At 42.0% G+C, this 144,179-nt stretch overlaps 1 protein-coding gene, 1 long non-coding RNA gene and 1 other non-coding gene across 15 annotated transcripts; 2 read left to right on the forward strand and 1 right to left on the reverse strand.

Moving 5' to 3' along the window:
- Positions 1–27,438: 27,438 nt before the first annotated feature.
- LOC117717425 (small nucleolar RNA SNORA17) lies at positions 27,439–27,573 on the reverse strand. Its single transcript, XR_004607914.1, has one exon. It is a non-coding gene; the product is annotated as a small nucleolar RNA SNORA17 (small nucleolar RNA).
- Positions 27,574–46,543: 18,970 nt separating this feature from the next.
- On the forward strand, positions 46,544–51,681 carry Nkx2-1 (NK2 homeobox 1). Of its 3 annotated transcripts, none has more exons than XM_076941858.1 (3): positions 46,544–47,190; positions 48,444–48,829; positions 49,734–51,681. In XM_076941858.1, the coding sequence occupies exons 2-3, from the start codon at positions 48,457–48,459 to the stop codon at positions 50,477–50,479; spliced, it is 1,119 nt and encodes a 372-aa protein (XP_076797973.1). In that variant the 5' UTR covers positions 46,544–47,190; positions 48,444–48,456; the 3' UTR covers positions 50,480–51,681. The 3 variants fall into 3 exon arrangements, with proteins under 3 accessions (XP_076797973.1, XP_034370346.1, XP_076797972.1); XM_034514455.2 differs by lacking the exon at positions 46,544–47,190 and adding an exon at positions 47,389–47,694; XM_076941857.1 differs by lacking the exon at positions 46,544–47,190 and adding an exon at positions 47,700–48,343.
- Positions 51,682–54,062: 2,381 nt separating this feature from the next.
- LOC143443843 (uncharacterized) lies at positions 54,063–91,861 on the forward strand. 11 transcript variants are annotated; one of them, XR_013113150.1, is made up of 9 exons: positions 54,063–54,838; positions 70,905–71,041; positions 75,412–75,485; positions 77,257–81,744; positions 86,805–87,085; positions 88,765–88,960; positions 89,682–89,777; positions 90,106–90,207; positions 91,134–91,861. It is a non-coding gene; the product is annotated as an uncharacterized LOC143443843 (long non-coding RNA). The 11 variants fall into 11 exon arrangements; XR_013113146.1 differs by lacking the exon at positions 90,106–90,207 and adding an exon at positions 69,037–69,066 and having other exon boundaries at positions 91,134–91,859; XR_013113143.1 differs by lacking the exon at positions 90,106–90,207 and having other exon boundaries at positions 54,067–54,838; positions 77,257–78,248; positions 80,924–81,744; positions 91,134–91,844.
- Positions 91,862–144,179: the final 52,318 nt, after the last annotated feature.

Below are 144,179 nucleotides of genomic sequence, written 5' to 3' on the forward strand. Positions count from 1 at the left end.
TTCAATCTGGCCCACTTACCGAAGACTGAATCCTACCTGCACGGGAAATTCTAGGCTCAAAAATATCTAGACTTTGAGAGAAGCAGACATGAAAAACTTAACCTTTTTCTTCAATAATAATAATTCAAAAGTCCAAGTCTTTAAATGTTTCATACCTAGAACAGAGACTGGGGTTCATGTGGATGTCTCTATAAAAAGAGTGACATCCGTCTCCTACCCCCAAGCCACTGCTGAAGGTATGTTTGTGTCTGTGTACCTGCAACAGCAATGAACTGTGTCTGTGTCCGTGTCTGTGGCCCATGTTACCACCAAAGGCTATACAGTCATCCCTGGTTTGGACTGAGGCCTGAGGCCATGTTGATGTCAGAGGCCTTCACAGAGCTGGACCCACCTCTCACTGGCTGCAGCTTTTAGGCAAGCTGGTCCCATCCCTCAACTGGACAAATGAGAGAGCTGGCCCAGTGGTATAGCATGATTGCAGGAGGGCTGATACGTCAATCAATTCAGCTACCACCCAGGCCAAGATGCAGGCTGTGAGTTGGCCACCCCAGCATCCACCCAATTTATGAACTGCTGGAACACATGAAGGCCTGGCCCTGCAGAACCAACGCTGCAGGACCTCCATGACACAGGACAACAACAGGGTGTCCGAGAGGAGTCCTGGTGGGGATCCAGTACTGATAGTGTAGCAGAAGCCTCAAACCAGACTAATAAGTCATAGCAATGAGTGTGTTTGCAAGAAAATACATTTGAGCAAATGTATACTCACACAGGTATACTGTGTGACACAGTGTGACACACGGCAGCTTCCATGGCAATTTTTTTTTTTAATTTATTAAAAGGTTGCAAAGGGTAGAGGGCAGATTTGGAGGTACTGGGAGATGAATGGGATTGGGGTTCGTAATGTGAAATTCACAAAAAAAATCAATAAAAAGTTTTTTAGAAAGTGACATCCCTTTTGAGGAATAGTATCTCACAAGGGGAAGCGATTATCTGTATTTCAATAACCATAAAACTTGAAATGCAGTCACGGTGTTATTTTGAAATATTCTGATGTAATGCGATTAAGCAATAATTAAGAACAAGATCAGAATCATCCTTAAAGGGACCAATTAAATAAAATAGAAAACTATATTTACATTAAAACTAGCCATTGTCTTCTAACACGGCCTTCTAAACAATTGGCCAGTTTGGTGTATCACAAACCTTCCTGAAAGTCCTGGTTTCCTGTGACTTTGAGTCCATCTTGACATTAGGTGGACACTACCAGCGTGATCCAAATGCATGGCAACCTCTTACCTGGGCCAGAGATGATAAGGAGCAGGCACTGTGGCTCTGGCTTTGTCCTTGGGAGTTGGGTCCCAGTGTCTTAGGGCTTAGAGAACACTTGGAGCTGCACTCATTTTATTAGAAGCAAGTTCAGGCCCAGGGAAGTTTAGCAACCTTCTATGCTTACCATCTTGCCCGGGGCACAGATGAGCGCCGCCATATCAAGGCTTTCTGATGCTTTTTTTTTTTTTTTTTGACTACATTCCTTTTTTACAATTTCCCTCCCTTGATTTCGTCTTAGATGTATAGCACTTGGCTCAGCACACTCGCTTTCTGGAGTGATAGAAGCAGAGGGAATCGGTTCCATCCGGTACGGGAGCCAGTAACCCCGTGAGGCCATTGAGCACTTAAAATCTGGTAAGGCAACTGAGGGACTGGATTTTTATTTCATTTGATCTCAATAAAGTTTAGATAGCCACACGCAGCTAGTGGCTACCGTAGAGTTTTAGCATATTCTGTGGATGTGATTCCGTTATCAGTGAGCTAGAGACCTCTGGTGGAAGGTAGCGTCACCTACAAGACACATTAGACGACTTTTTTTTTTTAAGGTGACTGTTGTTAAAAAGAAGCAGACATTTCTAAATTACTTACAAATTTTAATGCTAACACCACCACAGAATGTGATGTAAAAATTCTCTGTACACTAAGAGATAAAATATTGAGGAGTGTCAAAGCTGACTGTGTTGATTAATGGTCACTGGGTGGTACCAAATTCTTATTGGGCTTATTAACAGTGGGAAGAATCACAGCTGACTGAAAATTGTTACATTTTAGACCTTCACACGAGCAATACAATACAGGAGTTCTCAGGACAGACAATGACTCACTCTTCCGGACTGGAAACAGTCTCAGCGTGTATTCTACCAAACCGAGAAATGATACTGTAGACTGACTGAAGTCTGCTAAGTTCAAAACAACAGCTGCTTGGTTATCCAACTAGAAAAAAACGTGCCAAAGCTGTCTGCACTTCCAATTGCCTCCATGACGTTAAAGTACCCTTGAATTATTGTATTAGGTTAAAGGGATGTGGTCCCTTGCTGCTCTTGCAATGTGTTCCCTAAAGTGAGGCTTGCTGATTTTGCAGAATTTGCATTTCTGACACTATCGTCTTCCACATTGCTTGCTACCTTCTTTTGCCTTCAAAACCACAGTCCTTACACACTGGGAATGTGAGGGCTCCTGTAGTCTTTACACACTCATTCTCCAGGGAATGTGAGGGCTCCTGTTTTTCCCCTAGCTGGGTATCTCATGAGCCACACCCCAGTCCTTTGAGGATTTTATTTTGAGGCAGAGGTTTGGTATGCAGTTCTGGCTGATTGGGAGCTTGTAATTCTACTTCTCAGTCTCCTGAAAAGCTGAGATTGCAGGTGTGGGATAAGGCTTTTATTTAGTGCCAGGGATTGTGCATGCTAGGTAATCACTATACCAACTGAGCTATATCCCCAGTCCCATATTTAAATAAGATAGTTTCATTTTCACCTTGATATATAATAATATAACTATTTATTTTCCATCTACGTCTTTGGGAAAGAGACGGAGTTTCCACTAGTAACTTTATGTCCTATTGAAGTGACTAAGGTAACAACACTACCTGGTCCTGACTCTATTTTTAATCTATGTAGGCATTTCTGTGGTCCATGGCCCAAAACAGTCATGACTTGGAAACACAACTGAGATTTCCATGACCCTGCCCCTTGTCTAGATGCATTATGAAAACTTAAAGTAAAACAACCGAAGAAGGTATAGGTCAAAATTAACTGTCATGTGTCTGAAATAACTACTACTACTTTGTTATGACAAAACAAATGTACCAAGGTTACTCTGACCACCATCTAAAATTGATGTAATTATGGGGTTTGCCTTTACTTATTATTATTGTCATTGCTTTTTTTTTAAAGACAGGATTTCTCTACACAGCCCTCCCTGTCCTGGAACTCACTCTATAGACCAAGCTGGCCTGGAACTCTGCCTGTCTCTGCCTCTCCAGTGCTGGGATTTAAAGGTGTATACTTCCATACCCTGTGTCTTTGCCTCTAAAAAAAATGCTGTGCCCCTGAGCTTCAGCGTCACGAGATGTTGAGTGGTGAGCCCACTCCTGGTTACTGACTAATGAAGGATTCATAGACTTTTAATTGCCTAATCAACATATTTGTTTGTATCTTTACCACATGTATTTGTTACACTATCCAAATAGAGGATTCCATAGCTATAGCTTCTTTCAAATTACACAATCTATTCATTGAAAGAATAACATTGAAATTGGGAGTTTTCCATGATTTACTGAGAATTAATAAAAATTAACCTAGATAAACTTCAAATACTTTGCAATACATGACAAAGAGATCTACGTTCATTATACTTTATATACAAGCTAATATCTAGGACTACTGAGAACTATACACGACTAGTCTTATATACCCAGAACTATTTATTTAAACTATCTTTTCTCTTAAAATTAATTTTAATTATGTGGATTGTGATGTCTGTGTGTGGGTGGTACAACCAAGTGCTAATGTTCAGACACCTGAGACATCAGGTCCCTTAGAACTGGAGATACAGGCTGTTGAAAACGTCCTGATGCAAGTGCTGGGAACTGGGCTTGGTACCTCTGCAAGAACAGTATGCACTCAGAATCTCTGAGCCATCTCTCCAACCCCTATGGTTTTTTTTGTTTTTTGTTTTTTTTTTTAACTAAATTGAAGCAGCAAGTTTATTGTATAAAGCTGGGTCTCTTGTTGGACATGTTAATGAGTTATTTGTCTCTCTTAGCCAGGTGCTCTCATCCTGTTTTCAGGGGTCACCATAGGTTTTGTATCTGAAACACATCTTGTACTTTTCAAAACTCTTCTGAAAAAAAAATATTTCAGTTTTGAATTTTGAGAGGAACTGAATTAGATGTCTATTTCAATTAGGAAAAATGTGACATTTGAAACATCTCCACGTCTATGATGCCGTATGTCTTTACATTTATTTATGTCCTTTCATAAGATACTGTAATTACTATCGCTTTTGTTTACTTTTGTATAATCACGTATTAGTTCATTTTCTTCTCACTTTCACTGTCTGAAGCCGACTCTTCCATGGAATATGGGGAATCTGTCCTGTTCACATGTGGCTATCTAAGTTTTATTTCAATTAAAATTGGAGCCTGGCATGATAGCACACACCCGTAATCCCTGCAATTGAAGGCAAAGGAGGAGAATTACCCTAACTCTGAGACCCATCTCACCTGGATAGTGATGTCAAGGCTAGCCAGAGCTACGTAGCAAAACTCTTTCTCAAATAACAATAATAGTGATAATAACAAATAACAATTAAATGAAAATCAATTAATTAATTAAGACTGAATATGGTAATTTACTCCCAGTTTTAATTGACTATTACTATATTTTCCTTGAACTTTATAATTATCTACTTTACAAAGTACATTTCCTACATCTAATCAATCTAATAGGCTCTCACTGATTTTTCTGGGTATGTAATCAAAACATATCAGGTTTTTAAAAGTAGGTTTGGATAGCTTAACTTAGCAAGGGAGAACTTTATATCAGTTAAAAACCCAAAAATCATAAATGATGTATCTGGCAATCAATATAAACATTTTAAATTTCTACATAACAGTAGCAGCTAGTACACACAGAGTAGGATCTTATGGAGTGTATATTAGGAAGTGCTCTAGATATAACTAGATAGATGCTACTTTTAGCATCCATTAGAGTCATCTGGCAGTTTGGAACACTGATATTTTGAAGATGGAGACAAGAGGACCGGAAGTTCAAAGTCATTCTTGACTACACAATGGGTCCAAACCTAGCCTGGCTATAAGATCCTGCCTTGAATAAGTAAATAGGGTAAATTGTGACAAGAATGATATCAGAGTCCTAGGCTTCTAACAACCAAATTCCAGAATCCAATTATTTAATACCTTGTTAGTGGGCCAGTGTGATGCCTGATGGGTAAAGGCCTTTGCCACCAAGCTTGAGCACCTGATCCTACATGTGCAAAGAGAGAACCAGTTCCAGTGAGTTTCCACCTGACCTCCACATATGCACTGTGGCATGTGAACACACACGGACACACACACGGACACACACACACACACACCAAATCTTAAAGTACCTTATTATTTAATTTTTTTCCTGCTGTTCTTGTTTTAGCATTGAAAACCCTGCATGCCTCAGAAGCTCTCGAACCTAGAGAGAAGTCATTTGCCATCATCACTGAGAGAGCTTTTGACAAGTACAGACATTAAACAAATAAATGCCAATTATCAGTAAACAGCCAAGCTTGGGGAGCCTGCTCATCAGTTTTCTCATCCCTGCACATTCGCTGATGTCTGGCTAGAAGCTAGCAAGCTAGAGGAGTGGCAGATCATCTATGCCAGAGCACACTCAAGTTCAAAGCCCCAAACCCTTGCTTTACACTCTTACAGAAGTGTAAGAAACCACTGATGGACAATAAGAGGCTTTATCTCTGATTTGCCTCTACAGTTTAAGGTGGAAAATTACTTTATGCGATGAGAAGACCCTTCAGCTTAAAATGTGATACGAAGTCGAATCCTCTTGTGCCCAGCTTTACTCTTCCCTCTTGTCTGGGAACAGGAGGATGAGAAGCACACTTATTCAGTAGAAGAACAACAGTAAATGCACAAAACTGTCGCACAGTGCCCTTTCACATGATTTTTCTTCCGAAACTGAACATATCTTACTCTCTTTTTAAATAGACTAAATAAGAGTACATCCAGAGAGTATAAAGGAGTGAGGGTTGTCTTTTTCTTTTTTTTTTTTTTAACCTTGCAAGACACATGCTGTCTGTGTCTCCCCCTTTCACCCTGCTGTTATAATGTGAAAGCAAACATGAGGAAGCCACACATGTTATATATATATGAAAAACAGACAACAGAAATTGGTCTTTGGGACACAGCTTAATACCCATTGCTTAGAGAAGTGGTTCTCAACCTTCCTGATGCTGTGACCTCTGAATACAGTTCCTCGTGTTATGGTGACCTGCAACCATAAAATTATTTCATTGCTACTTCATAACTGTAATTTTGCTACTGTTATGAATCATAATGTAAACACCAGAAATGCAGGGACACCTGATATGCAGCCTCTGTGAAAGGGTCATCCGACTTCTAAAGGGGTTGCGACCATCTTGCGATAACTTGAGAACTGCTGGCTAGAGTCTTGTTGATTGACCACTGGACCTCAAGGAAATGAACATCATAAACTAAGACTGTGAAGCAAAAGAAATGAGAAAGGAGTTGAAAACCATACTGTTCTCTTTTTTTTTCGATCCATTACAGCTGGAATATATAGTGGTATCAACATATATTTGTATATCCTTGGGTTCTTCTGCAAACTGAATGACTATAAGTTAATATCATGTACTTGTAACACTTTAGCTGACAGGAGAGACGACAATCACATATAAAATGTAATCTCGAACACGGCTTTTCCTGATGCCATCTATACTGTACAGTAAGATAGAACTAAAATGTTCAGCAGGGAAAAGGATCATGGGGAAAATCAGGGATAATATCTTCACTTCAGTGTTCTAGGAGTCAATGTAAATTTCAATCAAGAAGAGAACAAACACTGAGGCACAACGGGTGGTAGGAAGCTGTAATGGCTATTCCTGGTTATAACTTGACTATATCTGGAATGCACTACAAGCCAGCATTGGAGGGCTCACCTGTGATCCAGATCTTGAGGCTGGAAGACACAAGTTTCTTGTTGCACGAAATATTAAAAAGGCACCACCCCATGCTAATGCTGGCTACTCTCTGGCCCCAGCTGTCTTGCCACCTCCATGGCTAGCCCCATGAAGTGACTGCCCATCTCGTGGCTCTCTTGCCGAGGATTGTAACCCAGGAAAATCAAAATTCTGGAGGCTTGTGGCACACATCTTTAATCCCAGGAGACTAAGCCAAGGAGATCTCCAAGTTCAAGGTCAGCCTGGAGCAAAGCAAGTCCCAGATTCAGGCATGGTGGTACACACCTTTAATCTGAGCCACACCTTCTGCTAGAGACCTACATAAGGACATTGAAAGAAAGAAGATTCGCTCTTCTTCACCTGCTTGCATTTACTTGCCAGCACAGCTGTTGGAATCTATTTTTACAAAAGACCAGCTGAAACAACTAGCCTTGTGGGACTGGGCAACTACTGGATCCTTGGACTTCCCAGTCATTGGGAAGCTGACCATTGTTGGGGAGTTGGACTACAGACTAAGTCATAACAATGAATTCCCTTAATATAGAGAGACATTCCACTAGTTCTGTGACTCTAGAGAACCCTGACTAATATAAAAGACATAGCATTCTAGGTTGAAAATTCTCCCATAACTTATTGGGGTGACTTGGAGTTGTGTCTGGAAGCTACTGCAGAAGGGGGCAAAGTACTCTGTCACTGAGTATCTATAATCTGAAAGCACTAGAATACCACAAGTTGAACCTGAGATCTGATTTGGCTTTGGTTTTGGTTTTTTTGCTTGTTTTGTTGTTTGGGGGTTTTTCAGTGGTTGGTCTTGTTTTTTTGGTGCTCGAGCTTGTGTGCGCGTGCGCGTGCACATGCCTCAAACTCATCTGCTTCTGCTTCCAGAGTACTAGGATTAAGGGTGTGAGCCACCATGCCTGATTGACTTCAGGCTGCATTGTTAAGATGTTTTAAAGTTAGTGTTTTTAAAAGAAATACATGACTTTTCATTTAGACATAATGTTTAAAGTATTACCTAATGCGTGTTATACTGTAGGGGGGTATGTAAGTTGCATCTCAATAGAACAAGTTATTTCTATACTAAAATATACTGAGTTCACTTCTTATCCTGCTCTTCCATGATGCTGGCTGAAAAGAGAGCAGATGCAACTAGCAGAAATCTAGATGAGGTTGGGAGAACACACACACACACTCACACATTCTGGATTACTTGAAAAACATATCTTAAGGTTTTTCTTAAAATGTTTTTCTAGACCTTTTAACTGCAAGAAAGTAAAATTTTAAAAGTTCCCTCAAAGTAAAGAAAGAACCTTCCCTACTCAAGGAATGTTAGTTTCCCCAACATCATCTGACCTCCTCTGCAATCATGAGCCCCGATGGAGGCGCTGCAAGCAGAACCTGGGTCCTCTGCAAGAGCAGAAAGTGTTCTTAATCACTGAGTCATCGCTCTATCCTTTAGGCCTGCAGCTAAGAACACTGGATACACTAGCAGAGGACCAGAGTTCTATTCCTAACACTCCCATGGTGGCTCAACAACCACAACTCCAGTTCTGGAGAGTCTAATACCCAGTTATGGACTCCATTGTCACCAGGCATGCACACGGTGCCCAGACACACATGGAAGCAAAGACACTCATGCACATTAAAAGAGTGAATAAACAAACAAATAAAAAAATAAATGTTAAAAATGTGAGGTTAAGACATGGCTTCATAATATTAAATTCTAAAAATGGGGCCCTTTGAATAGTGGTCGTGAATCCGTGCTGGTGAAAAACTCTTGATGTCTGTGTGGGTGAGTTCTTAAAAGAAGCAGAATCTGTGCTGGTCTCACAGCAGCAGCAGTTCTGATGAATACTAAGTGCTTCTCACTTGCTGCCTTCACTCTACCGTGTGCCGCCTGCTTTCTTTGGAGTAAGAAAAACCCATATATATCTTAGAAATAATTAACATTCACCAGGGTTTGGATTTATAATGTGGCAGAATAATCCTGGAGTGGGTAAGGAATCAGGCTATGATTTGTCTTCAGGATACATAAAAGCACAAGCAAACACACCAGCATCAGTGTTGTCTTAAATTCAGAAACACCCAGAATACCAATTAAGTAAATGCCAGCAAAGTAAATTGTATTTTTTTCCACACTAAACTACATTTCCTATATCTTATACTGTGTACCTAGTACACATATAATTTTTTTCTATTTGAATAAAGTCATCCATGTGATGACATTAAAATCTGCATATTGTATAATTCAATTTATATGGAATGACTAAAATTTATAAAGAGAAAATTAACAGTTGATTAGGCCTGAGCGTTAGAAATGGAGGTTAAACTCTAATGGACATTAGGTTTGCTTTTTGTTTGTCTGTTTATTTTTTGAGCTGATAGAGATGTTCTGATAACTGGACTGATAATATGGTTGTCTCACAGCTCTGAAAATATACCAGGCCATTAAAGTATGCATTTGTAATGAGAAAAGTACATAAGTTAAAGCTCAATACAGTGGTGGAAATGTTGTCACACACATTCAATCCCAGCATCTTTCTTCATGTCTCATTCTTTCTACACTTTGGTCCCTTTAAAAAATCCTTCTAAGGAGGATTTAAAAGGCCATCTCATCACTTTGGAATTGAAAATATTTTAAAAATTATTTTGAAAGTACATTAAATTCTGAAAAAATAAAGCGAAGAAAGTAAGAGACAATAGTAACTATAAAATTATGGCTTGTTTTATGAACTCTTTCTTAGTTACTTTAAATTAATAATGTGCCTAATACACTTTAAGTCTCTGTATATGAAAACTTTTAAAGAATTATTAATTTATTTTATGTCTATGAGTACACTGTCGCTGTTTTCAGACACACCAGAAGAGGGCATCAGATCTCATGGGAATTGAACTCAGGACCTCTGCAAGAGCAGTCAGTGCTCTTCTTCTGAACTATCTCTCCAGCCCATAAAAAAAAAAAAAAAAAATGGTTAAAAATATTCAATCAGAATGTCTTAGTTCATTTCACACCATTTTTCACAGAGTGCCTGAGGCTGGATAATTTCTAAGAAAACGAGACTTATTTATTACCAAGGTAAGAAGGCTCATATCAAGCTAGGGTCTTCATGTCATGTCATCCCGATGTGTAAGGTGGAAAAGAGATCAAGAGGAGCAAGACAGGAGAGAGAGAGAGAGAGAGAGAGAGAGAGAGAGAGAGAGAGAGAGAGAGAGAGAGAGAGAGAGAACAAACACAAGGGGCCAAATTCACTCTTATTAGATACTAATCTGTGCTAGCTAACCAACCTCCTGCCCATTCTGAGAGGTAATGGAAGTATTCCATCCATGAGGGTCATCCCCTGAGGTCCCACCCTCTCCTCACTGTTGCATCAGGAGTAAACTTTTACTACACTAACTTTGGCAGGTACACTGAAAATACCACACGACTAGAGAAAGGATGTAGCCAAGCAGGGCTGCCAGGGTCAGCAGAACTGGAGCCCCTCCCCTGTTTTCCCCAGGAATGCTGTGTAGCCAGTACCAAAAGCTTTAACACGTAATATTTGTCTTGCGGAAGGACCTGGAGTTTACAAATCAGCAGTAGGAGAAAGTTACATGTAAGTGAGCATTATCCATTGTAGTCCTTGGCTATGACTGTCAGTGAGCTTTGTCAACCATGGGCTGTCACTGTGCACCAGGCACTTGACCAAGTGTTACACACACACGTTCTATTAATACTATGAGCATTACCTTCTAGTGATCTATAGAATGCAGGTGAAGCTGAGACTCACAGAAGTGAAATTTAAATAAGTTGCCCAAGCCCTCACAAACAGTACAATTATTTATATTATGTGTGCGTGCATATGTGCGTGCATGTGTGCATGTGTATCAAACCCATACTTCGGCAAAGGTGGAATCTTGGAAAGTTACTTCTGTAGACTGAATCTGAGAAAACAATGATGAATTGCTATTCTACGTCAGCACCTTCTAGTTGCATGGAATAGAACTAAAATCAGTCCTATCAATGATGAAGCAGTTGCTTTTTTTATCTTTGTTCACACACATGAACACATGGTATAAATAATTTTGTTCCCAGACTATAGAATTTCTCCAGTGTATACAATGCACCTTAGAGATTTAACTCATGACAAAGGGAAACATGTCTTATTACTATTCAATTTCAGTCGACCCCTATGTTGAGATTTGTCTGTCTTTGATCAAAGGTCTTTCCCAAGAGAGTTAATTTTATGAAATTTCCTGAACTGTGTTAAATATCAACACATTAGCTTTGGTGTGAATGAGGAGCAAGAGCTGGGCTAGGCATAAAAGCATGGTGTCTTAGGAGTTGCTGTTTTGATATTTTGTCAGTACTGGTCCAACAGCAGTGAGAGAAGGCTCATAGGAGATTATGTGGGAAAGGCTGTCTGGGTAGACAACTGAGTGCCTGTTACATCTGTAATTATATGTGGCATTTTGGCTCTGTAATTAAATTCAAAACAAGTCACATGAAGAAATGCATTAAATTTAAATGCTGCTACAAAAATGAATAAAATGAGCTTTCAAATTTATGAATATGATTTGAATAACGATCGTTGTTCACTCAAGCCAGCAGGGTTTATGGCCACAAACATGAACCGAATCTAGCTGTGATGAGGGCACTGAACTCTGTGTCACCAAACACTATCATGTAGAAGATAATTTGCAATGAGCCCTCGTAAGGAGAAAAAATCCAGATTTTAAGTTAAAGGTGGTCATAGTTTTCATGTACTTTCAAAGTTGATTTAAATTATGTTGCAGAGAATAACATATAGGAGGACCTAACTGAGGCCTGCCTGAGAGACCAAGGATTGCTGACGCAGACAAAGCCAGCCAATGGGGAGCTGCTGTTTGGAAGAGATGCTTTCTTGGGACCAATGGGATGTGAGTGGAGGATATTAAAGATGCTTGCTTGCAGCAAGCAGGAGCTTGCTGCTGTGTTCTAACTTACTCCTCTTGCACCACCTTACCCCCAACGCTCAAGGACCAGTAGGGTCAGGCAGCAGGCGGTCCAGGGCACAGTCAGCACCCCAGGAATAAAGAAGAAATTCATTCAAATTGGCATCAAAATCCCAATTGTGTGATAACAATTGCTTGAGGCTCACTGAGCAATTTTTGGTTAAAAAGGGTTCTCATACTAGGCATGGTGACACGTGCCTTTAATCTCAGCACTAGGGAGGCAGAGGCAGGTGGATATCTTTGTATTAGAGGCCAGTCTGGTCTACATGGTGAGTTCCAGGACAGCCAAGGTTACACAAAGAAACTCTGTCAGGAAAAACAAAAACAGACGTGCTGTGACGCGCTGTGTTAGATACTTTTATCCCGGATATGACAGAAATCCTGACAAAGCAACGGAAAGAAGGAAGGAAGGAAGGGAGGGAGGGAGGGAGGGAGGGAGGGAGGGAGGGAGGGAGGGAGGGAGGGAGTTATTTTGGCTCACAGTCAGGGACCCAGTACATCAAGGTGGGAAAAGCACAGCAGCAGGACCCGAGTCAGCTGCTCACATCAGGTTTGTAATCAGGAAGCAGAGAGAGGTGAACGCTGGCGCTCAGATAAAAAATAAGAAAGTTTAATTATCTTTTACACTGAAAACATTTTGAAATAGCAGTGACACGCAAAATTTGCCAAAGTGTGAAGAAATGCCTTGATAGGAGAAATACAAAGTGATGCAGGATTTTGCAAAGTGGCTCGTTCAGATCCATGAAAATCTGAATTATTTCAATCTGGTAATCCTAATTCTAATCTATCGAAAGGGGATAATAATAAAAAAAATTCATACTCATGGACTTGACTATTCTGATATTAATTATAAAGAAAAAATGGGGAAGAGCGAAATAATAATCCAAACAAAAACTATTAGGCAGGCGTTTATCTGCTTGTAAAATATAGTAATTTTGTTTTTAAAATAGTAGAATAATGTGTAATGTATTTATTATTTAGTATAAATGCAAGTAAAGATATAATAATTATGTAACCTGCACTTGTTACCAAGGGAAACATACTCAAGTCTAAAAGACTGAATGAAGTATTCTGAAATGCTATCAATAATCGAATCTGAGTGGAATAAAGGATTCTGTCTTCTGTTCATTCCTTTTAACATTTTAAGTGAGTGCAATTGTCAAAATACACATAGGAATCAATCACCAATATACAGGTCTATCTCTGATGGTAGGAAAGTGAATCATACTCTCTGTGAACTTCAGATTTTCTGAGTCTGTTTACTCGAGTCCTAGATAGCACCACTATGCTTCTATATAAAATTCCATAAATTCTGTAATTATTTTGCAGCTGCTTCAATTTTATTGCTTCTAAAAGGAACTAGATAATTTTCCTGTGTTTTACTGTTCCCACTGCAGAGTTAGAACACACAATCCCACATATCCTATGCAATTCTATTTCTATGATTTTTTGGAAAAAAAATGCAAGACAATTGGGGGAAAAATAGAGCTGTTGTTGCTAGGGGACAGGAAGGGAACGAAGGGCAATAGCTGGCTGGGAAGAGAGCGGACGAAGTGTGAGCTGCTCAGGCAGGAGGTCATGAATTCATATCCTCAGGGTACTTATAAAAGGCCAGGCATGGCCATGTGTGTCTGTAACCCTAGAACTGGGGGAGCACAGCAGACACAGGCAGATCCTGGGGGTAGGTGACTACTCAGTCAAGCCAAATGGCAGGCTTCAGTTTCAGTGAGAGACCCTCTCAAAACAACAAGAAGAGAAAGTAGACAGCAGTAGTTCTCAACCTGTGGGTCATGACCTCCACAGTTATCAGATGTCCTGCATATCAGATATTTACATCGCAACGCATAACAGTAGCAAAATTACAGTTATGAGGTAGCGATGAAATAATTTTATAGTGGGAAGTCACCACAACATGAGGAGCTATATTTAAGGATTGAAGCATTAGAACGGTTGAGAACCCTACCATAGACAGATACAGTAAACATTAATATCAGGACTGGGGTGTCTACGTGCATACAGCATGAACAGACACACACACACACAAACACACACCAACACCAACATTCATCGGAGAGTTTAGAGCATGACAGAACTGTATTGTGGCTTTAGGTGGCTATGCTCTGGCAAAACCTAACTGCACCACAAGAGCTGCACTTAATGGTCTGTGAGAAGATCAACAGGGAATATACGATATCTCAACAGGTATCGACACCTTGAGTTTCATCCTTGCAACTCAGGTAAAGAAGGAAGGAGAGATCAACCTCCACAAGTTGTCTTCTGGTCTCCACGTGTACGGCTCACTCACCTACACACATTGTGCATATGCAACACATGCATTGTGTGTGCACACCACACAGCCATGATTAAGTCACTTTCTTTGGGACATTTAGACTTGTCTGGTGCTTGGGAGTCTCTGACAGACATCTACTATCTCATAACAGAAATGTGTTTCTTATGGATAGTTTGGGTACAGCAGCCAAGTTGAGGACGTTTTGGTGAGTTATAACCTTACAAGGATGATGCTGAAGAGGAGTCATGTTAGTGGGCTGTACACCCTGGGGAAGAGGGTTGAAGTCATGCAGTGGTGACTTCCTTCTTTGAAAAGGCTTACCTCAGCATTAAGGTTTGGTCTGGATAAAGAAAGCCAAACAAACATACCAGGAAAACTATACTGCATAGGGTCCTGGCTAGCATGCTAGAAGGAGCTGGGAAGTTTCCATATCTTATCTCATTCTCTTCTCATAACACTTTTTCAAAACAAGATGATATTATCCCCACTTTTCAGATACAGAAACTGAGGCTAGTTGGGATTAGGCAACCCAGGAGGAATTCATTCAGAGGCCTTTATTCCTAACTGAATCCTACCTTATCTAAGCCTGCACAACTGACTCCATGTTCCATGTGCTATGTGGGCTGAGAGGAGCCAGAGTCCTCCACTGGCCCTGATTGTCCTTATTGCTTCTTTCTAAGGACCATGTTGGCACATAAGCAAGCAACCCTTGTCTTCTGCAGTCTGGGGGCTTTCTGCCTCCAAGGATTAGTCTTGGCTGGCAGACATGAAGGAAAGGTTAAGTAGCTCGACAGTCTCTGGAGATGGAGACAGAGATGAGAGAAAGGAAAATAGAAGTAGAGACCAAAAGGATCTGAGGATCTGGGCAAAGCAAAGATGGTGAACTATGGTGAGAGGAGCCACAGGGAAAATCTCACCACTTCGTCACACACATTGCATTAAGTTTTCCGTTTACATCATTGAAGAACTAGGTTTTGAGTTTGTTGGTCAAGGTCAAACACACGAAACATCCTGGACAGAGATTTTATAGCTCAACACTTGTGATCTTAACTCTGTTTAATGATTTATATTCTGAGAAAAACTTGGAGCCAAACTGAAGTCGCAGATTATGGCAGAGTCTTATGTCCTCCACACTCTGATGTCAGCTGGCCTGTCTTCATCACCCAGGTAAGCCTCCTGTGGCTCCACCTGTCTTCACTGCAACAGATGGGAGTGATCACCTGTTTGTCATAAAAATGTAGATGTCACTGACAAAGGCTACGGTTAGCTGAGGTCTTACTTGAAGTCTACAGAAGAGGGTCTGTGGGACATGCTTTACTGCTGCTCATATCTCCTGTCTTCCCACACATCTGGGAACATGTTAGAAATGCCGGTCCATTACCTTTATGACTTGGTGAAGCCATGTGTCTAGTGTAGCCTATGGACCATGAGCAGAAATGCAATGTTGTTCTAGATCCAATAGTTGCTGCCCTTGGCAATGAGACGGACATCCTGTGAGAGTCTATCTCTGACAGCCTGGATTCCTGCAGTGCTACAAAGGGAAGCCTTATGGCTGGATCTCATGGAGGCATTTTCTCAAGGAAGACTCCTTTCTCTGTAATAACTCCAGCTTGTGTCAAGTCGACACACAAAACCAGCCAGTACACAGTCCACAGTCCACAGTCCACAGTCCACATGAAGTTTAACAAGAAGGAAGGCCCAGGTGCATATACTTCATTTTCAGTTAGCAGGGGGAACAAAATAATCTTGAGATGTAGAAGTAGGGACAGTTCTGGGAGGGAAAGGAGAAGGGGAGTGAAAGAGGGGGCCAGGATCAGGTATGGGGGACACAGGAGAGAAGCCCAGAGGGTCAGGAGAATGAATAGAAATATGCAGAAGTGTCGAGTGGAGAGTAGGGATGGGGAGCCTCTAGAAAGTTCCAGATATCAGGGATGTAAGAGGCTCCCAGGGCCCAATGGGCATGACCTTAGCAGAAATGCCCAACAGTGGGGAGACAGAATCTAAAGAGACCACCTATAGTAGATAGATAAACATATCCTCCATTTGAGGAATGGGGCTACCCACCCATCTTTAAAATTCTTGACTCAGAATTGCTTCTGTCTAAAGGAAATGCAGGGACAAAAATGGAGCAGAGACTGAAGGAAAGGCCATCCAGAGACCAACCAAATTAGGGATCCATCCCATGCTCAGGCACCAAACTATTAGACACTATTACTGATGCCATGTTGTGCTTGCAAACAGGATCTATCCTCTGAGAGACTCTACTAGCAGCTGAGTGAGACAGAGGCAGATACTTACAGCCAACCATTAGACTGAGGTCAGGAACCCCTATGAAACAGTTAGGGGAAGAACTGAAAGAGCTGAAGGGAATCGCAACTCCATAGGAAGAACAACAGTATCAACTAATCCAGACTCCTCAAAGCTCCCAGAGGCCAAGCCACCAACCAAAGAGCATACATGGGCTGGTGGTCCATGGACCCAACTATAGATGTAGCAGAGGACTACCTTGCCTGGCCTCAGTGGGAAAGGACGTGCTTTATCCAGCAGAAACTTGAGGCCCCAGGTTAGGGGATGCTAGTGGGGTGAGGTGGAAGTGGGTGGGTGAGGGAGTACTCTCACAGAAGCAAAGGAGGGTGGATGGGTGAAGAACTTGTGGAGGGGGTACCAGGAAGGAGGCAAAATTTGGAATGTAAATAAAATAATAATAATAATAATAATAATAATAATAATAATAATAATAATAAAATAACACTGAAGTTATGGGTAAATAGTATCTCTGGTATTGAAGAGGTGAACATGTTTATAAAGCAAGAAACAGTGCTCTATTTTAACAGCTAAAGTTCAGACATCTCTGGCAGCAAACACCTTCACCATTACAGGCCATGATGAAACAAAGCAGCAGACAGAAGTGCTTCCCAGCATCCTACACCAGCTTGGTGCAGTCTGACTAGTTTAAGGAGACTGGCTGAAGCTCTGCCCAAACAATCTGTTGATGGAAAAACACCACTTACTTCTGGGAAGGAGGAAGAGGAGAAGGAGGAGGAAGAGGAGGAGGAGGAGGAGGAGGAGGAGGAGGAGGAGGAGGAGGAAGAGGAGGAGGAGGAAGAGGAGGGAAAGGAGGAAGAGGAGGAGGAGGAAGAGGAGGAAGAGGAGGAAGAGGAGGAGGAAGAGAAGGAGGAGGAGGAAGAGAAGGAGGAGGAGGAAGAGAAGGAGGAGGAAGAGGAGGGAGAGGAGGAGGAAGAGAAGGAGGAGGAGGAAGAGAAGGAGGAGGAAGAGGAGGAAAAGGAAGAGAAGGAGGAAAAAGAGGAGGAGGAGGAAGAAGAGGAGGAGGAAGAAGAAGAGGAGGAGGAAGAAGAGGAGGAGGAGGAGGAAGAAGAGGAGGAGGAGGAAGAAGAGGAGGAGGAGGAAGTCACAGATCTGGTGGAGAATTTTGATGAGGCTTCTAAGAACGAGGCAAACTGAATTGAGGCAACTTCTGAAGAAGGTGACACTTGCTGAAGTTACAGAAGCTGCTATTTTATACCATGACTGATTTTTAAAATTATTTTGTTTATGGGTCTGATAAAGTCTAGATGTCTAATATTTAAGCCCATCCCCCCCGACACTGCAGCTCTTTTCATTTTTTTGCTTATTACCTAATTCATTCTTTTTGGCAAATTGGGCTGAAGAAACCTGGGAATAAAGTTTGGAAAAGTTCAATAAAATTCTTTGCCTAGTTGAAAGAAACAAACAAAGAAACAAAGAAAGGTACAGTGAGTTTATAAATAAATTCTTTATATCAACAGAAACAAGTTAATGGGGCATTAGGTCATGGTTATTCCCACCTGCAATCCCAGGATCTGGGAGGCAGGGAAATTTGTGGCCAGACTGGGCTACATAAAAACCTAAGGCCAACCTGGGCTATATAGTAAAACCTTGTCTCAAAAAGCCACAGCTAGGCCTAGTTGCACAGCCCAGCAATGACAGCTATTCTGAGACAGAAACAGGAATATTGTTAAATTCAAGGTCTACCTGAACTGCAGGGTGAGTTCAAAGCCAGAGCACACAGTTCAGTAGACGTGCCTTTGACTAGACAGTGAAGAGAAGCTGGGCAAAGCTTGCTGCACACAGTGCTTATGTATCTTAACATAAGGTCACAGGTTCAATGCCCAGCACCACAAAAAGTTTCTCAACATGCTAATGTTTACCGTTATCATAACTCTATCATTTATGTTATAATCTGATCCAAGAGCATACAGAGGAGAGGTATTCACAATAAGCTTTGCTTGCTCTAACTTTCGCTCTGGCTGGCACACGCAACATTTCTTTGAAGCTATTCATCATCCATAAGTTATGTTTTTATAATCTTATATATCCCTAAGTGAAAAGGGACATCTGTTTCTCTCTGACAGCAAGATGTCCTGAAAAGTGACAAGACTCTGGATGCTTCCTCAAAGATTCGCAGACCGTCCTGGTGATGGTCCCCAGACTTGATGTACATACAGCATTTACTCTAAGATGCACCTCCAACCCCTGCACTTTGGTCAGTTAACGGCCATGATTTTTTCTCTAGACTATGTAGATGCCAATCTACCACTCTCTTACAATTAATATTTTATACCTCGGAGTAATTGTCTTATTGCTTTATAGACAGCTTTGCTCTTTTGCCTAAAGATTTCTAGATTGTGTGTTTATGTGCAGTGTATGCATGTGTGTTCACATATGTGCACAGGCCTCAAACATGTATGGAGGCCAGATGATGACACTGGATAGCTTTTTCTTTTACTCGCTTTTTAAAATTTTTCTTTGGTTTTTTTCTTTCTTTGCTTCTTTCTCTCTTTCATTTCTTTTATTTGGTTTTAGTTTTATTTTTCAAGACAGGATTTCTCTGTGAAGCCCTGCCTTTCTTGAAGCTCTCTCTGTAGACCAGGATGGTCTCAAACTCAGAGATCCAACTGCCTCTGCCTTCTAAGTGCTGGGATTAAAGGCAAGCACCCCCATTGCCTGGCCCTCGATGTCTTTCTTAATTTTTGTCCACCTCCTATTTTTGAGACAGAACCTCTCACTAAACCAGAAGCTCACTGTTCAGCTAAACTAATTGGCCAGGGAGATCCTGGTTTTCCCTATGTAAATTACCCAAATACTGGGATTACTAATTAACATCACACACATGGCTTTACATGGTTGTTGGGGCTCTAAGTTTAGGTCCAAATGCTTGCACAATACATACTTTATCCCTGGATCACCTCCCTCCCTAGCTCTGGAATTTTTTACACTTAAAAAAACATTTCGTATTTAGCAAAACACTCCAAATGCAACACTACATTATTTATTTGGATTCTATGGACAAGCCAGACAGTTCTTCGCCTTGTTTCCTGGGGCACATAATATGCCATTACCTTTAACTAGACTGAAAGATGCACAGTGACCTTACTTACGTGTCTAGCAGTTAGTCCAGGCTGTCAGATAAGGGGATATGTAGCCTCTCATCCTTCAGTAGATTACAATGGATTCTTATTTTTGTCACTGTTCCAAGAGAGGAAGTTCTCCCATAAATCATGGCTTCCATCAAATCTGCAGTCACAACAGAGCCCACCAGAATGAAGGAGTCGGAAAAAGACTCTCTAACTTGAGGCCTGCACAACAAGAGGGAAGCCTGGTTAATCACCCAGGGCTAACAAAGACACAGATCTTGGGGGAGAATCTACAACTGCCACTTTACTAATTTATTTAGTGGTTAACCCTGACATTATATACAACAAGTAACATATCATTAGTAACACACACACACACACACACACACACACACACACACACGTAGCAACCATTAAAGAAAAAGTGGCAATGAAAATGGGGGGTGATACATGGAAGGGGTTGGAAGAAGGAAAGGAAAAAGGAGAAAGACATAATTTCAAAAAAAATAAGTATTAAAAAAGAATCTCTGGTACAAGTACTAGCATAATTTTGTTAATTTTCAGCTATATTGTTCCATCTGAAGAGACACAGTTCTTTATTCAGCTTATGACATTACTTTTATTATAGCCTTAATTATCTCTTCTCTTTTAAACACCCCTAGTTCCTTTATTAGTACTGGCTGTCTACACGCAGGCTATTCCTATCTCCCACCGCCACTGACTTCTGGGGAACTTTTTTATTTCTATTCTCTATCATTCTCCTTTGTGGCTTCATCAGAGGGCTGGAGAGATGGCTTAGTGGTTGAGAGCACCGGTTGCTCTTCCAGAGGGTCAGGGTGGAATTCCCAGTACCCACATGGCAGCTCACAACTGTCTATACCCCAGTTTCAGAGGATCTGAAACCTTCACACAGATGTATGTACAGGCAAAACACCAATGCTCATGAACTAAAAATAAATAAAAATAAAAAAAAATAGTTGTGATTTCATCAGAGCTTTCATTTCCCATGTGTATCAGTAGCTTGGATGTCAGCTCGTTATTGACCTACCATGTAAAGACAGTGTATGTCCCTGGTTAGGTTTCTGATTACACAAGCCATCATAAAGGAAGGGTTGTTAAACTGATTGAGGAAAACTGAGCAGGATCTGGGTTGTGGTTGATTCTAAAAAGTATTGCCAGTCTGATTAGCTGTGATGATGGGTTTATAAATAAAAGAAAGGAGTAAGGAAAGTCTTTATGGATCAGAGACAATACAATATTTTCAGGTAAAATCATGTTACATTTTAGGTTTTGCTCTAAAATAATCTAATCAAAAGATAAATTGAGAGAGAGAGTTTTGAAAATGATTCACGAAGTGTTAATAATTTTCTTAACTGGGTAGTGAGTAGATAATGGCTTTTATATCAATCTATGAATTCTGGATTTTTTTTAAAAGGCCTGATTGTATGCTATTAAATAGAAACTTAGGGTGTATCACTCCTTTGTTCATTTTTTTCTTATGCCACCTGCTTTACTGTTTCCGCATCTTGATAACCCCCACTTTCCACCTGTCTTCTGCTTTATCTCATGTATTACGTCTTATTTCAGAAAACGTTTAAGCCTTCCTTTTTATATCCCTAAATTGATACACCACCCTTGCAGAAAGTTTCCCCTCCACATGCTCTTCTTAACCATCTCGAAGCCAACTTCTCCAGTTTGCACTTCTCAGCATCCATCCCTATTCCCCTTTCTGTGCATGAACCCTGAAGGTACAGGTTTGCTTCCCCCATAAACAATGTCAGGGTACATGCTTCCTCAGTGTCACCTGGGTTAGTGTTTCTATTTTGGTCCAAATCTGGTTAATACAAATTTTAGTTAGCCAGAATCCTAGGATGCAAGAGAAGGATGCAGAAAAACTGAGAGCTCTAGGCAGAGGAATCCGCTTGTTATCCCTCCACGATGACTAATGAAGCTCCTATATTGGAAGCTCAAAGCTAATAGTCTTCTTCCATTTGGCCAGTTACTCAGGTTAAATGCAAGTGTTTTGCAAAGACTCCTCAATGCTGCTGCCAGCTCTATGGGTCTCGGGGCCCTGCACTTGAACAGCCTGTTCTCAGAGGTTTCCCATGGCCATTCCTTTTAATAAATGGTGATTTGCACGAGTGAAACGGAACCCAAGTGGGTTCCATGGGAACAGCCACTTCTGTGATGGCTTTGTGTGAACTGGCTTTGCTGAACTCAATTTCCAGACCTCTTTCCCCTGTATGTTTGCAGGTTGAGTCAGCTCCACAGACATTCTCGTTTGAGGTTTAAAGGGCAAACGTGGAGCTTCAGCCACTTTTAGACTGACACACACACACACGCATTGTCAGTCGCCCTGCGGCTCACCTTGGTTTGCTGGATCTCTGGCTTCTGAATTCTTTCTAAGCTTCACCAGCTCCCAGGACAGGTGGTTAGCTCCATGACTGAGGGCACGGGCAGGATACCTATGCCATCAAAGCTTAGTGAAAATGGCTCAGATTTCAGTCCATCCCTGAAGTTTTCACATCATGTTACAAGGGCCAGCTTGCCCTTTCTCTCCTGCACATTACACCTGTCTTTATTCCTCAACAGGTTATACTAAAACTTTAAATGCTAATACCATGTGAAATGTATAGCCTTATAGAGACTTATAGGCTAGTTTTTTGTAATGGATGTAAAAACCCTGTAAAACAACACTGTGTGCATAATATATATTATATACTATAAATCTCAGTTCCCCAAAATTCTACAATGCAAGAGAGGAATACAGAAATGCTGAAAGCCCTAGGCAGAGGAATGTACTTGTGGGTATATGTGATATATACTATATTACACATGGAGTACATAACTCAGTTGACCTATCATCCATCTGCCGGTCTATTATTTTGTTGTTGTTGTTTTTGTTGTTGTTGTTGTTGTTGTTGTTTTGAGATAGGGTTTCTCTGTGTAGCCCTGGCTGTCCTGGAACTCACTCTGTAGACCAGGCTGGCCTCGAACTCAGAAATCCGCCTGCCTCTGCCTCCCAAGTGCTGGGATTAAAGGCGTGCGCCACCACTATTATTTATTCACCACTTTAACATCTATTTAATCTATATGCCTTTATACTCTATGTTTCTTAGTGGTTTGGATTCTATTATTAAATCTCAAAAAAAAAACAAAACTAAGAAAAGCCAAACAAACAAAACAACTAAAATAAGATCTTTCAGATAATAAGAGATGTCACCACCATCAGACTTTAACTACAAGGTGTTTAAGGAAGTTCTGAGGAAAACAGGGTCCACCCAAAAGAACGAGAAGTGCCCCAGAATACTACTTTATGAATAGGTACAAAAGGTAATTTTTGCAGCTTTAAATTTTTAATAATCGATTGTTTTCTGCATACATAGAAATAAAACATACAACAGCACAAATTGTGTGAAGAAAAAACAAACTACTTCTGTAAGCCATTTACATTATGTGTGAAGTGTTGTTTGAAAGTAAAGTATAAGAGGCCTGGAGAAATAGTTCAGCAGTTAGGGGCACTGGCTGCTTTTCCAGATGGCCCAGGTCTGATTCCAGCAGCCTCATGGTGGCTCACGACCATCTGTAACTCCTGTTCCAGGGCATCCATTGCCCTCCTCCAGCCTCCGTGGCACTAGGCACATGGTGCCCATGAGTATATGCAAATAAAATACCCTTATACATTAAAATAGTTTTTAAAAAGAAAGTAAACTACAGTAACTTAAAGATGCCTTTTTTGTTGTTTTGTTTTATTTTCCTGAGATAAGATTTCTCTGTGTAACAGTCCTGACTGTTCTGGAACTCACTTGTAGACCAGGCTGATCTCAAACTCTCAGAGACCCACCTGCCTCTTCCTCTGGAGTGCTGGGATTAAAGGCGTGTGCCACCACACCCAGCTCTAAAGATACATATTTTAGTTCTAGAGACACCATCTGTAAGAGGAGTGTCAGAAATGGCAATGACAGGATTAAAATGTGATGCTTTAAATTCTCAAGAAATAAAGGCTTAAAGAAGAAAAGAAAAAAGAAGAGAAAAATATTAGATGAATGCTAGTTTGGTAGTATTTGAAATTACTATAAATATAGCCAGGACTGAGATGTAGCTCAGTGATAGAACATTTACTTAGCAAGTACAGAGCCCTGGGCTAAATCATTTGCACTGTAAGGCAAAAAAAGTCCAAATATATGTATGTGTATATATTCACATATACATGCACATGCCTATACATATTAAACATTTATACCACATATATGTAGACACACACATATATATATGTGTGTTTGTGTGTGTGTGTGTGTGTGTGTGTATCACACCTTGTCATGGCCAAATCTCTTAAAAATGTGTTAAGCCAAGAAATACCTTTATTTAACAGTAGTAATTAAGATATTCGTGCCAACAATAGCAATAATCTTGATTGAGTTGACTGAGTACTGGAAGCAAACAATGAAACTCCTTTCTGGCATCTAATAATACAAAGCAGAACGCTGCGTGTTGGCTATGTGCTTTTGATCATCTAGCCGATGCCCCACGTGCTGCTGCAGGTGTGTGCCTGCTTTTTATTCTTTCCCACTCTGCTTCTTAGATTGGACACTTTCGATTGATCTGTTTTCAAGTTGTTCTGCTGTTTCCAATTTTCTCTTCATCTCATACAGTGATTTATCTTTTTCATGTAAGATGCTGCAGTTGTTTAGTTCCCAAATTTCCACTGGATTTTTAAATCAGGTACTATTTACTTGATACTATTTCCTATTTGTTTAGTTGCTGTTGGAATATTTTCTCTTTGGATATAAATGTATAAGAGCGGGCTAGAATGACGAGGAAGGAAAAAGAATGCATTTGATACACTTTTCTGCTATTTCCAAACCTTGGTCACCTTGAGGTATGTTTCAATTAACTGCATTCTCTTAGCAATATCTCACGTTTTCTATCCCAGTATTTTTATTACAACATGCCATTATGAATAATATATTTTAGAATGCCTGAATTTATCTATTCTAGGATTTTAAATAGCCTTTCTGTCTCCGACTATAACATTTGATATTTCACATAAATGTACTGGCCTTTTGTCTTGTCTTCCATGTGTCCTGTGCTACGCCCTGCACATGAGACAGCTTGTGAAGGTAATTCTCACCTAGGGAATGCTTCCTCTATTCATCAATATGCCTGCTTTTAACAACTTTCTGGTGTCTTCAAGTAATGATGGGTTTGTATGGGCCTCTGTGTGTGTGTGTATGTGTGTGTGTGTGTGTGTGTGTGTGTGTGTGTGTGTATGCCTGTGTATGTGTGCCTATGTATGTGTGTGTGCCTGTGTGTGTCTGTGTGCCTGTGTATGTGTGTGTATGCCTGTGTGTGTGCCTGTGTGTGTGTGTGCCTGTGTGTGTGCCTGTGTATGTGTGTGCCTGTGTGTGTGTGCATGCCTGTGTGTGTATGTGTGTGTGTATCCGTGTGTTCCCTAGGCTATGTAACTGTTATCTTGGAAGGGCCTAGCCTGGTATAAGGTGTTTTTTATTACTGTAATCAGAGCATCCACTCAAACATATACACTTAAAACAAGTGTTTGGTGCTCCTTGTGCACTCTGAAGCTTGAGAGAGGCTGTGTTAGACAAACTTCTGTATTTAACTTTGTCTTCCAAGAAGTTATTTTCCTTACTCCAGAGAAGTTGTTCAGCTCTTCAGGTACATTAGTCACACTCCTTCAAAGCTGTAAGAAAGGACTATAAGCCTGGTGGCAATATTTCCCCCAGAGTGAGTTTGTTCAAAGTTATTTCCACAAAGTGACTGTCAATTGTTAGTGGAAACTCAGGGAAACATTGTAACGGGGAAATGGCAGCGCCAGCCCACAGTTCCTTGGTTTTAAATGTGGTAATACAGAAATCCAGTAACATGAAAATACCTGGATGACTCCTTAAAATGGTAACGAAATTTGTGTATATAATTTGATAGAACAATTTTATACACATTAAAGTTTAAATGTTGGGCTAGAAGAAAGGTGGGGCAATACAAAGTCTGAGTAGTACGTGGATTTCAAGTTATCTTTCTGTCTGAGAGTTCTGTCTCAGAACTCTCAGGTTCTGAGATGTGAATGGTGGGTAGGCAGAGATTGCTCTTTGCTTGTTTGGTTTTGTTTTTGCGACACGATCACCTCTACAGCTAAGGCTGACAGCCCTCCTGCCCCACCCTCCCAACTTCTAAGATTACAAGCCATACCCAGCTGAAAGTTCTTTAATATTCCTCTTCAATTAGGCCATGACTTCTCTTCTATTTTAGAGTTTATGTTCACAACAAAAACTTTCTCTGGTACTTATTAGCTATGCAATATCCATCCATCCGGGTCTTGGTTTCATCTATAAAAACTGGGAAAATGGGCAGTGAGATGGCTCAGAGGTTCAGAGCATCTTCTGGTTTTTCCCTCCCTTCATTCCTGCCTTCTGACCTTGCAAACTCTCCTCCAATAGGGAAAAGAATCCCACTGTGGAAGCTGTAGTGTGTCCCAGTGTGTCCCACAGTGCACCCTTTTGTCCACACTTCTTTGCTTGCAGATGTCCATTGCAGTGCTCATTGGTCTAGTGTGAGGATTCTGGCTTCTGCTAAGTATCAGCACTGGATCCTCACTGGGACTCCCCTTGGATATCCCATTGGTGCCCTGTGTCAAGGAGATCCTGTAGTGTGGGATCTATAGCACAGGCCCCTTCATGCACTCCAACAGCTCATCCATGCGGTAAATGTTGAAATGGGCCATTTCAACCCTCCCCCCCCCAAAAAAAAAAAAACTGGGCCGGAGAGGTATCTGAGCTGGTTAGCTATGGGCTCTCATGATCTTAGGGCCAGCTCACCAGCCGTTCCTGCTACCAGTCTACCCTTCTGCCCAGGGAAGGTGCTGGGCCCACTTTCTCAAGTGAAGGGGGGTACAACTTTCCCTTGCCCATGTCGCCACAATGCAGACAAGTGTAGGGGGCAGCTCACCCATGATCATGCCCTCAGGGACAGCTTACTTATTTTCCCCCACCACCACAGTCAACTCTACTGTGCTGCCCAGGCAATGTATAGGACCTACTTTCTCAAATTCTGCAGCTGTTGAGTGGCAGGGCCAGCTCTCTTGCTCTCATGCCCCCAGGGCCAATTCTCCCACAATGCCCAGGTGAGAGTGGAGGTCATTTCTGCAGTCTTCAGATATCAACATGTCCTAAGGCAGCAGAGCAGACAAGGAATGTCCTCCTGCTTGATGGTAACAGGCCCCTGCTGTTTCAGGGCCAAGGACCACCAGTGGCAGCACAGACCAGGACCTACCATGGTCCCAGGTGGCATCACCAACTACTCACATCAGGCTCTTCCTCACTACCTTCAAGTCTCAGTTCTGCCTGTCTTCATTGTGTATACAGCCTTTGTTTCTCATTCTCTTCCATTTCTCCACCACTTACTTGCTCCTCTTAGAGGAAACCAGTGTCTCTGAGCATCTGGGGTTTTCTCAGGAGTGATCTCAAGAGTGCTACACTTTGCTCTTGCATTATGGAATTGGGCAGCGGTCATCTTGGGATGTCTGTCCTCAGTCTCATGTGTATGCCTGACTGGTGATTATCCCAGACCAGCTCCCTGTCCAGGTCCCATGTGGTCAGTCTGGTGATCATCTCAGGTGGGTCCCAGGCAGGATTCTTCTAGTCTTTGGCTTGCTCTCAGTCCCGGGAGCTATAGAAGCCTGGGCAGCATGGAACTGGTGGTGGTCTCAGGCTCGCTTTTTCAGGGAGCGTGAGGCTATTAATCACTCAGAGGCTCACAGGTCAGAACACTGAGTGTAGACATAACCCCTCTCCTCTCTGCCACCTACTGACATGTGCATGTGATGATACAGCAGTCACACCTGCAACACACACACACACTTTTTTCTAATCTTTAAAAATAAACTTTCCAGTTAGGCATGGTGATACAGGCCTATAATTTTAGTGTTCACACACACACACAGAGAGAGAGAGAGAGAGAGAGAGAGAGAGAGAGAGAATATTGAATATTGAATTTCTTTTCCTGTGGAAGTCTGGATGGAGTTTGTGGAGACTCTAATGAACCTTTCACAATGCTCCTTGATCTTGCACATCCCTGGGGACAGTGGAAACCAGAAGACAATGGAACATCTTAAAGATACTGAAAGGAGAATTATGCTGTCATCTATTGTGGTGGATAGAATATGCTTGATCCAGAGAATGGCACTATTAAGAGGTGTGGCCTTGTTGGAGTAGGTGTGGCCTTGTTGGAGTAGGTGTGGCCTTGTTGGAGTAGGTGTGGCCTTGTTGGAGTAGGTGTGTTACTGTGGGCATGGGCTTTAAGACCCTCCTCCTAGCTACCTGAAAGCCAGTTTTCTCCTGCTTGCCTTTGAACTCTCAGTTCCTCCTGCACTATGCCTGCCTGGACGCTGCCATGTTCCCCCCTTGATGGCAATGGACTGAACCTATGAACCTGTAAACCAGCCCCAGTTAAATGTTGTTCTTATAAGAATTGCCTGTTCATGGTGCTTGTTCACAGCACTAAAACCCAAACTAAGACACCTATAGTCCTCTACCTAATGAACATGTCTTTGAAAAATAAAAATGAAATAAAAACATTTTCAGACATACAAAGTCTAAAAGTGAAGGAGCTGCTGGCTTCTGGGAAAGGGAGAATCAGTTTGTGCCCCAAGTAGATAGCCCATGCTCTAGTGAGTGGCCCTCACTCTGCATATGACCAGCACTAATTGGACTAAATGGGTTATAAAAAATTTTTTTAAAGAATTTGTACTTGTCTTTAATCCCAGCACATGGGAGGCATAGACTGGCATAGCTCTATGATTTAGAGGCCAGCCTGGTCTACATAGTGAGCTAGAGGCCAGCCATAGCTACTGAGTAATACTATGTGTCAAAAATTAAAAGAGAGTATGAAAGTGGGAAGGGAATGTTTCTGGGTGGGGTGAGGGAGTTGGCAGGGATAGTTGGGCGTGGATTTTATCAAAACATTTTGTCTGTATGTTGGAAAACCTCAATAGATAAAAATATTAATAATTATGTTATTATGAGATTAAGCCCCAAGCTCCATCTCTCACACACACAAACACACATATACACACACATACACACATACACACACAAACACACATATACACACACATACACACACATACACGCACACATACACACACACACACACACAAACACACACACTCAGAGTTCTTTACTTATTTTAGATACAGGATCTTACTATGTACCCCAAGTTGGCCTAGAACTTGCCATCTTCCTACCTAAGGCTGCTAATGTTGAGATTATAGTCATGTACCATAGAAACCAGATGTATTTTGCTAAGATAACACTAATTTCCAGAATTGAATGAAGGGACAAGAACTCTTTTAAAGATACACTTATAAAGTAATATATAAGCCAAGTGGTGGTGGCACTCAGGAGGCAGAGGCAGAAGGATTTCTGAGTTCAAGGCCAGCCTGGTCTGCAGAGCAAATTCCAGGACAGCCAGGATTACTGGCTTGAAAAACCAAAATAAATTAATAAATTGGTAGTAGTAGTAGGAGTAGTAGTAAATGCATTGTATAAGTTTCCATATAATTATTTTATGTATTTATATATTTACAAAATATGCTTTAGCTAAACATTTTAATGGGGTTTTTTAAAAAAAACTAAAACTGCAGAAAAATTTTTTCTTTTTCTTTTTGCTGTAAACTAAGGAATACCTTTGTTTTACAAAGTTAGAAGGGATTTTGAAATTTTCCAGTGAGAAACTTATCTAATAATTTCATATTGACCTTTTCTTTGGCTCCAATTCAGCCATGGGTAGAATTGCTAGATTGAGATATATCATCTCTTCCTGAACGTAGTATGATCTACTTGTAATTTAAACTCAACTTTTGCTGCCACTGCCTGCCTGGATCAGAATGCTGGAAAGGAACATTGGCACACTGAGAGAAGGCATGGAGAGGACAGACAGAATGACAGAGAGGACAGACAGAGAGGACCAGCAGCATCATCCACATTCTCATTCTCATCTCCTCTCTCTTTGGGACACATAGGGCAACTACGTGTAGAGGTCAGTACAAAGGTGACTGAGTGCATTCTTGCAGGACTAATGGATGACCCAGGGACCCAGATCCAGATAACACCGTCTTCCTTCTCACTGAACTCAGCACTGTGCTTGGGGACCTGTAGAAAAACTCCCAAAAGTAATTCTTCTCACAGAAAGAAAATAATTCTAGCAAGAAATAAGGGCTTACAAAAGGAATGGAAATTCATATGTGTGTGATATAAAAGACTCTAGAAATCCCTGAGAGGTAACCGTTGGGGCTGGTGAGACGGCTCAGTGGTTTTGAGTGGTTACTGTCTGACCAAGGATCTCAGTTCAGTTCTCTGAGTCCGTGTCCAGTGCCTCACATCCACTGCTTCAGGGAAATTGGCTCCCTCTACCCGACGGTGGGAGCTTACACTCACATGCACACAATACCACACAGACATAGGCATATGTACACAGCAAATACAAAATTTTATTTTTATGTAAATATAAAAATAAAATAAACCTTTAGAAAAGAAACACAAAAAACGCTAACTATGTAAAATAAAGGCAACAAACGTTTGCTGTACAGTTTGTATTTAGAAGTATGATATATGACATCAATAATACAAATATTGGAAGGAAGAAAATGGAGGTGTGTGGTTTCCAGGTTCTCGTACAACATGGAGAGATATAGTACTTGAAGAAAGACTATGACAAACTCAATATCAAAGCAACTGTCCAGGCTGGACAATCAAGTGGGACCCTTAGACCCTGTGGAGAAGACTGAGTTGCAAGAGAAAATAAAATGGCACAGCATGTCAAGAAGTCTGATCAAGTTGGCAAAACTTTTATTGTTCACACAGGTTATATACTCTTTAAACAGGATATGGGGAGGGGTAGGAAAGGAAAGAGGGCTTTGCAGGTGGAGGAAGCTAGCTGCAGCTGTGGGGTCTAACTGAGTTATTCTTACAAAGCCTTACTGTTACCAGGGGTTCTAAAAACATCTATCTAGCAGGATGTTGTCTAAATCTAGAGATCAGGAGGAAGGGTAACTAAGGTGGTGTTAGGAGCCGCGTGAGCCTGACAACATTCACCATTACAAGATGGCGCAGGCATCCTGTCCTCCCACTAGTAAACAACTAACTATGCAAGTGCAAAAGGCAAAAAGCACGCCAAAGTCACTGCCCATCCTGGGGCATATTATGGGTAATGAGTGAACAGCCAATCAGAAGTGAATACGTCACTCTAGGGTGTATATAAGCAGTGCCTTTTCCGGGTTTTGGGTCTTTCCACTTCTGCTTATACAAGAATAAAGCCTCACTGTGGTAACCACCCGAACACCGCCTCACGTGTCTCTTTCGCGGGCGAAGGGGACACGGAGGGGCTCGGAACAAGGTGGGTTGCTATGAGGCCTTGTTTGAAGTTCTGAGAACTGACAAGTGAATCATGGAAGGTAAGCAGAAAGAAGAATAGTAGATAGGAGAGCCAAGGGTGAGTGTTTGCCAAGAGTAAGGCCTTGCCATGGCTTCCCACAGCAACTACAAAAAATAGCACCAAAAGTTAGAATTTGTGTTTTTGTTTGTTTGTTATATTATTTTGTTTGTGTTTTGTGACAAGGTTTACTATGTAGCCTAGGCTGACAGATCTGCTTTTCAGAGTGTGGGCATTAGAAGTGTGTGCCTCATAATAGACTATGAATTTTTGGCCGGGCACTGGTGGCACACACCTTTAATCCAAGCACTTGGGAGGATTTCTGAGTTCAAGGCCAGCTTGGTCTACAGAGTAAGTTCTAGGACAGCCAGGGCTACACAGAGAAACCCTGTCTCAAAAAAAAAAAAATAAAAATAAAAAAATAAAACAAAAACAAAACAAAAAAACCAAAAATTTTTGCAGCAGCTAAAAGAAATGACAAGAAACACTCAATCTAAAAAAAAAAGTGACAAGGCAGATCTTGGGTGGCAGCTCTGCCCCCAACCTCCAAGAACCCAGAGGAAGCAGGGATCCCAGGCGCTCGAACTCAGGCAGTATCTTAGGTAAGCAGATAGCAGGGCCCGCCCTAAACAGGGAGTAACTGGGAACCAAAAGGACCCAGGAAGTCACTCCCGGCCCAGAACACTGGTTCTTTCCAGTCTGGGCCAGAGCACTGAGCAGATCTTGGGTGGCAGCTCTGTCCCCAACCTCCAAGAACCCAGAGGAAGCAGGGATCCCAGGTGCTCTAACTTGGACAGTGTCTTAGAAACTAGTTCTCAGATCTGAGGCTTGGATCAGACCTCTGCCAGGTCTGCTGTTGTGTGGACCCCGGATTCCACCTGAGACATACTGGAAGGTCCACTCAATCCAGAGCCACAGAGGAACAAATGAACTCAGAGCTTCAGACAACATATCCTGAGATATTCTAGAGGAGACACTGCACCCAGAACAGCAGACACCTACCTGGACTACTACCTTGGAGGCACCATATCCTGAGGCATCCTAGAGGTACCACTGTAATCAGTGCAGCTGGAAAAGATCACAGAGACATCTGGACCCCTAGGAGATCAGACACAAGCTAGATAACTAGAAAGACAGGCTTCAGTCAGAGACAGCAAGTACAGGCAGCACTAGAGTTAACCAGATGGCAAAAGGCAAGAGCAAGAATGTAAGCAACAGAAACCAAAGTTACATGGCATCATCAGAACCCAGCTCTCCCATCAGAGCAAGCCCTGAACACCCCATCACACCAGAAAAGCAGGAATCAGAATTAAAATCACTTCTCATGATGATGATAGAGGGCTTTAAGAAAGACATAAATAACACTCTCAAAGAACTTAAGGAGAGCACTGGTAGACAGATAGAAACCCTTAAAGAGGAAACACAAAAATCCCTTAAGGAATTGCAAGAAAATGCAACCAAACGGGAAAAGGAATTAAACAGAACCATGCAGGATCTAAAAATGGAAGTAGAAACAATAAAGAAATCACAAAGGGACAATACCCTGGAGATAGAAACCCTAAAAAAAAAGATCAGGAGTCATAGACACAAGTATCATCAACAGAATACAAGAGATGGAAGAGAGAATCTCATGTGCAGAAGATACCATGGAAAACATTGACACAACTGTCAAAGAAAATACAAAATACAAAAAGCTACTAACCCAAAATATACAAGAAATCCAAGACACAATGAGAAGGCCAAACCTAAGGATAATAGGTATAGATGAGGGGGAAGACTCCCAACTTAAAGGACCAGTAAATATCCTCAACAAAATTATAGAGGAAAACTTCCCTAACCTAAAGAAAGAGATGTCCATAAATATACAAGAAGCTTACAGAACTCCAAATAGTTTAGACCAGAAAAGAAATACTTCCCGCCATATAATAGTCAAAACATCAAATGTACAAAACAAAGAAAAAATACTAAAAGCAGTAAGGGAAAAAGGCAAAGTAACATATAAAGGCAGACCTATAAGAATTACACCAGACTTCTCACCAGAGACCATAAAAGCCAGAAGATCCTGGACCGATATCATACAGACCCTAAGAGAACACAAATGCCAGCCCAGACTACTATACCCAGCAAAACTGTCAATCATTATTGGTGGAGAAACCAAAATATTCCATGACAAATACAAATTTACACAGTATCTTAACACAAATCCAGCACTTCAAAGAATAATTGGTGGAAAACTCCAACACAAGGAGGGAAACTACAACCTAGAAAAAGCAAGGAAGTAATCTTCCAAAAACCCCAAAAGAAGATAGTTACACAAACATATCTCCACGGATGTTAGCCCAAAAGCTTGGATTAGCGAAGACTCAACCCATAGACCACATGAAGCGCATGAAGAAGGAAGACCAAGAGGGGATGCCTCAGTTCTACTTAGAACGAGAAACAAAAATGCTCAAGGGAGCAAAAAGGGAAACAAAACATGGAACAGAAACTGAAGGAGGGGCCATCAGGAGACCATTCCACCTGGGTATTCACCCCATGTACAGCCACCTAAGCTAAACACTGTTGTGGATGGCTGGAAGTGCATAATGTGAGGAACATGATATAGCTGTCTCCTTAGAGGTCAGCCAAAGACTAACACACTTAGAGGATAATGTTCACAATTAACCACTGATATATATGATCAGGGGTTTCCTAATGGAGAACTTAGTGAGAGGACTGAAGGAGCAGAAAGGGTTATTGACCCCAGGTGGAAAGCAACAATACCAAACAACCAGAGCCCCCCAGGGTCTAAACCACCAGCCTGGGAACACATAGGGAGGGACCCAAGACTCCAGAGGTATATGTAGGGGAGGATGGCCTTGTTGGACATAGGTGGGAGAGGAGTTTCTTGGTCCCATAAAAAAATGAACACACAGTGGGGGGGGGGGGGAATGTGAGGGCGGGGAGGGGATAGTGAGGGGGGGTAGGTGCAGTCACTGCCTCATAGAAGCATGAGGAGGGGGGTGGGATAGGAGGTTTCTGGGTGGTGGGAGGAAGTAGGCTAAGGGGATAAAATCTGAAACGTAAATACTACAACCAATTTTAACAAGTGGGGAAAAAAAAGTCTTCAGAACCAACATCTTAAAAAAAAAATGTCAGCCCCCTGGGGGTGGGAAATTTTTTTTTTCTTGATACTTAAACTTGTTCTGAGAATTGTATATTGCAGAATACATAGCCTTGGTGTACCTACTCATCAAGCATACTGAGCAGACCTGCCCAAACCTCTGATGTCCTGGAATTCCATCTGGATTCAGTGAAGACACAGCATCAGAGGCTTATCAACTTACTGCTCCCCCCACCCCTCTTCTAAAATCTCAACGCCCTTAATCAGCTTGAAGAAGTTAAAGAAGAATCAGCGCCCCTATTCCCTGAGCTTGGGGGCTAATGTGGTTAATAATGGTCTGTCTTTCTAGGGACAAGTAGTGGTTTTGTTGGAACAGGGGGGATTAGCTAGGACTTATTGCATAGCCATAACCTATTGGTAGAAATCTGTATAATTATTATCAAGATGAAGTTATAATTTCTTAAATGGTACAAAATTTACTTTGATCTCAAATTTAAGGTTTTCATTGGTACGAGCCTCTTATTAATATAAAAATGAGATGAATATTGATACGCTCATGGGCATTGTGCCTGTATAACACATTTAGGAATACAATGCCTAGACCCAGCCCTTTTTTAACCTTTTTAACTGATTTGGGACGGTTAACCTATGAGTTAAGGGACTATAGCAAATTCATATTTTTGAGTTTATTGTTAGGGTGTTTTCCATATTTTATTTAGAAATAGCCGAGAGGAGTGAACAGACAACAGTCCAGGTTACCGTACATGGATAGTTGGTTTTCAAAACATCAGAAGTCCATAGAACTGATGCTACAACTATTTATATATTAATGTTCATATTGATTAGAGACCTGTCTGCTCCTGACAGCTTCCTGTCTTGGATTCTAAGAAGAAATTGAGCATCCTTGGAGTTACTCCAGTTGTGCGGTAACAGCCACTAGGCAAGAACTGCCTCTCTCCATCTACAGACAAATTACTGTCCAGAAAAGGACACACATGCAGAATAGTCGACTGATTATATCTGCCTAGACAGAGTAATCAGTCCTTAATAATCCTGCATCACCAAGGTCTGTCAGATGATTCTGGGCCAGAAGGCTGAAGATTTGATGCTCCAACGTTCGGTAGTATAGGGGCTTTTCAGGTGTTCAGAGGTCTCTATAAATTGGCTAAGTTTTAGAAACTATGCTTTGTGCTTCCCACAATTATAGTTAACTCAGTCATTCTGGATTTCTGACGGGGTTGAAAACTTATAGCTATTTATCGTAAGAGAAAAGATTTGAGTGGATGGTCGTCAGCTGACATTCATCCTAAAGCCAGGTTCAGAACTAAATGTTTTAGTTAGGATAGATGACAGAGGTGCTGGTTAGTCAACAAAAGGATGGACAGGGTATTAGGACTATCCTGTACCTCACTGGTACAAATTGGCATAATTATGCTCTAATTGTATTTTGAGAGAAAAGTTTCATTTTAACAGGAAGGGTGATGTGTAGGAGGAGCTAAGGTAGGAGGAGTACTGAGAGGAAGAAAAGGAGTAAGAAGAAGAGAAGAAGAAGGAGAGGAGAAGCTAGGTGATGAAAGAGAGAAAGAGGGGGGAGACAGGGAGGCAGATATTCATGTATCTCCACCAGTCAAAGATAGTTGTTATATCTAGGTTGGTCAGTGGGTTACACCTCTGATTGAACAATTCCAAACTTATAACGCTTACGATTAGCATTATTTTTAAAAAATGTATAAATGCAAAAAGGAAAAGGGGGCATGGGATAGGGGTTTTCTAATTGGGGGGGGGGAATGGGGAAAGGGGATGGCATCTGAAGTGTAAATAAAATATCTAATAAAAAATAATGCTTGAAAAAAAACAAACAAAAAAAAGAAAACCAACTATTTATGTAAAGCACAAAAAAAAAAAAATAATAAGTGACAAGAAAAGAGAAGCTAGGCGATGTCTCAGATAGAGCAGAGACAGCAAGATGGCAGATTTTAACCCAGCAGTACCAGTGCCAAGGATGCAGCTCAGTAGTAGAGCCCTTGCCTAGCACATTCAAGGCCCTAGGTTAAGTACCCAGCACCTCCCCCTCTACACATGCAAAACAATATGCCTAATCACATATATGAAACTACTCTAAGTATTCCAATTACAGGTGTACAGGTGAAGACCGCCAAGGAGACAAAATAAGTAAGTAAAAGCAAAATTCTACATGCTACTCGCAAGAACCCACGCTAATTATACAGACGTGGATGGTCTAAAAATAAAAGGAGGAAGGTAGATATTCCAGTCTAGTAGTAAAACAGAAATCTATATTCATATTTACAAAGAAAAAGACTTCTAAAAGTGGTAAGCCAGAAGAGAGAAAAGCAGGATCATCCCGCAGCAATAAAACCCTGAATTCAAGAGGCCCTGGCAATTTTACATGTTTGCAAGACCAATGAAAGAACTGAATAAACAGAGCAAACGCTGTGAGAACTACAAGAACAGAGAAACTCACAATTACAGCTGAGGATTTCTGCATCTCTCTCAATAACTCATGAAACAAGTGGGCAGAATTACAGCAAGTGTCTGAAAGTCCTGAATAAACGTTAGGAAGCAAGTTGACCCAAATGACAGTTATAGAACACTCCATTCCACAACAGCAGTGTGAACGTGCTGCACAAATGTATGGACACATCTACCAAGATAGGCCATATTCTGGGACATTGAATAAATTCTCTGCAACTTTGAAAAGATTCCGGTCAGACAAAAAAAAAAAAAAATAAGCGCCCTGATCACAATAAAATCAAACTAATGATTAATAATCACAGCATCTCTGGAAAGTCCACAGATGTTTAAAAGTTAAAAAGGCTAAATTACATAACTTATGTCGAAAGACTTCAGAGAAAGTGGATCCCAGCACTCAGGAGGCTAAGAAAGTGAGAGCATAAGTTTAAAGCTGGTATGCACTTTACAGCTAGATCTGGTTAAAGAAATAATGAAGATGAATCCCAGGAACTTTTAGTTTTGTAGCAACAGGAAGATTAGAAGTCTAGGGTATAAATGTATATTTTTATTTATTGTTTGAGAAATACATGTATGCGATATGTTTTGATCAATTATCTCAACACCTTCCCCTCCAACTCATCCTATACTCAATGATAGCAGATTAATTCATTCATGTATTCATTCATCCATCCATTCATGTATTCATTTATTTGTTCAATCACTTCTTGAACAACACTCCAAGTTTTGAGTATCAACTTTAGTGTGGAATTACAGAATAGAACACAGCCTCTTAAAATACATTTCTCAAGATTAAAAGTTCTTAATTTATTTATTAAAGGTAATAGAAAAAACTCACATATAAAAAATGTATGGAGTGTGGCTAAAGCTGTGCTCAGATGAAAAGCTGTACCACTCACTGATGTACAGAAGAGAAGAAACCTTCACCAGCTGAGCCTGCAACCCAGCACTTCGGAGGAGAAGCAGGGGAGCTACTTAGTGAGATTCTGTCTTGAAGAAGGACACGGAAGAAAGCTGGGGGCAGGGGAGATCTTTTAGTGAGCTCACTTGTGACTTCAAGAAAGATCCTAACCAATCAGCACAACCTATGGATGTTATCTTACGAATAGTTACAAAAGGGAATTTTGCAGGTAAAAAGAAAGAATCTTTCATTGAGGCTACCTTTCTACATTTTCCAGTGTGTCCTCAATACCATCAAAATCATCTTTTAAGAGAGAAATACAGAAAGACATAGGTGAAGTTATGTAAAACTGGAGACAGATTGGAGAAATGAAGTCACAAGTCAATGAATGTCAAAATCGAGAAGGGACCGCAAAGGAAACACCCCAGGCCTGTGAAGAGTGTACACACATCCTGCTGACATGTGCATTTCAGACTCTGGCTCACAGACCTGGGAGAAGATGAACTGTGTTCGTTTAACACTTCAAGATTGTTCTAACTTGTTACAGCAGCCTCAGAAAACTAGTATCCCTTCAAGTGAATTGTCTTACCTTCCGCTCAGAAACAAGCATATTTTGGTATAACTATAAAGGTGAAATGCTGGCGCCAAAGAGACGGCTCAACAATGACGAGCACTGGCTACTCTTCCAAGGGACCCAGGTTCAATTCCCAGCAACCACATGGCAGCTCACTCCTGCTTCTAACACCAGTTCCAAGGCTTCTGACACCCTCTTCCAGTCTCTGTGAGCAATACACACACACATAAGGTACCTAGACAAGTATACAGGAAAAACACCCATATACATAAAATAACATTAAAATTAAAAAAATGGAATAGTATTCAAGAATCAGAAGAAAAGCATCTTTAAGCATCAACATTGATGTACAAAAATGTTGGTGATAATTATAATAAGTGAATAAAAGTCAAAATAGTTTGATTTCATTTATGGAAAATCCTAAAAAAAGTGATATAGTGTGTGTAGATTTACACCGTGTCAAGCACCCAGTGACAAAGATGAGAACATAGAAGAATACGGGATAAATATTATAAAGAGACATCAAAAACCCCTGGGTATCAGTTATTACCAGTTTATTTTCTTACTTATGGACACATTTTCATAGATGTACACAAAGGTCAAAACTTACTAAATTTTATACCTAAAAATGCAAGCAGCTTAATATGCATCCACTATAGTCTGATAAAACTGAACAAAATGTAGGCAGTTTAGGTCATCGCCATATGTAAGATGGAGATGGGGGATTTGTCTGTGGGCATAGAGTGCACTGTGAACTGTGGAAAAGATTGTGCACTAAGCCAGAGTAAGCCTTATGGTTAAAACAAGAGCCAACTATGTGGCAACTAGGGATGGATAGCAATGGTTCCGGTGGTGAAAGAAGAGATGCACTTATGAAGACCTGGGGCTGGATTTAAGAGAAGTCCAAGATGAAGCATGAGGGGAAGAGCGCTGTTTGGCTAGGAAGCTGCTATGAGCTGAGCTGTGGACTATTAACGCATGTCTGTTGAAGTCCTAAGTAACTGCTATTGCATTTAAAAATAAGGTCTTTAGGGTGAGCATTAATCCATGACTGAGTACATGATGATAGCTACTTTAAAAACAACAGAAATATATTCTTCAAAATTCAAGGTCAGCTATGATCAAGCTGACAGAATCTGATGCAGACCTTCCGGTTGCACCCTCTGGAGCAGAGGAACGCTTTTGTGCCAACACCACAAGGGAACATAGGGGTGAGCTGCCAGATGACTCATGGCATCTGTGTTGGAAGGGACTAGAGCTCATTAAGCAGGAAGAAGCCATTCTAGCCACTTTTAAAGGCATCATCTTTCAATCCTATCATATTGATCATATCTGGATTTTAGAAGGGATACCTTCAAAGAGCAGCAAGATGAGATCAAATCATGAGCGTGGAGCCCTAGCAGAATAAAGCCATGGTCTTACACAAATGTATGCCTCTCAGAGCTGTAGCAATGGCTCACCCACTAAGAGCACTGGCTGCTCTACTATGCAACCTGATTCTGTTTCCAGCACTCACAATAGTGGCCAACAACCTTCTGTAACTCCAGTTCCAGGGATCTGCCGCCCTCTTCTGTCCTCCACAGGCAGTGCAGGCATTTGGTACAGAGACAGACTGTCATACACCCATACGCATAAAATAAAGATAAATAAACCTCAAAAAATGTGATTATGTATCTTTCTTTACTGTGCTGGTTGTCTACAAACCAGAGAGGGTCCTCAACAGAAAAGAAATTGTGCTGGAACTTCATCTTGAGAGTGAGAAAGACGCGCCGGGTGGTGGCGGCGCATGCCTTTAATCCCAGCACTTGGGAGGCAGAGGCAGGCAGATTTCTGAGTTCGAGGCCAGCCTGGTCTACAGAGTCAGTTCCAGGACAGCCAGGACTACACAGAGAAACCCTATCTTGAAAAAAAAAGAGTGAGAAAGACAGAATAGCAGGTAAGAGCACTTGCTGCTGTTACTGAGGACCCAGATTAGGTTCCTAGCACCCACATGACAACTCTCAACTAATTATATGTAACTCCAGTTCCATGTATCTTCTCCCTTGTATCTTCTCCCTTGGATAGCTGCACGAATGTGGGGCTCATACATACCCAAAACTATACAAATCAAGAAATCTTTTTTTTAAAAAAAACAAAACTGTTGTGTAGGACACCAGTCTGACCTTCGTTCCAGCAGCCCAAGCTGATTACTAGGAGAGCTTATTGGAGGGCTCAGGTGGTGGCGCAAAGACCATTTGGATATACTAATAGTGTTACTAAATTATGAGCACAAGCAAGCATCGATCAGCAAGACAGCCTTCACAAGCTCAGATTGGAATGAGTCAAACATAATAGACATGCACAAGAAGAAACAGCCTGGAAGGTGATCCAGAAGCATGAGAGAGAGAGAGAGAGAGAGAGAGAGAGAGAGAGAGAGAGAGAGAGAGAGAGAGCGCTGGACTGGAAATTCGAATTTCAGAACTTTCAGAAAGAGGTGATGATTAATGGACTCTGGGGATAAATATTCAGGGCAGGAATCCAACAATGGATTCTGAGGAAAAAAAAAATGTCAGGAGACAGAAGAAAAGAATTATGGCAGAGTGGTGACTTTGAAAGGCCAAAGTCTCTACTGAGTTTCAAGGTAAGCCTTGAAAACATTGTATTAAGATACATACTCTCAATATACAACGGCACAAAGTAAACATTTCTCTCCAGAAGGGAAAAAATGCAGGCACGGGAAGGAAAGACCAAAGCAAAGCAAGACTAAAGACCAGCGAGGCAAGCAACTCATGGCTTGATGTCCAGCATCTAGGGTATGTGCTAGTAGCATTGTGTAAGTTTGAATAGGGTTCAGTGCTCCACCCATATGTGCTGCAGTTTACAGCACAGATCCTATAGAGGCTTCTCTGGGAGCAGCTCTACTCGTTGCCTCTAGTTTCCTTGATAGATGCCACAGCCCTAGCCTCTGCAACATAGTCTCCATTGCAACTTAGATGCCTCCCTCAACTCCACACCGGAGCTCCAGGCAGCTCTCTCTTTGCGTGCTCCCCACTCTACCTTTAGTTCTCCCTGAGCCTGGCCAGCCTCTGTAGACCTGAACCTTTCATTTATTACACTCGCAAACACAGCACTATATGGATGGTGTTACCAGCTTGAGAAGTAACCAAGCCCCCTTTACCGTGGCTGCAATGGCCTCTCAGTACCTTCACGGTGACTCAGTCTAGGGAAACCCTTTCCTGGAGAGCGCTTTTTCCAGCACAGCATCCCAGAACTCTCTTTTAAAATAAAAGTTTCTCTTGGTGACTTCATAGTTTTATATCCCGGAGATTTCAGTTGATAGATCTGGACCCCAAAAGACCTTTCCTGTTGTCTCAGTATATGCAGTTTCTCTTTAATTCTGTGGCCACTCCTGCCATGTTCTCTACTCTGTCCACATAAAATGTGCTTTCCTTAAGCCTGCTCATTTTAATATATTTCTGAGTTATTTCTTGCCCCTGATTCTCAATATTAGCCTGACTAAAAGCAAACAGAAATAACTGTGCTCCGTCCTGAATGATATACTGTCTTAGCTGAATCAATTAACCCATAGGATTAGCCTATGGGTGTGTCTGTAGGTGGTACTACCCCTGGGCAGGAGCTCTTGGTTCTTACTTAGGTGATGATAATTCTAGAAAGCTTCTAGCTCCAAGAGTTTTGGCAGCTATTCTATTACTGCTTGGACTCAAAGCAGAGCCCTCAGTGTCAGGCCACCCAGCAAGTACCTCTCATTTCTTCAGGCTTTGGAAGTGCAGGATGTAAAAGACACTATACCGTCAGATGCATGTCCACTCGCCCTTAGACTTGAAAAGAAAATTCCTGTAACACAATTACACGTTAAAGCCTAATTAAATGAAGAATTTAGGTATTGTGGCGTCTCCAGTCCTGATTTACAGAAGGAATCTTTCAAGAAAGTGCCTTGTTAGTTCTAAGTCAATCACAAACTATATTGCAAAAGCTTTGAGTACACCTATGAAAAAAGCCTGATACATTGAACTAATGTGCAATATGATAAATAGTTGAGAGAATGGGTGGAAAGGTAACCATTACCAGTCTCTTTCAACTTACTTACCAGTCTGCCTTTCATGACCCAATTAATTGCAAAGCTTCTCCAAGAGGCTGTAGAGATACATTTCTATTGGTGACCAGTAGAGAGCGCTGCGGATCGCCTCGGTCTGCATCTGTCAGGCTTCAACACCGAGACAGCGGAGAGGAATCCAGATTGTCAGGCGGGGATCACCAAAGCGGGCCTGGGACACAGCCGTGGCTGTCAGAAACTTTTCCTGAGGGCAAGTGTCGGATAGGAGGGGAGAGACCTGGACTTAAGGAAGAGGGAAAGGTCGTAGAGGAGAAAAACTGGAGAAGGAAACCGTGCTTTTGCGACTTCACAGGAAATAAAGCAAGCATACTCTAGGCAACAAAATTTGAAAGGTGATAGAAGGCTGAAGAGAGTCAATCACCTAAACTGAATGCGAGGTACTGGAAATGTAGCTCATTTGCAAAGAGCTTGCCTGGCATGCGCGAAGTCCCAAGTTCCAACCGCAGCACCCAATGATAATAACAAGTAATTTATAATATACAAAGCTAAATGAAGGTGTCCCAGTTCCTGGGACAAAGCAACCGCGCTTTCCTAGGGGCCTTTGTTAGCGTTCAGCGCCTCTAAAACACTCTTTAGAGCAATGCTGACTGGCTGGTGTTCCCAGTCCCCACCTGCCACTCCTTCCGAGGAGTAAGGCGACCTGGCCAACTCTCAGCAAACTCCGAGTGTGCCCAGCGCTGTCTGTGCCCTGCTTCAAGTTCTTATCTCTGTCTGTCACATATCCAGTCCCTTCATTTCAAAGTATGATTTAGTACTTACTTCCCCGTTTCTTTTGTCATCTACTCCTCAGATTCACTCCTACCTCAAACCTCGTCCCGCCAGGGGGCGTCCTCGGAATTTTAGAGCCGGTAAGGGTTTTGGTTACAACTTGTGACTGAGATTTCAAGACCATAACTCCTAAGATAGCTCGACCGGAAGGAAGAGTAAGGGAAGAGTGGCCTCCTCCACCATCCAAGGCTTGGGGGCAGGACTCTAGCAAAATCTCATTGTCACAAGAGCATCCTCCTCAAGTCAGAGAGGGAGATGCTGTAGCCTCTGTGAGGGCCCTACCCTCTGTCTCCACAGGCAATGACTTAAGGAAATATCTCAAAGGTTTTAAGCCAAGAAGAGAATTGGCAGTGGGGTCTCTTCCTTGCAATACTCCAAAGCTGTTCTGATTCTCAGCCTGCCTAGTGAAGACCCCAAAGAAGCTTTCAGTGCTTGCTTGGGAAAGCATAGGAGGGGTCTTGGAAAAGTTTTCAGAGACCAGACACCATGTTTGGAAGGCACTCCTTGGATCTCTGGCCAGGTTACCTCCACCCCACTCTTTAAAAAAAATTGTGTATCTGTGTGTTTCAGAGAGAGAGAGAGAGAGAGAGAGAGAGAGGGAGTACATGTGTGTGAGTGCATGTGTGCGTGGGTGTGTGTTGCCTGCATGTGTATATGCACAAGGTACATGCCTGGCTTCTGCAGAGACTAGAAAAAGGCATTAGATTGCTTGGAACTGGAATTACACAAGGTTATGAGACATAAATCCTGTGCTGGAAACAGAATCCAGGTTCTCTGCTAGTGTTCTTAACCACCCAGACATCTCCCCGGCCCCATCAAGTCCTCCTGAGCACAGCACAGCAAAGATGTTACACCTGCAGTATGTATCAGAATGTTGGGTGTTGCCTCTTACAGAGCATCAGAGGCTTGATCCCCAAGTTTAAGTCTGAAAGACTGAATTACAATAATTTCTGTGTGGGTTTAAAGATGATCAAACTCCTGCACAGCGTCTCACACCGATTATCTAAGTAACTGATACAGCAAAGCAGAAAGTTATATGAGGCAGGCCACATTCCCCGTGTGTGTGTGTGTGTGTGTGTGTGTGTGTGTGTGTGTGTGTGTGTGAAGGGATTTGCTCCAGGGGATGGTAGGAGTTCACACAATCAGAAAGTGGTAAAGCCAGGTCTCAGACACCAAGATTTCTGAGCTCCACTCAAGGGTTTCTTCTGCCCCACACATAGCACTAAATGGTGAGGGAAATGGTAGCTAAACTGGAACACAAAACTTCACTGGGACCCCTCCCCCCTTTCTCAATGCTTGTTACAAAGTAATTATATGTCATTGGAGTGATTTAGTGCAAATAGTTGGGAAAGGGCCATATAGATTGTTAATAGCTAGATATTCTGACCTAGCCCTCCTAATATCTGATACAGCGTGGGTTCAAAGAGTAGTTGCTAAGTGAGTCATGAACTGTGAGATACCACTTTGAACTCCGTAGCAGTAGAAGGAACACACTTAGTGCCCTAGGCAGATGTAAAGGGTCTCATTGGCGTCAGAAGTAAGCAAGCTGAGGGGTACAGGTACGGCAGGTGGCGGATCTGGTTTGGGCATCCTCTCTCTAGCATTCTACCGGTGAGCTTTCAAAGAGACAGTGGGGCTGAACCAGGAAATGGCCTTATGAGGGCTGGGCTCTGTCCTATAGGCCATAGGATCAGTCCACTGACAGTGCAGGAGGCACCAGCCATGAGAGGTGGACTAGGTTTTCAAGTATTAACCCACAGCTACAAGAGAGGAAAAATGTCTCTGGTTTAACCTGAGTGGGACCTGTGCAAGATGAGCCAGAGAGGCAGGAGGCATGCCCTTTAGTCAGAAAGAGAGTTGAACCTGGGGAGAACTCTCAAGATCGTTGCGTGGATGAGTTCAGAGATAAATAGGTGGCTGTTTTGTTTTGTTTTGTTTTGTTTTTCCCAAAGCTCTTAAGAACTCAGGCTTACTCTTATGGGTGTCAGTGCTCACGGAAAATAATGCAGAATGGTGGGTGTTTATGGCGAGAGAAGTTCATTTGGCTCAAGTCACAAAGTGAAGCAGAGCCCCTCACCCTACTCCCCAGTTCTCGATTGCAGCTGTTGGTGTTGGCGCCAGAGTGAGAAGTTTGAAGCTCAGTTCAGTTCCCCACCACCACCACCACTACCAAGGGTAAAGCCTGGGGGTTGCCAGGCTTCTCTACCTCTCTGACTCTGACTGAATATCAGCACCCCACCTAGTGCTGTATAGCTGGAGACGGCCCCTGGTTACACTAAAGCTGAGACCGTGCTTGTTCACACTCTCCCAAACTGGTCACCTGCTAGTGTTTCTGAAGGCCGTGGCTGCACGACTCAGAGACTGTAGAAGGTTGAACAAACCTTTCACCCCAGACTAGCAGGCCCCTGAAGAAGTGATATTAACCACAGAAACTGCTTGGGGGTGAGCTTAATTTTCTTCCCTCAAAGCTTTGGGTGTGTTTTGGTGTGCCCGATTTTTGCTTCAATCTCACAAAAACCTTCTGAACCTCCTTCCGTAATTGGCACTAAAACGGGGAGAGACAAATGACACTCTACACTTGGCGTTCCTGTGACCACCAACAATTATAAAATAATAGGGTTAAAGGGAGACAGGGAGACGGAGGACTTCCTAATACGATTCCTTTCCCAAAGCTAGCAGGTCTGGGTCACGCCTTCAGACCAGCTCTGCATTACGCTCTGCCTGCCCTTTCTGTCGTTCACTTGATCCAGCGTGGCTTCCCCTCCCTGTACGCTAGACACCGTAGACCAAAGTGCTGTCGATGGGGTCTGAGCTCATCTTGAGAGCGCCCCCCAGAGAAGTCCCTGAGAAAGGAGAGCGCAGAGCTGTGCTTTCCACTTGTCCTTAGCCACACGAGACACAACGCACCTGGCCGTTTAAAGTCGGGGTTCCCTGCTTCAATCCCACCTCGGGGGCGGTTCGAAAATGTGGGCCCAGATGGGAGGCCCGCGGGTGCCCAGAGCCTTCCCTCCCTTCACGACGGAGGTAGGTGGCGAGGAAAGCTAATGTTAGTATAGCCGTCGGCTTTGTGTTGCAGGAGTACAGAGCACTCTTCAAGGAGAGATCTTAAAAAGCAAATAAAACAACTTTCCATACTGTAATTGCTATTAATGGAAAGGAGCCTACCCTGCTGAATTAAGTAGTTCAAAACTGCTTGTTCATTATCGGGAGCTCCCTCACTACAAGGAGGGGAAAGAAAATGTGAAAACAAAAACCAAAATCAAGAAGCCTCCTTGACTGGCCGCCGAAGTGTCTAGGAGGCACCTGCCGGGCCAGGAAGCACTCCGCCCTCCCAGCCTCTAGCGCGCCAAGGAAGCTCAAACAGCAGACAAGCAAAGCCAAAACAAAAACAAACAATAACGAAAATGCTTAAATTCCAAGGAGAAAAACGGAGGTGGTCTCCAAATCTGTGCCACGCAGGGCTTGGCTGGGTAACCCACTTAGCTGCTGATCCTGACCTGGTAACAGCAATGAGGCTGACGCCCCCGGCCCTGCTAGGGAGCACAGCCCACAGCTCCCCCTTGCCAGGCGCCCAAGGACCCTCAAGGCGCGGGGCTCACACTTGAAGCCTGGGAACGCTCAGACAGGAAACCCACTTCCTCCTAAGCAGTTTCTTGCTAGCCGGATGAGAGGCGCCCAATTGAAGCAGAATGATCCTCATCTACTAATATCCAGCGTGGCCACAAAGCGACCGGCCATTTACGCCGCCACTTTAGACAAAGATATTTGGTTATTCCCGGGGAAGCGAGTGCACTTTTGCATGGCTGAGCTCCGGGAGGAGGCGAGCCTCAGCCCAGCCTCCCGCCCGCTGTGTTGCGGGCGTCGAGAGATTCGCCTCCTCCCGGACAACGAGTTCCTCCGGGGTTCAGACTCAGTTCCACTCTGCAACGGACCTGCGGGCGCTCACGCGGCTCCCCGCCCGGGCTTTCACTGAAGCATCCCGAGGGAAAACAGCGGGGATCTGAGCTGGGGTGCTGGGACTGGGATGTCCTCGGAAAGACAGCACCAGCTTCTGAAGCCGAAGTATCCAGGCCATGGGCAAGGGTCAGGGGCACCAGGTTTGTTCGAGATGGGGCAACTTCTGTGGTGGACTCTCACGTTAATCCCCGTACCCTTATCCTCCTAGCTCAGAAGGCCAGCGGTGTTCTTGCCTGGGCCGGCAAAAGGGGTGGAGAAAGGGAGCGGCGGGGTGGGGTGGGCTGGGGGGGCTGGTCCGCTAGGGAGCCAGGAGCTTGGTGGGGGGTGGCGCGGGGATCGGTGACAGCCTCCCGGAGGCAGTCGTTTCCCTACTCAGCTCCCCCTCCGCCCGCTGGGATTCTCTCTCGGGTAAGGGGAAAGGGGGCGGGGAGCAGAGGTGTCCCTCTGACAGCCGCAGCAGAAGCAGACAGACTGACAGACACATAGACCAAGAGTGCAGCCCCAGGGTTCATCCCCAGACTCGCACACTCTTTTGGTGGTGACTGGGGTTCAGCGCAGCGAAGCCCGATGTGGTCCGGAGGCGGTGGGAAGGCGCGGGGCTGGGAGGCCGCAGCGGGAGGGAGGAGCAGCCCCGGCAGGCTCAGGTGAAACCCCGCTCCCTGCTCCTCAGCCCCCTTCTCCCCAAAGACCAGCCCCTGACCCCGGAACCCCGTCCGAATTGGACCGCGGTTCCACTTTGTAACTCCCCAAGTTGGTTGCAAAGCAGAATTCACCTTCCGTCCTCCTTTCCATTCCTCCCCCTTGGGTTATTCTCTACCCCACCTCTGGCCCTCCCGCTCTCGGTTCCCTCCTCCTTTCCCTCCCCCCGCCTTTTCCTCGCGCGCCACAGGCACCCCACAAAAATGGGGGTGGGGGGTGTCCAAGGGAGGGGGAAAGTAATGCTTTGGTGTTCTCTCTCTCTCTCTCTCTCTCTCTCTCTCTCTCTCTCTCTCTCTCTCTCTCTCTCTCTCTCTCTCTCTCTCTCCTTCTTTCTCTCTTTGAGACCTAAAAATCTTGACAAGTGAAGCTTAAAGGTGTTTACCTTGTCATCAGCATGTAAGCTAATTATCTCGGGCAAGATGTAGGCTTCTATTGTCTTGTTGCTTTAGCGCTTATGCCCCGCCTCTGGTGGCTGCCTAAAACCTGGCGCCGGGCTAAAACAAACGCGAGGCAGCCCCCGAGCCTCCACTCAAGCCAATTAAGGCGGACTCGGTCCACTCCGTTACGTGTACATCCAACAAGATCGGCGTTAAGGTAACACCAGAATATTTGGCAAAGGGAGAAAAAAAAAAGTAGCGAGGCTTCGCCTTCCCCCTCTCCCTTTTTTTTTTCCTCCTCTTCCTTCCTCCTCCAGCCGACGCCGAATCATGTCGATGAGTCCAAAGCACACGACTCCGTTCTCAGTGTCTGACATCTTGAGTCCCCTGGAGGAAAGCTACAAGAAAGTGGGCATGGAGGGCGGCGGCCTCGGGGCTCCTCTCGCAGCGTACAGACAGGGCCAGGCGGCCCCGCCGGCCGCGGCCATGCAGCAGCACGCCGTGGGGCACCACGGCGCCGTCACCGCCGCCTACCACATGACGGCGGCGGGGGTGCCCCAGCTCTCGCACTCCGCCGTGGGGGGCTACTGCAACGGCAACCTGGGCAACATGAGCGAGCTGCCGCCTTACCAGGACACCATGCGGAACAGCGCTTCAGGCCCCGGATGGTACGGCGCCAACCCAGACCCGCGCTTCCCCGCCAGTAAGTGAGGCCGCCCCGCCGCGGGGCCGCGGGCTGAGCACCCGAGGCGCGGTCAGCGAGGCCCGCTGGGTGCGGTGCCCGCCGGTTGCGCTAAGCATCGGGGTGGGCAGTCAAACAGCCTCGTGTAGGAGTGGGGTGCGGGCGCTGGACTTTCTTCCCCCCGCTGGGCAAGGGTTTCAAATGAGGCACTTAGAAGAACTGGGGTCCTGCGGACAGGTGCTGGCACCCGGCCACCGCAGGAACCAACGACGGGCTTAGGTGCTGAAGATTTCAGGGAGCTGAGGGAGGCCCACTAGGAGCTAGGGGCTCGGGCCAGAGGAGTTAGAGACCAGAGAGAGCCGCCCTGCTGGGACGCATCCCGGTCCAGGCTGCCTCGATTTCTAAAAGTCTCTGGAAGGGTTGGGGAGGACGTGAAGCTCTGGAGGGAGCTCCAAATGGGTCGGCTGGGTGGGTGCCCTTACCTAGAGCTCGCAAGAGAGAAAGCAAGAGGCCAAGCTCCTGGAAGCTGGGGCATTTGAAAGTGAAAAGTTCCCTTTGGTAAGCTCTCGAAGTTGGGGTCTACCGTCCGAACCCCAGCTCTCTGCGCCCCTGGGTTTCCCTCCTGACTTGGGCATGAAAGAAGCCGAAGCGCCCTTTTCCCTCAGGGCACATTCTGGGTCTAAAGAGACACTGACACCGACGAGGAGTAGTTAGACTTGAGATCCTTAACCAGTTCGACGGCACGGTCCGGTCCGGGGAAGGCACTAGCCACTCCCCAGCTAACTGGGCCTTTTTCGGGAAAGAGCACTAGGCGGCCTAGGTGAGGAGGATGTCGTCGAAAGTTGGGGCCGGCGGGCCAAGGGCACAGAAAGTGGGATTGCCCCGGCCCCGGCCCCAGCCGACGCTGTGCGTTTGTCGCTTACAGTCTCCCGCTTCATGGGCCCGGCGAGCGGCATGAATATGAGCGGCATGGGCGGCCTGGGCTCGCTGGGGGACGTGAGCAAGAACATGGCCCCGCTGCCCAGTGCGCCCCGCCGGAAGCGCCGGGTGCTCTTCTCCCAGGCGCAGGTGTACGAGCTCGAGCGACGCTTCAAGCAACAGAAGTACCTGTCGGCGCCGGAGCGCGAGCATCTGGCCAGCATGATCCACCTGACACCCACACAGGTCAAGATCTGGTTCCAGAACCACCGCTACAAGATGAAGCGCCAGGCTAAGGACAAGGCGGCGCAGCAGCAACTGCAGCAGGACAGCGGCGGTGGCGGAGGCGGCGGCGGTGGCGCGGGATGCCCGCAGCAGCAGCAAGCTCAGCAGCAGTCGCCGCGCCGGGTGGCCGTGCCGGTCCTGGTGAAAGACGGCAAACCCTGCCAGGCGGGCGCCCCTGCACCGGGAGCCGCTAGCCTGCAAGGCCACGCGCAGCAACAAGCTCAGCAGCAGGCGCAGGCGGCGCAAGCGGCTGCCGCTGCCATCTCGGTGGGCAGCGGTGGCTCGGGTCTAGGAGCACACCCAGGCCACCAGCCGGGCAGCGCAGGGCAGTCCCCGGACCTGGCGCACCACGCAGCCAGCCCCGCAGCGCTGCAAGGCCAGGTCTCCAGCCTATCCCATCTGAACTCTTCGGGCTCGGACTATGGAGCCATGTCTTGCTCTACCTTGCTTTATGGTCGGACCTGGTGAAACGTGGGAGGCGCCCGAGCCCAGCGCGACCTCACTGCTTCCCCTCTGCCCTCCGCAAAGACCACCATTCGCCCGCTGCTCCACGCGCTTCTACTTTTCTTAAGAACCTGTTTATGTTTAGACCAAGGAAAAGTACACAAAGACCAAACTGCTGGACTACTTCTTCCTCTTCTTCCTCTTCTTCCTCTTCTTCCTCTTCTTCCTCTTCTTCCTCTTCTTCCTCTTCTTCCTCTTCTTCCTCTTCTTCCTCTTCTTCCTCTCCTTCCTCTCCTTCCTCTTCTTCCTCTTCCTCCTCCTCCTCCTCCTCTCCTCCTCCTCCTCCTCCTCCTCCTCCTCCTCCTCCTCCTCTTCTTCTTCTTCTTCTTCTTCTTCTTCTTCTTCTTCTTCTTCTTCTTCTTCTTCTTCTTCTTCTTCCTTGTCCACGCTCTTCCTTTTCTCTTTCTCCCCCTCCTCTTCTACATTTCCTTCTCCTTTCTTTCTTTATTCTCCTTCTTTCCTTTCTCTTTCATACCTTAAACTTGTGGACTTTTTTTTAACATAAAAAGAAAATAGAAACAGTCAAGCAAATTCAACCCTTTACGGATTCTTTAAACAGAGAAGGACAGAGAACAAATTTGGGGTGTCTTTCTGGTAGTTCAGACGGGTTCCCAAGCTTAGGCGTGGCACAATTTTGGAGCCTGCACTATGCTTCTATGGCCCTGAACTCGGGAAACTTCCCTGTGGATGCACTCTGCCAGTAAAGCGAGCTTGCTTGTATATACCAAGATTTTTTATTTGTTTGTTTCAGAATGGAGGACAGAAGCTGGAGAGAGGAAAGATTCTTCAGCACAACCCACTTGTACCTGACACAAAGGAAGTGTCCCCTCCCAGGCGCCCTCTGGCCCTATAGGTTCAGGCTGGCCTTTCAGAAAATTGTTTTAGGTTTGATGTGAACTTGTAGCTGTAAAATGCTGTCAAAAGTTGGACTAAATGCCTAGTTTTTAGTAATCTGTACATTATGTTGTAAAAAGAACCCCAGCCCCAGTTCCCGGCCCCTCATTTTTTAAAAAGGGCATTGACGAACCTGTGTATATTATTTGGCAGTTTGGTATTTGCAGCACCGGTCCTTTTTTTTTTTTTTTTTTTTTTTTTTTCTCTTTTTCTGTTGTAACTTATGTAGATATTTGGCTTAAATATAGTTCCTAAGAAGCTTCTAATAAATTATACGAATTAAAAAAAAGACGCTTTTTCTGATTAAGACCCTTTTCTTTTTGTTTGGTTTTGATTTGGCTTTTAATGGGTTCGGGATGGCGGTTGGGGTCAAGTCTGATGGGCTCTAAATTCGTGGGTTTGTTTGAGCTCAGGGATTCTTATGCAGGTAAGGAAGCCAATTCCAGAGTTTCTATCCTGAAGAAGAAGGAATTTTGCTCAGTTTCAAACTTTAGTGGAACCAAATCTTAAGCAGTCCTGGGACTAGTTAGTAGAGAGAGTGAAAAGTAGACTAGTTCTCTAGAAGGGAGTGATAGAGCAAGAAAAAAATGGCTTTTTTTTTTCTTTTTAAAGAGCCAAGCTTTTGTGGTTTAGTTTTTTTCTTTATTTTTGTTTAATTTTTGGGGGGCTGGGTGGGAGAGCCTCGAAAGCTGGTCTTCCACATCTGACTCAACCATTTAAAATAACTGCAAAAGAACTATCAGTTTTAGTGAATAAATTGCTTCTGTACATTCGAATGCCAAACCTGTATGTCTAATTCCCACCCAAATTTCTCACACTTCAAATTTGTTTGGTGGCTATTTTCAAAAGTGTTGCTGGGTTTTATTTCAACACTCTAAAATGAGATCCCTGGAGCTCAGGGATCGTGAGCTCCCCCTGACCCCCAAGAACCCTGTATTGTCTGATGTAGACTTGGTAGCCAGCTTAGGCGTGCCTCTGTGGAGACACTGGGAGCTGAGGGTTCTCTATCCCAGTCATTCCCTATCTGGAGACCTAATTCCAGCAATTAATCTTTCTCCTATCCCCAACTTTCTATCAATTCTCCAAAACAAAACCAAAATAGTTTTAAAAATCGCCTCCCATTTATGACTTTTCCATCTCCGTTATCAGATATGTATGTTGGGGAAACAATTACAGTTGTGGTGGGGGGTGGGAGATGACTGGCAAAAGAGTAGTTAAGCACAGAGACAAAAACTATAGCTCCTTGTGCGAACTGTTGCTTTTTATGGTCACCCCTAGCAGAGCGGAACAGGCAAGGCAGCGTAAGGGCTGCAGATAGACACCAGGTGCCTGCATGGATCTGTTATGATGATTGACTAACTTTTGACACAAGGTCACTTTTCCCTTCTAGCCTCCAGTCTTTCCTCCTTCCTTCATCTTCTATCACATTATGTTTTCAACTTTTCTCCTCTGCACCTCTCCCCAAAGACCTTGGGTTTTGTTTTGGTTTGGTTTGGTTTTCTTCTTGTCTTTTGTTGTTTGTTTGTTTGTTTGTTTGTTTTTTAAAGGCATGGGCTTGAATCCAACAGTCTTTTCACTGATGTCCAGGGAATTTCTACCTTATGGTGCCTTAGGAATGGGAGCTGGGGCTAGCTTTCTTCCTGAGAAAACCAGTCCTGGCTCTTGGGATATGGTTTCTCCTATCTTGAAGGTACTCTGATTGTCTGAAAGGACAGTTGGTTGACTCTACTGAGAGTCTACAGGGTATGTGTGGGGTAACTCTTAGCAGACTTTCATATTTCGGAAAAACAAAACTAGGAAATTTTAATTATTTCTGTTGGGACAAGGAGTGCAGGCTGTGTTCAGAGAGGCAGGTGCTGGCAGCTGATGTTCAACTCCTAAGTGAGGGGTGAGTTTAGCCTAACCAGTCCCACTCGCCAGCAGAAGCCCAGACAGAGCCTAGCCGTCTCTAGCCACTAAGCTGCCCGGGCTCCCTCTCCCTGCATTCTAGCAGAGTAACAATTTGAGGGTAATGTAACACTCTGCCTTATCTTCCTTGGGCTAGTTGGAGTTCCTAGCAAATACATTCTTCCGCAGTCGCAGTCTTAGCTTGAAGTCTTGTTTACTTGTCCCCGGGATAGGTGAATTCACAGGGCTCTAGGGATGAAACCCAACAAACTAGGCTTTGGTCCTCTCTTGCCGTCAATCACTCCAGCTCCTACCTAGGGAACTTGTGTCAGTTACAGAAGCAACCTTGGGATGCAGGTTGGGTCCTGTCTCTTTAGGAAACTAGGTGCTGGGTTTAAGGTGAGCTGGGTTTAACTGGGTTTCCACAGTTTGGGAAGACCTGCCACCCACACAACCTACAGCCGGGTCAGCATCTAAAAGGGACCGTCCCTTATTTGGGGCTTTTAAAAATTCAGGCTCAGGTCGGTTCTGACCTCCCAGGAAAAGAAATAAACATTCTGGAGATACCCTGGCACTGAGATGGTGGAAGAAGGGAAAGCTTCCCCAGTGAGGCGATAGAACAAATGCCCTAAAAACTGCCCTAGAAGCATCCCACCCAACTCCAGGCCGCGATGGTTCAGGCAGTGGGGGGATTTTGCAGACAGCATCCTCCTCTTTGCTCCTCTCCCCCACCCCACCCCAACCCCGCCGTGTAAACACGAGGACTTTCTCGAGAGCCCTGGAGAGCCGCTCTAGTGGCTTCGGGGCCTGAAACCCCAGGCTTGGCTTGTTTGATGTTTAGCATCCCAAAGCGGCTCCCCACCCCCGCCCCAGCCTGGGAACCCCGAGCCCTGGGGCCGAAGAGAAGGGGGAAGCAGTTCTCTCAGCTGGAGAGCGGTGGATTGGTTGGGCTTAGAGAAGTGGCGAAAACTACAGGACAGAGGCGCCTTAAGCAGGGGAGGAAGGGATCCCGGGATGGTGCAGCCATCCATTAGGATATAGCTGGGGTCTTAAAGGCCAAGAGGCGGAGGAGGAAAGAAATGTCACAGTTTGAGGGAATACACTGGAGATAGGGGCCAGCCAGGTGGAGATAGCTTTGGGGCCGGTGAAAACAAGGTAAGAGGAGTCTGGGTCCAGTTAGCGAGCATCGAGACCGGAGTCCACGACTGCGGGGCTGTCAGGGCCTCGAGGAGACAGCGCTCCGTGCCACAGCTTAGTGCTTGGCCTTTCATAGCACGGCCTTGACTGGGAGTCTTCCAAGAGATTTTTAAATGCTCCGAGTCTGGATCTGAGAGCTCCATTGGCGATGTTTGGATCTGGCTTTGATTTTGAAAGCCCAGGAAGATTCGCAGACTTTCGAGGCTGCACACTCTTGGCGCTGCCCGGAGTCTGGGCGGCGGTGAGGACTGAGAAGCTGTCTCAAGACCTGAGTCTCTTCTCAGGCGATCCCAGATAAGAGGAACGAGAGAGAGGTTTTCTGACTTCCAACTCATTAGGGACCAGGTAAGGTCAATGCTTTCTCTATTATGTCTTTATCTTAAAAGCGGGTCAATTTAAGATAAGGGAGGGGGGAATACAGAATCTGTGTGAACCGTGCTGATACAGGCTGACCCCTTTCCTGAGCTAAAGTAAGCCAGGCAGAGGTTCATTTTCTATAAACAAGGGGTTGGGGGATGCTGCCTCGAATCCTTCAAGGCATAGTTTCTCCTGCTCCTCCTTCCTATCCCTCCTCAGTTATTAGAGTGAAGCAGACGATTTTATTAGTGGGGAAGTCCACTGGGAAATGTGAATCTGAGATAACATGATTCTTTGGCTGTTTGGAAGCTTTTTTTCAAACGAAAAGATATGGCCTAAGGGTATTAGGAGGAATGGGGACGGTGTTTCCCTTGCTCAGCCTGTTCCCAGATGCCTGAAGCCACCTTCATCCGTCCTTGCTACCTTACTGGTTGTGTGTGCTTCACTGTATGGTTGTGTTCCTGGAGCTTCAGCCCACCTTCAGTGGCACCCAGTTTGGGATCCTGCCTCAACAAAAAGTTTTCTGGTGTCTCTTCAAGTGAGTGGCTTTTGGAAGGTGTGGCCCCTCTCCAGTCACCCTCTCAGCGTCTCAAGGAAATGGTATGGATGAAAGTATGTATTTTACTGAAGGGCTGAGTCAAGGGCGGCATGAACCCCCACCCCCACCCCCACCCCACACATTTGCATTTCTGAACTTTCTTTGATGGTGATATCTTAAAGGAATGGAGGAAGAGCTAGGTCAGTAAGACAGCATTGCTCTTGCCACCACAGGTGAAGTGGCGGCTGTATTTCTTTTTGATAGCGACCTAATGCCAACTTGGAGAACATCTAGGTGCACCCTCGGACTCTGTCCCTCTCATTTGATGAGTTTCCGTTTTATTTCTGCTTCCTAGACATCTGTCCCCTTTATTGTTATGGCTTTTTTGCATAATTTGGGGTAACATTTTCCTATTGAATGTCTTTGGTTGGGGGTAGGAGTTTCCAATATAAGTTTATTGCTGCTGTGCCATGCCTGAAACATAAATAAAAACATAAACACAAACGTCGTCAGTGTTAGGACTTAGTGAATGCCCGCTTTCCTCCGATCAGATAGTCACATCTGTTTCTACCTACTTTGTATGAAAGTTTAGATGTAGGTATAGAGGTGAAAATGGGTGGTGTGTGTGTGTGTGTGTGTGTGTGTGTGTGTGTGCGCGCGCGCGCGCGTGCGTGCGTGTGTGTGTGTGTGTGCGTGCGCGCGTGCATGCATGTGATTTTATGTACCTATTCAAAAGATTTTTTAAAAATGAAATTCAAGTACAGAGCTTGATGCTGCAGAAAATATCATATTGAAGAAAGTTGACTGTGTCTATTACCTCAAGACAGCAAATGAAACCGAGTTTCCCTTAGAGATAAACAAAAAAAAAATCCTTATTTTGGCCCATTTTAAATTGGGATGTTTATTTCTTGTCATGTGAAACTCTAGAAGACTACTTATGCGTGGAGACATTGACATCATTTATTATCAAGGTGCCTGAGACATATCTGTGCACAAGACATCTTATGGTATTCTCTTACTGGACTGGCAATGTCTACTTATGATGAGTTGGTAAGGATAGTACCACCTCTCCAAGAAAACCAAAACAAGATAGAAAAAGAATCATTTCTGCTTTTTTATTGGTATCAAATGGTCTCTTTGTGTGGGCCTATGCATAGTAGTGAAAATAAGAGAGCCCGCCTCGCCTCCCATATTCTAGGAAATCTTGTCTTTGCCTGTTAGCACTCAGTTGTCAGGAGCAGAAACTGTTGGTGGAGTGTCTCATTTCTAGGGCTTTTGGGTGATTGCTGTTAAAATTTATTTCTGAACTGTGAGAAATTATCCCACACATAATGAGAAACAACCCTTGGGTGTCCCCCCCCTGCCACTTACTGTGCCTGAAATGATGCTGTGAGAATCACCCAGAAAAACCACCTTCTTTCAATTTCTACTTCTCAAAGATGTTGCTTGAGGTTTCCAAAAGTGCTAGAGAAACCCCCGGTTTATTTGGTCTGCATGCTACTGACGTACCTGATCTCCCTGGCACATGCACTGCACACCGTGAACACAGGGATGTAAACCTGAGAATTGCTTTAACAGTCCTCTGAGCCAGTCACTTATTAGGCCCTAACTCAAGATACCCAGACAATATTTACCGAGCTGACTATCCTGCCCACAAAGTTGTTAGAGCCCTCATAGATCTTTACCAGAGAACCAGGTTTCTAAATAGGCTTGCAGAGGCAGGCTACTTCAGAGGATTAATTGTCTCTCCAGACCTGGCCACTCCTTGGTGCCTCAAGGTCTGCAGGCTTGTGTGAGGGAATACGGGAAGTGGGAGGGTGGAAGACTGGTAGATTATTTCATTTCACGACTTTGCTGGGGGGGGGGGGGGCGGATGCAGCCCTGAGTCAAAAACATGCACGTCCCTGTCTCTAGCCAGCCAGCCAGAAGTTCTAGTTAGTTAGCATCGCCCAGCATTGTTACTTGGCCATTATTTGCTGCTCCCTGGTTGCAGTGCTGAGGCTAGAATAGGTGCAGTCAATTTTAAAATCGTTGCACTACACCATACCCACATCTGGTAGAACAGGTTAAGCTTAGACAACCATAGAGTCTTCATACTGAAATTAAATAGAAAAAAAAAAACCATCCTGGAAATACTTAACAACAATAAGAAGCTCTCTTTTCCACAGTCCATCATGCAGCACTAGATGGGAATACAGAGAAAACATCTCCTATCTGTGGTGTTATCCAACCACCTTAGCATTAACTTTCCTGTAGGAAAACTTTCTAAAAGGACAACGCAACAGAAACACAAAATTATTATTATTATTTTTTTAAATTTTGGCATGGCTTGCTCCTCAGGTTCTATAGGTTGTGTGACTCTGAAAGTTGGGAGCCTATTGATACGTGTTCTTTGCTTCCTGGAAAAGCCAGGAAAGAGGAGCGAGGACTGGAAAAAAAGGTAAGCAGAGAGGTTATTGAAGAACTGTGCCCGGAGAAAGTGTGTGCTTCTGTTCCTGGCTGTGACATCTGAGAGGTGCTAGATACAGCGAATGGGCCCAAGTGTTGTGGTGAAGTGGATCAATGCTGGGTAGGGGGTGTGTGGTTTAAGGGTTAATGATGGTGGGGCTGCTCTAGGGATAGCTGGGAGGAGCTGCGGGGATGGTGTGTGAGCTTTGGGCCTTAACACAATGGTAGCGTAATTATCTGGCTGAAATGTGTTCAAATGGCAAGAAGTTGCAAAACAGATAGGTCTTCCGGAGAAGAGAGGGCGCTGGTTACAGAGGCCTGCAGCCGTCATCCTTTTTTTTTCTTTTCTTCCCCAATCCATTTTAAACAAGAGGATCTAGTGAGTGATTCTGATTCAATACACATAATCAGTTTGCAAGTCTTATTTCCATTTGAAAACAGGGCCATTTGCAATCATAAGAGCCGGACACAGAGCGCATTAAGAGCAGATGATGGGCGACAGAATCTGTAGGCAAGGACTAAATATTTTCTTCTAGTCTCAGACCTGTGCATCTTTTAGTCCCCGTGTATCACCTGTGAGGCTCGTGTGTTTCTAGTCCCAGGGTAACATGAATGAAATATTCCTGTTAGATATATAACTTACTTGCTTTAAAATCGGCATTCTATTCCAGGAAGAAATGGCCAGAAAGATTCCATGTTAATTATGTTCCTCCATGCTGATTACCACTCGTGTTTTTAAAAAGGTGTTGCCTAGGACTAAAGTTCCCACACGTGAGCCATGCAGCCCTCTACTTTGTGCAGGATACTAACCCCAGACTTGGTGCAGAGGTGTAGAGCCTGGAAGAAAACCCGGGGAAAACTCGGCGACCTTGCAATTCCACAGCTCAAGACATGGGGGCCCTCTGCGGCCTGGTGGCTCCAAATTGGTTGTCGGGGTCTTATTGAAAAGTATGGGATCTTGAAATCTCAGAGCTGTTTTCCGATCTTTTCATTCAGAACCAAGACAAGCAGTTGCCCACAGCCACCGGCTTCCTGCCGGCAACCCCCTACCCACTCCCCTCTCCTTCCAACTCCTGCCCAAGGCTTCACCCGAGGCGAAGCCGCAACCGCAGCACGGAGCCCACAGCCTCAGCTCCGGGATTCCCAGCCCACCCCCTGCCTCACCCCAGCGGGTGACTGTCTATCCAGCTGTGAGTCTCAATTTTTTTGTTGCTCGATGCCTGGTTACTCCACCATACCCCCTCTGCGGGGCTCTAGAAACCACACACGCACCCCTAGAGCTAGCAAGCTTCGATGAATTCTGAACTCCAGAACATATAAATATTAATTCATTGGATCGGGATACTGATCCAAGAGTTTAACCTGAAAAAATTAAACAGCAGCAGCAGCAGCAACAACAGAAACAAACAACAAAACTTTAAGAAAACCCAAAGGGGGGGGGGGCAGGGGCAGAGAGGGATCAGTGGTTAACAGCACCAGCTGTTCTCCCTGAGGACCCAGGTTCAATTCCCAGCACCCACAAGGCAGCTTGTGTCTGTCACTCTAGTTTCAGGGAATACAACAATCACACAAACATAGTTGCAGGCAAAACACTAATGCATATAAAATAAAAATAAATAAACCACTAAAACTTTTAAAAAGAAAAGAAAATCCAAACCAAAGGATACCACAGCTGTTTGATGGGGGGAGAAAAAGAAAGTTCAGTGTCTTCTCAGATAACAATATCTAACTTTCAAGCAGTCTGAAACTCTAGTAATGGAATGTACCTCATTTTAATTTCAAATGGGGGATAAATTGTGAGTCTCAGATTGGAGTTTCTTAAACAAGGGTAGTTTTAGAATTCTGTGTAAAGTGTTTTCTTTCTGGGAAGATCTCAGGAGAACCAATAGACAGAGTCGTGATGGGGAGTAGTGGGGGGGGGGGCTTCTGTTTTTCCCAATTTTCTGCAAAACAATTCTAAAATGAGAAATGAAAAAGACCCCAGTATTCTCTTTAAAGGGACCAAAGACAAGGACCACAAGAATCTAAAGACACCACCACCCTCATACTACCTCCACCATCCCCAAAGCTCTCTGTTTTCCCCCCAAACCTATCCTATGGATATGATTGTCTGGGGGCTCGGTCCACTTTGGGAGGAGGGGTGAGGGAGAAGTAAGGCCTGCTCAGCAGGAAGGGTTCAGACTCCCCACCTTTGCAACCTGGGAGGACAGAGATCCTACAACTGGGAGGAGGTGAGTATGAAGCTGGGATCAGCAGAACCCAGACTAGTCTTTTCTGGCTTGGGACAGAGTGAAGAGTGGGTTTGTCTGGGTAGTACATAGGAACATGGTAACAGAGCCACAGAGAGCCAGAGCAGACTCCTGGGGCAAGAAGCTGCAGCCATACAAGAGCTTCACAAGCTCACAGCAAGTAACGGCTACTCTAGAAGTGAAGGCTGGTTTGTGCTTATCCCCTTTGGGGGCCAAAGGTATCAGGATCAGTATTCCTAGACCAAGTCTTCAGATGTAGACCTCGAGGGAGAAAATCTTGGCCTGCCTTCGTGAGGAGGCGAGAATCTTAATTTGTGTGGTCTGATGTGACTCCCCCACCCATTCCCTCTTGTTTTCCACTTCATTTCCACGCCTGTTTTACTTACGTTTTTTAAATCCAATTCCAGACTCAGAGATGCAGTCTTATTTTGTAGGCAACTCAGTGTCATTGTCTTAATGCCACCACTAAAAGGAGAAGCAGATAAAGTGGATGGGGTAAACTGTAAAAGCCAGGGAGGTCTACATGGGAGGGCATGTGGGGAGTAAGAAGATCAAAGAGTGGCCAAGGTCTGCCTGTCAGGGGACATGCAAGAAACATGACAGGGAAAACCAAAAGAACTGTCTAAAGAGATCCCATTAAGATCAGTAACGGGAGAGGGAGGAAAACAGCCCCACAGAAGGATAGTTCCAAGTGGAGGTCGGGGCACATTTGTCTGGAATAGCCTTGGAGAGAAGGAGCAGTTCTAGAAGATACTGTCAGGGCTCAAGAATAGGAACCATCTTGGCAGGACAAGTCAAAGAGCTCCTCGTTTCAGCCCAAGCCCACCCACCCTTTCTAGTCCATCTTGCTAATCCTTCTTGACAACATTGGGCTCTGTCCCCCAAGAAGGTACAAATTAGTGGGAGCCTGGAAGCAAAGGGTGCATTTATGGGGAGGTATGACATTAGATTCTTTCTTTTAAAAATTAAATTAAAAAAGAAAGAAAGAAAGAAAATGACTTCAGGAAACTTCTGTGGAAACAAACTTTCTTGGAAACATATGTCCCATTACATCCGTCAAAAGTTGGAAGGCATGCTGTTGAACAGACTTGAGTTCTTTTAGTTCCTGCGAGCATGACCTGAAGGAAACCCTCTCGTGAAGTGCAGCCCAGCTGTCTAGGAAGAGGGTGGAAAGATCGCCTGGGTCTGAGACAGGATCCCAGTTCACAGCCCTCACTTTGGAGTCCTAAGTTTCCCAAGATGGAAGACCTTGCTCCTCTAGGGCGGTGTTTTGGCAGAGGCTGACCCCACCCCAAAACAAAGCAGTTAATCAAACAATAATGACAACAAAAATAACGGGCTAGGGCCAGCTGGCTCCGCGGGGCGCACATAGTCTTTGAGCCCAAAGACTGTTCGGGCCTATTGGGAGGGTTCTATCTAGCTACAAGGAAGTCCCCACCCCACTTCGACCCCCTTAGGGGGCATCTCTGGAGCGCTGGGGCACCCGGACCCTTTCTATTTTAAGGGTCACACACGCTGTGAAGTATTTTAGCTGCATCACAACCTTTTAAATATCCCAGCATGACACTGCCTGCCTGAATAAGGACCTCATTTGGGTGGTGACCGGCCGAAGTGCTCATTTGAGACGCTTGGGCGGCTGTGAAGCACCAGCTCGCTCTGAGTCGGCCGGGCCAGGAGGGTGAGGTCTCCGGGAGGGATCGCGGCAGTACCGGCCGATCTGGCAAGGAGGGAGGTGGTCCAGGCTGAGGGCCGTCGGCGCCCTTCGCTCAGCTCCAGTGGCCTGAGGTCGTGTGCGTCCGGAACACGGGCCTGGGAGGTTCTGCCGTCGGGCTTTTTCCGTGGAAGAACTAGGCTCTGCGGGAACTCCACCCGAGCCGAGCGCATGCGGCTCGCACTGCCTGCCCTGTTCCTAGTCTTTGATAATTTTGGAAGCAAAGATTTCCTTCCATCTTTGGGGCGAATTTGTTTCATCTCTCCTAAAATCAGAGTCTTCAAAAGTCTTAATGTGTTTGTTTGTTTGTTTGTTTATTTATTTATTTCTAGCGTTCAAATGAATGCGAAGCCACGGATCGAATCCTGTCACTCATTTGGGGTTAGCGTCTCCCGATATTTCACACGGAAAACAAAACTTGGGTCTCTCTTATTTGTAGTTGTCCTTAACCCTTATAGCAACTGCTGTAGCTGCTGCTCTGTCATTCTCTAATAGATTTTTACCAGGGACGGGTGACAGAGAACTGATTTCTTTTCTATTAGGGTTTAGCACATCTTTGTTGAAGGCCTGTAGAACGACCGGGGATTAGATTTGCATCTCTTAGACGCCCTGTGTGGTCTTTGTGCGAAGCTTGTAACTGTTAAAAATGACTTGTTAGGAAGCGTGTGGGCTCTCAGCGCTCTCCTTTTGACAGAAGGATTGAGAAATTCAGATTGGTCCTGTAGGATTTAGCCTGCAGATTCCACCTGAACCCTAAGCAATTAGACCTTAATCTCACTGCAATCATATTTGAGTTAGGATTTGTTGCACTTTGTTTACTTCAATTAAACCAGTGGAATAATTTTTTTTTCAGCGTCTAAAAGTGAAATCTTCAGGAATAATACCTCAGAACTTCTTAGAAAAGGTTTTGGTGGCGATGGGGGATTTTCTTGTGAGCTTTCTTCCTGACCCTCTTGTCCGTCCCCTCCCCCATTTAAATTATTCTTCTCCTGTTGCTCGCTGTAGCTGCGATCATCTTTCTGGGGGTTGAATTCAGGTCGCGACGGACAGACAGCGTCCAGAGGATCCCAGCGGGGGGGTGGGGTGTCTTTGCCTGGAGAGCAAGCCGGAGGAAGTCTCAGCCAGGGCACCTACTCCCAGCTCCACGTGGAGCTTTCTCGCTGGTGCGCGTCCGAAGGCTGCTGCCTGCGTAGGCTCCGGGCAGTGGACACCCGCCAGGCACCGCGCGTTCCTCTTGCGATGGATCCGGGCACCGTCAGCGTAGCACCGGACCGTGGAGGACCGGTTCTCACAGTCCGGGAGCCTGCTGGGATGTTGCCTTTAGGCAGCCCGGCTCCCTGGGAGTCGGATGGGGTGGGGCAATACTCTTTGATAGGGATTTGGGCTTAGCTTCCGGCCTAAGGCTGGGCTGCCCACAGAGCTAGCCAGCACGGGGTCCTCTTTGGCCAGGTTCCTTTATGCACCAGTGCTGGCCAGGCTGGCTTCTGCCCTCGGTCTCCCTAAACGATTCTCAAAGTTGGAGCTAGCCTCTCTGTTCTGATCGCCACGCTCCAGAGGCTCAAAGCCAGGCCCGTCTTGGCGATGCTTCCAACCAGGCTGAGGGTAGCTGGTTACACAATCTTTCGGATCTGGGCCATTTAGTCTTTAGGCCGCTCCAAGGGGGTAGCCTGTAATTATTGTCGAGTCAGCAGAAACAGGGAGCTGTGGGGAGTTTATTACCTTCATTGTTTAATCTAGTAAGGTTGCCACTTTGATTTGCTCAGAGTATTTCTTCACTTGGGAGTTAGCAAAGACTCGGAGTTACAGCTTCTCCCATTTTGATTCACAACTTACCGCTTAGTTCATTTGCGTCTCTTTCCTAAATTACTTTCCCCAGCTAATACTAAAGACAACCAACACATAGAGTAAACGCGAGGACTTCTAACAAGGAGGGCTTCAATACCGTTTATTTTTGATCAGAAAGAGGACCACACCACTTTTAAAGGCCCCTCTTTAACTTTTAAATAGTTCTTTTGTGACTACTTGCTCAGGAAGGAGATTTTTAACTATTTTCCCTTTGTTTTGAGTCCATCAGAACAAAGAGAGAAAGCTAACTTCGACAGTGGCTGAAATTCTCTAAGCTAGGAGGAAGTATTTGCTGATACTAAGTATTAAGTGTCGAGCAGTACTCACTGGTTTTAGAAAGCAAAGGTTTAGGACAATTGATGTTGCTAGTTACTATGAACGTGATTACAAATGTTTAAGCACCCCAAAAATAATTCAGGACATAGTTTTCTGAGCTTGGATGGGGAAGACAGAATATAGTTTAAGGGGAAGAGGGGAAGGGAACAAGGCTATAGTGATAATCTATCTGAAATCTACCAAGAGAGTCTTGATGGACTCCTGAGTGAGGGTCCCAGCTTTAAACCGGCTCTGTGTGTAGTTTAGTGCACCTTTTTATTTGTGAATAGGATCTGTATCAAAACCCTAGTGTGACCATGACAATTGGGTAATCACACACAAGGCATCTTTGCTAATGGAGAGATTCTGTAAATATGTTTCTAGTGAATACAGAGATAACAGTCGAAGTGAAAGGGTCAGGTGCCACAAATCATAGATTACTCTGCCAAGGGTTGCCAGCCATCTGAGGTTTGGAAGGACATTAACCGCCTCTGCATTCTCAGAATACTCTCCTCCGCTGGTGATTTCGCTTACTTGACCCTACTTCTGTTATTAAAAAGCTGGCGGGCACCATCAAGGGTAAGCAGGTTGGCTACCTACCCTTCTGGCAGCAGTCCAACAGTCCCATTTAGCTGCCAGGAGACAGACAGGAGTGAGTCATCACTCACGTAACCCTGAAGTAGCATCTAGAAGGGACCAGGAAAACTTCAGTGGTGGTTCACAGGTCGCCCATTCAGCCCTGCTTCCATATCTTCTACCTCAAATTTGGAACAGACTCCCAGGGGAATTCATTCTTTAGGAGGGCCAGAGGGAGAAATGACCAGAAGTGACTTAGATAAAGAAATTCTGAAACAGTTTCTTGAGAAAGCAAGTTGTGTCTTCCTAGAGAGCTTCAGTCTTTAAAAGTACCACAGAAGTAGGATTCTCATGACTGATGGGAGCAGAACCCAGGAATTCCCCTTGTTAGGCAGCAGTAAATACCGCAGAGAAAAATCAAGTGCTGTCAACAAAATTTGGAGGAGTGCTACTTCATGTCAGTTGAACAAATTTCTGGCTTACAGCATTTGCTTTAATAAAGGTTTTTTTTTTTTTCCCCTTTCTTTTTTTTCTTCCTAAATCCATTAGAGATTAGGCACTGAACTTTCAGAGAAATGTGAAATTGGGATGATAACAAAAGTCCCCCCCCACCTCAGGTTTAAACAAGCTAGAACCTGGCAGACCAGAGGCTTTGTAAAATCAAAATACATTTCTTTCAAATATCAGTGTTCTGTATGGGAGGCAACAACACATAAGTGCATCAAGACAGAGTTCTACAGGTGAAAACTGTCTGTGCAGGTCCTCTTGGTTCAGGGGAGAGACTCTTCTCATAGGCTTATTTTGGAAGTGGTTTTGAGACCTAAAATTAGGTATTACCACCAAAGGAAAAGCCATAACTTACTAGTAGGCACCAAGACAATTCCATGAGCGTCAATGAACTTTTCTCCAGCATACATGTAGGCATGAAAGAACACTTTTGAACAGAAAAGAAAGGTACAGTTCACTGAAGTGTGAGTCTTCAGGAAAGCTACCAAAATATATCCCTTAAAGAATTTTTCCAGTATTTTAAGGAGGTTTCTAGATGTAAAATGAAAAAAAAAAATTAAAAACCTCCGAGTTTAATTTTCCAAAATTATATTATCACATTAGTATATTCTTAAAGAATAGAGATAGACATTAGTCATCTACCATTACCAAAGGGGGAAAATATTTTAAAATCAGATGACAGATATATGCTTTATAATTTAAATGATACTAAATGATGAACAGTTTTCCATGTTCATTAAGCAAAAAAGAAGAGAGAATGTCTGTAAAAGTGAATAAAACAGACTTTTATTGAACAAATATGCCTAACCCCCCATTTTATTAGCTGATAATACAAATCGTTACTGGCTCTCGTGCTGAGAGTTGTTTTACTGTAATAAATTCATTTTAGAGCCTCAATAAATCGGAGGCTGAAGTCTTTCTGTGACTTTGGGAGGAAGTTGCAAGCAGCCACACCCAAGTTGAAGACAGACATTTTTTTTGTTTATTAAGTTATGAAGTAGAAACCTTTGCTCAGGCCCATTTCCAGCTTTCCTAATGTCCTGCCAGATAAGCTTTCCTGTCAGGATAACAGAACAAAAGGCAGGGAAGAATAAGCTTGTGTGTCTTAGGTGGCCACATTTCATAGCCACACATCAAAAGTGATAAAACAAAACCCACAATTTTTGTTATGTGTTTGCTGTTCATACCTCAGCTAGTGCCGGATACACAGTGTTTGTTGAATACATGCTTACTAAATTTGTGAAATAGCCTTATTATTTCCCTTGAAATTCTTATTTTCGTCTATTTCTTCTCATTCTCCTCCTCTTCCTCCTCTTTCTTCTTCCTCCTCCCCTTCTTCCTCCTCTTCCTTCTTCTTCCTTCATCTCCTCTTCCTCCTCCTTCTTCTTCCACCTTTTCTTTCTCTTTTTTATTTTTTTAAATTTTGAGACAAGGTCTCAGTATATGGCCCTTGCTATCCTGGAACTCACTATGTAGGTCAGGCTGATCTCAGTTACAGAGATCCTCCTGTCTCTGCCTCTCCAGTGTGATAACTAATGACAGGCATCACTCTGCTGGGCTGTGGTATTTTCTTCTTTTAATGTTAACAGAGAAATTAAAATTTAGGTAGTTTTGATAAACAAACAAACAAACAAGCAAAGATGACAAGAAAAAAAAATCCATCATTTGCCTGTTGTTGGTAAGAGAGAAATCTGGTGTTTCCTAGTTGAATTATGACTGGCATGATACTGTTTTGTTTGAAATAAACAAAAAAAAAATTCCAGATGTAACACAACAAGGATTTAAAAAAAATAACTTGAAGAACCTTAATCTTTTATTACATTTTAGATGTAAACTCACTACAGAACACCCATCATTTAAGACCTTAGCATTCTGAAGAATGGCCTTCTTCTGAAGTTCACAAACACTTACTGCTCCTCCTTATCAAGTAGATTTGGAAACACAGCCTTATCAATTAAAAAAAAATTAAAAAGTGCTGGTTGTTATTCACAATCCCACATGGGGCTGTTTTTAGGACGGTGGTCCAGTGACACATTGAACTATGTTCCCAAACTCCATCCCTACGTGACTGCTTAGTGTGTAGCTTGGGGCACAGTGGAGCCAATGGGGTGAATGGGGGATCCTGAGTTTAGAAGGCAGTGTTAGGCCTGTGCCTTCTCTTAGCCCAGTGAGCTGCTGGATGGCCTTTTTTGTTGATTTGGCAGCCTGGCTCAAGATTATTCACAGTTTTGAAGGGTGAATATGAGGATGTCACTTCATGCGATCATTCACTGATGAACAGGAGAGTATCATTTCAAGTGGAAAATACATGCTTATGTGCCAAGCACATCCCTAGCCTCCCTACACAGTCTCTCATAGCAGACATTTGTATCTGAGCAGTGGTAACTCACCAAGAAGGACACTACTGGAAAGAGGCAAGTATAATAGTAATGGTACCCCCCAGAAAAATGAAATCTGACCTCTGCATTCCAGTTGGTTAAAGCACTCGATGCACACAGGTGGTGTTGCTATCTAAATAAGCATTTACAGGCTTCACAGATTTCAGGTAGTCTTTCAACTTGTATTCCTAGTAAGACATGACAGTGGTGGTACAGTTGTGTACTCTCAGCACTTGGGAGGCTGAGGAAGGACGATTAGCAGTTCAAGGTCAACCTCAGCAAACATAATGAGTTCAAGGCCTTGGCGACAAGAGACTTGCCTTTAAAATAAACCAAACAAAATTAAAACATAAACAGAGCCACTAAAAGAAATCTCTACTAATGTCTAGAAGAAACAGTGTTTTTTTTTTTTTTTTTTTAAATTTAAGAAATCACCTCTTCATTCACATGAAGGAAGGAGTTGGTATTTGCAAACCTGATATCAAAGTTGATTCACTACCATGGGAGAAAGACTTAAGAGTTCTACTTGGGAGAAGTAGTTGGTAAAAATAGCAAACCAAGTTGTTTGAAATATCCTGTTTTTGATACATCCAATTCAGAAGTTGTAATGGAAAAGCCAGGGATATCATCCCAAGACTGAGATGTTGTCATAAGAAAATACACTAGTCTATATATTGACTCATTTAGTCAGTCAACAAACATTAATTGAATGCTTACACAGCCAAAGTACCAAACATGGAGAGAAAGATAGATCTTTGGTCTCAAAGACAATGCGTGGGTGATATAGAAGAAGAACTGAATGGATTTGTCTATTTCTGTAATGGAAGACTATAGTTTCAGAAAAAAACAAAAAGGCTACAGAAGCCAACTGACTTGTCTGCTCATTGACTGTTTTAGTCTTTGAAAGGCTTTGGGGAAGTTGCTGTATTTCCTGAGACAACATTGGTTCCCTCCCTCCTAATGCTTATTTGTTACTTCATCTTAATGTGTTTTATCTACTACTTAATTTTAAAAACAGTTTTAAGGTTAGAAGCTTTCCAGAGATCACCCCTCAAAGTGTGATTTAGTTACAATCCCATTTGTATTGCTCCATGCTTAACTCACTTAGCCTTCGTTCAGGTAGGATGGTGGTTATTCTGCAGCAGTGAACTCACCGCTCCCACGGATCGCGCTGTATCCACGGACGAACAAACACAGGAGCAGTATTTAGTCACTTTCTACATCTACTAAGCTAAATGGACAATTTAAGCTCCAATATTTCAGTCCAGAGTGATTCTGCTTTGGACTCAGGTCTCAGGAAAGGTAGTAGTAGACAAAACTATAGCACTTACAGTGGCAAAAGTATGCTGCTTCTGATAATAGCTCCTCATCTTAACGTGTGCATGTCTTTGGAAACTTCCTGTTACTTAACGCCTCCTGCTTAAAGGCTGTTTAACTTAGTCATGTATCTCCTAGCAGTCTTGGAGCTTAGTAGATTTGTACGTACAAAACATTGCACCAGAACCATTGCTCTGCTTCAGAAACATGCAGGGGGTCCAGGGCAAATTTTTTAAAAAAAGTTTTTGATGCATGCATGACATGTGTGAAGTTGATGAAAATTCATGACTTCTCTCCACCAGGGCTGTTTCAGCTTAAATCATCAGAGAAAGGTGAGTGCAAAGAATTTCATTTAAGATTTTAAATTCTGGAATCTTTCCTGTTGCAAAGAATCCATGCAAGTCCCATGTTTCGCACTGTTCTGTTTAGTTAGTCTGATTAAAAAGTAAAGGAAAAGTAGCAGAGTTCACGACTGTCTTTTAGAACTTCTCATTTGCACCATTGCCCAGATAGACAACCTTTAAGGAGGAATTGAAATGTGGTTTGAGAATATAGTCAAATGCAAATATGCAAAATACACTGGAAAGACCACATGTGTATTGTTAGCATTTATTACTTTTTTAAAAAGGTGTAGAAATGTCTTTAAATTTATCTTTTAAATAGAAAATAAAATATTTGAGAAATTCTTAGGAAATAAAAATGCTAAAGGCTGCAGATATAGTGATCAGCTGTTATTAAGTAAAAATCTATTGAGAGCCAAATAAAAGGCATTGTGTAGTGAGTCCCTGGCTAAAACTGGGAAAACAAGAGCATCACAGTTAATTAGAACCAATCAACGGGATGCCTTGCAACACCTTTCACACCACTGCAACATCTGATCTCCATAGTCTACATTTCCCACAGTTTTGTAGCAAGAATGATGGGAAGAAAATATTTGACTCATTACACTTCATGACACAGTTGAATTTCACTTTCTTTTAATTCTTTTAAAGTAACTGTTATGGAAATAAGATCTTAAAAAACATCCCACAAATGTCATTTTACGTGTGCTTTAGGATTATCTGACTTAAATTTTGTTTTAATTTTATATGTATTTTGTGCAGGAAAAACACCTATTTTAAAAATAAAATTTAGATCATAAATTTGAGTTATTAAGTACTTTTTGTATAACTATTGAAGTTGTGAAAAAGAACTAAGACTTTTTTGAGCCAATTGAGTACAGGGATATTATGAATGATTAATATATTGCAAATACGTATCATGTTACATTTATTCTTGGATTAACACAGTACTGAACTAAGTTAACATGTAACATCAACATTGTATGTATCTTAAAAAGAACACTACCCCATTTCCACAACTCATTTAGTGCTTGCTTCCACCCAGAGCACCTTACCTTTAAGTTGCTTTATTATTCTCAGGAAAAAAAAAATCACCAGGGGGCAAATGCTACTTATAGCCTATTTTCATGAAGTTCGCAGTGCATTTATTGTAAGCAATATTTTCTTTCTTTTTTCTTTTAAAATTCTTGCCATGTAACCCACATCAAACACAATCTGTGTTTTTGTTATTATTGTTAGTAATTCAATGGGAAAGGTAGAGTATTGTGAGCTGCCAAGGTGCTTCAGGACATTTTAAAAATGACATATGAAAAAATATGCACAAGGTTTGACAATAGTTGGTTGTCAAGTTTCCCCCCCTTTAAAAAGCTAATTTGTGAATGTCTAGCAGGTACTCCCCCCCCCCCCCCAGGCAAAACCAGACAGAAAACTGGTGCCGTAGCTATGAGGGAGCTGTCTTAGGTAGGCGCCCATGGTCCAGTCCCTGGTGTTTATAAAGCACTGCTTGTCATTGCAAATGCTCTCAGATTTTGCAGCCATCTCCTGGTAGCTGGAAACATGCTTTGGAGGAAAGTTAAGGCTGTCTGGTGTGTGCTGTTTGGTTTTTATTTATTTTGATCTGCTCTGCATATTGTGTTCTCCTACAGCATATACGATGTGGCTGTCTCCACTACCTCATACCCAGATGTCAAAAAATAAAATAAGGAAAAGTAAAAGGCCTTTGCTAAATACTCCTTTTCTTGAAGCCTCAAATGCCTGTAGAAAGAAAGCAAGTTTAGGGGATCCTCTTCTCGCTAGCACTAAATGGTTTCTTTTTCCTCTTTGCACAGATTTACTCCCGAGCACAGCAAGAGGGTGTGCCCGTGACCCTTCTCAAACCCACCCTTCACTCTGCTTTATGGAGACCATCATCCTCAGGACAAATATTTTAGTTTGGATATGCATTTCACAATTAATAATAAAAAAGGTATGTTGGGATGTGGTTCTCTTTTCCTTCTAAGCACACAGTCACTCCTGTATTTAACTCAAGATGGCTACGCTTGTCCTCCAGGGATAGCTGTAAATGCTGTTTCCACACAAACTGCTTTCTATCCAGATAAGCCCACACTTTGATTTGTAGGAATTGGGATAATCGTGGTCTAAAATGTGCATTACAAAACTCTGCTTATCTCTAAAAAAATCAGTATTTCTTAAAGCAAACAATTTAAGTAGAAAAGTCATTTGATAAAAATAATTGGTTCAGCTGAGACGGGGCTCACATTCTTCTGCCAGATAATCATTCAGTGGCGACTCTAACTTCAGTGCTATTCATTAGACACAATTCTCATTCAGCTTTAAGTCCTGGGGCGGGGGTGGTGGTGGATTAGTTTAAAAATAATTTTAAAGAAGTAAACAAATGCAGGGAGTAGGGTGGAATAAAAGTCTCTATCACATTGATGTTATGTAGTTTTAGCGCCTCAAAAATTTTCTCAAGGGGCAGGGGTGTCATGTGTTTAGTGTCAGGACAAAGATGCCTTTTAAACTGGAGAACTTAAAGAAAAAAGTTTGCTTAGCCGACGGTAGGTTAACTGAGTCATAAAAATGATCCAGATTGCAATATTAGGAGAGAACCTAAAATTTCATGAACTTTAGAACCCACCTTATACTGGTCTTTAATAAATGGTACCTTTGGAGCTGTTACAAGCAACTTCTGGGACTCAAAAGTCCAGGAGCACATTATTTTTATTGAAGTATTTCTTTGGTTTTCTTAACTGGGAGGAGTTAGAAAAAATTACATACTTTTAGATTGTCCCCAGGGAGTGGCCCTATATAGATGGTATGTCTTTAAAACAAAAGCTTATAAACAGATTAATTAGCAACTATATTGTTATGATTACTATTGTTTGATTGGGAAAATAGCCAACCGATATAAAATGGATATTGGAAAGTGCAGACTCTTAGCAATATCACAAAATATTCTTTGAATAGTTCAGCATTTAATTTAAAAGCCCCCTGCACATGATTCATTAATATTCAGTCATCTCTCTCCAGACCTACATGCATTTAAATTTTACAGACAAGCAAATGTTTTTAGCTACACATTGTATCAAGGTGAAGATAGTCTGTGGCAAGCTAGCTGAGTTTATGACATTTAACACTGCCTTTAGAAGTTCTGGTTTAGATGCAATGCTACTGTCAGTTTGCTAAAGTTGCAAACATTTTTATTGAGACATCTCAGTATTGAAAACAACACCATGGTGCTGATAAATCTTCACTTTCTTGACTACTTTATCTTACACGCTTTTTAATCTCTTTAGAAGCATAATTTTGTGTTGTTTTAAAGGGACAAGAAAATAAACGTAGTTAGGCTCCAAAGTGATCTTTTTACTCTAGTGAAAGGAAATTCAAACCCCTTGGCAGGACCGTGAGCTCCTTACTTCAGTATATCTATCTTGTATATAAATTGAGTTGACAAAATTAACCAGTGAACACAAAGCAAAATGAGAAATCAACGGAGAGAACAGGCAAGCAGGAACAAGGAAGAGTCTCGGGAAATGATATTTTCCCATCAGTGGATAGGCATGCATACATTAAAGGTATAAAAGGCAGCAGGGGGAGAAACAAAAGCTGAACCCTAAGGATCCTGCGAGTCTGAATTAACAAATGGGGGAAAAATGAAATCATTCTGCTTAAACTTGCTCACTAATAAAAGGAGACTTGCTTTTGTTAAATATGCTTGGTGTGATTATCAAGCAAAAAAAATTTTTTTTCTCCCAGACATCTATGAATAAAACATGCAGTTTGAGCATTAGGTAAACAAACAATAAGTGAATGAGTTCAGTTGCAACATAACAACATTTTATTTAGAAAACATATATAATCATATTTGTATTGGCAATCCAAATTTAATGACTTCTTTGAGTAAAGGCAAAACGCCTTACAAATAACAGCTCCTGCTGAAAGGTTGCTTAGTCTTTGGCCCTTCTTTTCCTCCCCTGTTTTCCCAAAGAGATTTTAAAGGTCTCTGCTGAACTATATACATGTATGAAGTCTGGTTATTTGGGAAAGTTTTCATTTAAATCATCTTAATTGTAGTTTGCACATGCTGCCAAACAAACAAACAAACAAACAGCAACAAAAACCCATACATTTCTGGATCAGAAAAGAAAATGTTTCTAGTCGGTGTAGTTTGGGCTGATTGAGACAAAAGCTGCAGCTGAGTAGCACTCTGGCTTATTAGCCGTTTCATTAACACATCTGTAAAATATGAATGAGAAGGAACCATTTACAATAAGGAAGGCAAACAAGAGAATGAATTTCCTCTGTTGGTGTTTTATAAGACAGTTAAACAGAAAGCGGAGGGAAGAACTCTCTTTAGACGATATCACTTAATTAAGTAAAGCGTCGTAATCAGAGTCCCCTCCAATTGTAATGACTGTAGGGAGTCAAGTACATCTCTGTCTATATTAGAGTATCTAACTGCAATGATTTATTGATATTTATTTTAGAAGTACAACACAAAAGCAATAAAACAGCAGAGGCAGGGGGAGAGGGAGAAGCCCTTGCTTTCTGAGGTGCGGCAAGAACACTTTGAAAACATTCCTAATTTTCTCGAGAGAGAGGTTTTGCTTTTTAAAATCAGAGCACACCTCTCAAGAAAGGTGTTACTTTCCCACATTTGATTTTTCCACGTGTTCGCTGCAACGTTTCTTTGTCCATCGAGTGAATCATTGATTCACTTTCTTCACTGCAAGAATCGCTGCAAATGAGTGGATGGGCACCTGCTGTTTTCTGCAGTGACATTACTGGATTGCCTTCTACAGTGATGTTAGGCTTAAAATACCGGCTTCTCTGTATGGGAGAGAGCTTCAGCGAGGGAGAGTAAATACACTGTATAGGCAGGCACACATTGGCTGCCCTCCAAGTTGCACACAGCATAAACCTGTTTATCTGCCACATTTCACAAATCTCAAAAACAGGTGAATAATCAGGCAAGCAACTGGATAAATGATACACACTAGGGAACCTAACCAGTATTCTGATGAGAGGCTACTAGGATTCTAAGACAGTGGTACAAATAGACTTGAATTGCAGAAATGGTATGTACTAAAGTTGATTAGTGGTTCAAAGAAGAAAACAGTCTGTACTAAAATAAATGTGAAGAGCTTACCTCAACCCTGTAGACTTGGCTTAGTGTTTTTGCATGCAAGCTTTCTGGATAAATATGTACTCTCACTCACAGGCCATTCCAGAGATCAGTGCCAATGTGCCTTTGTGTTTTACGTTAGCTGTTAAGATCATTTATTTCTAACAACTCAAATCTAAATATTAGAGGACAGTGTTTTCCAACTCAATTTTACACCAATGCATACACTGCCAAGTGGGCTTACAACCTGCCCATTTCAAAGGGGTAGCTTTTCTAACACGGTTGCATTTTTTTAAAAGGCTACAGAACATGAATATTTGGGTGTGAGATGAACTGGGGTAACTAAGCATTTTTTTGTACTTCTTTGTTATAATTTTAGTTTCTCTTCTTCCTTCTTGACTTGTTGATCCCCTTGTCTTCCCCCAGGGATCACTAGACATGGGCATTCAGCTGTAACATAGAAGCTCTCTAAGCCTGCAGGGGCTAATCTCCAAAGCACACTATGAAAAACTGAAGGTTATTCATAAATTGTAGGCTTGGTTCACATCCATGAGTACACCCGACTGTAATTACAGTGAGATAAATTATTTGCTTAATATGCTTATATACCTTTTTTGTTTATTTGTCTTGTCTTTTGTTTATTTTGTTTGTTTTAGGACACAGGTTTTTTTCTGTCTGGTGATAATTATCCTGGAACTCTGTCTTTAGACCAGGCTGGCTTCAGACTCAGAGATCTGCCTGTCTCTGCCTCCCTAGCGCTGGGGTTAAAAGCGTGTACCACCCTGCCTGGCTATCAATGATCTTGTAATGCAGACACCACCTTACTATAAAACATGCATGTGTCTCTACATTTTCATACAGAAGAGTCACAAGCCAACAAGGCAATTACATAAACATTGCACTCTCTACGATGCTTTTCACACTGCAGGAAGTAAATTTACTAAAACTCTCTAACCCTGAAATTTTTGTTAAAATATAGGCAAAGGTATTATCATCTTAGGATCAGGTAGGCAGATTTACAGATTAATGTAAATTAGTGTCCCAAATGATATTCTGCCACATTTGAGCCTTTTGATTAAGGTCTTGATCCAAGAGAATGTATGTTGGGTGTTGAGTTTATTGCCAGTTGTACTGGGCCAAGTGGTTTGTTTTTTTTTTTTTCCCTTGCCATTTTCATGTGTGTGTGTGTTACTTTTTTTTTTTTTTTCAAGATCCCAGGACAAAGGTGGACTGAACGGCTCCAATTATTGGAATGTGACACACGAGTCAGAATCTACTACTTTTTGTAAGTCTACTCTGAGAAGTCTCTTCTTTAGCCAAGCAATACTGAGCGGTGAGAACATACTCATAAAGTTGAAGTCAGTTCTGTGAGCCATGGCTGTTTACACAGCCCCCATGAACCCCGTGTGAAGCAGGGTTTTTGAAAGTGATGATTACTTTGAGATAAAAGTAATCACCAAACACCACATAACTTACACACCAAAGGAACTCAAGAAATGATAGCACCTTAAGTGAACACTGCAGCTATATAAACAACATATGAAGCAGCTAAAATAAAAAATGTCCCATCTGTTCTCTTCTTCCCCAGTCCCATTCCCTAGCGATGGTCGTAAGAAATGGCCTCTCATGTTTTTAACAGACATTTTTAAATTCTCATGTAAGCATGTCCTTTTTGTTGTTGTTGTTTTTAGATAAAATTTAACACTTTTATTAAAATGTTTAATTACAGAAAAGCAGCTTGGAAAACAAAATTGTCAGAGGCAAAACAATGACAACAATAACAAAAACCAAACCAACAACAAAAACAAGCAAGCCAGGTTGTTTTACAGATAAAGGGGGCACTGAATGGAATCAAAGCACTTATACGTGATAGGTAGTCGGGGTGAGGGGGGCAGGGGACTTCAAAACTTCTCAGAATACTGGTGAATAGGCAGAAATCCTAGAAACCTCACAGATAATGACACAGCAAATAGTGGGTAGGTGTTGGTTCCTTTTGTGAGTCTGGGAGAACACTCAGAGAGTCACAGTACCTGTGGAGTAGGGACTGAGGGGTGTCCCCTACGCTTCTGTGTCTGTAAGGGAGTGTGGGGCATCCCTTTCTTCCTTCTCTGACTCTCTGGAAGAGGAAAAGTCCAAGTCATCCAGGGCAGGTAACGAAACACTCCAAAGGGTATCAGGACTTGGAGCAGAGGTAGAACTTAATGCATCAAGTGGAGCAGAGGAGCAGGTGCTGGTCAGGTAACCTACTGGGGGAAGAATGAGGACTTGGAACACAGGAGACCTTGCTATAAATGCATGCTATCTTCTAAATAACAGAAACGAACAGAACATTTACCGTTTTAAGTTGGACTTTTATTCACTTAGCAATGATGTTGGCCATTGCTCCACTTTCTACACAATGAGGTTTACCTCATTCCAGCAGCTGCAGAGGATATTATATAAGACAGCATTATAAATAAAAGGTCATTAACATACTGGTGGAATGCTATCTTACTTAATTTTTGCCTTTAAACATTATGCTTCAGTAAACATGCATGCTATGTGTTCTTTTATAAGTGAGCCAGAAGAGTTAATTCCTTGAAGTGGAATCACTAGACAAAAACCCATTTGCAGTTCTTAAATGTTATCACTTCTTTCTTGATGCAACCAAAGAAGTCGTACCAATTCACCTTTCTCTGCCAACATTTGAGGGATTTTAGCAAGGTCTTAGATGAGGGCTACACACAGGATACTTCCTCTGCTCTTCCACTTTTTTCAAACCTGACTAAACATAGTTCATTTGCTTCTGTAATGACTGACGAAGACCTTGTGGAAAGAAGAAGATCATCCCTATATTCTACTTGCTGGGGTTGAGCCTCTAAAGCTGTGGGGGATGCTGATCTGGAAAGGAGTGTGTGAAGCATAGTTGCTAGGTCTGTGCTTTTCCTAGCCTTTCTCTAGCAACTTCCCTAAGTACAGGAGCTGCAGAGCAAAACCAGGAGTATCCACAACAACCTGGGTGGGAAGATAAACTCGAACCATGTTGCCAGCCCCTCCTCTCTTCTCTCTCTGTACAGGTTCTACTTTAAGGATGCCCTCACCTTTCTCCGAGTCTTGTCTTGTATTCTAAGTATGTGCTATTCTCAGTCTCCCTGGCCTCATCAGAGGAGAGCTCTCTAGGGTCCTCTGCACCTCGTCATTCAGTCTCCGTGTGTGATTAACCCAGAGGTTGGCCTGACATTGACCCAGTCCCCGGATGGAAGAGTCACCTTATCCTTGAAGTTGTCACTCTTTATTCACTTCTTTTACCTTTATCAGTGCTGTTTTCATCTTGAGATATGAATGCAGGGATGCCTCAATCTGCATCTGAACCTAGTCCCAAGTTTCAGTGTTACACCAGTGTTACCAAACCTTTACTTTGTGTTCAGTATTAACATACTAGGTATTCTGGTAAGGACTGTAGAGCAAAGAGGAGTGAAACACACTCTTCATCTTCTAGAAACATAAAATCCCCAAAAGACAGGTAGCAATAACCAAATAGCCAAACAAATGTGGGCCACTCTTTGATAACGTGTTAAAACATATCCAAATTAAAATTCTGTGACATCTAAATTCTGAAAACTTATTTCTACAGATATATTTGTATGTAAAAAAAAAAAAGGTGAATTGCTCAGTGCAGCATCACATGTACTAGTGAGAGTCAAGGGGATGTTTGATTCTTAACAAGGACAGTCTTTCAATGAGGAAATGTTCTCCATGGAATAAGATGGAGTGACCCAAGATAAATTTCACATGATAGAAGCAAACAATGGAACATGTATAATGTATGTTTTCCTCTGTAGAAAAACCTGTGAAATGTGTATATTAATGCTTATTCATACATCCAGGCTTGTGCTGTGGATGATTCAGTCAACGATGGCCCACAGATATGGTGGCAGTCCCGCAGATTACCATGAGTTGCAGAGTTCCTTCAACCCAGTGATGTCTTAGCCACAATAGAATAGTAACTCACATGCCTATAGTTACATTGGTGCAGACAGACCTACTGCACACTGCCAGCTACATAGAAGTAAGTATGTGTGTAATTCTGGGTATCAATGATAATAAACATGGACATGCTATGCCAGATGTCTTTTCTGTAGTGTCCTCTTTAGTAGAAAAGAGTGTGTGAGACCTCATTTTACTCTAGAAGTGGGTTTCATGTTCATCCCACTTTCTGCCTGCATCAAGGGGACTTGTCAAGTTAGTCTGAATAAGTACACTTTATATGGTTCACTCAGAGGCAAAATTGCTTAGTGATACATTTCTCAGAAATAGTCTCGATCATTAAGTGACATGTGACTATATATATATAAAAATATTGAAAGACCCCCCCAAACGAAAACAGTGTAATGACTATGGGGACATTAGAGTCAGGAGTTAAATGAAACTTTTAATCTATACTTTTTGCTGTTATTTTAATACTATTATTTCTCGTCTTACATGTATACATTTTATTATCATATATTAATTATACATAATAATGGGTTTCATTATGACATTTTCACACATGTGTTTGCTATATTCATCCTTTTTTGTCACCCCCTCTGCCCCCCCCCCACATGTTTCATTCTGCTTGTTTTCAAAGGCATGGGTAAGAGGAACATGAGCAGCTTACTAGTGGGCACACCACTGAAGACAGTGTCTTCTCCTTCCTCAGAAACTAGTAACTGTGAATCCTGGCTGGGGGGCGGGGGGGAAGTATCATATGAACTCCTACCTCCTAGAAACCACTAGCTGCTTATAAACCCTAAGGGAAGTGTGGGCCACTTTAGTTTTTCAGCCATTTGAATGCCATCTATACACAAACATCACATTAAATACTTTCACATTTTAGAATCAAATCCTTCCTTCACAGACTGCTTTCTTAGGTGTTTGGAAGTACTTGGCTACCTTAATGGGGGATAAAGAATTTTACTGGATGAAGAAGGTCTGATCAGGAGATAAAGGAGCCCTGGATCTTGTCACCTATCCATAAAGCCCACTGTTTATTTTGAGCAGATCTAGGGGAAACAATGCTATACAAAGTTCTCAAAGATGCAATTGCTCAAGAACAGGGCACAACTTAAGACAGGAGAATGGTGTCAGGAGTAGCAGCCAGCCTTCAGCCTGTTGGAGAGGCCATTCTAAGTGGCTGCCTCAGTTTCTCACATGAACCTGGTCATCAAGGCATGGTTCGCCCAAACTTTGCTTGAGCTAAATTGCTTAAGCTTCCAAGATGAACAATGTGAGGATTCTCTTCTTCAAGCTTTAAATTAAAAAAAAAGCCTTACGCAGAATCGTGAAGAGGAGAAACTGCCTTACCATCAGGCTGCTGCTGCTCTTTAATAAGAATGTGCCCCACAATTTTCCCAGAACATCACATTAAGGTGATTTGGAAAGAGGCATTGGGATGAAATTAGATCTGGAGAATTCTTCGGACTCTTCCATGAACTGAGATTAAGATGTTTTACAAGATGATGGTAGAGATTTTTTTTTTTTAATGAGAAAAATGCTGATGATTTATTTCATGATTTTAAATGACATTGTCAAAGGAATATGAAAATCTGAAACTACCACATAAGTCACACAAGGACATAAATGAAGAAAACTTCAAATAACTATCTATTTCTGAAGTAGAAGATTACTGTTCTGTCTCTCCAGCTCTTTTTAGCCATCCCTTGCAAGACTATATCTAACAGACAGCCATGGTGTCCTAGGACACTAGTGTCAAGTGACTGGAGGTGTGGGGGTTAGCGACCACAGGGATGGTGACTCAAGACTCCTGTGTGTTTCCTTGCTCCTGGTCCTACCCCCTTCCACCATTACCTCTCACAAACATTTGTGTCCCAACAGAATGAGAGTTTCAGATGTGATTAAAATGTCCATGCCACTTATCTGGCCCACACCTAGTGTCGGTTTCCTTTCAGAAAAACTAGTGGTTCGTTATTTTATTTTTACGAGCTTACCCATGTAAATATGAGCCCATTAAGTGAGTTATTGCCAGCAATCAGGACCGCTTGTTACATAACATCAGTAAGAGGGACTCAGGTGAGAAGCAGCTCTGATTGTGGGTGTTTAGTCCCAATGTGCATCAGTTGTAACTCCTTAAATGTACTTCTTCTAGCAGCTAATTTGAAATACTTTATCAGTGAAAATCTTGACACAACAGTTGTACAAACATACATAGGGAAACACGAGGAAATTAAATCAGACTTATAATGTAAACCTTAGAACGATGGCTTAATTTGTACTCACTTTTGTAATTTTAACTAAATATTGTGGTAAGTAGTTCTTACTTAAATCCTAAGTATATGGGCATTTATTACACACAATATGAAAATACTTCAAGAGGCTTGTGATTAACGCTGTGGTATTCAAGCATAGTTTACAGTGACTTTCAATCAAAGACAAAGGGCTCAAGCAGATGATGAAAAATGTTGAAAAGATGTGTGTGTGTACACCCAAAGACTTAACTCAGACCTGCTCCTACTGGCTCAGTTCTAGTTTTTCCCCTAACAAGTATTGCTGCAGCTTGACACAGGGCTGTGCTTAGAAAGAAGTGGCCAGACAAAGCACAAGGTGGCCTAGTTAAGTTTAATTTCTGATCAAAATGAATATTTTTCATACAAAATTATGTTCCAGTCATCTAATGCAGCATGCTATACCAAAAAAAAATGGTTATTAGAAAACCAACTGAGTACCTTGTACTATTATTTTTTCTAGACATGGCAACTCTACCGTGGTGGTTCTGAAGAGTCTCTACATTTTGTAGCTTGACTTGTGCTCTCTCAGTCGTGCAGACATTCATCTTGGCATGCATGTGCTCATTCTTTAAAGGATGATGGCTGGAACACTGGGAAATCTCCCCTCCAACCCCACTGCCCCATCCAAATGTCAGTCAAGCATGATCTGATTTTTACTAGATACTGCTAGTTATGCTTTGGGTGTGGTTTGTTCATGTGTTGGAAGCCTATCTACGCCTCAGTGTGGCCAGGGAGAGGCGGTAGAATCTTCAAAAAATAGGACCTCAAAGGTGGTGGTAACACAAGCCTTTAATCCCAGCACTTGGGAGGCAGAGACAGACAAATCTCTGAGTTTGAAGCTAGCCTGGACTACAGAGTGGGTTCTAGGACAGCCAGGTCTACACATAGAGACCCTGTCTCAAAAAAATTAAAAGCAAAACCAAACCAAAAAAAAAAAAAAAAAACAAAAACCCAGAAGTAAGACCTCATGAGAAGCTGTTAGGCCACTGAAGGCACTGTCCTAGATGGGATATGACAATTCCTATGGACTATGGGTTAGTTTTAGTGAGAGTGAGTTATTGTAAGAGCAAGCCATGCTCTGAGTACCTGAATTGCTTCATAACTTCTTGTCTTGGGGGTGCCATTTTCTTTTTCCAGAAGTAGACTCACTATTTTGGTGCTGACTTCCAAGGGGACTCACCAGAGCTGAGCTGAAGCCAGGAACATGGTGTCGTGTGACTTATTCCCAGGGTCATGAAGAAACATCTACTGTCCCTAGAAATGGAACCAACACAGACTAAAGTAAGGATATCATCAAAGTCCAATTGGTGAACTAGGGTGTTTTATTGGGGTTACTTACAGGAACATGGGTGAGGGGTTACTACAGGAGCAGAAGTAAATCAAAGACAGCTGCATCACCAATCCTACCCCGGAATGGGTGACAGATCATGGTAATTAGAATCCTGGAGGGCACTGCACAACCTCAGACACTTCTGCATTTGTAGAGTGTCCTTTCTAGGTGGTTCAGTTGATCTGAGTCTTTTCTAGCCAGCTTAGCTGGACTTTGTTATTTCCAGAGAGCTCAGCTTCTCTGATTCTCTCATGGTCCTCACTGCCAGAGGGAGGAACCTAGTGAATCTGGTCAATTTTAGGGATTTCCTGAAGCCTTTGAGTTGTTTATTTCCTGAGCTTAATGAGCTTTTCTGGAAGATGGTGTGTTTCACCTTCCCTAAAAAGATTCTATGTCTTCAAGAGCTTCCTTCCAAGATGAAGGCTGACTACAGAGGAACTCACTGTGCTCTGGGGTCTCTAGAACTATGAGCTAAATACCCCACCTCTCTCCTTGAATCCGAATGTTACTATTAATTCTTTAACAACACACTCTTAATGTTTGGTGCCACTCATCAAAGAGCACACAGATGTGAGATGAGACTTCTCTCGGCTTAAGTCTACACTTATGGATTGGTCTTTTGGGGCTCTGATGGAGGCAGCTACTCAAAGATTTGATTTACTATTTTCTAAACCAGGCCAACTGATAGCACTGCAAGTGTCTAGCAATCAAAGAAATGGGACATCGACGTGGTAGAATAGGAACTGAAATATGCAGAATTGGCAGATTTGAGATGGAGTTTTGGCTATTCATCTCAACTATGTGACAGCCCATGCAGCTCATTTACCCTTCATGAGTGATAGTGTAAAGTTTCAGCTTCTTGTTATACTTATTTAGTGTGTATGTGTGCATGCATAACATATGAATAGAGTTCCAAAGACGACTTACAGAAGTTGGTCCTCTCCTTCTGCCGTATAGGACAAGAGCTCTCCTTCTATCACGTAGCACTAGGGCATCAATCTTAACCCATCGGGTTTGATGGCAAGTGCTCTTATTCACTGAATTATCTTGCTGGTCCCGATATTAGAGTTTTAAATGTCTACCACTTATTCAATTCATAAGAATTAGACATGTGCCGGGCGGTGGTGGCACACGCCTTTAATCCTAGCACTTGGGAGGCAGAGGCTAGCCTGGTCTACCGAGTGAGTTCCAGGACAGCCAGGACTACACAGAGAAACCCTGTCTCAAAAAACCAAAAAGAAAAAAAAAGAAAAAAAAAGAATTAGACATGTAAGATTATTGTTATTATATAGGTTGAGGAAATAAAAGCACTGAAAACAAACTCAGTTGCATATATTTCATTCATTCATTCATTCATTCACTCATTCAAGACAGGTTCTCTTATAGTCCAGGAAGCCTCAAACTATCTATACAGGTAAGGATAACCTTAAATTCATGATTCTCCTGCTCCCATCTTTCAAGTGAGATTACAGTATATTCCATTATGGCTAGCCAATTACAAGTATTGTAGAGATTTTTTTTTTAATAGAAAAGACTCACTTCTATTTATTTTTTAAACATAACAAAATAAAACATAATAAAATATAACAAAAGATATCACATCAAAGCTGAAGATATATCAACAGAGGAAAAAGAGCCCAAGAGAAGGCATAAGAATCAGAGATCACTTATTCTCATACTCAGAAATCCCATAAAAACTAAACTGCAAGCCATAATAAATGCACTGTGGATCTTGTGCAAACCACTACAGGACCTGTGCATGCTGCTTTAGTCCCTGTGGGTTCATATGAGCTTTGATTATGTTGATTTAGAGGCCTTGCTTTCTTGGTGTTCTTCATCCCCTCTGGTTCTGATATTCTTTCCACCTCCTCCTTCTAAAAGGTGTAACTAATGGGACACAAAGATGGTATTTGTCAATAACTTGACTAAGTGCCTACTGGATGCCCACGCCTCACATGGATGCCCGTGTTTTCCTGTTAACTTGGATTGAATTTACATATGTCTTCCTCTCATCTCAACTTTATGATACAGTGATAACATTTATCTTGTAAGGTTCTTACCAGGATTACACAATGCCATCCCTCCCAAACAAGTTCTCATAGTTTGCTCAGGATGCTGAGAGAAACTGAAGCTTAAATTGTGACTCACCATTTATCGGTTGTACCCTCTTACCTGGATTACTCAGTTCTCTTGGTTGAATCAATTCTGAATGAATCTCACAAATATGAAGCACACAACACATCATTCGCTGTAACACCTGCGACAGACCCAGTGAAGAACAGCTCAGATGTGAGCCCTGCTTGCAGTGTGACCTGGGAGGTTGTGGAAAGGAAAATAAAGAAGTGATTGTTAACGCAAAGCTCCAAGGATATTAAATGGTCACTCATCCACTTGAGCTGGGCCAGTAGTTTACCCTAAAGAATGCAGTCACAACAACACCATTTACATGTCTGTATTCCATCTGAACTTAAAACAGATTTGGGGGTTCCAGGAGATAAAGAGAAAGAATAGGAAGTTATTACTTAGAGACCACAGGGCACTCATCTTAAGTAATGAAACAATTTGGGAACTAGAGGGAGGTGGTAGTGACACAATATTGTGGGTGTACTAAATACCACTGGGGGAAAACTTCCAATGGTTAATTGAATGTTCTTTGAATTTTTATTCAAGTAAAAAATTAAGTATAAATGGTACAGGGCTAAGAAGTTTTTCCTAGATTTATGTTCAAAAATTGAAGTCTGGGGTTGTCTTTCTTATATGAACTCCAGCCACAGTTTACATTCTCAGAATAATTTATGTTCATTAAGTTGGAAGACAAAGGAGCGGGAGAGTTCCTCAGCTCTCGTTGACCACTTTAAAAGTGGTTAAGATCACTTTTTGTTCTTGCAGAGCACCTGGGTTCAGTTTTCAGCACCTATCAGGTGGCTCTTAAACATCTGAAGCTCCAGTCCGAGAGCATCTGATATCCTCTTCTGACCTCCTTGGCTACCAGGCACACATGCATGCACATACACATGCAGGAGAACACTCGTGCATATAAAATAATAGAACAAATACTAAAAAATGAAAAAGATTATTATCTATAAGTCTATCTCAAAACAGAATCTTCTTATATTGTTTTAAGTTGCCTATTTGTATTTAATGTGCATTGGTGTTTCGCCTGCACGTATGTCTGTGTGAGGTACCAGATCCCCTGGAACTGGAGTTAAGCAGTAGAAGAATAAGGCTGTGAATTGAACCTGGGTCCTCTGGAAGAGAAGCCATGTGATCTTAACCCCTGAACCATCTCTCCAGCTCCCTCTTCTTAGATTTTTAATGTATGTTTTTAATTCTGTTTTTCATCTTTGGAGTAGTTTTCTTTCTTTTTTGTTTTGTTTTCAAGATAAGGTCTTGCTATGTAACTGTGGGTGTTCTGGACTCACTATGTAGACTAGGGTGGCCTCAAACTTACAGAGATACACTTTCCTTTGCCTCCTAGGTGGTGGGATTAAAGGAGGGATTAAAGACACGATGCCTGGCTCAGAGCAGTCTTCTTAACAGTGCATATTTGTGTATCTGAACAGTATTGAAACAGAGGATGTGCGACAGTGCTGGCTTAAAGATATTATGGGATGTCTGCTAGATATGGAACTGTAAAACTGAGTCTCACAAGTTAAAGTGTCCCAACGTCATTCATGTGAGGCCAAAAATGCAAAGCATGCAACCAGTGTTGCTCACAGAGACACCTCGCTGCTTAAGAGAGATGGCAACACATGAGCCTGATGGAAAGGGCTGAGGACACGACAGGAACACTACAGGGAATCAGAGGCTTTGAAGAGGTTAACCGATCAAAGAATGCAGTCGCTGGAAGGACTAGGCATGAAGAATATCTAATGCCCCTAGGATGCATCAGTAGCAAGAGAAGAAATAGGGCAGGTAGTAGATGGAGAAACCTGAGAACAGCCATGAGGGGTTGAGTGAAGGCTTCCTAAAGCACTTAGCACGAGGCTGCGTGGTAACTGCGGTGCTTTCCGTTCTCTGTGCACCGCCTGCCCTGTTTTGTCTCATTTTATGTTTATCTGCCATCGATGTGCATGTGTTGGTTTGTGCTTCTCTGGTTTCACCTCTGTAGTTTATAGTTATCTATAAAAGTCCAGGCAAATGTTTGGGTTTTAGAAACTTGTAGAGATGAGCCCTGTGTCTTCTTCCCTTCCTAACTGTATCCACAAGTGTGTCAAGCAAGGCGTCTCACGTCACATATGCACACACACATGCACACACATATGCACACACACATGCACACACACATGCACACACATATGCACACACACATGCACACACACACATACACACACACACATACACACACATACACACACACACACATACACACACACACACACACATTTAATTTGGGGGTCAGGATCATGCTATATAACCCAGGCTGTCCTCTGAGAAACCACGATCTAACTTTCTCCATCTCTGAAGCACGGGAGTTACACGTGTCTGCTGCCACATCTGATGTCGTGTCACAGATTTTCTAATCTTCAGTCACATTTTCCAGTGACAGGTTCCTAATTAGATTCAAGTCACTTTATGTGCTCTCTTAGATCCTACTCAAAACATTCTTTTTACTAAGCGGAGATAGGGTGTTTCTGTTCACCCCAGAAAAAGGCTCTCCTCCTCTCCAGATAGCCTGATACAGCTGCCACCTTGAATTATTTGAAACAGTTATTACTGAGGGTTGAAGCTTTCTCTTTTCCTTGACTTAGTTTCATAGGCTGCGTCCTGGTTCCTCATTGTTTACCTCCAGGCCTACATCTACGCCGTCACTTAGGATTCCCCTCACTTCTCTCTGCACTTTTTTCTCTCAACTTCTTCCTGTACTTCAGAAAAATATTGTTGAAAATACTGCGTGCTCTTTTCACGCTGCTGGGTCAATATAAGCTAAGCAGTGGTTTTATGTTAAAGTTTTAAACTATTTTTTAAAAGGTTTGTTTATTTTATGTGTATATGCTTTTTGTGCATGCAGATGCCTTTGGAGGCCAGGAGAGAGTGTCGAATCCCCTGGAACTGGAGTTACAGATAGTCACCAGCCACCTGATGCTGGTGCTGGGAACTGAACACGGGTCCTCTTCGAGAACAGCACGTGCTCTTAACTACTGTGCCACCCTCCTGGCCATCATTAACTGTTTGTTTTGCTTGAGACAGGGTTTCTATATGTGGCCCTGTCTCTTCTGGAACTTGCTATGTAGACTTGCTATGTAGAACTCACAGAGATCTGTCTCTGCCTCCCAAGTGCTAGGATTAAAGGTGTGTGCCGCTATTTATTATTATTATTATTATTACATCTAGATCAGTGATTCTCAACTTCCTAATGCCGTGACTCTTTAATAAAGTTCCTCATGTTGTGGTAACCTCAACCATAAAATTATTTTGCTGCTACTTCAAATCTGTGATTTTGCTACTGTTATGAGTTGTGACATAAATATATGATGTGCAGGATATCTGGTATGTGACCCCTCAAAAAGGGTTTGCAACCAACAGGTTGAGAACTGCTGGTCTAGATACTCCATTTTATCAGGACTCCAAGTTTTACCTGACTATTTTTCCATATTCAGGCACACAGGCACCTGCGTGTTTACACATCTTTGCCACATTGGTGATTGTTTGCTATATTCAGTTCGTACTGGTAGAACCATTGTAAACATTTTAAAGAGGAATGAGGAAGCTACGTTCACATTAAGAATTAGAAGTAATATTTGTTTTTTTCCCCACCAACAGATTAACTTTTCAAGTACCACTGGTATTATGACAAAAAAAATGAGTTAATGAATTTCATTTACTTTTTATAGTTTATTAGTACTGTTTTCTCCTTCATCTTAAAAACATTAACCTGCTGATTGTTTGTTGTATTTCTATGCTAATTGATCAACTTGATCAAATTCCAGTGTTTTGAAGATTTAGTCCAAGGAAGGCATACTTATAGAAGCATAACATGTTGAGGATTCATGATGTGTAGACAAGGATTATTGAATCTACTGCGTGGACAAGCCACCAAACAGCCCAGGGTAACTAAACTTAAAGGATAAAGACAAAAGTCCATTTTTTATACAGGCTTAGAAGGAGAACAAACCAGTGAGGACCAAGTGAGACACAAGGTCTTTAGTGAGGCCAAGTGTAATGAGCAAATGTGTCTGCTCACAGTCAGGGAGGTCTGTGTTGTAATGTCTTTCTCTCTCCTGGAGGGAGCACTGTAACAAATGGCCGCTTTCAGAGGAGTGCCTCTGCTCCCTAACTTCTGTCTTCATGTCCTCTTGATTTGCCTTCAGTATGTCACCTTCCTGACCCCTAGCCATGCCTCAGGTCCCAGCCTAGTCCTCCCTTTAATCATCGACAGTGATGGCTCACAATAGCTTCTTGGAGAGCTTACTGAATCTCTCATAGACAGGCAGCCTGGGGTTGTGTGGCGAGACCACAGGCTCTGCGCATGACTGTCAGATCTCTCAGGAACCCGTCCACCACCGTAGGTATGATTCACACACAGGGTCTGATCCTCTGCTGCGGCTGCCTCACGTGTCCACTCTCTCTGACACTACAAGAGAGCCTACCTAAACTCTGGCAAAAATCCCATCTCTGTCTGTTTTATTCCCACTGAAAAGAAAAATACCTTTAATGGCAACAACAAATGCTTTACTCCTTAGCCTTTCCATTCTTGACTCTGACACAAATAAACTGTCTGTCTTCCTGGCCCAGGCCTGAGGTAGGGGAAGCAACAGAACCCGTGTTATGGTCCCTTTGTGGATGAGGATGGAGGGGAGCTGGGGCTGTTTGGGGTGATGCTCCCCACTCCTACAAAGAAGCAGATGCTACTAGAACATTTTTAAAAATAGAGATGTGGACTTCAGTCTTGGGCAGAAAGTCCACCATACTGCCAATTTTTCTGTTCTTCATGAATCTAACCAATCTATCTCTGTTTTGCTGTTTTCCAGCCACTGGATCAGTACACGTCAACCCGAACCTGAAAGAATTCCAAATATCTTTCCTTCCTCTGTTAGGTTCGTGTTACCCTGAACCTGTGAGCTCAGAAGAAATTTTCTGGTTATCTGGAGACGGCAGTTATTCATTATAGTTCCCCACCACTGACTGGCTGAGAGTTAATTATCATCAAACATGTACTTGCCCACGGTGAGCTACAAGCTATGCCAGGTGTTTGGTGAATAACACTAATGTAATTTATTTTCCTGTCTGATTTTTCACAGTAATCAGGTAGCAAAAATTATGGGTTGGTACTTAATTTTTTTTATAAGGCCTATGGCCCATTTCACTTATATTAGATTTTTATTTAGTCTTTAAATATTTATTATTTGTGTGAATATGTGTGCGTGTACGTGTGTATGTGTGATGTGTGTATAGAGAACAAGTGTTCATGATGTGTGTATGGAGAATAACATGCACTGATGTACATGTGGAGGTCAGAGGACAAGTTTGTGGGGTTCGTTCTCTTTCTCCATCTTTATGTGGGTTCCAGAGATCAAGCTTGGAGCTCAGGTTGTCAGGCTTCAGTAGTGACTTTGTTTGACGTCAGAGCCACCTCCCCCGGCCATATCTTAGATGTAACTTGTTTTCAGTTTTTATTCTGGAACTACTCATGTTCCTGGGCACACATCACAGACCCATACCCTTTGCCCTTACTCACTAGGGTATTGGTTCGCATGTATGTTTCAATACATTTCCAGAGAGACAGTAACTCTATTTTTGATCTGTGTTTTGTTTTTAGTGTTAGTTCGTTTTACTGTTTTGACAGTAAAAACGTATGTAATATATTTGATCATTTTACTTCGCTTCTAATTTCTCCCTTTGGCTCAGTTTTAAGAAAAGAAACTAAAAGACTCTATTTCTCCTTTAGGATCTCATTCCTTACTCCCTTTGAGAATTTATTCTAACATCTCCTGGATCCTGAAGGCCAAGTCTCCTAAGTCTTTAACACAGTGTATTCATGAAGGTAAAATGCTTGTCAGAGGTCACCTTGGCATTTTATTGCCCCCCTCAGCCCCATTTATTGTGCCCTTAGCTGTATTTTTGCTATTCAAAGGGTTTATGACTTGTATATCATTCATACTCAGTTTCACTCAATTATTTACTTATTTTCTCCTCATTATTACTCATTCATTAATTCACTATATGTGGCACGCAGACTCTAGGTTAGCCCCCATTGATCTTGGCTCCTTGGTGCTCACCCTTAAGTGTGAACAGGTTCTATGGCTTGCTTATAGCTATAGACTATGATAAGGGTTGTAAGGTGTCCTTCCTGTGATTGTGTTACATCATAGAAGGATGCCTTTTGAGCAGACTCAGTCATTGCTGTCTTGATGAATGGCAAAGCTGCAGAAGCACACAGAGTGTGGCAGCTCAGCAGACTCAGCCATCAGCTGGTAAGAAGCCTGGATCTCTTCTCTTGGAGCCACAGAAAATGAGTTCTGCCAAGAGCTTGGGAGAGTGTGGAAGAGATTTCTTTCCCAGTCAAGCCTACAGACTGAACAGCTGGAGAGACACTTGGCCTATGACTTTATGATGCTCCAAGCAGAAGACTTGTCTGAATCATATCCTGACCTATGTTAACTGGGAGACAGTACTGGTTGTTTTCAGTCACTAGGCTGGGGTCATTTGCTTTTCAGAACTAGAAAATAGACATTTGATGCTATCCACATGCTACATGCCATCTATACACAGTGTGAGGCTTGGAGCACCCCAAGAAACTAAGGATAATGTTGCCTGCACTTTGCAGATAAAGAAATCAATTTTCTTCATTGTGATTCATGTTTCAACTTAAGTATGGTTTAAGATACATCTTCTGAGATACAAATACATTTAAGAAACATTCTCCTTGGCATACACTGACCATAAGGTGGGTGGTTTTCTAAAGCCCACATTATTTGTAAACAAGCTTTCTCTGGTTTTTATTATTTTTAGAAGATATATGATATATACCTATATTTATCTCACATAAATAATATTGGATACATAATAGGAATTTTTTATGCTCAAAGCAATAGCTATAAACTGTTTAGAGGAGAGGGCATTCACTCAGGCCCACTCCACACATGCCTGGTGCCTTTCCTGGAATCAGAGCCTCCAGAGAAGATTTTGAATGTGCAGGAGTTTGGATTCAGCATTTGGTTTGCCCCATGGCCTAATTTTCCCATTAGAATCAAGTGTAGAAAAAAATTAGGAATTGAAGAGATTTAGAAAAAAAAATTTTTTGAGTCCTATTTGGTTTAGTGTTTGAGGAGCTGCAGTGGAATTGTGTCACCAGTACTGTGTCTTCTAATGAGAGTCCTTTCAATTCTGCATTTATCAGATGCTAATTATTCATACTTCATGATTGAGGATTTGGAGTCGGAGACTCACCTGCACTATTTGGAACACCAGTGGAGATCCATGTCAACATGGAATTTATACAGCAGCTGGTGCCAGTCACAGCTAATGACGAAACTTCAGTTTAATAAAAAGACCCCCAACTGAGTACAACCATCTCGAAGAAAGTATACTTATCAAACAGCTTTCAATCAGTTCAAGAGAGACACCTTAATTGTGAAGAGGAAGAACTGCACAGCAGTTGTCACCATGCCAACTTCAGATCAATGGCATTGCCACTGTCTTTGGTACATATAGCCTTGCTTATGTCCTTAACTGCATCTGCATCCTTCCTGTTGGGATGAGATCTTTGTTTTAGCTGCTAGCCTGTGATGATGTTGTCTTTTAATTCATTACATAGTATAATACTCCTTAGTAAAATTTAAATGTGTAATTATAAAGGTCAATATCTTTTCCTTTAATTAAAACTTGTTACTGGAAATCAGTGCTTATGACATTTTGTATTTTCAAAAATTATTCTGTTGAAATAAAGCTACACAAACAAAATAAAATCATGGCGATTCTGCTTAAGAGGTGGCTACTGAATGAATGATTATCCGACTTCTGTGAGATTATGTGCAAGAAGAGTGCACACAATAACCTATTAAAGGGAAATGAAGAGAAGGAGGGTTTATTCTGTCAGGAAGAAGTTGCAATACTGAAGAAGAATATAATGGAAAATCTTTTTCTTTTGGAAGAAGGAAGTCATCTAGCTTAAAGACCTCTGGCCAAGAGGGTGCCTGCTGGGGTGCTCTCTGCTCCTTCCCAGCCTGCCTCTTCCCCACCTGTCTCCTCTGCTCCTTTATCCACCACTGTCTCCTCTTTCCTTTCCTTCTCTCTTGCTGTCTATAGTTGCTTATATGATAGAAACTTAGGAACAGAAATACTGAGCTTCTGTGTAACATTTCTTTTTGAAAAGCAGTTCCCACTGTTGAAATACAATTTGGAAATCACTGGACTCAAACAAACAACAATTGCAAATTCTTTCATGCTTTAATAATGTTCTGGTTTCAAGATTCAAGAAAACACAGAAAGGGAGACCGAAAGCCTCCCTTTACCACACCACAGATATCTCTTTTCTTTGAGCTGCAGTTCTGCAGAGAGCGGAGCTGTGAAGGAAACAGCATCCTGTAGCATCCATGCATTCGGGAAGGACTATGACTAAGGGATTCATTTTTCCTTTCTAGAAAAGGTAACTTATTTTTTATTTTTATAAATATGGGTGTTTTTCCTGTATGTATGTCTGTGCACCACATGTATGCAGTATCCTTGGAGGCCAGAAGAAGGTATTGAATTCCATGGAATTGGAGTTACAGATGGCTGTTAGCCACCATGTGGGCTCTAGGAAGTGAACCCTAGTCCTCTGGAACAGTAGTCAGTGCTCTTAATCTTTGAGCTGTTTATCCAGCACACACAAACTCGCCTTTAGGTACTGAATCGACTACATGATATTTAGGCAGAGAGACAGATCTTAAAATCCGAATCTTAAAATCAAAGTCTCTTGGGTTTGCAGTCTCATACTGTGAAGCATGTGGGATATTTGATCTCATTCCCCTCATTTGTATAAGTTCATTAATTAAAACGATACATTTTTTTAAATTAGATTTTTGTCTGTGCCTGATGCTATGTGTTGGGTCTACAGTATATTATTTCTAGCCATCTACAGATTATGCTTTAGTGTGAGAGACAGAAACTAGTCCAGTAATCACAGCATTGCAAATCACAGCATTTTTGTAAGTGCTCTCTGAAGTATAATGTTGGAGAATATGTGGGAACACTGGGCTGGAGAGAGTAGACATTATTAATGTCGTTGGCTCTGCTCTGCAGGGCAGATACTGGGCTCAGTCCAGTGTTCTCTTAGTGTCCGCAGGTAGACTGAGGAAGCTGGAGGACCTATGAGCCCCTCTCCTTCTTGCAATGTGGTTGACTGGCAGCTGAGAAAGGTTTGCAGGAATAATGAAGCTCATGGGGAAAGGAAAGCAACGGTCAAGTACCTCCAGTAGAACTAGTCGGTCACGCCACAGTAGGGTTCAGTAGCGTCTTCACAGGGATTCAGTTGTGAAATGGCCAGTCTTTTTCCCCTGGAAGACCCAGTTCCAAATCCCATTCATTCCCATTTCAATTGTCTACCAGACTTACCTCTCATTATAGAAGCAACCCCAGACTGAACTATCACTATTGAAATTATTAGTTTATACAGCTCCGATCAATCCATCCTCCTTTTCGGGGACTCAACTAAAGGGCATAGCTTTCAGCACAGGAGAAGAACGGGGTCACTGAGTTCGCCGTCTCTACAGAGACTCTGTAGGGTAGAACAGTAGGGTAGAGGGAGGCTGACTGATTAGAGGTTCATATACTTTGAATATTCAACAAATACACTGCCAAGTTAGCATCTCCCACCGACACTGAGAAGCTTTGCCGACACTGATGCCATCCTCTGGGAAGCACCGCCATTAGGCAAGCTTGAGTCCTCGGCAGCATCTGGTGGAATGAGCCATGCTGTCCTAATCCAACAAAGCTGAAGTCGCTGTCAACATCAGTTTGGAGTCATTTTCTTTCTCTTCTTTTTAAATAAACAGGCTTGCATTTTCACTATATTTATCAATTATTTATATGAATACATAATATGTAAACATTTTCATTTATGTTGTGGCTTTTGTATAGCTCATTTTCTTCCTCCTTTTTATATCTTCCTCATCTTCCTATTCTGCGTCTTCTACTCCCATTAGCATCTGTGCATCAAATTAACACATGTCTGTGAGAACACTCAATCCATCTACATAAACTTCTGGATGTGTATTAACAAGACACATATATAGTCCTATGCAGAAGTTTTGGTAGAGTATTGGTTTTGATAAACATGATTATTTGAATATATTTTTGTCCCACTTTTTTATTTTGTTTTTTTTTTTTAATACTAAATACTTCAGAATAATGAGTACCTCCTCAAGGTAACTGTTATAATGCTACCTTGTTTTGTAATTTTTCCGTGGTGTGTATGCACCATGACTTAGTTTTCAGTTTCCTGGCATATTAAACAATGCCATAGTTGACCTTGGATAAGCGTTCTTCTGTACTAGGGCTTTTATTTGTATAAATGGATTCCAAAAGTGTGTGTTCTAGGTCAAAATCATGTGAATATTTAATCTTAATAAATGTTCCCAGATATTTTTTCAAAAAGGACTGTAAAATTATTGTTTCCATCAGTAAAAATGAAGGTACCCTTTGCTCCTACACAAGAAGGGTAATTGTTACTCTTTTATGCCTCCTTGACTAAGGGCTTTAAACATCACTGATGTGCCTTCTCACAAATTTGTAGGCCTTCTGGTTTTGCCTCTGTAAAAATCAAATATCTCTATCTATCTATCTATCTATCTATCTATCTATCTATCTATCTATCTGGTTTATATTTTGAAAAATTCATATATTGATTTGTTTTAGTAGTTATTATTTGAAACATGTATACCTCAACACATCTTTACTTTCATGGCTTCTAAGTTAACTGACTAAATTACAGAACTTTCCATACACACACATTTTTGAAGGACGTCTATCTTTTCCTGTTTTCCTTTAGGGAGAGGGATATTTGAACCTAGACCCTGGAACTTGCTGAGTGTGTCTTTTACACTGAGCTATGACTCCATCTCAGTTTTGTTTCTGTATATTTTTAAATTTCCTGAAATTTTTTTGGCATATAAATTCAACTTGATTTTCTATAGTCTTATATCTATAGGATGTAGTTTATTGGTAGAGAGCTGTCTGGAGTGCACAAGGCCCCAGGTTCCATTCTCAGCACAAGAGAGAGATACCACAAACAAACAATACACCCCATTTTTACCCAGAAAGTTGGACTGTCATCTTGATCACATTTTAAATTCTCATAGAGACTAAGGTTTATTTCTGGGTTCTACATCAAGCTTTATTGATTTTCTGTCCAAACTGTAGATGCCTGATTGGATATTAGAGTCTTTGTGATATCTAGTGTTTGACAAAATCATATCCCTCTTAGCTTTTCTCTTTAAAAATTATTTTGCAGAGTGCTTCTTTAGGTCAAGTAGTTTGGTGTAAACAGAAGCTTGGGGGTGGAGGTTGAGGAGCAGGCGGCTTGTGGCCAGCCTCATTCTCTGAGGAGCAGGCAGCTTGTGGCCAGCCTCACTCTTCCTGTCTTGGGAATGGCAGAATTACCCAGTGGGAAGCTATTTCTGTGAGTACAGTTCAGCAGACCTACTCCACTACCCATGTTTGTGTCACTAGGGACAATGAAGTGTGACTGTCTTAAGTCACAAAAGTTGTGGGGTGACTTGTAACAGCAATATCATCTTTCTCATTCCTATAATGAAATTGTCGTAATGGCTAAGTCAGATAACATACAGACAAGCATGTGCCAGAATCAAGACTCTGTTAGTAGTGGTCACTAAAATATTAGTAATCTCAGTAGTGAAGTGACATGTCTTGAGATAGAGAATATTCTTTTATTATATAGTTTAATTTCAGGTGATTGAGAAGATAGGGCTTCTAGAAGAAAACCCTGCCCTGACTGCTCATCCCCACACTGTACTGTATTATAAACAAACCAACCAACAAACAAAGCAACAAAATGAGGCAACCATTTCACATTGAGGAGAACCTGATAAAACATGGATAGAGATTTCACGAGGAGGGAGGAGCCTGTGTAGCCAAGGGTGGCTTCAAACTCATGATTCTTCAGCCTCTGCCTTCCGAGCACTGGGATTAAAAGTGTGAGCCACCATGCCAGGCAAAAAAAACATTTTTGAAAATTGTATTTTAGAGTATATTTATGCATATATTAATGCCACAGTACACAAGCAAATGTCAGAAGGCAGTATGTTTGGCCACTGGTTCTCTCAATTGGATTCCAAGGCTCAAACCTGGGTAGTAAAAAAAAAAACTTGGTGGCAGGTGTCTTTACCCACTGATAAATCTTACCAGCCCCAGGAAGAGGACTTACGACCAAATTTGGGCCATATGTGTGTTTTATTTTGATCACAGCATTTAAAAAAATCAGGAGCAGAGGCTGGAGAGATGGCTCAACAGTTAAGAGCACTGGCTGTACTTCTAGAGGATCTGGATTCAATTCCCAGCACCCACATGGCAGCTGACAAATGTCTCTGTAACTCCAGTTCCAGGGGATCTAATACCTGTTATATGTTATATGCATATAAAGTAAAATTAAATTACTTTTAAAAAGGAAAAATCAGGGAGTCCTTTATGCACACACTTGCTTCTGGCTTCTCCTGAAAAAAATTCACATTTTTCCATGGTAAACTCTCATTTCTCCATGAGTCTAATCTCTGGAGTTGTGACTGCATACGAGAGATCACAGATCTCCGCTATCAATCTTGCTCATACCAGCTTCACTGGTCTAATTGCATCTTCTATTGGTCCGAGGCTGCATACAAATACGTAGATATTCACAGTGAGTGAAAACTTGATTGTTCCTTCAACACGAGAGAATCATGAACTCTAGATGCCAAAATGACAAAGTGCTATGGAGGAGTACTAATGCCAGGTCATGTGGGATCTTTGTGGTAGAACCAGCTTGTGGAGAAAAAGACAAGTCTCTTCCTGCAGAACACAATAAAAATAGCGCTTTGGTACCTCAGCAGCATTTCTCATCATCCAATCAGTTACAGACCACACAGACTAATTAATTCCTCAGTGTCCTCATAGGGTGAAGATTCCAGAAATACCTCTTGTCAGAAAAAAAAAAAAAAAAAAAAAGAATTCAAGAAAACATTTGCAAAATCTCTTGTCTCCTCCGAAGAATCTTAATACAATAAGCTTCGAGTTCTCATTAAAACCGGCAACAGAACCTCCTCCATCTTGCTCGTTCGGGATGGCAATCATAACAGAAAAGGGGTTAGACAGACATGCCTGGAGTCTAGATCGCTCAGTCTATAATTTCTATGCAACTGCTGGAGCCTCACCCAAAACCATTTACATTTACATTCTTGGAAACTCCTCTTAATTTTATCCATCTTCTTTACTTCAATCTTACCAAAAGATACACCTTCATTTTGGCAGCACCTTCGGGGTCTACTAGAATAGGGGCTAACTGACCCAGTTTTCAAAGGCAGAATTTTTCCAACACGAACATGCCTCCTGCTACAGGTTCAACCAATGAAACAAAACAGCACTTGAAATTTATCCTAATGTTACTTTGCATTTGTATTGTACCTTACTGCTATTTTGGTTTGATGATGATATTTTGTTTCTTTTTCTTTTCTTTTCTTTTTTTCTTTCTTTTTTTTTTTTTTTTTTTTTTTTTTTTTTTTTTTTTTTTTTTTTTTTTGATACAGGCTTTCCCTATACATCCCAGGCTGGTCTGGAACTTATGGCCTAGCTGCCTCAGCCTCTCAAGTGCTAGGATTACAGGCACACAGCCATGCTTGACTACTTATCTCTATTTTATTAAGGTTTACTTTCCCCATTAATTAATTAATTTATTTATTCACTCTACAGCCTGATCACAGCCCCTCTCTCCCCCTCCTCAAAGTCCTACCCTTACATCTTCTCCCCATTCCCCTTTCCCTTCTTCTGAGAGAAAGGGACCCCCCCCCCCCCCCCCCCCCCCCCCGCACCATGGATACTCACTCACCCTGATACATCAAGTCACAGCAGGACTAAGAGCATCCTCTTCCATTAAGGCCAGAGAAGGCAGGGCAACTATGGGAAATGTTGGATGCCAAGGCTCACAACAGAGTCAGAGGCAGGCCCTCCCTGCTCCAGTTGTTATGGGAGTCACATGAGGACCAAGCTGCACACCTGCTACAAATGTACAGGGGCCTAGGTCCAGCCTGTGCATACTCTTTGGTTGGTGCTTCAGTCTTTGTGAGCCCAGGTTAGTTTACTCTGTACATCTTCTCATGGTGCCTAACCACTCTACCTCCCGCATTCCTTCTCCTCAACTCTTCCACAAGGCTCTCCAAGCTCTGCCTTGTTTGTCTGTGGGTCTCTGAATCTGTTTTCATCAGCTGCTGGATGCAGCCTCTCAGAAGACAGTTATGCCAGGCTCCTGTCTATATGCAGAACAGAGTATCATTAATAGTGTCAGGGGTTGGGTCTCTTCCATGGAATGCATCTCAAGTTGAGGCCAGTCATTGATTGGCCATTCTTAATTTAATCCAAGGCCTGGGAAGCAAGGATGAGTTGGGGGTTAACTTCAAAGTAACAACAGGGTCTTGTGATTGACCGCATTGAGGGTAGGCTGGAGTCCCCTCTGAGCTGTCTCTTTCTGGTTGCTGACATCTTAGAGGTCAAGAAAGTTGGGTTAAAAAAGAGGGTCATTGAAGAGTGACATTGTCATGTCAGAAATGAAGACTTTCCCCTGTGTTGTCCCCCCACCAAGATTTTTTATGCCTTTAGAAAATTGCAATATCAGTGACAAATAAGATAAAATTTTCTTTAAATATAGTAAAGGTCATTGTCAGAGACCTATAAATAGAATAAGTAGAAGAGATACATGATCTGATCTTCTATTTTCATTCTAGTCATTGAGAAAGCTGTTTTTCTGTTATTCTGGGCTAGCTTTCGTTAAGAAAAAAAAATACACCGGAACCTTTTACAAATGAAAGAAATGTGTATAGTATGCAAATTCAAAGTGTGCTGTCCTCATTCACCCAGTGGGATTCAAAATAAGCCCCAACTTGTGAACATATTAAAGCAGATTGAGACGGATATTAGCGGGATTTGGAAGGAGAAGCACTCCAGTCAGTCAAACACGCTAGGCAGGAGAACTTTGATAATGTTGTTTTACTGATAATTACCTGCCGGCTGTCACCTCAAAGTGGGATTTCATGCAGGTTCCAGTATTTAAATATTACGTTCAGAGCCAAGCCTGCAAAGACACTTATACCAATCTGGCCCTGTCCATTTTATTTCACAATTATCTGTGTCTTTCTTAGGGAGAAGCAATGCAGTTAACTCCCTTTTAATTGTGTTTGAACTGTGTGGGCTGGGAACTTCAGTCCTATGCTCCTTCTTCCCTGGTTCACAGTCTTCTCTCATCAGTAGGTTCCAGAATTACTGGAAAGCAGACATTCGTGACTAGCATGAACAATCATCTGACCTCAGAAACTGGTCACCAGGCAAAGCACACATCTCACACCTACACTAAGTACAGGTAGTTTAGGGAAAAAGCAACTTACATGGTCTACATAGACTGCCAGCCCTACAGAGAACTTCCTTTTCTCTGCCACAGCCCCCCACTCACCCACTTTCCCCCTCATACTGAACTCCTAATTAAATTTAACAGTTTCAAGAGTTTAAACTGTGTACCTTTTTAATTGTGTCCTACTTTGTATTGGCTAATGCACAAGTCTGAAAATGGATATTACAGCTTTTTATGATATAATATCACCCTAATTGGTGCTTCATAGGCCGTGGCTGAATTCTTTTCAATTAAGCTCTAACATACAGTAACTGTTTCTCTCTGCAAATGCTGGAAAGCCATTCACAAGAGAGGACTGGTACTGCACAATTCCGAAGTACCTTAATGTGTCAAAAATGTTTTGTGAAGAAAGCTACACTGTAAACGCAATCACCTACATTGGTGTTCCCATTGTTAACTGGGAGTGAAAGTATTGCTAATTGTCCCGCGTTTTAGCTGGGTTTTTAAAGCATTATGTAGTAAGTACACCGGAGGGTCAATTTGTGAAGTGAAATACTTAGCATGCAAAGCGTAATACAAGACGCTGTGCAATACTTGACCTCTCAGTGTAATAAATGCAGCGGCGGAACGCTGTGCATTCAGCATGCACTGAATAGAGCCTTCGCAGTGGAACAAAACCAGAAAATGTTCTCTTCATTCCTTTTTTTTTTCCACTAAGCGAAAATTATTCTTTATAATGGCCATTGCAGCAATTAGCTGGCATTTGGTAGAATAAATGTGCAGAAATAGCAATTTCTTATTTTAAATGAGATTTTGTATGGAGCCAGCAAATTACTTGAGGTATATGAATAATTGTGCCTCAGCTTTATGCTACAGAATAGGGTGTGGGTGGGGGAATAAAGATTTCCTATTTGCAGTTAAATGTTTAGACATTTTATTATTTTAATTTCACTCACAGTCTGCCTGGATTGACCCTGCTTTCCCATTGATCATTTCATGTGCTCCTGGAAGCAAGTGTGCAGATGGTGGGAGACTCCCAATTAGTGCACCGTGCTTTTTATGAATGTGACATGGAAGTGCAATCAGGTCTGCTGTGGAAACAGTGGCAGTATTTAGCGGTCGGTATCCTAAATCGATACAATGTAACAATCTATGTGGAATGAATGCTTATCAATGTTCTCCGTGGTCAAATGCACTGAAAACTTCATTAAATTTTTATCTGAAGTTTTTCACCTTATTGAAATGCATCCTTCCAGGCATTCATGATCCATCTAATTAGCCTTAAGTAGGGCATTTTTTCCTCTCTCTCAAAGTGATTCAGTTAATTATGTCCATATATTCATAATTATAAGGTGGATGAGTCGGGTAAAACTGAAATTATGAAATCTGTGGAGAGATTCCATGAGGTTTAGAATGTGGAATACAGAAAAGAGATGAAGAAAAGAAAGTCAGAGCAAAGAAATACCTTTTACAAACACCCTTAGCCCACCCCCAGCTGCTCTCTCACGGATTTCTGAATTTGTTTATGTTTTCATTTATCTGTAATACAGCAACTCCCAAAAGCCGCACTGAGGCAAGCACAGAGAGAACGTTATAATAAACAGGACAGATACGAAGAACGCTTGGCAGATGCCTTTAAATTTTATTTTTTAATTTAAGAATGTTCCAAGACGTTATATGGCCATTTCACAATTAACTATTCAGTTTTAAAAACGTTTCTTTTGTCCTTTGACTACCAGTCCCCAGCTCTCCTTCCAGATGACACCATTTTAGCCACTTTCTTGTGAGTTTCTCTCTTTCCACAAGTTGAAGCTCTTTCTTGGGGCTGGAGAGATGGCTCAGTGGTTAGGAGTGTATTCTACTCTCACAGAAGACCGGAGTTCGGTTTCCAGCACCCATATCAGGCAGCTCGCAACCCACAAGTGCCTGCAACTCCAACTCCTAAGGATTCTGATGCCTCTTGACCTCCATGGGGACTTGCACTCATCCACATGGACCCCCCCCCCCAACTAAAATAAAATCACATCTTAAAGTCCTTTATTCTATCTCTTCACACATGTGCGAGCACATCTTAAAACAATTTTATTATTATTTTATATGTATGAGTGTTTTGGCTTCATGTATTTATATATGCATGCATGTCTCATGCCTATGGAGGCCAGAAGAGGGAGCTGGGTCTCCTGGAACTGGAGTTGCAGATGTGATGAGGCATCATGTGTGTGCTGGGAATTGAACCCTGTCTTCTAGAAGTGCTTTTAACCACTGAACTATCTCTCCAGCCTATTATACATCGCAATTACACAGATTCTGTACACTGTCTTAAGATTCAAAAAGTTTAAAAAAATGTCTAGGTAGATTTTTTTCCCCCCAGAGTAAGAATGTTTTCGGCCTTTAAACTTCTATGTTATTTCTTCACACAGTTAAAGAAGAGTTCATCAGAAATTTCATTTTACTTAAGGCCTGCATGTGCACAAGTATTTTATTCAGACTAATTTTCTTTCTCCTATTGAGTCATGCCAAGAATTCTTCTGCCAAATGCCGTAATGAAGGTACCTGGTTAGCAAATAATGCATCTCATCTGCTAAGCCCGACCTGCGCTACTGTGAAATTGGAATTACCCCCAATTAGTTATTTTAATCTGGTCCTCAGTAGTGATGTTCTCACAGAGCGAGCAAATGTCAGCCCTTCACTGCTCCACAAACAAGGCTCCACAAGCGGCCCCAAGCTGCTTGCTGTGCTATTCCACTGCTGCCTTTGCCTGCTCAATATACTTAGCAAATTGCATAGTCACTGGCCAGAAAGAGTTCAGCATTTCCCTGTCCTGCCCCAGCTCCTCATGCTGTTTTCTCAATGGGGCAAAAAGGACAGTACAATCACTTAGGTTTAGTGCTCAAAGTGGCTTAGAGTAGATAGATCAGGGAATGCGAGAATAAATTTAATTTAAAGATATGTATATGAGACAGCTCACTGTTAAGAGACTGACTGCTTTTTCCAGATAACTAGGTTTTGATCTCCAGCCCCCACATGGTAGCTAACTATGTCTGTAAGTACATTTTCATAGGATCTGGCTTCTTTTTCTGACCTCTTGAAAGTCCTGCACATACATGGTGCACAGATGTAAATGAAGGCACAATGTCCATTCACATAAAAATAAAAAAAATATTTTCAAATTATATTTGTTCAGTGAGAGAAGATGAATTATCATGTTTTAATTTCCATTAATAATAATTATTTTCTGGAATGTTTCTCCTGAAATGTCTCAGAGTTAAAATTAATGCAGTGGGCTACAGGTAAACTTTCTTCAAAATTTTTGTCGGAGGCATGCGAAGACCTTATAAACAGCTACCCTGGTAAATGATGACCCAGATATCACGATATCTTAGATAATTCTTTCCACAGAGCTATTTCAGGTTATGATAACCATCTAACAAGTCTTCAGTGCATTCTGGTAGGCAGATGGCTCTGAGGATAGCTTTAGAAGAGACGAAAAAACGGTCAAGCTCTGTTATGTGTTATATGTTAGATATCTACTGTGGTTCTCAGCAACACTGTAAGCTTCATGTCCTTGTTACGGAATCTGCTAACAATATTCTTATCTGGGATATTCACCAGTATATAATCTTCTCCATCCAAAAACATAGATAGAAAATCTATATGGACAATGCTTTTTGCTTTCAGTGTCTATTTGAAAACAATAGCCTTTCTTTTCTGTCCCAGAAGAGCTCAAGTGAAGGTTTTTTGTAGTTGACTTAAATAGATGCCATTCCGCTTCCCTCTCTGGGCTTGCCCTCCTCCATTTTGCTTTCACATGGACACTCTCTGACTCTGATTCTGTCTCCTCTCCCAGAGAAGGGTCTTTTGGAGGCAAGAAACTGTTGGTGCTCACCTGTCATTTGTATACCTGGCTGGGTTCTTACTCTTGATCTGCTCAAACTCCTGGTCACTCCCACCTCTGACACCACTCCTGTGGAGACAAAATACTCTAAATCGCTGTGCTCCATCCATAAGTGTGCGCTGAAGTATGTGGGGACACCCTTGCTGAAGTAGTGGGGGTTGTGCTCACATGCCTCATCCTTGTCAGGTGCCCATGGCGACTGAGGCTCTGGACTTCCTCCTCTCCATTGACTTCCTTGGTGTTGGTCTCTCTGGCTCCCAAGTCTGTACCAACACCTTCTCCTCGTCAAGGCCTATGTCAAATGCCTTCTCCATGAAGCTTTTTCTGCTCCCCTGGTTGGAAGGAATGCATCCTTCTTCTAAGCCAGAAGGCCAATTTGCCTTGCTACTTCTCAATATTTGTGTCCTTATATCACTGTCTGTCTATAGGGAGTAGGCTCTAAGTTTGAAGGAATTCTAGTGCCTTATACACTTCAAGCACATAATAGATACTTCCTGAATATATCAATTTAACCCACTTAATGAATGTACTGGCTATCTTTATGTCAACTTGCTAGAAGCAAGGGTCATTTGGGGAGAAAGAGACTCAATTGAGAAAACGCCCCATCCAGATTGGCTGGTGGGTAAGTCTGTGGTGCATTTTCTTGATTGAAGATTGATGTGGGAGGGTCTAGCTCACCGTGGGCGGTGTCACCCTTAGGCTGATGGCCTCAGTGCTATAAGAAAGCAAACTGAACAAGCCCCAGGAGCAAATCAGAAAGTAGCACCCTTCCATGACTTCTGCATCTTCTGCCCCAGGTTTTCTGCCTTGACTTCCCATTCTGACTTCCCTGGAAAATGGACTAAAAGCTGGAAAGTGATGTAAACCCTTCCCTTCCCAGGCTGCTTTGTCACAGCGGCAGAGACCCTAACTAAGACAACGAGTGAACATGCTGGTAAAATGTATTCATTAAAGGTTTTTTTTTTTCTAAAAAAAAAATGCATCAGACTTTATGTTGACCTATTATATATGTTGAAGAGCTAAGGGAACAAACATTTTATTCTCTGAAACAAAGCACCAAGCTTTTCTAAAATTCATTACAGGCAATGTCTAGGACTTTGTCTGAAGTGGGAGTCTACTCAGATATAATCAGTAAGTGAAACTTGTTACTTATAGTTGCAGATTATGGGAAGACTACAGAAACTCAGTCTTTTCTTACATGGCATAGGAATTAGTGTGACTATTAAAAAAAAAAAAAAAACCTAAAAACACCAATCAAACAACCTCAGAATATATATCACTGAGGATTGTAAATTTCTGAGCTGGAATTTTCCACCTTCTTGTCTTACTGGGACAATGATAATTCTCTGCCTCTGTCTCTATATGTCTCTGTCTAGCTCTCTGTCTGTGTCTATCTTTCTGTGCCTCTGTTTTTCTCTGTGTCTCTGTCTCTGTCTCTCTCTTTTTCTCTGTCACTTTTCTAGGGTAGACTTCTTGGGAAAGATATAATTTAATAATGAAGGCTGGAGAGGTAGGCAGAGAGGACTCAAGTGGACTTCCCATTTGGATCAGTAGTCCAGGCATTGGGCTTTGTCTATGTACAGTTGCAAACTTGATTTTTTTTGCTTTTATTAATATTTTAAATATTAACAATTCCATTGTACCAAATAACCACAGTATAAATTTGAACACATGGTTAAGTCATTCCTTGTGCCCTCTTAAGCCTCACTTTTCACATTGTTTTGGGGGTCTGAAAACTTCAAGGGACCGACAAATCCACAATGCAATATATATACTATATATTATGTGTACACACATGTATATAACTGTAATATATATATGTGTGTGTTTGTGTATGTTGTATGTGTCTGTGTTCATTTTATCAGTTCTGTGTCTTTAGAGAACTTGACTAACATGCTTCTGTTATGCCTCATTCCTTGACACATGGATAGTTCTGACAACACTCCTTCTCATTGGGCAACAAAGTTGTGTTAATATTGGGCAGTATCTTGGAGTTTCTCATGGGTCCCCGTCTCATCACAGGTGTATAAACTCTAACAAGCCTCACACAGTGGTTCTCGACCTTTCCAGTGCCGTGACTCTTTAATACAGTTTCTCTCGTTGTGGTGACCCCCTGCCTTAAATTTATTTCATTGCTATTTCATAACTGTGATTTTTCCTACTGCAGTGAATTGCAATGTAAATATCTGATATGGGACTCTGAAGGGGGTCGCGACCCCCAGGTTAAGAACCACTGACCCAACTTCTTCTATGTACTTTCTAGTTATCTAGTAGGAGAAGCGAGTGTATTTTTCAAAATAGTAAAAATCTAATTAACATTCTTGAGCGTTTTATGTCAATATCTACAGTGAGCTCTTAAGCATTGTGTCCTTCGACCCTTCCAATGAGTCCTCAGCAGACAGACGGCCGTCCTGCTTCAGGTGACGGGTCTGAGCTCTTCCTCCAGCTATTGTAAGGCTCTTGGAAGGCCTGCATAGGTCAGAATCTGTATCAAATTTTAGTCTTCTGAGGGTCAGTGTCACAGCCGTTTGCATTCCACGTCTCCGTGGGTCATCTATAGAGTAATTCAAATGAGGGGATGTTTGTATACCTCAATGGGAATCACTTACAGAAAGGAACCAAGTTGTGAGATAACCAGAAAAATATATTATTTTCTACCAAAAATAATTGCCAGAAAAAAAAATGTCTCTTAATTCCCTGAGTGGTGGGGGAAGGACAGTTAGAGAATGAAAAGAATCATGGTGTGGGGCACTGCTGAGGTAGAGAAGAATGAAGACCCTGGGATTTCTCTTCTTGCCTGAGGGAGAGGAGTAGAAAGTGGACTTGTGACTGGGAGATGGGCTCAAGTATGAAGAGACCTCAGTCCACCTGAGATTGTGATATCCTGAGGCCCAGGGTATCCCCACCTGGTATGTACAAATCAAACCCATGCTGACCTGTAACAGTTCAGAACACAGCTCCTGGAGCGAACTTCTCAAACATCGAGACAGTGAAAGGAAGAAATGAGTGAACAATAATATTTCTTCCCATGATATAAAACTATCAATATGAGGAGAGAGGAAAAGTATGCAGTGCACTCAAGAAATCGAGTCAAATACTGCTGGGGTACCTCTTACATGTTCCCTTCAAGTCTTACCGGTTTTTGTGTTATCACTAAGTGTGCTCGTATTCAGGGTACAAAGTAGCCCAGGGAAGTTGTTAAAACATGTGTGCCCAGATCCTATTCCCTACGATGGTTATTTTTTTGTAGATTTGGAGTAGGTTCCTATATTCTGTGTTTTAGAGAACACTCAAAATAGTCTCATATCTCCACCTTAACACTTAACACTGCCAGAAGATTCCTGGGCTCATTCAACACTTCTGGGAAAACTTTGAGGCAGGACTGTGGGTGGGTGAATGGTTCTCCAAATATGACCCCTCTGAATATTAGCTATCAGGTCTTCCTGGGCAGAATCCACGCTGAGAATACACTACAGGGGCCAGGTGGGCTGCCTGGAAAGGACCTCTCAGTGTCTAGTCACTCATTCTGTTTCCTCACGCACAGCACTTCCTAGCTATGTGCTCTATTTGAGCCTGAGCTTTGCTTAGGCTTTTCCTCTTCTTGGAAGACTCCCATCTCTCAGCATTGCCTCCCTCGCGGGGCCAGTTCCCCAGGAACTGCACCTTCCTGGCATTGTGAACTTGTCAAGCGTGATTCTTCCCTTACTGCCTGCCCCTGACTTACAAGCTCCATGAAGTCAGGGCTTCAGTGAACCCGGTGGGGAATATGCTTCATTTAGCTCTACTTACTTAAACATAATTCTCTGAATTCAGCTTTCTGAATGACACTGACTCACTGAGCAAGGAATTCTTTATTATAATAGATTGATATTTTTGATCTGTCAACCACATAAGAAATTGTATTGGCTATTATGTTTCAGCAGGTTTGTTGACTTCTGGGAAGTTTAGTTGGTTGGTCTTTACTTGGTTTTCATAATGTCAGTTTGAGAATACTCAATTATTAATGCTATAGGCCACAGAATAGTTTATCTTTTAGAATATATGTTTAATATTCAGGAAAGTTTTTTTTTTTTTTAAAGATCAGCAAATAAAGCTTTAAGGTTAGAACACTGAGTTCTGACATCCATACTATTAAATACGAAATCAATAGAAAGATTCAGTGCAGCCCAGCCAACATGAAATAAAGAGCTTTGGGGTACTAACTGAGACATATAAAGTGAAAACCAATATACCTTTGAGGTTTTGGTTAGAGAATGTAGAAGGATTAAGGATGAGATTATAAATGCCATTCAGAAAGATGGGGAAATGAAACAATCTTGTCCCATGTGTAATGATGAATTTAAAAGTTTTTAATTGCTAGAGACAAAGTCAAGTTCACCATGTCACCTAGCAATGACAGAAAGAATATTAATCATAGACCATAATTTGAAAAAAATTAGACAATGACAGAAATAAGAAGTGGCTGAAGATAAAATGTTCATTTCTTGCTTTCCAATAAGAAGTTGAAATAGTTCTCCATGGTTGTTGTGAACCAAAAGACTTGAAATTAAAGGACAAACGTGTTCAGAGATGAGGGAAAGAGCCTCGGAGGCTCAGAGGGATTGGTGTAATGGAGTGAATACTAAAACTTGTATTTTGATTCCTCCATTATCATGATACTTACAGAGAAAGACCTACAACAGACGTGGAATATTGGTTAAAAACACAGAAAATGCTCAAAGTTAGGGAGATTAAGAGGTAAAAGACCAAGAAATAGTGGTGCAAGGGAATTAAATACTGAGGGTGAATTACTGAATTTTCTTGGGACTTAAGATGTAAAATGATGAAAACAAGCTTGTAAATGTTAGGGACTGGAGACACTCTCCTTATATAAAAAGAAATCTATATAAGATTTCTAGGAACAATAAACATATGAACAAACATATTTAGAAATATTTTGTGAATACAAAAGGTACTTAAACCATAGAAGCCAAAAGTTGAATGGTGGTCACCTGCAGCTGGAGAGGCAGAGGGAAAGTGCAATGAGGGGAGCTGTCCATCAAAGGGTGCAAAGTGCCAGTCTGACACTAGGAATAAATAAAATAATAAAACAAAATAAATGTCAAAATCACTCTAAATATTAGCATTTCAGATGACAAGACATATTAATCATTTCAAAATAAAAACACATCTAAATGCATCAACCCTGGACTCTAGAAACACATATAATTACGCACAAACATAGTTAAAAATAAAAGAAAATGTATTTTTTATTTTTGCTATAGAAATTACAAATTACAAAATGTCTCCCTTTTCTTCTCCCAAACTTCCCATGTATCTCTCAGCACTCTCCTTCAGATTCATAGTCTCTTTTTTCACTAATTGTGCTTGCATAAATATATGTATATTTATATACACAAATATTTCTAAATGTAACCTGATCAGTCTGTATAATGTCACGAGTGCGTATGTTTTCATGGCTGACCATTGGCACTGGACATCCAGTCAGTGTGCTCTTCCCTGGGTGAGCCACCTCTCCTGCCCTGGCTTTCCTCAGTTACCCACAGTAGGGTTGAGGCCTCATGGGCTGCTCTTCGTCTGGCGTGTATTCTTAAAGAGAGTGAAGTATCCTTAAGTTTTGAGGAATTAACTTTTCCTCAAAATACTGCTTTCATGGGTAAACGAAAACCAAACTCAAAAAAAAAAAAAAATCCAATACTGCAAATTTTGTACATCGTATTTTGAATGATGATACTTGAACCCTTTGACAAATGAATCATTGACTCAGTACATCGATTATTTAATGAACTGAAGGTTTTAAGGTTTGTATTTGACCAGCTGGAGATTTTCTTTAATTTGGAATGATGGTTAAGCTCACCAATATATGTGAAGTCTGGGCATTGCCTATGCAGGAGGTACAAATGATGAGTGAATGTTCTGAGGGAGCCACAACAGGAGACAAATCTGCCAGAGCAACAGGATGAAGGGGCTCAAGCCCGGTGTGGAGTTCTAGCCCAGCTATTTCTTGTTACCAGTTGCACAACTATAATGCAAATTATATATTTTGTTCCAATCCTCAGACTCACATAAAATGGGTTAGCCTTACCACTACATGAAATTTGGGGATCATTTCATCGGAAAGGTAACTTCATTCCACACAGAGATATTGTTTAAGAGTTGAATTTCATCATAATGAGCTTCCAAAGCAGCTATTCTCAACCTTCCCAACGCACATCCCCTTAAGATAGTTCCTTATGTTGTGGTGACCCCTCTAACCGTAACATGATTTCATTGCTACTTCATAACTGCCATTGTGCTGCTGTTGTGAACTGTGGTGTAAACATCTGATATGCCGGACATCTGATATGTGACCCTCCAGAAGGTTTGTGACTCACAGGTTGAGAACCACTGCTCTAAATTTACGTTCCTGTGTATGTGACAAACATCATTATAATAAAACATTTAAAACTCTAAAGGTAAGTTCTTGTGTACAGGATACTCGCATCACACTCCATTCTGAGGCGATTGCCAGAGAGACTTGAGAAAACCAAGCAGAGAGGAAGAAGATCCTGTCAGACCCCTCAAGTCACTCCAAGAGTCCCGAAGGAGTGCTCACACAAGTAGCATCCCAGGGAGTCCCACAAAGCTGAAGTCTTTCTTCCTCCTTTCTTCTGACCCTGTCAACTCATCTCCTTGCCTATGTTCAAAAATGAATGGGAGTGGGTTAATGGCAAGTTCAGCCCAGGCCAGATGGACAGAGACAGGGTAGGAAGGTATGTAGGAGTCATGTGAACACCCTGTGCACAGCCCACCCTTACCCTGAGCTGGTGTGGGCCCAGTACAGTAAGAGCAAGGGGCTTTTCCTGTGCAGTGAGTTGGAATTAAACATGCTAATTTGAGGTCTCATTCAAGTATTTTTTTTTTTAAAGACTCCATTGGCCTTTAATTCTCTTGTATTGCATCATTTAATGTAATGTTATTTATATATGAAGCATGTTATGCTTATTAACCAATGTGCAAAAATCTAAAGTACAGATTTTCTGTAATGGGCTAATTACAGGACTTTAAAGCCACCTACTGAGTTTTGCTGAGCTTCACAACAGGTTCACTGAACTGGATAAATTTATTCAAACGTGTGGAAATGAACCCCATTCTATGTGCAAGGGTACTGGGAAAACACACAAATTATACCTCAATACCAGTTTAATGGGTCAAACAGTGAACCTGAATACTGAACTTATCCACGTCTTAAAATGCTGGGGAGCCTGCAGCAAAGGGGGAATGGCCTTTCAGGGGAACTTCCCCCCCTGTTTGTAAACAGCTGCAATAAAACAAAGCTGCTGGCGATTAGGAGGGGTTCTTGACTCCCAGAGGTGGCTCCCTTTCAACGACCTTTAAAATACACAACTTTCATAACCGACCCCAGTGTGGAAGGAGGGCCGAGAGCCCAGCAAACACCAGGCTCAAGCCAAGTCCTGCAGCTCTTTCATCTTTCCAGAGAGAACTAGAGCAGGCATATTTGCTTGGGTCTAGTTTGGAGGGACATCAGCATGGACTGTTCCCTTAGAAATATAAGGGAAGGATAAGTTTGGGTGGAAACACACACATTCCCCAAGTCACCCCTGCCCCCATGCCACATCAGCTCAAAATAATGGTTATACTTTGATTATGAATTGTTGCTATTATTTTGATGTGAATGGATTGAGCCCAAGGAGTTGAATGTGCTAGGCCAGTGCTTGGCCACTGGACTCTATCCCCAGCCCTTTGTATTACTCATCAATCCATTCTTAAATGTTTTAAATCTGAGAGTGCCAGAGGACCCCATAGTATCTTCTACTAAGAAAATATACAATGGCCCAGGGAAGAAAATGGAGGTGGAGGTGACCTGTTTAAGAACTTGGTCAGCGACAGAGTTGAAAGAAAAAGTCCCCATTTTCTTTCTAGGCTGTATCACTGCCAAGGGGAGTATTCTCAAGTCAGATAAATTCACACACACACAGACACACACACTCAGTGCACACACACCATTGCGCGCGTGCACGCATGTGCACGCACGTGCACGCACATGCACACACACACTCATGTTTGCTCATTTATATGCCTGAGATGAAGACAGACATTGCTTTTATTCTTTGATAGGCTCCTGTAGCAGCGATCTATTAATTTTGTCATGAAAGGGGAAAGAATATCATTTCCGAGCCTGCAAGGGTTCTAGTCTTATCCTCAGGACACCTTATTTACAATGTACAATGTACACCCCATGGCTGACAGTTGGGTGTTGATAACCTAATTCATGCTTTTCTCTCCAGGGAAACCCTGGTGTGCCCAGCTCTGGAGGCAGTGAAGGCAGGAAGCACGGATTTTTTTTTCTTCCTTTGCAAGTGCTGCATGTACCAATAAAAAGAGGGTTCTTCAGAAAATGAGGTGTGACGCAGGCCAGCTTCACCAAGACCCTCGGACCAAGAAATAAGAATTTAAATATGAAATACTAAAATCTAACACATGACTGAAACAAAATAAATGGTATACCACTGAAAGCATTTGAGGTAATTAATCAATGCCGTGTTTGCACATATCATTAAATATATTATACTCAGTTTAGATTTGATTTCTATGCTCCTTTTATAAAGAGTTAAAAGAAAATACATTTGAATTCATGCTGATACTGAAAACATGCTCCTAGCTTCTAGTTTTTTTTTTGGATTTCAAATCATTTCCATTAACAAACAGCTATTTGCCCTCTAATAAAATATGTCATTATGCTTTATTCACACTGCACAAAAGAATCACTGAAAAATCGCCCCAATGATGGCCAATAATTACACATTTTGCTCCTGTGCTAGAGATGAAGAAATCTGTTCATTGGAGAAAGCAGGTGCCGGGGCATCAAGCTAATCGCCAATGTGTGCCGTGGTAATTAGCTGCTGCGATTGCTAAAATTAACAATTAGCTAACATGCAATTCTCTTCTTTGCAGGCTGCAGTTTACTTTGTATAATCCTTGCATGTTCTTAGTAATTACTCTGACAGCTTATTATTTTTTATTTTTTCTGGTTTGAACACAGCTTTAACATTTGCATCGGGCAACCCAAATGTTCAACAGGCAGAAGCGAAGCATCTGCTTGACTAGGCATTTTTCTGAGGCACACATTTGGTTGTTTTCGGAACTTTTCATTGTTGGGAAGGGGAGCGGTTGGGGTGAGAACTATGATTCTTTTATAACTATTGTTCGTCTTTAGGGCCTTTCCCCCAGGACAGCACACTTAGGCATCCCAAAGCTTTTAGAAGAAAAACTGCCCAGTCAGTGGCAATTTAGACTCTAGGGAACAACTCCAGGGAAGAAGTGCCACAGTCAAGCTGGTCAAAACATCTTTTTATTCTCCTTCCCTGGAGTGTGTCTTCGGCAAATGGCAAATGCACTCAGTGCCCTCCCGCTCCCTCACTGGCCCCCTCCACCCCACTTACTGAGGGAGAAAATGGAGCATCCCATGCAGACTGCTCCCGTGGGGAGCTTATATGCTGAGATACTGTTGCAGGGGTCTTCAAGGGAACAAGGCCTCAGCCTACACACGAAAGAAAATAAAAAAGAAAATTAAAAAGCAAGAGGGGTGATTTGCTTCTAGAAAACCCACAGGAAAAAGAAATGTCATGAAGACTCAAAGTATTCAAGGGAGATAAATTGTGGCAGCAGATTTTCCCAACTACTCTACCAAGTTGCATGAGTTTCCTGTGGTGGCCAACACACTACCACAGAGTTCATGGCATAAGCAATACCGATGGCTTATCTGGTGATTCTGGGGGTCAGCGTCCAAAATGGGTCCCACTGGACTAAAATCAAGGCTTCATCAGAACTCTTGGGAGGAATCTGGTTCTAGCTCTCAGGAGTCTACAAACCACGCCTTAGCTCAAGGTTCATCAAGGTCAGTGCTGTTCTACTTCTCTCACATTTTCTGTAGTCATGCGTCCCCCTGACAGGGAATGATTGGTCAGTTTTAAAGACCCATTTGATTATACCAGGCCTACTTAGATTGAATCCTTAATTGAATCGTATTTACACTGTTCCTTGGTCTGTGGAAGATAACACAGTGACACATTCTGGGAACGAGAATGTGGACATTTTGGAAGGCCATTATTTCTCTACCATGTAAACGGAATTAAAAAATACCCATACAGCAAGTTTATACATTTCCATGGTCTTGAGCTGTTGTTCATTTGATGTCTGGGAACTGAAAAATTTAGAATGATGGGAGTGGAGCCATGAACTTGTATGGTCTCTGTAGGTTTGTTCTTCCTTCTTTTTCTTTTTTTTAAGATTTATTTATTTATTTATTTATTTATTTATTTAATGTATATGAGTACACCATTTCTCTCTTCAGACACACCAGAAGAGGGCATCAGATCCCATTACAGATGGTTGTGAGCCACCATGTGGTTGCTGGGAACTGAACTCAGGACCTCTGGAAGAGCAGAAAGTGCTCTTAACCCCTGAGCCATCTCTACAGCCCTAGATTTGTTATTCTTATGGCCCTCCTGTGCCTTAGCTGACACTCGGAGTCAGTCACCAGGCTCCAGAATCTAGATAGTTATTCTCCGTCTTGATGAGAGTGAGCCTTTTAGAGTACAAGTCTTGCTTGACTGAGAGAGAAACGCCTGCCCACTTTGCTTTATAATCGAGTCTGGCTGCCACATGCTGGCTTACCACGAGTGAGTGCCGTGGTTTCTGTTCACAGTAACATTAAATGATTTTTTTTAAAGTCCCAGTGAAGCCCTGATTTCCAGAACCTAGTGACTGAAAAGCAAAGCACTGAGTTCTCAAGGAAGAAGGCTATGAATTTAATCTGTCTACCACATAATAAAATAGGTCTTGGATGATCCCAGAGAGTCTGAGCCTGGGAACCTGTTGCAATTAGAGGTTGCTGAGGGTCTGCCTTAGCAGGAGAGTGCAGGAAAGTGGGCAGACGCTTGGAACCAGGCTGTAGTGGTTGAGCACAAAGACACATTCTGTTTGCTGAGCTGAGGATGTAGAATGAGTAGAGACTTCCTAGGAGAGTTGGGTTGGCAGCAAATATTCTGAAAGTCAAGCACCACTGAGCTTAAAGAAAACGACACTGCAGAGTTTCGGTTCTCTTTGCCAAATGGCAAGGACAGAAACAGCACTAAGGATTACCTTGTTTCATAAAAATCTATTCAAAACATAAATGTTAAATGCTTTGTAAAGTAAGTTGTCAGTTTGATTGTTTATGTAGTGAACTATATTTAAATCCATATATTTAAGTTAAAATCTTGTCCAGCAAAAAATGAATTGTCCACTCCCATCAGCACATGTATTCTGTTACGTGAGCTGCCTTGTATAAGCTATGGTTCTTAAAGCCAGCAGTGGACTGAGAGATCTTCAGGGAAACCTGACAGCCAATACAAAGCTAAACCTTATTAAAGGGCCAAGGTGTGTGCAGACCAAGTTCCATGAGTACCTACATACAGTGCATGTACACGTACATGAAAGCACACATACAGAATGTGTGCTCTAAGACCTGGCATGGTTTCTTCACTGTGATCCTTTACTAGTTCTGGGTTTCGGGGGGGGGGGTCCTTGTTTTATTTTTAGTTTATTGGTGAGGATGCCAAGATGCAGGCATAGGCGATGAGATCTTGCGATAGAAAAGAGAATGCTGAGTTGTACTCTGGAACTGGTTTCTTTTCACTACATATCCCCAACAAGTGGGGGCAGAGAAGAAGGATGTTGGAGCAGTGTGACCCAAAGGGTAAAGCAGTGAGAAGGGAGAGGGGCTGGCATCATTTAGGAAACACTGTAGCATGTATGAACCCTTTATGAAACAAGAAGCACCAGAGAAGATTCTCACAGTGGGTGTCAGTGAATCAAAATGAGGGTACCATCTACTAAATACCATCTGCAGTCAGGGGTAGCTTGAGGTGACAGAAATTGTCCGAAGTTACCTTGAGGTTGTAAACTATAAACGCATACAAATTTTATCATTTAAAACAAAATAAAATAGTCCTTTCAAAACAGGAAGAAGACTCACTATAAAGGGAAAGTAAGGACAACGGGCCCAGAAAGAGACTGTCCTCGTTCTAGAGAGTTTTTGTCAATAAAACTGAGTCAAGTTCACCCATGTTCTAATTAGTTAACTTGCCTAGCTGTTAAATGTTACACAGGAGATACTTCACTCCTCAAATGTCCACAGAAGGAATTTCAGATGTTTCTGCAAGCAGTTTGCTAGGGGACACATGCCTCATAGGCTCAACCCTAAGGACACTCTTACCTGTCCCTATCTCCAAGCTGCTCTGCCTTGTCCTTTGGTCTTATTCCACCCCCATGACAGGAGACGGTCCTCTGCTATAGCACACAGCATGATACTGGATAGTCCGTTTGAAAAGGAAATTGCAGTAACTGCATCATAGGTCCATGGCAGATTGATGGTGTCCGTGCTGGAGAATCAGGTAGAAAGACCACGAACATGGAGGTGTGTGCCTGTGTCAGGGACTCTCAGAAAGGCTTACTGTCTTCTCACTAGGAGTGTAGTTCAGCTGTAGAATGCTTTCCTTTTATGTGTGAAACCCTGGGTTTGAGCACCACTATCACATGAACCAGGAAAAGTCCTGCTCTCCGGCACTAGGGCAGTGGAGGTAAGATGGTCAGAAGTGGAGATGACATCATCCTCGATGATTGTGAATTTAAGGCTGGTCTTGACTACATAAGACCTTGTCTTAGTCCATCCATCCAACCATCCAACTATCCATCCATCCATCCATTCATCCATCCATACATACATACATCATCCATTCAATTTTCTGTCTTGACTGTTGTTCATTTGGTGTGAGTCTCAGTTTCTTTCTTTCTTCTTTTAGCTGGGTGCTCTGAAGAGCAGCAAGTACTCTTAACTGAGTCATCTCTCTAGCTCCGAGTCTCAGTTTTCATAGGAGCTTTGTCCTCTCCATTTCTATATGAGTCAGCCATACTGAATCTGTTCCTTGGTTCAATTCAGAGCAGCAGGTGGTTTTTTTTTTTTTTTGTTTTTTTTTGGTTTTTTTTTTTTTTGATTGTTTGTTTACTCACTTTACAACCCAGTATCAGCCTTCTTCTCCTTCTAGTAAGCCCTCATTAAGTCATTCGCCCATTCCACCTTCCCTTTCTCTTTGAGATGCAAAAGCCACACACACACACACACACACACACACACACACAGACACACACCAAGTCTCTGCAGGATTAGCCACATCCTCTCCCACTGCGGCCTGACAAGGCGGCCCATTTAGGAGCAGGAGACTGACAGGTAGGTAGGCAGGCAACAGGCTCAGGGACAGCTCCTGCTCCAGTTGTTGGGGGGACCCGCATCAAGACCAAGCTGTTTATCTGCTACATATGTGCAAGGGGCTTAGGTCCAGCCTGTTACATTTTTTGGTTAGTAATTCAGTCTCTGGAGCTCCCCAAGGGCCCAGGTTAGTTGACTCTGTTGGACTTCCTGTTGAGTCCCTGTTCTCTTCAGGTCCTTCAGTCTTTCTCCTAACTCCATCTGATGTTCGGCTGTGAGTTTCTGCATCTCTTTCCATTGAAATGAGAGATGAGAGGCTGTTGGGTAGAGCCTCTCAGAGAACAGTTATGTTAGGTTCCTGTCACAGAGTATCATTAATAGTGTCAGGGATTGTTTCTTGCCCATGGGATGGGTCTCAATCTGGGGCAGTCATTGGTTGACCATTCCCTCAGTCTCTGCTCTATCTTTGTCCCTGTACATCTTATAGATAGTACACATTTTGGGTCAAAAGTTTTGTGCATGGGTTGCTGTCCTTATCCCTTCACTGGGCGTCATGCCTGGCTATAGGAAGTGGCTATTTCAGGATCCACATCCCCCATGCAGCAGTTGCTTTTTTCCCTGTATATTCACTTTCCCAAGGACCCTGCCACCTTTCTCTCATAACCCATAAAGTCAGCAGAAGACATCCAGAACTTGGTTGCTGCCTTAGTGCCATAGCACCCGTCCCCAGTAACATATAAGCTTTGAATAAGCACAGGATAAGAATGTGTGTAGAAATGGAAGAAGGCAGAATGAGCGATCACAGAGTAAAGTGGTCAGGGCCAGGGCAGCTGCTGTGTGATGGACCAAGCAGGTCTCTGCCCTGTCCACCTCATTCTCCATTCCCTCCTGGGAAATCTCATAATCCAACAAGGGTTCTGAGAAACAAAATGCATTAATTAAGTTATAACAGTGGGTTTTTTAAAACATTTGAGGGCTTGGAAACTTAGCCCAGTCAGCAAACTGATGCACAAGCCCAAGGACCTGAATTTAGATTCCATCACTCATGCGAAGGCCACGTATAGCACGCCTGTAATCTCAGAGCTGGAGAAATGGAGACAGGAGGAACCTTAGGGTCTGCTGGCCAACTCTTGCCAAATAGTAAAACTCAGGTTCAATGACAGAGGGAAGCACCTGGAGTCCACTCCTGGTCTCTACATGAATGTGCACATGCATGAACATATACACATATACATACGACATACACAAATGTTTGACCATATGAGATTAATACTCTAAAACGAGTATGTAAAAACAGGTAATAGGTGAAAAACAAAAACCTGAGTGATTTTTACTCTAATAGTAATTGTTGTGTATTCTCAGTCCTTGCATTTTGAGGTTTCCTGTGTAAAAATCAGTAGCAGTGATATCATTGATTTCTATCTGCACCGTGATTGACCATTCTGTGATTGGTGGGTTTCTTTTAGGGTACAAACTGTTCAGGTAGTGCTTTGAAATTCTTGGTTCAGGCCTATAATCTCGGGCACTGGGGATATATCAATACACAGAGGATCTGTCTATCTATCTATCTATCTATCTATCCATCTATCTATACACACAAATATATATATATATATAATAGTTTTCTAAATGTAGGAATTCAGTTTTAAACCTTACCATTAAATGTCTCCCATCTCCATACCAGTGTTGTGGATGATTTACTGAGTGGCACCGTTTATAGGACACAAGGTTATAATATGAATCTGTGAACTATAAAGGAAGAACCACTATGCCGACTACATAATGAGCTTTTTAATGATGAGACATAGATAAAGCTTGAAAATGCAGAATGCTTATCAAGGACCTCAGACAACAGCAAAGTGGAGCAATTTAGAAGTACTTAGCAGGGCCACTGCTGTGACAGCGAACCGTGAACTATTTTCTTTCATTTTAAAGCACTGCTTTTTATACATGGGAGCAATTTCTATATTTTCTTAACTAAAATTAAATGCCCTGGTATAATCCTCTTTTCAATGGGGTTCAAAATATAAATAACATATTGATAGCACTTGTGAGAGAGTAAGAGCAAAGTCTTCTACAAAGGGGGAGGATATCTGAATATCCGCATGGCATCCATCTAGGCAGCTTTAAAGGCAGGTGTGCTTCCTCTGGAAGGTGGCAGGGCTCTGCCTGCCCTGCCACAGCATCTCCTGTTTCTCACAGCAAGTTGGTCTTCCTGAGAGACAATCTCACGTACACTCTGGGATTGTCTTTTCTCCTGGGGTTTGAGGCATACACAGCCATAATAATGTTTCCCCTTGATCTCAAGTACCTTCCCCTTGAACACAGTACCCCAGCCACTGCTGTCAGGTGGTCCTGGCACGGAAGATGTGAGCTGTTTCTGAGTATCTAGGTCTATAACTGCTTCTGAAGAGCTGACCTGCTCTCCTCAATTTTAAAACTAAGTTTAAATTCACACGACCCAGGGCTAAATTACAGGCTTGGCTGTGCTGGGGATCTGTTAATAAGGAACTAGGTTACATTTATCTTTTGTTTCCCAGGATGTAGACTCCCCAGCTGAATAATTTTATTGCTCTCTCTTGGACAATGGGAAGACTCACAGAAAGAACAGAATTCAGAGGTTTGGACACACAGGACAAGCCCATTGGCCAGTTTCTTTTTAAGGGGGCAGGGGAGTAATTATTTTAGTTGTTTTTAGTAATGGATTTTATTATGGAATTTGCATACATTTGTTTCATTGTGTTTTCTTCTCATCTGTTCTTTCCCCATGTCCTCCTAGTCCTCTGCTTCCGTCTGCCTAGTTCCCTCCTTTCCCCTTCCCTTCTCTCTCCTTCCCCCTCCTCTTCTCCTCCTCTTCCCCCTCCTTCCCTCCTTTTCCCTCCCCTCTTCTTCCTTTCTCTATTTACTTTTCACTTGTATCCCACTGCTCTGCCTTCTATTTCTCTTAAAATCTCTTTGTATCCTTTTATGATCTCATTTCTAGTTTCTTCATAAACACAAAGTCTCTCTCTCTCTCTCTCTCTCTCTCTCTCTCTCTCTCTCTCTCTCAACATAGATACAAGAAAATGAAGTATTGTCTGAGTCCACATTTTCCTTATCTATTCATCAATCAATGGGCATCTAAGCAGATTCCATTTTCTGACTATTGTGAATAGTGCAGCAATGAACATGTACGTGCACATCTCTGTGGTGTGTTTGCTTAAAGTCCTTCATGTGTACCTGCCCAAGAGTGGTGTAGCTGGCTCATGGGGTAGCTTTGCTTTATGTTTTGCTTTATGTTTTTTGAGGAAGCTGGGAGACCCTGGTCTCCCAGCAGCCACAGCAGTTTACAGTCACCTTGTTGTTTGTGTTCTTAGTGGTGGCCATGCTGATAAGGTGAGATAAGATCACGTGACAGTTTCAGTTGCATCTGTGTTGGTTAAGGATGTTCAACACCTTCTCAACAATTTTTTTGGTTGTTCGTTTTATTCTTATGAGAACTGTCCCTACCATTTATAAGTCCATTTATTGACTATGCTTTATGGTTTGGGATTTTTGTCGTTCTTTATGCATTCTGGAGGTTAATCTCCCATCTAATGTGTAGTTGGCAAAGACCTTTTCCCACTGTGTAGGCTTTTCTCCATCCTGGTGCTTCTCTCCTCTGCTGTGCAGAAGTGCTTGCCTTCTAGGTTTTCCCATCTGCCAATCACTCTTTTAATAAAGCTTTTGCATTAATTCACGTATTTATGTTTGTTAGTCTGTGCGTGTGTTCCTGTGTGTGTGCAAGTACATGTGTGTGTTTATGTATGTGTGCATGTATGCTTGCACGTGTGTATGCATGTACATGTGTGTGCATATGTGCTTGTGTGTGTGTGTGTGTGTGTGTGTCCTTTCAAGTACACAGAGCACTTGTAGAAGTCACAGGACTATCCATGGGAGTCAGTTCTCATACTGTGTGCATTCCAGGGGTGAAACTCAGTCTCTCAGCCTTAGTGGCAGACACCTTCACCCAATAACCAATGTTACCTGTCCTCATTTGTCAGTTTTGGGGATGATTTCCCAGTAGTTTCAACTCATCACAGTAAGTAGGAGAACCAGTGCCTGGAGGAGCAGAGATAATTGTGTGTCGTACTCTTTGATACCGAGACAATGAGATACTGTGGCTAATGTGTCAGCTCTGGATGCCAGGCCTTCCAACCTCAGGCAGATGGCTTAGGCTCTGGGACCCTTGTTTCCTCTGTTTCCTGTGATACTGAAACAGAAACTCAGGCAAGGTTGCCTTCACCCATGCTAGAAGACAGAGTGGAAGAGTTTGACCAAGAAGGAAGTGTGAGAGTTAGGTCCTGCCAGAAGCTGCCCTGCCCTGGATGTTTAGTCAGGACATCTCTGTGCTTGTGTCTAGCCTTCCTCCCTTCCGCATCCGAAGATCTCATTCCTCTTCCTCATGTTCAAACCCTCTGCCCTCCCTCTACAGACTCTCAATCCTCAAAATCCCCCTCCCTTTGAAAATGAGTCACTTTGCATTAGAATTTGTTACTTCTGAATTTAGTTCAAATTATTTCCACACTAAAGCACAAGTTCTGTCTTCTCACTCAGCGATGGCCTATATGTGGATTGATTTGTCTTGCATCTTTTGTATTAATTTAGGCTTTCCAGATAAAATACAGAACTAGTTAAGTCTGGGATTCAAGTGAACAAGAAAAAGGTTTTTTTCACATAAGTATGTAGTATGTGTGTGCAGTATTTGCATTATCTGTTAAGTTTGGCGAGTTTAGTTAACTAAGTGTTAGCTAAGAGGCATATCTTGACTTTGTCATCTCCCCATCTGCCCTCAGGAAGATTATTTTCATTAAATTGGACATGTCTTATAACTAGATTCTTATAATGAAAAAAAAATCACAATTTACTGAGTGTTTTCCTTTGCTTTTTTCACGATTTCCTTCCTCCTTCCCTGTGTCATGGCTTTGACTATGTACACATCTTACTGAAGGAGAGACACTAGGAGAAGGAAAATCTTGAGAAGGTTTGAAGGACATTTTTGCCTCACGGCTCTCAGGACATGGAGAGTTGCATGCTGAGGTCAGGCATAGGTGCCACCAGCTGAGTCTCGTTGTTCTTTCTCTTCTTTCCCCTTCTGCTAGGACTGAAGTGCTAGGCTGCTGGTTACTGGGGTGGAGCTGGGGCACTGAGAGATGGTTAAAGCAGGGGGTGGGGGCCTGTGGGCTTGTGCTTTAGAATTTAGAAGTCCTCTGGATTTGGGTGTGAGAATTTGTTTCTTTGTATTCACAGGCTCTTTCAATAATGGGTGTAGGCAATGGAGACCATCATTTCTGGTACCAGTGGTCATCCAGAAAAAACAAAAATTCAAAAAGATAATTCATCAAGGTTACAATAAAGAACCAAAGTTCAATCACTCATTGCTCTTTCAAAAGCCACAGGACTTTGCTGGGTGTAGTGGTGGGTTGCACTCAATCCCAGGGAGGCAGAGACAGGCAGGTCTCTGAGCTCAAAGCCAGTCTGGTCTACATAGTGAGAACCTGACTCAAAAAAAAAAAAAAAAAAAAAAGTGAAATAAGACAAAAATTACAGGAATTGCTATACTCATTCATACATTTTTTTTTACTTAAATCAATAAGTTAATAGTTAATCAATAATAATAGTTAATAGCAAATATAATTTTAAAAATATTTTGCCAACTTTACTTCAGTATAACTGGTTTCTTTGAAATCCTAGCCATTTTATTTTTGCATGTAATACTATTCTGAAGACTCAGTGTACAGTCAATGGTAGAGCATGTGTATTAAATTTGTACAATATCCTGGCTTCAAGAACCAGAACCAATGATGGTACTCACACTAATACTAGTAGTAAGAAAGTGTACAGTGTTCATACTATGAGTGGACTCCAATGTTTATATACCTACGGGTGTGTGCAGGTATATGTGTGCATACCGTGTGCACATTCACACATACACACACAAAAAAACTTGGACTGAAGAAGAGCTGATCTTGTGAACATATAATTTACTTTCCAGAACAATTTTTCCAAACACAATGGACATAAACTGGCTTCATTTTCTTTTCTAAATTAATTATGAAAACTACAGGTTTTCCTGTTATGGTTCCAAGTTGCCCTTTATAAGTTAACCTAAATTTTACTTGCTTAGATTTTTGTTTTCCAAAAGAAGGGGAATTCTAGAGAAGTCTGAAACCTTTGGGAAGACTCATGGAAGTAAACATGGTTGCAGAGAGGGTGGGGGCAGGGTAAGGAATTAAACCAGAACTCAAGGTAACTTCATTGTTCTGCTCTTTTTGAATCATTGACAGTCAGCACCATTATGAAATCCAACAGCATAAAGGTTATATGAAAAAAATATTATTTATATAAATATACGGGCAGCATAGCCAACCTATGTATTAGATGCAGTTTCTGGGCTCAGGCAAAAGATGGCCTCGGCTTAGCACAGACGTAACTGATGAACAGGGAATTTTCCTCCCCACACCCCTTTGTCATGTGTGAGCTTCCAAGGGCTTTGGGAAGGAGAAGAGGGAGGCAAGGGGCCTAGAGATGGGATTGAGTGCTGGAAAATGGGTTGCTTGCTGGGTGGGAAGTGGGGGGGGGGGGGTGCCAGTCCTGGCTTGGGAGGGTGAGTGGGGAGGGGAGCTGAATGAATGCCTGGGGGTTGGACCTAGGGAATAAAGCCACGAAAGGACTGGTCTCATTAAAGAATCCATTTCCCATTTTCAGCAGTTTGCTACATTAACAAGCTGAGCTGTGAAAGGATTAGATCCGCTAAGTGAGCGCCTGTTCTGTGCACCATTGCAAAACACATTTCAGAAAGCCGCGGATTCGCCATAAATGAGTATCTGCTGGAGGAGCAAAGCCCTAGGAAAACAAAGGGGCACGCAGGGGTAAGCTAATAATTCCCGCTGTGCTTTGAGGGCAATGAAATGACTGCAGCCCTGAGAACTTTTTCTCCCTCCCCTGCAGTTGGTATAAACACAAGGGCCATTTTGATGATCGTATGGACACCTTAGCAACAAGTGCTTCCCAGGTGCCAACAAAATGTCACTTTCCTAAGGGTTAAACGAGCCACAAGACCCCCTCCTCAAATATTACTTCTCTGCGCACATTTAGTATGCACGCCCATTAAGTGAAACAATGCGTGCAGATGCGTATTCTGCCTACACATACTCCAATGGCGTAAGAGCAAATCTACCGCCAGCAGCTTCATCCCACTCTCTGCTTTGACTGGGAGGGGAAAGCCAAGTTTGGAGCTGGGTCTAGCCTGACTCAGGCCTTAACTTGCAGTCTTGCTATTCTAACCCCTTTCCTCGATCTGCTTTTCAGCACGTCTAGGAGCACACAGCTCAGAGCAGCAGGGAAGTTGCTTAGCAAAGGGCCACCCACTTGCCTATTATTCCTTCCTCGCCTGCGACATGACACAAGAACAAAGTAGACATTAACCGCTACATTAAACCCAGAAAGAAAGTAATCAGTAACCTGTTATTCCCTTAATAAAGGGAAACGCATGCAGTGTGAAATCCAGAAGACTAATCAATAGCCGGGGACAATGCAATGTGCCAAACAAATTGCAAATCAATTAGAATCCTTGTTTTCTTTCAAATGGTTCACTGTATCTAAAGCAATTACTCCTTCATTAGACCTAATTTAACAGCATGACTGCCTTGGCTACAACTGGCAGCGTCTGGCTATCAAATGGAAGAATGGCAGCTTATTTCTGTCTGTCTGTGAGTCTAGCACCAATCAAAAAAAAATTGAATTCCTTTATAGGAGAGAAACTTTTAATGAATGGACGGATATTTGTTTTAATCAAAATAGCAATACCAGAATGATGGTTCTCTGCTCCCCCTGCCTCAGACATTGAACTGTTGAATGAAATTCATTTTAAATGTTTTTCTTCTTTTAATGCCAGCTTCAAATAGACAAAAAAAAAAAAAAAATGGCATTTTATCATGGACAGTCTTTTCAGTTCTTCAGACCTTAATATACATCACTTGACATAGTTTCAGGATTTTTTTTTATTTGAAGAAAGAGTTTTTAAGTATGTTGGAGTATTCTAGATAATGAGCAACAACAAAAACTCAGAAGTTTTCATTCATTTTATTATAAACGTTATTTAAAAATCATTTTACTGAGACAGGTTCATGTCTGGGACATTTCAGACAAGAAGGGTGAGTGAGTTTTGATGACTTGACAGATACAAAATCACACAGGACAGCTCTACCACCTAAGAAGTTCCTGGCCCCTTGAAACCCCCTCCCTCTCTTTGGCCCCAAGAGATCTGCTTTCTATCATCCTAATTCACTTTTGAAAACATTTTCCCATTCTATGGAGATAGGAAACTAGAAATGAAAGAAAAAAAAAAACCAAAAACCTTAGATTCTTAAATTGAGAACTATGCTCAAATGGTTTTGTCTCGTTTGAAGGCATCAATCAAAGAACTGAATTTAAAGATGATGAACTTCTGAAATCAGATAGGTGTGAAGAGATTAAACCATTTTCTAAAACTAGATACAGCATTCCTAAGTGAACTGAGAAAAAGAAATTTGTTAGCCACACCTTGTTTTATATATAAATCTCATAGCTGGATACTCTTCAAGAAATAGACACAGCTTCAAGAATTTCTTCCACTTAATTTCCCTCTGTTATTTCTAACTGTAAAAGCAATAGAGTTTGATTATATGAGATAACAACATCACAAAATTATTTTTAAAGAAATAGTAAGAAATTTCATGTGTCCATTTCCAACCTTCCCCGGTAATTGTCAAAGGTCCTCAAAGCTGTCCCCCACCCAAGGATGTTCTTTACAGCATTGTGGTAACAGCAAAGCCCTGGGAACCCCAGGCATTCCAGCTTTAAATTAAGTCACACATGAGCCGGACTCCTTTCCTTCCTTTGCTTTCCCTTGTAGCAGCTTTTCTCCCCTCCCCTCCCCCTAATCCTTCCTCTTCACCTCACATCAAATGGCTTTTTATTCTCTGTATCCTTTGCCTTTCTTCTTTCTTTCTTTAGAGCTCAGTGCAGAAAAATTCTTGCATTGAGGGTACCCATATCTTTTGCAGGCCAATCAACCCGTTTCCCATCTCCTACTCCTCACAAGATACTGTTTTTCCAAAGCCCCCACATTCTTCACATCAATCCCTGCTACCCCCTGCACCCTAGTTTGCCCTCCTTAACCTCTCACTGTTAACACTGTCACTCAGTCAAATTATATCTTGTTTCTATTGTTTCTGCTAACAGTCATGATTTAACATAGTCTGCAAATCAATTAATCAATGAGCATTCACTGAAGGCCTTCTCCCCACCCAACCCCCCTCTTTGGCTGGTTCCAACTGTAGATTTGTGACTGTAATGAAAAGCATTTGGATAATGGGAGGGGGTTAGCAAGAGGAAGTTAGGATGTTTAATTGCTGTCTGAAGGTGGTTTAGTTTGGAGGTTAGATAAAGCAAAAACTGAGATGAAGGTAAGGGAGACAGGACATCTCTCCTCACTGTCTCTGTGTTGAGGTGGGGGTGGGGGAGAAAAGAAAACAGCTTGGTCCTAGCACCCATGATGCTCCAGTTCCAGGGCTTAGGCAAAATAGAGCATGATTTCAGGAAGATGCTGTAGCTATCTTGCGAGGTTTTGTTTTCTTTCTAAATTTAACGCCACTCTATTTGTGTTCTTCTGACTTGTGCCTGTAGAGAATGTTTGTGCAAAGACACAGAGGTCTCAACTATCTGTGTGCACCCCCATGGCTGCTTGTCACATCGGTTTGTTGGTAAAGGCACACTTAGGCTAGTCACCAGGAACCCACCCCTTCATACTTAAGGAGAAAAGCACTGCTCTCCTACTTATATTGTGGAGACCACTGCACAATGGAGCACTGCTGAATTCTCCTGAGCCCTTCTTCTGAGGGAAGAGATGGCAAGCTCCAAACTATGAGGTCAAGAAGAAAATCTTTTGGTTTTCAGGCAGTTTTCTAAGGAAGAGAACTAAATTGGACTTTAAAAAGCTCCTACTTTTGCAGGGCAATCAACCTGTTTCTCGTCACCCCTGCCTCACAAGATACCGGTTGCTCATAATTCCATAAAGAGAAAAACTCTGTGTTCATAATTTTAGATCCTGCAATATACATTCTTTAAGCCAATGCTGACAGTTCAAATGTCTTTGTGAAGCTATGCCCCATCCAACCAAGATCTATCAGATGGCTACAGTTCCTATGATTCATGTCACTATTGCACATGGCGTGGAGACCTTATTCTTGTTAATGCACAGATAAAAGCCATACCAGAATGGCCACAGAACAAATGGAGCCTGCCCTTCAAAGTGAGCGCTGCCTCTTTGTTGTTCTACTATAGACAAAGTGGATAGACGGACTTTGGGAAACTTTCAGGGTACCAACTTTTCTTCCACTACCCCTACTCCTGGGAATAATCATTTTGATTGTTGGCTATTTTTCCTTTCATCTCTTACTGACTATTAATATAAGTGTTTTTTATCTCCTATGACTGAATGCTTAACTAATACAGTTCTTCATGCGCACGCAAGCCTCCTGTTTACCAGACTCTGTTGACGGTGCGTCTCACACAGAGTGGCATCGTTCAGCTTCAGTTGCTATAGCATTTTCAAGAACCTCTCTGTTCTTGTCATAAATTATCTTTAAGTGAAAAAAGCTCAAAGGAGGTCCGTAGCAAACTGTATCAAATAATGAATTTGTAAGCGGTGGAGGAAAACACTTGTCTTACTTACGCTCTTCTCCCATCGATTGTTCTGCGACCCTTCTTTGGGATACAGATGAGCATAACCCTGAAAAATGTTTGTGTTGTCTGTCTTTAACTGGCAGCCTGCGGGCTGCATGATCTAATAAATATTGGCAGGGCCAAATGAAATAATATAGAAGAGCTTCTCTTCTTTAAAGTCCACAGACCAAGAGACTCTTGTCACTTGTTAATATCTCCATCAAACACTGAAGTGTTAACATATGTGATACGACCACGCAATCAAGGAAGGACCGATTTGTTGACTAATTAAACCAACACAACAAGCTCTTTAGCACCTACAAGTGACAAGTTTAGAGCAGGCAAGTGGAAACTCTCAATTGAGCCCCCTTTTATGAGACTATCATGCCAAATTCAATTCTGACTGAGTAGTATTTGAACGCACTTGACTTCCACCATGTGCTGACATGCTTACAATAATTCATCATGGGTGACAATAGCCCAATATTACAGATTTATGATATATACAAAACAGTTACAAATAAAATGTAACCCTTGCGTGGGTCTGTTTCCCTCACCCACTGCCTATTGATATTATAATTAATGGTCAATTACTTATGGAAACGAAAACAGAAAATAGTCATTACTGGTTTGAGTCATCATTGGAATAAAAAAAAAAACCAATCTGGAAGTAAATAAATTCAAACCATTTTTACAGTGTTTAGCTTTGTGGTTTTTTCTCAACATCAAAACCAACATAGCAGCCTGGTATTCATAATTCATTTTAGTAATGAGGATAAATTAGTAATGTCTTTAGGGAAACTGGGTGTCAATTAAGTTTCCTTATAGGCCAAATGCATGTTTTATATTCTGTTCCCTTATTTATACAACAAAGCTAGTCACTAGTCTATTTCACACAATCTCCAAATCCTTGGCTTTTTATGGCCCCTCATTTGACTCCAGTTACAGGAGAGCAGAGTCCTTTCTAGATTGTTTTGGGTGTGCAGTTGGTCTCTTTCTTTTCCTTCCTCAATACACTTACTTCTTTGTCTTTTATATATGCACATATCCAGAATTTCTGTATTCAGCTCTGAACATTTTACTGACTTTCTGCTGTGGTTAACCAAGAATTGATTGCACCAGAGTGAACATCCCACTCTTATCTGTAGATATGGACCACAAGTTTCCACCCACACATGCCTATCATCAAAGAAGACTCGTCAGTAGTATCGACAAGTTATAGGAAAGTTATAGGTCTTGGCCACTTAACTGAATAGGGACCAGTGTTAAGAACATGTTTATAATGTATGTGAATATTTGTGTGTGTGTGTGTGTGTGTGTGTGTGTGTGTGTGTGTGTGCGCGCGCGCACGCACGCGCGCGCGTGTGGGTATCTGTACATTCCAGAGCTGTAGGTTGTTAGCTTGTACCCTGAAGTTAATATCTTCTGTATCCCACTATACAGCAGCCCAGGGTCCAAATACCCAGCTGGATATAAGGATCAGAATCTGGTAAGATATCGAATCAGTTCACAGCCAACTGTAAGGTTGACTTTCAGTTTCTACATGGGTGGATCCTGGCCATCAAAATAGCTTGCTGGCAGTTGCTTCACAATGTAATAAAAAAATACCTGCCTGCATTGTTGTGTATTATCCCACTTCTTGTACCCAATGGAGGTTACACACACACACACACATACACACACACATATCACACATACACATATCACACACACACACGTCACACACATCACACACACTCATACACACATATCACACACATCACACACAAACATCACAAATATATCACACATACACCACCCACACATCACACATACACACATCACACATACACACATATTACACATACACACATATATCACACATACATATATCACACACACATCACACATACACACATCATACACACATATACATATCACACATACATGCATTATACACACACATTACACACACACATCACACATATACACATCATACACACATATACATATCACACATACACACATACACACATCATACACACATACACATCATACATACATATATATATATTACACATACACACATCATACACACATATACACACATATCACACACACCACACACACCAATAACCTCAGAGAAATGCTTTCCTTATTTTTCCTGTAATAGTTAGCAGATTTTTTAAAGACAATTTCTTACTATATATCTCAATCTCTGCAATCCTCCAGAGTACTGAAATTGCAGGGCCACCATGCCTGGCTTTTGAAAGAGTTTTGTTTATTCTGAGGAAATAATGTAGCCATGTGACTAAAGAACAAAAAGCAGTATAAAATGTATTCATTGAGAAGACTTTTAGTGTCAGGTATTAGGTGTATTATGTTTTCCCATAAGTCACTGTTGTGTAACTTAGTGACAGTCACCTTCTTGTTCATAGCTCATAGCTTTATCTCTGTCTACTCTTTTCATCTCCTCCTTTAAAAATATTCCTTTTATATTTATTTATTTATTGAGTGGGAGCAGGACATGTGCATGTCACAGTGTGCTGGTGTAGAGGTCAGAGAACAACCTGTGGGAGTCTGTTCCTTTCTCTGCCATGTAGATTCTGAAGATGAACTTTTAAAGTGTTGTCAGACTTGGTGGCAACACCTTTTCCTGATGAGCTACCTCAGAGATTCCAGCTACACCCACCCTGCCCAACTGCTTGCTTATTTATTTATGCGTGTGTGTATGTATGTATGATATGTGTATTTTGGTGTTTCAAGACAGGGTTTCTCTGAGTAGCCTTGGTCTTCTTGGAACTCACTCTATAGACCAGGCTGGTCTCAAATTCAGAGATCTGCCTGCCTCTGCCTCCTGAATTCTGGGATTAAAGGTGTGCACCACCACTGCCTGGCAGCCTGTCTCCCTTTTTGATAAATGCATTCTTTCTTTTCTTTTGTTTTCTTTTCCTCTGTTTTTTTCTTTCCTCTCTCATTTTAGGATTTTTCTTTATTCTTGAGAGTAAGATGCTTCTCCTTACCACAGCTTCTCCTAGGAACCCTTTCCACCCCCACCCCCATTTAAGGGAACATCATTTGGAATTTCAAGAGCAGATAGATACACATAGGAGAAAATTAGTATCATAGTATCACAAGGAAAACTATTACTGATGTTTCAATGCATAACCTTTTAGTTGTATGAACAGGGACTGTACAAAACATACTTACATATGAAGGATGAGGCAACCCAGCATGAGATAAAGGGTCTTATGACAACTTGATACAGCATGTTTGGTTGATGTCCGTGGGAGGCCTGGCCTTTTCTGAATAGAAAACAGAAACAGAATGAGAATGGATGGGGGCACAGAGGAGAGGTTGGGGGAGGGACTGGGAGAAGAGAGGACAGGGAAAACTGTGGTAGGGGTATAAATAATCATAATCATAATAATCATAATAAAATGTACTATATTATATATTATAACCGTAGTATATAATAATTATTATATGTCATACTGACAAATACTACTTATTTATCTATTTTTAGTTCACATAATATGTTTTAAGTAATTAGGACTTTCATGGTTTACAATAGCTTCTGGCTTACAGACAAGTGAGAGGATGGATACAGAAAGTTCCTGGTTCTTCCATGGCCTTCATGGTTGTACTTACTACTTCATGAGTGATTTTTGCAAATTCTGTGGCTTGCTTATAAAGGTACTAGTATCAAATTCCATCTCATGTAAGTTCAACATTTAAACAATCCCACAGAGCTAAGGCTGATTATAGTCATGTTTCTTATGTTTATTATTATAAACAGCGGTGTAATCATGATCCTTCTAAATTAATCTTTTCACAGATTTCTGATTATTTCCTAGAACAGAGTCTCGTAGGTAGAACTGTTACACCAGAAGACGTGAGCTCCCCACCCCAGCCTCCTTTAGCTTTTAGTACATATTTTCAAGTTGGTTGGATCTACTTGGAAAGATACACAAGACAGAAAAACCTGGAAAACTCACCAGCTTCAGGCGTTTCTTTCTTTCTTTTTTTTCTCACAGTGGCTGGCATCAGACTTGCCATGCAGCTGAGGATGATCTTGCACTTCTGATCCTCTTGTCTCCAGCTTCGAAGTGCAGAGATTATGGGCAGGCATCACAATACCTGGTTTTATGAAGAGCAGGGGATCAAACCTCGGCTTTGGTGAATGAATGGTAGGCAAGTATTCCGACAGCTGAGTGACATCACCAGCCTCACAACGGGAAGTCACTGAAGTTCTGTTTATTTGTTTTGTCGTTGCTGTTTTAGTAATTTACCTTTATTTCAGATCCAAAGCTGCTCTAAGAAAATAGGGCACTCATCAAAGTGATTGGGAAATCCCTATCTCAACAGTGGGAAGCTGAAGATATCGAGAGCCGCTAGTGGTGCGCAAAGCCCACTGGGGAAGGGCTAGGGAACATGACCTTTAGTATCGGCATCTCAAAGTGTGGCGTTTGACTGTGGAATCTGCAAACAAAGGACAACTCTTCATATAACAGTGGAATAGTGGGATGAAGCTTACCCACGAATGCCACCTGTAAACAAGGAGACTCTCGTGGCCCTTAGAAAAAGGCTAGGACATGCAGAAAAACCTTGGTAACGCCAGCAGTTCCCAAAGTACCATCTCTGCACCACTTGTTTTGAGATTACATACATGAAAACATTTATTTTAATGCTTATAACATTATCTTATTTTGTACCAGAAATAATTAAGACATCATAATACATTTCAGGGTGGTCCTAATTCAATAAAGAGTAACAAAAATAACAGAATTTTTTTTTTAAAAAAAGTATTTTTTAAAATAGAAATCCATACCATTCAAAGTGAAAAACCAGAAACACAGGTATGGCAAAACTGTGGTATATATTCTGGGAAGTGATGATAGAGGTAAATACAGAAATCTTGAAAAAGTACAAAAAGTTTTCAAGTTTTTTTTTTTTTTTTTTTTTTTTTTTTTTTTTTTTTGGTTTTTCGAGACAGTGTAGCCCTGGCTGTCCTGGAACTCACTCTGTAGACCAGGCTGGCCACCACCGCCCGGCAAGTTTTCAAGTTTTAACTTGAGTTACTTTAAAGTTTTTAAAGAAGGTATATAATTAAAAAAAAAAAAAAACAGTGACAGTTCTTTTTGGAATTGTAACCATCACCATAATGCAATTACTCTTTGTAGCAAATGACTCCGAGTTTCATAAATTGTCTTCTGGTTCTTCATGGAAAGAATATATGTATTGCAGGTTAGACCACAATGATTTGAAGGGCTATCAATGGGTTTCTCTACATGATAAGCATATAAACTAAAACTCCTTTATTTTTTAAACTATGCTCTTCACTTTAAATAAAAACACATGCAGGAAGAGAACCCTCAGTTTACAGACTGGTGAACTGTTTCAAAGATAATTTTAGTGCATTGGAAAATACAGTAATTTCCTTTACAAACAGAGAAATAAAAAAGTTTAGTACAAGAGGGAAGTATCAGGATTTTGCATGTACAGACACGCACATTTTCATTTTTGTTTTTAGATGCAAATTACTGAGAAAAGGGATGTCTTCATGCTTGAAAAACTGAGAGCTTTTTTTTTTTTTTTTTTTTTTTAAAGCCATTAATTTTAGTTTCATTCAAGGTCCAGAAGAATTTTTTTCCTGACTGCTGTTGAGATCAGATGGTCTCTAAAGAAATCAATCTAATTTCAATAGAAGAGCTATGCTGTGGTGGGATTTTTCATATAATCCAGTTGCTAAATGACACCAGGGCTACTTTGATTTAAAAGAAGAAACACAGACGCCATTGTTCTCTAAACCTTTCCATTCGCACCAGATCAGCTGACCCAAAAATCTTTCCCTAAAGAGAAAAGATGCATTTTCCATGATCAAAGAAAATCAACATTAATAAAAGAATATGGCACTGACATCGAATGTTATTTATTTGATGGCATAAACACAGAGCTAATGCCCTAAGTGAAAGCCACAGGAGAAGAAATGAGGTATGGGATGCTCCCTCAGCTCCTATGCCACAGGGATGAGGTATGGGACGCTCCCTCAGCTCCTATGCCACAGGGATGAGGTATGACGCTCCCTCAGCTCCCATGCCACAGGTGCTTTTGGGCCACTTAAATCAGAGGAGCCTGAACTGTCATGATTTGGCGAAGAAGAAGGTCATGAATAAAGAGGGTTGTCATTAAGTCTAAATTTGAAAATAATCTTCCCACTGCAAAAGGTGAGGGAGCTCCAGTCTTATTAGTACGACCCTCTCCCAAATGCAAGTTTTCAGCAGCTCTATCTAACAGATGCAACAAAATCTCCCTTATGACAGACACATGGTTGCACAGGCTTGTGAGATATAAGAACAAAAAGAAAAAGATTCTATTTCTCAGGTTGTTCAATTACAATTCCCAGTTACGATTCTTTGCTTCCTTCACCTCTGTTACTTCTTGCCTTCCCTACAATGGCGCCTGTAATCAGGCGGGTGACAAGGCACTGTCTGGGAGGCTCTCAATAGCTATAACTTGTAACTTTGAAATGTCTTCACCAGGCTTTACAAATTGGATGTTTTTGGAACCCCAGTCATTGGTGTTAAGATGTGCTCACTGAAAAAAGGCTTAATGCCTGCCCCAAGATGGCCACAAAGCACACCCCAGGTACCAGTTGGGCACAATATTTAGAGAATCCATATGAGAGCATTCAGGCTGTCTTTTGCTAAAACCTGTGCTATCTAAAGTTCAGTCATCACACTGGTGTGAATTGTTAATGCAAAAAAATCAAAGGAAATAAAAGAAAATTTATTCTGGAGCCAAATATGAGTGACCAAGGATTTCACATGGGGCTAGGCTGACCCAGGTCTTATTCTGCAATGAGGAAGCAGTTTCATAGAAGCAAAAGGAAGAGAATGGAAATCTAGGTATTGAAAAGATGCATCTAGAAAAACAGCAGAGGGGCAGTAACCGCACGATGGGTGAATCTCTCCCTAGGGCTTTGGATGCGATCTGATGGCAGCCTTAGCTTTTGGGTTGGCAGGAGCTAGTTGTCTGGTGAGTTATTAAAATTCTAAAGGTTTTCTTTTTAACCTGTGAATCACAGGATGCTAAAACTGACCAAAAAAATGGCTATTGGGAGCTAAAGCCAGCATAAGATAAAGTGTAATTAAACTCCAAACCTGCAACATTCCTGCCTCTCCACGTCATTGCACTTCTAACATATCAGTCTTTGCAGACACAGCTCTTTCCAGAAATTCCTGCCACAGAGGAAAGAGTAACTGTACTGTTTCCTCTAACTCATAAACAACATGTTCACATTGTATAAAATGAAAATGTTTTTAAGAAGAGAGCTACTGCATTTCATCACCTTGAAACAACTCCTGTTAAACTGTTTATGTTCTACTTTTTTTCTGAGCACATGTGTGCATATTCATGTACACCATTAAAATATAGTTTTATGATGTCTATGCGTATGCATATTGAAATCAATGTTTAATCAACAGATAGCATACTATACATACTCTATTACATAGCCATATTGACATTCTATGTTGACATATATTTATGCCTTTGAGAGTTTCAGTGGCTTGAAACAATAGAATAAGATAAGTGACTCAAGAAAGAGTGTACGGCGAAGCTCAACATTCCTTGTTGGCTCACTTTTTTTTTTAACTCTCCTGTAATGTGTTTTCTAAACCAGATGAACTATAATGTTGAGTTTTTCCATCTATACTTGTCTAAAGTCACCAGCAAGCGCTACTATACCCATGTTCTTTCTGATTCATGAGCTGTACCCATCTGGAATACCTTTTCGATTCTAGAAGATAATACTTTGCACAAGTTCAAGGAGGAGAAAAAAAAAACCCTCAGTGGATGCCATTGTTCTCAAATCTCTCTATTCCTATTAGATTAGCTGGCTCAATTTTTCTCCCTAAAAAGAAACAATACATTTCCTGTGATCAAAGTAAAGCAACATTAGCAAAATAATGTTAACGCTGAGGAATGCTATTTATTTGATAGTGCAAGTGTTGTATATTTTGACATAAAGATTAGTATCTAGTCTAAGTATCTAGTATCTAAACATGAGTGTTTTTAAATAATAATTAATATTAGGTGTTAATGCCTGGAATTGGGTACTTCACAAATTATTTTGGAAAACAACTAGCTTGTAATGTCCCTAAAATTGATGAAACAGTATAGCACATTCTTGATACTTCTCTTTTCTATTGTATCATAATCAGGCATCCTGCCCCAGTGCTCCCTATGTACGTTTCTATTACTATGGTAGTAATTTCATACTACATAACTACTAAATGTAATGTATGAAGCCCCCTGGTTTACTGATATCTCTCCAATGCCTATCAAGACTTCGACACTGAAAAGGCATCCCCAAACTACAGTTGTATTGCCAAATCACTACCACATGACTTCATTTCTTTCATACAGTGCTTTGTTTAGCTTCCCCTGATAGAGCTAGACCTGAAATAGATGGGTAAGAAGGATTTTAAAGAAGAAAATATCAGTTGATAATAAAGCATGGTAATGATAAAACTAAAACCTTTTTTTTTTCCTCATTGAGAATGATTAGCTAATTTTCAAAGAGCATAGGGGCAATGAAGGCGGACATCTTTGATAGCCAGACGTGCCAGAAACAAACTTCACTGCATTCATAGGAATAAAATAAAAGACAATTATATGTGCACAAAATGTTACCTTCGTAATAGCTTTATGACTGGTCATTTTCTACTCAACATCATGACACATGTAGCTATTGGACACCTCAAGAGCAAATGCTCAGAACGAAGTCTCCCCACTCAAACCAGAGCCTTCACTACCCATGAGTGGTACTCACTCATCCCTGCTGTGATTGACAGTTCTACCCTCTTAATTGTTCAGGCTGCAGAGCGTAGGCTCATTAACAACTTTTCTCGTTGGCACACCACATCAGTAAATTCTATGAATTCTGTGTTTGAGATATCTCCACAATCAAACTACAACCTTATTAATTCCAGTCCTGCCAGGTAGACTACGTCTTCTCTCCCTTTTCATTTACCATTTTAACAATTCCCTCATCAATGTCTTGTGTACTCATGGCCCACTTTCATCTATTCAAGCAGCACCTAGTGATCTTTTCCCATTACACAAGTCAAATTATGGTATCTCTTGTCCATTCCCTTTAAAGCCCTTAGGTCGAGATTCCGCATAGATTCCAGGAGAGTCCATCTCTTTCTTTCTCCACCTTTCTCACCTGAGCAGCCATATTGGCCTCCTGCAGTTCTTCCAGCCTCTGCCTTAGGGTCTTTACACTTACTTCTTTGGCTTAGAATATTGACCCAGATACATGCATAGTTCTGGCCTTTATGTAAAAATTGTGCTTTTGGTGAGGACTTACTTTGCAGCTCTTAGCTACAGTAGATTGGAAAACATGACCATAATCTTTCTACAGCATAGGGCTTATGTAAAGAAGTCTGTTTCAGACAGTGAAGGGTGGCAACTCACATCAAGGGAGAGGTCCCAGACATGTAAGGGACGCCATCTTAGATTCTCTAGTCTGTGCTACACTGCAGACCTCTGCTGTCACAGAATTAACTTAGCTGAGATTTATAAAAGAGCCTTTCAGTTGATCACAGTCCTAACCATTGACACATTGAATTGTGGGAAATAACTGTAGTGGCTTGCTGTTTGGAGCCACTAAGCTTAAGGACATTTGCTATGTGGTAATAGGTAATAAAAAATACACTGAACTGTTCTAACCTTCCCTGGTATGTTATCTCACCATTACATGTGACTGGGATGTAAGTCCTGTGAGGACAGAGATGATTTTCTACGTTTTACTTACTTCTGTGTTCAGTGTCTAGTGTAGTATCAATCAATAGGCTCTCAATAAATATTTGTTGAGTGAATAAAGGGTTAAACAAAAAATGGATGGCTAAATATAGATGTGGGAAGGGTCTTGCACGTCTGTCAGCATAGTCATTTCATTTTTAAAATGACACATCTGGTACCTAACAAAGAATGAGTAATAGTGTCAGAACTGGGCCATTGGAACTTCTTGCTTCTACCACAAAAAGTTTGATTTTTCACATTTACACAATTTTTGTGCATTGAAGGCCTTTGTATATGAATTTGAATTTTTATTATTTCTAATGACAAGATAACAATTCAAACTAGCTTAGTGAAAAAGAAGAGGCAATAGGATGGGTGATTCATTTAGCAGGGAGGCTGGAAGGCTGGGCTTTATGCTATGGATCAGGGGCTCAATTGCCATTATTGAAGCTCTGTCACATTCTCTCAACTTCTTGGTCAACTCCAGCACTGGTAGATTCATAACTCTAAAGGACAGAGCTAAGTCTTTCCTGACAGAATTCTAGATAAAACCCAGTGTCCTGTCCAGTGCTCATTCCTGAGCCAATCAATGGGAGTAGGGGTGTAGCTACTCTCTTAATAGTAAGGTCTCAATTATGGGCCTATTGCTTCAGAAGGCGTTGAGGAGCAGAAGCAACCTCTTCTTTGTGTAGAACAGGTACCCTTGGGAAAGAAGGGTTCTGTTACCAAAAGGAAGAACATTCTAGACATGCTAAAACCCCAGATATCACTTACACTAGTCTGCTAACTATAGATTCACTGGAAGCAAGAAACAGGTACACTCATTTTCCCTCCGTAAAAGGACTAGTAATAACACAGGGAACATTTTGTGTTGGATGGAGAAGCAAGCTGAAGTAATGGCCAACAAGTGAGAAATGAGAGAGAGGGGGAGGAGGGGGGAAGGGAGATGGAAGAAAGGGAAAGAGTAAGGGGGGAGGCGAAGGAAAGGGGGATAGAAAGGAGGAGGCGAGGAGAAACAGGAAAAGGAGGAGGAGGAGGAGGGGGAGGGGGAAGGGGAGGAGGAAGAGGAGTGGGAGGGAGAGGAGGAGAAAGAGGAGGAAGAGGGGGAGGAGGAGGAGAAAGATGAGGAAGATGAGGAAGATGAGGAGGAGGAGGAAGAGGAGGAGGAGGAGGAGGAAGAGGAAGAGGAGGAGGAGGAAGAGGAGGAGGAGGAGGAGGAGGAAGAGGAGGAGGAGGAGGAGGAGGAAGAGGAGGAGGAGGAGGAGGAGGAGGAAGAAAGAAAGTAGGAGAGGAATCATCAAGCTTGTTTGAAGTCTCTTACCTGACTTTAACCAGTAATCTACATCACAGGCTTAGAATTTGCAGATGGCGTGGGGGAGGAATCTATATTCTTGAGAATCCATCAAATAAGTATCCATGGCCGCATCCATATCTGGAGTAAAAGTTGAAGTGCTTCAGGAAAGCCTGCCACTAGGAGACAGATGAAGTGGAGGGGAAAGGACTACGTTTTATTGGGGAAAAAAATCACCATGTTTAACCAGGATTCTGAGAACAGGCTAAAATGAGAATCTCCATTGTCCATTATAGGGCAGTGCTAACACGTGAGAAGAGAATCAATATGCCTCGGTGATGCCTAAGAGATGCTTTTCATCTGGGAAATGGTCTTAGGACCACTTTTGCTATTTTGAAATCTGGCCCAAGCACTTGTGAGAAGACGACCTTTTATATATTGCATTTTGCAGAGAACTATATAGAGTTGGATACAATATCTTGACCTAAAGGGGAAAAATGAAATAGGAAGAAAAATGGTGTTTGCAGGGTTTCAACCAAAATGCAGTTCACGACAGAAGAGAGATGCGCAGAGGCTACAAACTTGGCCGAGTGGAGCAAGCTGGCTGAAATATCATTATCTGAAGGATTCTAGACATCTGCCTCATTTTGCATGAGCCACCATCAGCAAGTGACTTGGGGCAGGGACTTGTAGTTCTTTAAAGCAACTTGTCGATTGATTCTTGGCTTCCTTAGCTTGGCTTTGGATGGGAGGGGCTGCTGGGGAGAAAAGGTTACTGATTTCCGAAAGGTTAGAGGTTCTTTCTTTTTTTTCTTTCCCTTTAAAGAATAACATTTCAGCTTGATATTATTTTTAGTATTTACCACTCTGTATTGTCTTAGACCTCATCTTGGCAAAAGGCTCCTAAACAACTGCCATTTTTAGCATTGCTGCCAAAAGGCGCCTTTCACAATAAAGCATGCTGAGCTTTGGCAGGAAATCAATAAAGTGAAAATCTGTTCTCATCATCCATACATTTACCATCACAATCAACAATCAAAGGCAAGACCTGGGTTCTTTATCCACAGGCCCCAGCCTCCCAATTTTCTGCTATGAAAGGCAGCATAAATTAGAACCCTTGGTTCCTGTTAGCTGGGCTTAATGGGTATGATTTATGAACCATTAAATGAGGTTATGTAAATTGATCCTTAGCAGAATGCTAGCGCCCAGGTGACAGGTGCAGCGTGCTCGTCCACAAGGGTTCTGTACAAATCAGATTTCAGTGACATTCAGTTTGAGGAAAGAGAAATATGTTGTCAACAAGGAAGTGATTTAAATAGTGCCCTGGGTTCGTCAGCAATTATGCCTTTCTTCTTAATTGCTGCAAACTATATAAATTCTAATAGGAAATAAATTAGTAATTTACCAGTTAATGACAAGGGTATAAAGGAGAAGGGCTTAAATATTTTAAAAGCCATATTACCAGCGAGGCCATACTCTGCGGTGATTTCACTGATGCTGTGAAAGTTGAAGAGATGCTGTGAAACAGGAGTGTAAACTTTGACACACGACTAAAACTGCAAGCACTGCAGCAGAAAACAACTGGATGCATGTTGGCTGACAGGCGCTTATAGAACTGGCCCACGTGTCCCCTGGAAATGGAGATGCCACAGGGACTTTATTTTCTCATCGTTTATCATTTGAGGCTAAAACCAAATGGTCTTTTTAAAAAGCAATCTTGGGATAAATAAGTTGTTCTATATTTAAAACTGATCTGGCAGCCTGGCCTTTGATTGGTCAAGTAATAAGCATGTAGCTACAGGAAGAGAGAGAGAGGGTGGGCAACGTGGCAGGCACTGCACAGCTTTCTCTGGCTCCTATGTTTCAACAACAGACAATAACTTATTTCCTGAAGTATACTTGGTTATGAAAGGGGCAAGCTTTGTGTTTGATGATGAACCCTTTAGTTTCAGTATCCAAAGTAAAAGCATAGCAGTGGAGAAATGAGTCCCAAGAGAGCGTATACAAATTAATCAGTTCTGAAAATGAAAGAAAAAAACATCTCAAATCTATTCCTCTGTCTGTACTCCTTACTCCCAGTGAGAAGGTGATGGCCCTGTAAGAAAGGCTTCTCCCTTTAAAGTCAACATCACCCCCAGCTTTTGTCCGAAGCTATTATTGTGCCTGTCTCCATGAGGCTGACCCCTGTAAGAGGACACATATGGATGCGATAGTTATGCCCTGGAGTCCCTGACAGAGCCTATTAGAGCTCCCCGACAGGGGGTCTCTAATACTATTTTAATAGGCATTTCTGCTGCCCAAGTGGAGTTGTTTATGGACAGGGGAGATGATTTGACCCACTATGGTGCTGTAGGAAAGAACCATGAAGGGGCAAAGGTCAGATGTTTAAAGAACTGTGACTGTAACCCACGTGGAGAGGCTCTCCCCAGCAAAGAGAAATGCTGAGATGTCGTTTGTGAACTAGAGAAGTGGCCACAATTGGAAAAGTATAAAACAACTGACATCTACCGACGAGCTCAGAGCTGGTGGGTAAAGATAACCTGGAGGTGAAGAAGTATTATAAAAAGGCATCTTGTAGCTAGTGTGGGAAGGAATACTTCAGAATGCATGTCTTGGTACAAAGGCCCACCAGCTATTTCAAATATTAACACTGCTACTAAGTATGTGGATGTGGGCAAGTTAGTCTACCTTCTAAGGTTCTGAGTAGCAGAACTGTTATGAAGATTAAAGTAATGCATGAAGGAACTGACATATAGCAAGCATTCATTCGATGATTGGAGATATATATATATATATATATATATATATATATATATATAGTATGTGTGGAATTAAACTACATATGTATATATACATGTACTCAGAATCTTTCCTTTTAAAACTGAAATTTTAAAAGATTATCTACAGCATGGGGCTTCCCTAAAGATTAAGTCAGTTGTGTATAGGAAATGCCAAAACAGAAGCATGTATATAACATTATTATGATGACTATATAGTATCTTTATGGTGATAGTGACTCTACGTCTCTTGTCTCTGCGTGCAAGTATTCACCAGCCTGCCTGGAAGAGGGTAGTAACTTATGGTAAGCTCCTAACCACGCATGAGATATTTTTTCACACATTGTCTAGATCTACAATATGAAGATTTTGCCCACTCGACATATGTAGTGGCTTAGTGAGATTAAATAATTCATCAAAATTGTAAGAACTCTGCTATGCAAGATGAATACATTCTAGCATTGTATGTGTAGTGAACAGAATGGAATTATGAAGATTTAGATACATTAAATGAATAGATTCTATTTCAAATATTCTTAATAACAATATAATCACACATGTACATGAACACTAGAAAAATTTTGAAACTGGCAGGTGGATTCGTGCTTTGCTCATGAAGAAAGGATCTTGGTTATTTGCCTGTATCAAATCTCACTGAGGTGTATTCATCCAATTTGTGCAACCGTTTGCATTATTATGTATACCCTAGAAAAAGAAAATCTACTATAAAATAAAACCACATAATTTATCTAAAAATGTGGGGAAAAAATCGATGCAGAATCAGTCTGAACTGATCCACAGTTCAGCTGTGCTGTGATGTCACAAGGCCAGGACAAAACAGCACAGGCCTGGGAAAACTGGGCAAGATCCATGCTAGCAGGGTCTCACCTTCAAATCACCCAAAAGTGTTTGGTTTGATCCCTGCACTCTTTAAATTTTAGTCTTCGTGCCTATAAGAAAAGATTCTTATCTAAACCACACTCCCCCCCAAGACCTTGAGTTTCCTTAAGATTGCTCAGGAGCCACCGCAGAAGGAAGGCCAGAAAGCAGAGTCCAGCCTCTCTTGAGATGCTTATCTATGTCCAGAGTAAGCTCTGGGACTTTGGAGATGTTTTTAGACCTGTATTCTGAGTCTCTTTACAAAATTATAGAGTGACATTATGACCTCAGGCTACACTGCAATAAATTTCTATTCAAGCAACATCTCTTGGGTTCCTTTCCGTGTAAGATGCTAAGTTGGCTGTTGAATAAACAAGCTCTCCCTCCTGAAAACACCATCTCACAAGAGCTGCCTGCTCCTCCCTACTTACTCTCTCAAGATACATTTCTTTTAGGAATTGTGCTTTCAACTCACTTAAAAGCTAGAATGTGAAATGTTCTCCAAAGGCTCTTAACCTTTACATAGCAGTCCGCCATTTCCTTGAAGAATATTTTTATCCCTACCCTATCTCTAAGTCTTATCTGTGTACTTTATCTTGTGAACACAGCTCTGTGCCCTAAGTAGCCTAATGCGTTGGAAAATGTTCAATGAATAATCCGAATGGGAACAGCCATTGCCCCTTGTGTGATGGACTCCAAATATTCTCAATACTATCTGCTTGTAGTGTGAGCCCCAGCTTTGCGACCCCCATCCCGACTAACTAGTCTAAGCAAACTTAGTCTACGAGAAGGCCTCACTAATTGAACCAGCCTTCCTAACTGTGCTTTGATTCCATGGCAATCACCTCTGGAAATTCAGCAGATCCTCCACTACTGCTTCTTAGTAGGAGCTTCCCTTCCTCATTTCTAGAAAGAGGAACTAACAAAAATATGGATTCTGGAGAATGTTGCTGTTGGAGGATAGAATGCAAATGAAGTATTGTCTTCAAAGGAGAGCAAGAAAAAGAAGGAGGGCTCATCCATACTCAGAGTCCGGCCTTTAGTGTCAGCTTTCTGACACTAAGTAGTCATTATTTTTATTACTTCTTAGTGTAGACCTTTCCCTCTCCCAATAAGTCCAGCAATTTCATAGTTATTGTTGGGCCATACTTGTCCTGCCTAGATCCCGCCTTTCCCACTTCTGTCTTGAAACTTTGGCAACTGTAACCTGAAGTGCAACCCTGAAATAGTTGTTTGATGGCATAACAGATGAACATCCTCTCTGGTCTTCCCTCTGGTCTTGTCAATGTTCTTGTTGGCCCCAAAGAAATATCCCTACTCCCTCCTGAATCCTACTCCAAACCATGACACAAAGTTTCTCCCTTCAAGGAAACCATCTTGTGACTGGTCTCATTTCACACAAAGGGATGGACTAACTAGCCTGTGCTGTTCTCATATGTTTGCAGGGTCCTAGATTGCCATCCAGGATTCCATACATTGTCTACATCATAACTGCTTTAGAGAAACTACTTAGCATCTCTCTCAATTTTGACAAAAGACAGGCCAAAAGTCTGATGCTCTTGTAAGAAAAATGACCTACATTCTTCTTCTGGGATGAGAATCAGTCAGCTTTTAGATGCTACCGTGAACTGTGAGAATGTAAGAGCCAACCACTCTACTGTGCAGCGAGGCAAAGACAGTGAGGCTGAGCACGCCAGCCAGAAGTGGGGACTGGAAAGCTTTCAGTAGCATAGCTCTGCCTCTCCGGCTCCGTGGGCCTCATTTCACAGAAAGTTTGAATTCACGGGCTCCATGAGGGAGGGAGGGAGGGAGAGAGAGAGAGAGAGAGAGAGAGAGAGAGAGAGAGAGAGAGAGAGAGAGAAGGAATTTCTTTATTTCTGCCATAGGATTCTATAATACAGCAGCCTCAGACCTGGATTGAGCTTCCTTGGTGCTGCCACACTTCTGAATTTGAGAAGAAAGATTCAAGCTTCGCTGATTTTAGCAAGGGATTTCAACATCTTTTTTTGTACTTTCAGACTTGCTCATGGCCCCAAACCTTCCCTAGTTGACTTTAATATCCTTTTCACAGCAGTTTTTAATCTCAATCCATCATCTATAACTGGCAAATTGGCAAATTGTTTAAGAAAAACATTAACAACTTAAAACAGATTGTAAAAAATTTTGATGATCACTTCTCAACTTCCATTGACTTTTTATTGTTTCCCTTCTCTTTACCTTTGAAAATATAAAAAATGCTTGTGATTAACAAAAA

The sequence above is a fragment of the Arvicanthis niloticus genome, chromosome 11 (genome assembly GCF_011762505.2).
Source record: "Arvicanthis niloticus isolate mArvNil1 chromosome 11, mArvNil1.pat.X, whole genome shotgun sequence".
In the NCBI taxonomy this organism is placed as follows: domain Eukaryota; kingdom Metazoa; phylum Chordata; class Mammalia; order Rodentia; family Muridae; genus Arvicanthis; species Arvicanthis niloticus.

Coding starts and splice junctions, on each gene's coding strand:
- Nkx2-1 (XM_076941857.1), top strand. CDS start 48,204: ATGCCCCGCCTCTGGTGGCTGCCTAAAACCTGGCGCCGGGCTAAAACA. Junction 48,344..48,443: donor CCAACAAGATCGGCGTTAAG/GTAACACCAGAA, acceptor TTCCTCCTCCAG/CCGACGCCGAATCATGTCGA. Junction 48,830..49,733: donor AGACCCGCGCTTCCCCGCCA/GTAAGTGAGGCC, acceptor TGTCGCTTACAG/TCTCCCGCTTCATGGGCCCG.